This window comes from Pezoporus flaviventris, unplaced genomic scaffold (assembly GCF_033815535.1).
Source record: "Pezoporus flaviventris isolate CSIRO_AGI_PZ_B2104156 unplaced genomic scaffold, CSIRO_AGI_Pfla_v1 ptg000001l, whole genome shotgun sequence".
NCBI lineage: Eukaryota > Metazoa > Chordata > Aves > Psittaciformes > Psittacidae > Pezoporus > Pezoporus flaviventris.
This window is the reverse complement of record NW_026892549.1, coordinates 10,165,727-10,309,905: the sequence shown is the minus strand read 5'-3', so window position 1 is coordinate 10,309,905 and position 144,179 is coordinate 10,165,727. Positions and strand designations below refer to the sequence as shown.

The following is a 144,179-nucleotide window of genomic DNA, read 5'->3' as shown; positions in this document are numbered from 1 at the left end:
CAGGCTATATTTTACATATCTTACATGAGATAGTGGAAGAAGTTACAACATTTGATAATCAGATTAGAAATGTAACCCTTCAAAATTCCATAAATGTATTTTTGAGAATTTGATCTGCCATGGGATTGTCCAAATAAAACCAGTCTGGCATGGGAAACTGTGTGGGTAGAGCAAAATGGGGAAGGTAAAAAATGATTTTAGGACAAAGCTACAATTAAAAAAATGAAAACAACTGGAAGTGCCTAAAAGGGAAACATCACTATCACAGCAAACAAAATAGCGACCAAAAAAAAACAAAACAACCTAGTATGCTGGTTTTTTCTTTACTTTTTATTATGCCCTCAGAAAAGATTACCCAAGCACTTTTTCTGCTGACAGTCAAGCATTATATAATTAGACATAGTCAAGTAAATTTGGTCTGTGAAAATACAATGAGATTTTCTTCCTCTTTCAGCAACTTATTCCAGCCAATTGAATACCCACATTGAGGAAGGAACACTGCATATTGCTAATATGCACAGATTTCAGGTCTGAGTGTCTATTTCAGTCACTAATTCAGAACTGTGAAGAGACCTGCATTTCCCTAACTCCAGATCTGGACTTGTAATGCCACGTAAGTCGTAACATGCTATTTTATTTTTTTGCAGTAGATAGTTAAATAAATTACTTTAAATAAAAGCAGAACCAATATGTTGATTTCTTTTACACAGCTTTCAAATGTAGCATTCTACAGAACAGAAATAGAAAATTAATATATAAGTAGTAATTAGCTGGTCAGCAAATGAAGGAATATTCATATTATCAGTGTTCAGAATTGAACTCTTCTTGCAACATCTTTGTGACAATGACCATTTGACAGTGTTAGAGAAATAGTTCATGCTGTTTCACAGTACAACCTTGTGATGAGTTGCATTTGGCAAAATTTACGACTACGGAATTAAGAAAAACAAGCACTTCTTGCTTGAGAGAAATCTTAGTGAGCATGACAAAATTAATAGTTTTAGGTAAATTATCAGGTGAAATATAAGAAGCTAAAACCACTATGAATACCACAAACCAATTTATATTCACTAAGATTTTGTCTACAGTCTGTTCTGTAGCTGAGACCAACAGGTTTTCTAGACTTTTTTGGCAATGAAAACAACGTCTGTATGGCAGATGTCTGGTGGAAAGAGAGACAAAAGCAATGTGATAGAAGTAATCATATGCCAGATGTCCAGAGCAAGCAATTAACCAAAATAAAACTGATAGGAGATCCAAATCTTGAGATACTGGTTACCCTTAGCCACTTATACCCTATCAACACTGACAGAAGTGAGACTAGTATGAATTTTAAAAGTACAACCTTCTGTGTAGGTCAGTAGCTTTCCTCTTATAAGTATCCTATGGCAATCACTCGAAAGGTTGCTATCATTCAGTTGCAGCTGATCAAAATACATTTCTGTACAGAAACTTTCAGATTTTTCCTCAAAAGGTCAAACTCTTCTACATAAGGGAAAAGTAATTTTATACTCAAAAAAATCCTGTATTATATAATATAGTGCAGGAAAAAGAAATTACTAATTCCTTACTGAAAATGCAGTGTTTAAGGACTGTCAGTTGGTTTAGTGCTTAGTTTCTTGATGAGAACAAATGGAAATACAGGAAATTCCATTTAACCATAAGAAAGAAACATTTTACACTGTGAATGTGGTAACAAAATGGAACAGGCTGCACAAGGAAGTATCAGAGGCTCCATCCTTGGAGATATTCAAAACCCAGCTGAACACAAGCCCTGGGCAACCTGCTGCAGCTGACACTGTTTTGAACAGAGACTTTGGATTGGAAAATCTCCAGAGGTCCCTTCCAGTATGAACCATTTTGTGATTCTGTGAATGTGAAAAATACCAGTGTTTAGGAGTTTTCTTGAATTTCCATTTATTATCATTTCTTTTTCAACAGCATCAGATATCTAAGTGTCATCTCCATATCTTTTTTTGGAATTATGGTAGTTTTGATTTCCAGTGTTTTCTGTTTACTGCGTATGAAGCCATGCTGTAATTTTGATCTTACTTATACTCTCACTGTTCTGTCCTCTTTTTTCTTTTCCCTCCTTAAGTTAAAAGAGCTCAGAACTATTCTGACTTATAGTATCTTCAATCTGGAATGATCCTTTCCCTTCCAAATTGCTAAGACAATTTTCTACTTCACCAATCTTTTCGTAAAAGTTTACTGCATATTTTCTCATAAGCACTTCTTTATATCCTACTTTAGAACACAGCTGCTTACAGAAGTGTATGCTTCAGTTTAAAATCACAGATTATTATTTTAGTATATCCTATACTTCGCTGCTGTTATTAAGGAACTTGTAGTTCATGCATCATCTCATCCAGAAGAATAAAGTTTGCTCAGAAGAAAACATCTTTTAACAAATAATGCTTAAACTTCTATCAGCAAAAATCTTAGCTTTCTATGAATGCTTACTGTAAACTAAGTACATTCAATATGCGATGTTAGGAGTCCATTAGATATACAACCCTTTTATTTTCACAGAAACACTTTTCACAGAAATGTTTAATGAATTACACAATTCTTACTGTTCTCACCTTCTGCTGATATTAGAAGTTCTGAGCTACAAGAGGAATTGTTCTTTCAAATTACCTACTTTTATATTTACATATTAGGCCTCTTCTGCAGGTACAGGTTTGATTAGAATACATACATTTCTGGTTTTGCATATGCAATTATGCTGTGTACAAATGCTAGCATTCACAAATGATTACAAGCGCCATTTTGAAAACTGATTTAGGTATTTGGTTCTTTGTTATGATGCATATTGCCAATCAGACCAGTATCTGTCATTCTATCAATTTCACAATAAAAAATGTATAGTATTAGTAATGTGAGATATAATTTCTTAGTAGATTTTCTGTGGGATTTTTGTAGTAACAAGTGACCAATGCTGATCGTAAGTCTTGTTCTCTGTTTCACAGCAGAACTGTAATTCCATTTTGGTAGAACACTTCATAGGCAAAAAGAGAAGCTTTGGAAACACTGACATTCATCATTACTAAAAATAAATTGTACACACTAACAAAGACATTTAATAGTCAAGACTTGCTTGAGAATCATATTGTTATAGGAAACACTTCACTAGGACTCCAATCATGTCTTCTTTTGAAATTTTATAAGATATCTTCTTTTGAAAGCATTTCACACAAATTTGTTCTGGAAGAAGTACTGATAATACCAAACAACAAACTTTCTACAAAGTTCATACAACAGTCTTCAAAAAAATAGAGCATGTACCTTTCATATGATATGAAAATCACTGACTTTTTTTGGATGATGTTGTAAATGCAATCAAAGCACATTTAGTTTCATTTTGGTTTGTTAGAACTACAAAAGAAGAAGGAAGAAACAGCAATTTGCAAGGAGATAGAAAATAAGGCAATATAAATAGAAAAAACAGTAACACTTAATGAGATTTGTTTTCATTGAACTGCTGCTGGGTTTCACTTTCAAACTACAGAGTTATCTACGTTCATTTGATTAGAGACAATGCTATGCAATCTGAGTTGCTTTGATTCTCTCACCAAATAAAAGAACAAGCATGTCACACTTAGAGAAAACATTCAATTTAAGGAAATGAAAGAACAAAGGAAGAACCTAGTTACTTTAAATACAAACACAAAGATAATTACATGAAATTACAGTCTAGCAAAGATGCTGGTGAAGAATTTCTGTTCTGACACAAATCCAAAAGGAATTACTGAAATTCACAGGATTACTTTAGAAGATCATAGTTGGGGTTTTGTTTATACTAAACTCTCTACCTCAATAGATTATGTATTTTTCTTTTTTTGCTTCTAAACTTTATTTTAGTTTTCCATCGTCACCCTTCAGTCTCCCAGTGACTAATGACTCTTCCATCTCTCTCTGTGCCACAGCAGCATTTGCCAGCTTTTCTCCTTCAAACTGTTCAACATAATTAGGTAATTTAAATTATCGAAGCAGATATTCACAAATACAGTTTGACATTTGCTGCTTCTACTCCATGTCTCTTTCTTTGATTCATTCTCAAAAGCTTATAAATTTCTCCAGCTGAAAACTGCTATGATAAGATTTTGCCTCTTCCTAGAAGCCTGGCCTGGCTTGTACTTCTGTACTCTCAGATTACTATAGCTACAGCACTACTACCAATTATGGATGTGCTTGCACCATTCATATGTTGCATCACTCTATTGCATCTTTAAACATGAATTCCTTCCCAACCTAGTTATTAATTATGTCTAAGGAAAACTTCACCTCCAATTCAAGTCTTTCAAAACTGTATACTATAGTTACCTTGCTTTAAATATCTTGGTAAGCAATGATAACATCTGAAGTGTCCCTATATAGTCAGCCAGGATGCAAAAACTGTAGGTAGCATGTTGCCACTAGATTTCATGATTCAACACAACTGCTCATTGAGCTTAAATGAAGGAGTCAGTTCTCCATCTGAAATGATTGCCAGGGTATGCCATAAACCTACCACATATCTTAGATGCATACAGAACTAAAATACAAGAACTTACTAAGGACTTCAGAGCAGGGTTCAAAATATTAATTGTAATTTTAAAAATACCAAATATTAATTACAATTGTTTTCCCTGTATGAAGACTACAAATTGTGACTTAGAACCATATCAGTTATTCAGGGTTCAGGCTTGGAGGATAAATGTTCAACTGTAGACTACAGAAGCACAGTCTTCAGGACCAATCTCTAGCAAACACTGTGGCCACAAATTTGGAATATATCTAATGGAATCCGATAGTAATTCCACGCAAGCTGCATCTAAGGATCTCTATCTCAAAGCATACCACTTCTAACTGGGATTGCAACATATCTGGCACTACTACTGAATCTGCACTGTGTGTGTCTGAGTTCCCTCCCACAAAGCAGAAGAATCACTTTGTGAAGCAGAATGAAGCTAACTAGGAAAAAAAAAAAAAAAGATAATTTCATAAATATGTTTCTAGTAGCAATAATGGTGCAAATAGGATACTCTGTGCACAGAAATTATTTAAGTTGTATAGGGATAGTTCATGGTTTTACTAGACAAAATAACATATTCAGTAGCTGCTTTACTTCAGGCCTAAATAGGACTTATACCCCAGGAAGTCCAGCTGTTATTTCACTAAAGTAATTTGTCTACTAAAAGATATTGCTTCTTCATAAAAGCCTTGATTTACTTCATGTTCTCTTATTTGCTGTTTCCAACTGTTGTAAATTAACCAAATTCATGTTAAGTGTGTGGCTGCTTTTAATGCACTAAAGGATAGGTTGTTAACTTCATCTTTTATTTTACTTTTGAATACATTATTTTTTACTATACCTTTTTCTTTTTTAATATTTCTGCTACTTGAATAGTTCAAGCTCTTTCCTTTGCCAAGCCTATTATCAGTGGTAACATGTTAATTCAAGTATATGTTTTAACAGGATTCCCAAGACCTAACAACCATTACTTCCTGCATTCATAATAAAATCAGTGTGAGATGGCTATGTTCTCACATATCAAAAAAAACTTCAGGACAGCGCAGTTAAATGATTTGCCAACATACAACTTGATACAGCACTAATATTTTCCAAGTCTTTCTCAATTATCCACATAGCTGTTCAGGACATACCACCAGGTTAAATGCTTATCAGCACTACTAGTGTTTAAATTAAATAAATTGTTCCACGTTTTGAAATAACTTTAGTATCTTAAGATAAGAGGTTGAATGATAGGAAGCATTTTTTTTAAACAGTTTACCAAACCTTAATGTGTTTCTTTACAACAACATATGGTATAGTCATTGTTTAAAGGCAGGTTCTTAGCAGTACACATCTTTCACTATAGGGATTGAAACTGGGAACCCATCTGCTCATATCTATTACATTCTCAACACAATTTCAAACATTTGCTGAACTGATGACACTTTCAAATATGGTAAATTTTTATAACACAGGTAAATAACATGAACACGATTTCACTCTAACCAAAATAATCTTAAATTGTTGTTGGAGAAAAGAAAAAAGGGAATAAACAGCTGCAGTACTGAATCACATTAAACACAATGACAGGGCTGTGTAATACAGGCTCCATGTTATAAAGCTTTCTTTTTTCCTTTAAACTGAGGAATGTATAAATGGTAATCACACTAGCTCAACAGAAAAGCACTTTATAGCACAGGCAAAAATGTGGAGGTGATCTCTTTTATTGGGGAGCTAAAAATATAAAGAAGAGGTCTTTGAGAAATTTTATTTTCATTTGTTTTATCAGAGCTTGTAAGCAGTAAAAAAGAAAATCAAAGGGCTGCCTGTGTGGTGCCTCTTGGTAAAATAATCAGCTTTGAAGTTATTCTTTGGATAACACAAGACACTGGGTTAAGTAAGGGGCACCTCCTTAGGATTTACTTCCATTTGACACAGCATTGCCAAACATATGTAAATTTTATACCAAACTAAATGTGAAAACATGTATTATACTAAACAACCTTATAAGCACCATGATTGTTCCCTAAATAACTGTGTGTCTGGGAAAAATACAGAGGAAAACACAGGAGAGTAAAATCAAGGAAAATCGGGGGGGGGGGGGGTGTGGAATATAAAATGAAAAAAAAACGGAATCATTGATCCATCAATACTCCTACACCAGCCAGTCCCAAGCTGGAGTAACACATTGCAGCTCAGCAAGTCATCAGCTATGACAACTTAGACAGTAAAGGATCTGTATGTATAATTAGATAATGAGATTTGTTCTTAATCTGATAGCCATCATATTTTGATAGTTCATTATGCTCATTTAAAGAAACACATCCCAATTCACAATAAGTAAAATGCTCACTATGACCGAAAATCTGTTAATATTTAACCTTTTACGTTTATTTTCTGTTAATTTACTGATGTTATTGTCTAATATGAGGAAGAAAAAATTTAAAACACTGGGAAAAAGAAAAGGAAACAAACAGAAAATAAGAACAGCAAAATGAGAAAAAATACAGACCTCCTCAAGGCAGCAGTATCTTGAGTACAGGATTATAAATACACATACAAACTCAGTCTTTTCTACAGAATTTTTAAATTGAATATATTCTACCTGGTACCATAATTTCCCATAGCAACTTGCAATAAAAACCTGCATATACTGGAATGCCACCTTGATAAAAGCTAAGGCCTGGCCTAAACTTCCTCATAGAAATAAGATAGATGTTCAAAGCAGAACAATTACTTAAAAATTCCAGAAATACAAACCCTCTATGTATAAACATTCCAGAATAAACCTACCCAAGAATGGCAGTAGAAATCAAATCCTCAGAAATTGTTTTAATACAGTTAATAGTTTGTCTCCTGCATAGAATCATAGAATCATGGAATGGTTTGGATTCAAAGGCACCTTAAAGATCATCTAGTTCCAATCTCCTTACCATAAGCATGGATACCTTCCACTGGACCAGGTTGCTCAAGGCCCTGTCCAGCCCAGCCTTGAACACTTCCAGGGAAGGGACATCCACAGCTTCCCAGGGCAACCTGTTCCAGTACCCCACCATGCCCACAGTGAATTTCTTTCTAATCTAAATCTACCCCCTTTCAGTTTAAAGTAACCCCCCCTTGTTCTCTCTCTACATGCCCTTGTAAAAGTCCTTCTTGGCTTTTTTGTAGGCCCCTTTCTGGAAGGCAGTCCTAAGGTCTCCCAGAGCTTTCTGTTTTCCAGGCTGAATAACCCCAGCTCTCTCAGCCTGTCTTTGTAGACACTTCACACTCCCTGACCATATTCATGGCCCTCCTCTGGACTCACTCCAACAGGTCCATGTCCTTCTTATGTTGGGAGCCCCAGGGCTGGATGCAGTGCTCCAGGTGGGGTCTCAGGAGAGCAGAGTGCTCCCTCAACCAGCTGGCCATGCTCATTTCTGATGCAGCCCAGCATAGAATTGGCTTTCTGGGCTGCAAGCACACACTGCCAGATCATGTTGAGCTTCTCATCAACCAACACCCCCAAGTCCTTCTCCTCAGGGCTGTCCTCAATCCATTCTCCGCCCAGCCTGTATTTGTGTTACCCCAACCCACATGCAGGACCTTGCACTTTGCCTTGTTGAACTTTATAGGGTTCACACAGACCCACCTCTCCAGCCTCTCAAGACCCTCCTGGATGGCATCTCTTCCCTCCAGCAGGTCGACTGCACCACACAACTGGTGTTGGCAAACTTCCTGAGGGTGCACTCAACCTCAATGTCCATGTCACCGAGAAAGATATTTAACAGCACTGGTCCCAGTGATGACCCCTGAGGAACACCACTCGTCACTGGTCTCCACTTGGACCATGAGCTGCTGACCGTAACTCCTTGAGTGTAAACATCCAGCCAATTCCAATCCACCAAGTTGTCCATCTGCCAAATTTATGCCTCCCCAGTTTAGAGACCAGGATGTAATGCAGCACAGTGTCAATGCTTTGCACAGGCACAGGTATATGACCTGAGCTGCCTTTCCTTTATCCATCAATGCTGTAACCCCAGTGTATAAAGCCACCAAATTTATCAAGCACGATTTGCCCCTAATGAAGCCACGTTGACTGTCACCTCCTTATTTTCCATGTGCCTTAGCACAGTTTCCAGAAGGATCTGCTCCATGATCTTGCCGAGCACCAATATGAGACTGATCAGACTGTAGTTCCCCAAGTCTTTTTTTTTCCCTTTTTAAAAATGGGTGTCAAGTTACCAGTCAGTGGGAATACCACTGGGCTGCCACAACTTCTCAAACATAATGGTCAGTTGCTTAGCCATTTTCATACGTCAGTTCCCTCAGGACCCACAGATGCATCTCCTCAGGTCCCATATACTTGTGCACCTTCAGGTTCCTTAGTGGTCTCAAACCTGATCTCCTACAGCGGGCAGTTCTTCATTCAGTCCCTGCCTTTGTCTTTGTGACTTAGGTGGTGTGGCTGGAGCACTTCCCAGTGAAGACCAACACAAAATGGTCATTGTGTACCTCAGCCTCTTCCATGTCTCAGATAACCAGGTCTCCCATATGTGTGAACCTTCTGAAAAAAAAAAATTACAGCTTCTCCCACACTGTTCAGGTAGCTCAACAAACACCATCTGTTTTTGTTCACTGTTCATTTGGAGGCACTGAACATTTGCAAAAGGTGTGACTTTTCGATGCTGGTATGGTCATAGTTTCCTCCCAATACTTCCATAATATCTCATTACTGAAATTAACAAAATGTAGCTTTTGCTTGACATGTCTTTATTACCAGTTGACTCTATTTATCATCACAATATAATTACTGGGTGATTATATTAAATTCATTGAAAAATTTTGTTTCTTGATAGCAAATACCATAGGAAAAATGTATGGAAAATTATTATTTGCATTTCTGATGATATTTTGCCACTGGAATATGGTATAGTAGTTCAAATATACCATGGATTTCCAGTAAAGTAATCTCAGAATAAAACAGCATGGAATTCCTCAAATTAATCTAGTTGATTTTTAAATGCTATGTAGGAATGATACCATGCCAAAACGAAGGCAAGCATAAGAGGGAGTCAATAAAGAAAAAAAATCTAGGTGTCAAATCATATTTGTGGAATCTATGGAAACCTCATCAAAGTGAACAAGAGATGTACCAAAAGCATTTCTTGTGATGTCCAAGTAAAATTGAGTAAATGTGCTTGGAAATCTATGTCTTGACAAAACTAAATAGCTCAGTGTGGGTCTGTAAAAGTTAGACTAAAAATTGACAGCACAACCTCCAAAACTCCAGCTGGCACTTCAGAGCTTAAAAGACATAACAGAATGATCAGAGGAGGTTTGTAAAAGATGGAGAATTTCAGAATTGAACACAGGCTCTCAGCTTTGAATGTTGTCTCTAGACATTGAAGAAGAAAACCACTGATGCACAAAAATATACAGCAGTTAAGTATTGCAACTAATCTATTGCAGTAACATTTCCTTCATTTTGGTAGTGGATGGGATTATTAAGCTGGGGCAGATCACTGAAGAATTATTTTGTACAATAAAGATCATATGTAATAGAAAAGTTTTCAGAATACTTTCAGTTCTCTGACACAGACCCTTCATCTTTTGATAACATTCTGTTTGTTGAGTGAAGATTTTAATGAAAATAGTATTTCAGAACTTCCTTCCTATGTGAGTATATGTCCTCACCTTAACCTTATTTTAACATTGTTTTTTCTGTGGGCGTTTATTGTATTGTAGAGTATGGCAAATCTGATAAGAGAAAGGCAAAGACTGAGCCCAGTCTTATTGTATCAGAATGGATGAAATAATTACATATCCTGGAAAACCTGGGAATTTCTGATCCTACTTTCAGACACAGAATGGATACAGAAAATTCTCTTGCAGTCACACACAAAACCAAACTTCAGTTGTATTCTCTGATGAACAATCAACATGGCTCACTTCCTGGGCTTTGGGAGAAAAACTGTTTCTTGTACAATCCAGTGAACTGAGAATAACAGGAATGATATGCTTGATGACAGCAGCAACACAGAATCTAAAAAATAACCCAGAAGACTGCACTTTTGAATTAAAGTATGAATGTCATAGGGACAGCTTACAGGATGTTTGATCCCAAAAGATTAGCTTCTTTCAGTGCCCTATAAGCTACAACTGTAACTGTTACAATCACCCATTACCTGGATAGCCAATTCTCTCCAGACCTTCTAACTTGTTTCCAAAAGATAACAAAACCCCACTAATTTACATTCTGGTTTCCAAAGGAAACAAAATTCTTTTCTTTACCTACATTTCATTTTACTGTAGCTCTTCTTCATGCCTTATGATGCAAAAACCCCCCAAAAAGTCTAACTGTCTGGGTTTGTTACCTCACAGGACAGAATTTGTCAGATATAACGAAAATACTATTCCCAGTTCTTTGGGTATTTTTTGCAAATAAAGTTTCCTCTGCACTCACCATAAAACATCAACCAATTACACAACTGAGAAAAGACGTGCTGTTTCCAGCTCAGTCGTTCATATAATTCCTGAAATGTAGAAGTGGTTGGCTGCTGCAGAACAGTGGCCTTCACACAAAAGGAATGCATAACAGCATATCCATATTCTTGGAGGGTACATTCAATCCCTAACATCTCATCATTCTCAAGTACAATAGTAACTGTCCAATTAATTTGGATATATTAAGCACATTCATACTACTATCCCTAAATGCACCTAGAGGACAACCAAAGAAGATTGAGTAACTTAGTGTGAGCAGGGTTCCTGGCAGCTTGCACCATAGAAATTGCTCACTGTAGAAAAATAATTCAAATTTATAATAGATGCATTTGTCTTTAGGAACTTACAGCTCTCCAGAGTTCTTATAATGACCGATCATACTGACATATATTTTCTTTAACCTTTACATTTAAAAAAATAGTCCTACCATCAATAGATTACAGTTTGAAAGAGACTCCTTTTACAGGCAATCCTTTTAAAAATTATTCATAATATACTTTCTTGTGCCTCTGGTAACTGTCAAAAATTGGCTTCATATCAGATGGAACATTGGTCTGATTTAATCCAGCATTTCCTGTTTGGGTATTTACCTAATTCCAGTATTTTCTCCAGGGCTTGAGTTTTCACTAAGAAAGCATACTGCAATAGCCTCCAGTGAAGCCTGTTTCAGCACTTATTTCCTGCATGTGATCTTGACTTCTGTGAGGATTAACCATTTAGTTCAGTGAGATGCTAACACTTAAAGTGGCCAAGATATCAGATTCACAACTATTTACTTCACATCTCTGATGATAGAATTTAGTTAGAATCATTTGTAACCTTGTTCCATAAAAGGACTCCAAATTTCCAAACTGTTAATAACTGAAATTTCTGATAAATATTCCTGCATGTAAAATATGAATACTCCACAATTATAAATGAGGAGGGAAAGAGACTTGGACAACAAACAATACATTTAAGCTCCTTTGGAAACAGCAAGGCTCCTTAGACTCAGCTCATTAATTTTCCCTGGGAGATATGCAATTGAAATTCAGTGAGAGGTAAATACTTGACTCCCTTAGGTTTTTTTTAAATCCCAGATGAAGTGATATTTAACTAATTCCCACACTAATAGAAATTAGTCATTTGGCACAATGATGCAATCTAATTGTTGGTCACTATAATAGATTCAGTCCCCACCACGGCATTTAATAGTGTCATTATAGGAGTTCACATGTCCTGTCCTGCCAGGCCTGAAAGCCCAGTCACCTGCAGCTGAACACAAGGGAATTAGTTGCAGTGAAGGATGCCTCTCCTTACCTGCAGCTAGATTGCGTATGCTCATTCAGCTTTCCACCAAGCACTTTTTGCTTTTAGAAGCATGCATATTCTACATATTAGAAGTAATATAATCTTTGGTTGTGACCATCCTCACATGTTCTATAAAATCTGTGAAATTAAATCCCTCTCTGATATGTACAAAATAAAATTAGACATCTCTGGAGAGATCTGCTCTTGAATAGCAGGAGTTTTTCTCCCCTCTCCTACTTTGTTTTTCCTCTTTCATTCTTGGCGTCCTCGCTTTCCTGCCAGAAATTTCCAAACTGCTGAGCTCACTCTGCCCCCTCCTCCTCCCTGTCTGCTTTCTCTCCCCGTCTCTGCCGTGCCGGGTGTCAATGGGCTCCCGCAGCCGCTCGGGCGGACAGCATTCCGTTGCCGGGCAACTCCCTGAAAAGAAGCACATGCTGCTGCTCCACAGACAGAGCGTGCCCGTCTGCTTCAGTGATGCTGTGGCCTAATTTCTACCTCTCCTGTGTTAGATACAAAAGGGAACATCTCCAGAGTAGAGGGTTAGGGAGTACTGAATTATCTGCACTTTTTTGTTGTTTTTTCCCCACTCTCCTGTTCTGGTGCATCCCTTTCCACCTCAGGGCCCCCAAAAGTCATGCGTGTCTAATGCATGTGTTTGGGACTGTTCACTTGGCTTTGCAGAACTCTGACAATTTTCTGTTAGCTTTTGGCTGACTTAATAGTACTTACACAGATCTGTTAAGCTTTCCTGTAGCTCTCCCATAAGGGCAGTTTTGCATGTAAATTCTCAAGGCCATTCATCTTTTCCTACCTGACTCTTTACTGCCTGGGTGTTTGGTTTGTGGTTTTTTTAAAAAAGCCTCTTTAGGAATGCAAACATAGCCTTTCTTATTTTCCCTCCTTTCAGTGTGGTTTCCTGAGAACAAAGAACAGCAAACTTAAGAAATTCCTTTGGTTTTTATACAGCCTGAAGAAAGATCAATGCTTTATCCATGGATTTAGTTTTGGAGTGCCTAATCTTCTCAAAAGGCAGACCCATAAGGATTCAGATTTTGTGGTTTGAACTCAGCTCTGCAACCACAATCCTTCACTGTCTATTACAAACAGAATTGTCATTAGGCAAAAAAACAGCAGTCAGAATCAGAAGCAAGCTTCCTTGCTTTTCTTTCTAGCTTCCTTAAATTCATTGTTAGCATGATTTTAATATGAAGGCTGCTTATGTCAGTTGCCTTCTGTCAGTTCTGGTACCAACTCAGAAGCTCATTTGGCCTACAGGCAAACCTGAACCTCAGGGAAAAGCTGCACTGTATTCAGCCTGACAGAGTCTAACACTGCTATGGTGCTCTGGGTATTCCGATGATCCTCCTCGCACTTCTGGACCAAGTCTGGAGTCCCAGTCCTCATCTACAAATCCCTAATTTGGTTAGTGTTCCTCTACTTTAAGGGCAGCCAAGAATCTTCATGCACTGATCCCTAGAGTCAGCACTACATTACAAATTCCTGTCAGCACAGCTATGTCAAGGCAAACTGTGAAAAACATGCAAATTCCAGCTGACACTGTACCAGTAGATACCTGGTTCAGCTTCCTTTATGCCATCATGCCACCAGGACAGCACATTCGTCAGCTTAGCTTGCCTTCAGTAATGTGCTGTAATTAAACAGGCAAAAGCCACAGCAGCATTGGACAAACATGGAAATCACAGATGCCCTGTAACAGGTAAGACCAGGGCTGTGAGCACATTACAGTAAAGACTTTGCAAGACACAAAGACCCGTAGCTCTGTAGAAGAAAGGTCCCACCTCAAATGTTTCAATTCTTCCCAGTGGCACAGTATGTAGGAGTTTTTTTGCTTATCTCCTACACAAAGGATCAGAATTGTTCAAATGTGTGGTAGCCATAGTTCTGCAACACTAAACACAAATGTGGTGAAGTCTCATCCTTTTGGAGCAAAAGGATATTTGGGTCCTTGTGTGTTTCATTTGCTAGGCAATCACCACATTACTTGCAAAACATTTTGAGACCTTCTGGAAAGAAAGGTGCTCTATATGGGCAGAACAACAGTTAGTACTCGCACGAGTCACATATACATACAACTTTCAGTATTATACAACTCCTCAAACATTCCTCCTCCCCAAACACACCTTCTGTAAGATGAAACATGTGGGACTTTCCTCCCTCAAAACCACAACTTAAATAGCACTAAAAAAGCAACAGGATGTATTAACATTGCATTAAAAATTCACACTCCCATTTGAAGTCAGTTTAAAAGAGAAAATAAGGCCCCATAACTGCTTATGGCCACAGCAAAGCTAATGGAAAAAAAAAAAAAATTAGGTGATCCACTGCCAAACAGGTAAAGAACTGAAGAATAACTACATGAGCCAATTCACCACACAGATACCAATTTCTTCTTGTCCAGGGGCAGTCTGTGTGTTTATGTGGTTTTGGATCTTGCATGAGTTCAAGATGATACTATAGTTTGGCCCATAGCCAGAAAGTGGCAAGTGAAATAATGTTCCAGTACTTGCACTGTGAAAAGACAGCTGGCTTCAAAGGGAAATGGACTAATCCTACTTCATTTCCCTTCTTCAGTATGTGTTTAAAGAGCTTTGGTGCACTGAAGGAAATCAACCAGAATTCATTAGTTCCCTTCTGATTCAGCTCATTGCTATTGGGAAGGGAAACAGGTTGGGATTGCAGGATCCTACTCAATTTCCTTTTGAAGCAGTCTTGAAGCCAATTGTGCTCTCACTTGTACACACAGATCCTCACTAATGATGCATGTATTTAAATGCCATACCTCTACAAGCTGACTAAAACATAAAGATTATGAAGGGAAGAAGAAATATTAAATAATATATATATATTTTAAAGATACTCTATTTGACTTCATACCTTTGAGAATTTTTGCCTGACAGCATTCCCAAGAAACAAGCTCAGAAAATCGAGAGGGGAACTTCTTGAAAGAGACACAGGAGAAAAGAAAGGAGGAAAAAACCACAACTGAGAATAGGAAAAGATCACAATGAAAGAAAAGAATAATTTCGTAAATAGATCAAAAACATTTTCTGCTATTCAATGAAAAATTACAGGAAACTAAAACACTGATGCAATAGCTAAAGCAAATCCTAGGGATCATTTATCTTATTTGGAGGTGGTTTTGGAAATGGAGACATGAAGCTTAATAACTTGTTCTGGACCAAAAATTTTTCTTCCCATTCATAATCACATCTCTCCATTTCTCCCTCTAGAGCTCATGACACACTTTTATGAGCCCTTTCAAGGTTACTGGAAGCAATAGGATCTCAACAATTCCAGGTAATACCCTGTTCAGTTTTGAGACCACTGCTTTTGAGACAATAAGCCAGAACAAACACTCTTCCAAAGCAAACCTACAATTAACCACCTAAGCAGAAAGTGGCTTGTGACAAAGCAAGCAAGCGAGTAGAACAGAAGAAAGCTATAGGATTCATGATGGGACCACGGCTTCGCTTGAATCGAATGAGCACAACACGTAAAAATCACTTTTTCATACTGTACTGAAGATAAAGAAGTATTATTGCTGTAATGAACTCTTTTTTAAGCTTGAACTGTGATACTTTAAGTGGTGAACAGCCTTATGAATTTGGTTTCCATACTAATTACAAATCCACGAACTTGAAGCAGTATATAGGATAGAAAATGTGTCATTAAGTTGGAATCAATAAAAAGCCTTTAAAATAGCAACACCCTCTGGAAAAAAAAAAAAGAAAAAGAAAAAAGGAAAAAGAAACAAAAAACATTGTCAGTTCCAAACCCCTTTTGTTTTAGAATGTTTTATTGTCTGAAACTGTAGAGGTGACTGAGAAGTTCTATGGGACATTCTTAAAATTTGATTCCTCACCAGTTAACTGCAGAAATCTAGTACAGACACAATTTATATCCTGTACTAATAGCTTCTCAGCGCAAGAAAATGAAGGACAATTAGAGAGCAAGTAATGGCTCAGAGATTCTACAGAGCACTGGACCACCTACAGAGCAAGCTAAAATGAGATCATTTTCCTTTACTCTTCTACCATAAACCTCAGTTTACAGCTTTAACTTTTATCACTAGACCATAATTTGAAATGTTATTCAATGTAATCTAGAAAAAGTTATAAGCCATTTAAAACTTCCAAAGGCTGACAGCTTCATACAGAAGCACTGGGACAGACATAGCAATAATAGAGATAATCTGTTCTCTTTGCATGTTCAATTTATTTTCTCACTCCAAAGACAAAGGTTGAATGTCCCGTCACTCTTTAGTTGTAGTGAATGGATATTGTACAGGAAGAAATCAGTCACCGCTTGTAGATAACATCACAAACAAATAAATGCATGAAACAAAGGCATTTCACAGCTCAAACGTTCAAAGTCAAACTAGTTTACTAGACATTTTTCTCATTTTTGTTATTTAATGTTCTTCAGTTTCAAAGTGCAAGACAGTAGATCATACAAAGGCAATTTTAACCCAATCAGTTCAGCAAGTGTAACTACATTTTTTAATCCTTTCCCGTTTGACACATTTAAGTCTCTGTTATTATTATTCATTTGCTACTCTGATTACACAAAAGGCTTTTCTTTCCTAGTCCCTTTGCAAAATCTGCATTCTCCTTCTTCCTACCTGCACAGTTTTGCTCTCTTAAAGAACCTTTTCCTTTTTTTTCATGCTGTGCATAAATATGACTTAAACTTCACTTTTGTGTCATCTCAGGATTCAAATTTCCCTCCAATTTGAGATAAATTATTCTGGATAAAACTATATTCTAAATGTATCCAAGCATTTAACAGAGAAGAGAATTCTGGTTTTACTGTCAGAAACATTTCAGCTTGCAAAACATATTTCAGAAAAACTCTCCCTTGATTCTTAATGTAAAGAGCCATAGGTTGCTTTTCTGAAAATGAAGATGAAGTGCAGAATGAGGAGTGTAGCTCAACAACCTAGCCAACCATGGAGACAGAGTTACTATTTACAAGTGGGAGTTAACGTATGCAAGGAGAATTGAAGACATAACAGGAAAATAATACATCCTTTGATTTACATTAGAGGTGTCTCTTGGACTTCAAATGGGAGTGTGAAATACTGAGGAAGTGAGATTAAATACTGTGGCAAGAGGTAGTACACAGTGACAGAGTGTGCCCTTACTGCCATTCTTTGACAGGTACCAAATGACCATGTTTGTCTGCAAGCAAGATTTAATACACTGTGGAGACCAACACAGGCTGCCCAGTGGAGGAATGAAAGGGAAAGGAAAGTGATTAGGGAACCAGGAAATACCAAGTCCTTCCACTATGCACTGCACATACTGCAGATGTTGTGCAGACCACCCTAGACAATAAAGTCACTAATATTGTTTGAACAACTCATCCTGTTACTGATGCACCATTACAGAAGGAGAGATAGGGATCATGGATGCCACATAATCTTCCAGTCACCTTGGTAATAGGTAGTCTGGAAATACATGATGGTTATTTCAAATTAGAGACAGAGATATACCACCCGTGCTTGCCAAGAATACCTCCTGGTCCCAACACCTTTTTTAGACATCACAAACTAAGAAGAGATAGATTTTATATGTGCAAATTTATTCTAAGACATTTAACCTTTCACTTGTCAATATTATCCCATCTCTTTGATTCTTCAAATATAGAATATCACAAGCCACGAGCAATTCAACATTCCCTCTAATACAGCCTCCTAAGCATGAGGTTCAGAATCCTGACATTACGTAAAAAAAACCACGTATTTCTTACTTCATTGAAAAATATACTTGCTATAGTAATTGTGCCCCAACCAGGAAAAATGAGAGCACCTCTTTAACAGAAGCCCAGCAGCTAAACTCTAAGTGAAAAAAGGATGTGTCAAAACCTTCTTCTTCTCTCCAACCTTGTATTAAGCAGTTGTCTATTTACCAGGGATTTAGAAAGACTACAGATAAAATGTGGCTTATTATTATGCATTGAAAAACGAACTTTCTGTATAAGAATGCCCTCACTTGCCTCACTGTACCAACTCAAAATATGTGATGTGTAGCTACTGAGAAATTGGGAGAAATCAATCCACTGCAGCTATTAGAAAATGTTGTGTTTAACACTAACCGGTCCAGCTGGCTGGCTTCTTTGCTTTCTCAACAGCCTTCGTGTAGCTTCCTTGAGTTGTTTTCTAAGGTCTTCCTTTGGCTAGTCATGTTTACAGCACTAGGAAAGGAAGAAATAAAGCAACTGTAAAGCTTGTTAAGAAGTAGTTCATGTGCTATTAAAGGTGATCTTCCCAATTCCAGTTCTATTTGGTATTCTTCCTCTCTGAAGTGGACCAAATCTTCCAATTTAACATCTAAGCACTCTTCAACAGTCAGGTCTCTGAAAAAAGCATTCAAAGCTAAGTCCTGAGACGTTCTGAACTTCTATAAAGCCTATTGCCATATTCTAAGAAAGTGACAAAGGATGACTTCTATAGCAGGTTGAAATGCACCAATATATTAGAATACAACACAAGTCTAAACAGCCTTCATGCTGGATAAAAAACCGTTAAGTCATAGCAGTGCAGTAAGCATAGCGGTCTCCAGATGGAGAAAATCCAAGACGCACCTCTTTTCATAGTGATTTACAGTATAGACAAACATGCCTTTGAAAACTGCAGTACCATACTGCCCAGTGTGTCTTCCTCAAATATTCATCAAGGAAAACATTAATCCTTGTCTATGCAGTCTGTCTAGAGAGCATTTCCCATTGTGTTTCAAGTAAAGTCAGGCAGGTTAGATTCACACAGAGCTCATGGATTACTTTGTCTGAAATGGACAGGGGTGCATTTACAGTAGTTCAGTCTGATGGTGTGGCTTCACTCTCAAGTTTGTGTAAATGCAGGTTACTGCAGAAGCTAACCTTTAAGACAATACTGTGGACAGCCACCCTCTACTAGCTCGCTGGTAGAAAAGACCATTGTCCCTGGTCATTGGGAAAAATTTGCAGATCCTCAGATTCTTCATCCACATGATCTCTGGGTTTGTTTTTTTTTTCTGTAGCTTGATCCTTCAAGCAGTAAAAACTTGCACCCAGTTCTTCAACCTAATGCTCAGCTTTGCCAACTCTACCTCCTCAAAGAAGGCAGCAGAGGTTTTGACCTTGTGCTAGTGTCTGTCTTCAATTGACAACCAAAAAAAGGGCATGCCAGTCTTTATTAGCAGAATACCTACAACAAATGCAAAAACAATGAAAATCTAGATAACTGATACAGCAAATTGAAAGATGTACCTTTTAAGTGTATTTTGCAAGGTATAACATAGCATCTTTCATGTCTTATTTTCCAGTTAGGCAGGTTCAAGTCTACAGTTCATGGAATCTGGAATGTAACTACAAAACTATGAAAAACTAACAGACAGACCTGGAGAGCCACATAGTTAAATCACATACATCAGCCAAGCAAAATTAACAGGAATGCCTTCAATAATAAAAAAACAAAAAACAAAAACGAGTAATGTATAAGGGTCTGAGAAAAAGAATCTTCAGGAAAAAAACACAAACCACCCTGCTGTCCAGTAATGCATTTAGTCATTCTGAATGAAGGACAGTTAAAACAAAAAAACTGTTACCATGTAGATTTGCATTTTCATTTGTAAAAAGGAGATGGGATATGCCAGGTTAATCACTCTGTTTATCCATTTCTCTGGTTCCAGCTGTGAACCATATACTCACCTTTTTAAGTCTCAAAAACCCAGCAAACTGTAGAGGGGAAGCTCCCATAGCAGGATAAAGAACTAAACTAGCAGTTGCACTCCCCACAATCTTGAACACCATAAAGTTTATAAATGCCTACAAGTTTTGCTCAACAGACAAAAGGAGAAAGAAGTACAACAGTGAAAACTAGCTGCAGTTTGCATAGCATGCAGGTCATACTGGTGTCGCCAGAATGGTATTGGGCTGTAAGTATGCATGTCATTTAATCACATTAGTTGCTCAGAGTTGAAAATTGGCATCATATTCTTCCTGCTCCCTCTAGAAGAAACAAATAAAACACATTTCTAGAACTCGAGATTGAATCACATCAAAACATGACATGTTAGGTTAAGCGAGGTTAAGTGAGGTGTTCAGAATGAAGGCCCACATCTTACAAAGACATGATAAACTTGGCATAGTATGTAATGCCACTACCTAAAAATTAAAGAAAATTTAATTTCTAGGTATTTAGGTGTGTAGAAACTAAGTAACTTCAACCCAAAATGTTACATTTATCAATCTGTTTCTGATCAATTTTAAGACATTATTTCTTAAAGTGGGAGTCATCCATAAAGGATCATCAATACAGACATTTAAATTATAAACACATGCTTTGATTGTTTCCCCAAAATGAAAATGACCATCCTCCTCCTGTCCAAAATTCAGGAAAAACACCTATAAGCTCAGAACAAATATAAGCAAAGAAAAAAGCCTCTCCAAATGAAATCTTAACAACGAAAATAAAATTAGAAAAAAATGAGTACAATCTTTATAACAGATTTTGCTGAATATCTTTGTTGAAATCCCCTAAAAGTTAGCATTTGATTTTCCTTATGATGGTGAAGGCAAAGGCTGAAGTCATACCTAGTTCAAATCACACCAATCTAGTGAGATGGAACTATCAGTTTACAGGAGAGGTTTGATCATAACAGTGTTTGCCCAGCAGACCTGGTAGAGAAAAGCTTATGCTATAAAGACAGAGTACGTAGGATGATCCCCATTACCTTTTGGCTAAGTACTACTGTAAGAAAGTTTTATTAATTTATAATTTTTATATGGTAGTGATGACTTTTTTTCTCAGACACAAGGAATTATGTTTTTTTATCAATGGTTCATGCCAAATCCAAGTCCTTAAAAGAAATCAGCCCAAAGCAGGTGCACAGATCTGTCAGACCTTGAAATTTGTTTTGAAACCAACCACCTGTTAGTGTAATTGTGTAGCTGTTTTTCCTGGCTTATGGGATTTTAGTTCAGCTGTTGTTCTCATGCTAACGCTTATTTCCTCTAGGAATCGTCTGTCCATTTATACTAAGCTACAAATTTCTATGTGATTATATTCACCGTCTGATTCAAGGTATATATTCAGAATGTCTTGTGTAGCACCCTTAATTAATAACACATTTTGTTTGCAAAATAGTTCATCATTGCTGTAGAAAAATGTATGAAAAATAGTATTTAACATCTGCTGTGTCACATGTAATCATTTCGATGACTCATCTCTGTTTCTTGTTTATTTCAGACAGCAACAAAGAACATTTACTCTTAGAGGACGGTCTCAAAGATCAGATTTACTGTTTGTGCCTGAGTCACATTCTGCTGATAACAGAGCACTGTTCCTCTCACTGAAGTAAACTCTGAGTCAGGGTTCCCATTAAAACCTTCTATTTCTAAAGTTTTATAACTTCACCAGAAGTTGACTGTGGGTCAGAGGTTAGCAAAGATACTCTGAGTTCACAGGAACCTTTACGTGAAAGATCTGAAAGAAAAAAATCTGTCTACACATGAGATAAAAGTGTAAAAGTTATAATCAGAAGGACAATGGCTTAAGATGCTTTTTGTAAATGAGAAATGGCATGTAAGAAATAACAATGCGCTTGCGCTTCAGGGGCCAGCCAGAACTGCCGCCTCTTTAATCTCCAGGTTGCTGGTTTTGGCATCCTTTGGACATAAGCCACCCCAGTAAAAGAACTGGACACTTGGGTGAGAACAATAGTTGAGCTGTTCACAAAATGTCTCCTGCAACAGTCAGTCCCTGTCATCCTGCAGCTCCACACTGCCCTCCAGGGAGGCCTGACAACAAAGTTATAGTGTTTCCCTCAGTTTACCTCTGACAGGAGATAATTCCTTGGGAGTAAACACACAAACTGAGTAATATAGCTGATACAAACATGAAAATATTCATAAGATATTTCATGACATAAAACCAGTAAAAGATAAATTATAAAGAGTAAATATTCCATGTGCTCTTATTCATGCAGAGATAACTGCTATCCAAATGACTTTTTCAAGCATCACATAAGGGAAACAATAAACAATTTATGGGTAACTGTTCATAAATATACGCAGCAGTGTATGTCCAACGTGCATAGATATTTCATTGTGTAAGACATGATTACTAGGTTTGTGCCTGATAGGAAATGTGAGTTGTTTGCAGCTACTTAAAATCATTTTGGGACAGAATACACTGTTGACAAGATACATCCTGTTTAAATGTATTGCCCATCCCTGACTGTAGAGCATGTGGTCCTGAGATTATCAGAAGGAACACTTCTAAAATGCATTGAAAAACTCAATTGTTATCATTGTCATAACTTAAAAAGACTACACCTTTGTATAGAGATCTGTTAAAAGAAATCCTGCTGCTTATCATAAGCACGTACCAAAGTTCCTGTTTTTTTAGAAGTTTTATTAATTGCAAATGTTGTTTACTAGAGGAAAACCATGACTGAAGCTCTAAAACAAAGAGAATAGTTGTAACTTTAATCCTTTCAATAAGCCTTTGTTTCCCATTGACTAAAAACTTCCTAAAGGAAGTAGAGCTGCGAAAATCCAGGAAGGAATTAGATTTGCCAAATTCTGTTCCTACTTGGATTTAGATGCAAAGGCTTTGTTACTCATCGTACAAATGTTTGAGTAAAAAAAAAAAAAAAAATATTAAAAAAATGCATTTTTGCCAAGGTTGAAAATTATTACTTGAAGAGCATTCCTTATCAAGGAATGCACATTATGAACTTAAATAACTTAAAAAAATAAATAATATATTCATCTTTTGGCTGCTGCTTTTTGTTCAGTGGTGTTATCTTTTTTCTCTTTTTCTTATCTAAGGGGAACTTGGATACCAGGCTGATGACTGTACAAAAAACTAGGTAAGTAAACAAATATGGAAAGAAAAAATCAAACACAACCTCTTACTTAAATTAAGCATAGTTTGCAGCATCCAAAAAAAGAGAAATCTTCAAAGTCCCTTTCCATGACAACGAGTAATTGCACACTGGAAAGTGTACTATTGTGGCAATAAAGGTGAATTCCCTGAAGACCTTTCAGAGACACAACCAGGTGGTTTTGTATTTTTTTCCATATGCTCCTTTTCACTCTGTACCACTTCATGCTCTCCAGGTTTTCACTAGCCAAATATGCGGAGACTAGGTAAATATATTCTTACTTATTCCTTAGGCCAGAGGTCCTTTTAATTTCTTATCCTAAAATACCTTAAAGGCAACTGCCATCTCCTTCCCATCAACACTGTGTATATTTTAACCATTCATTTCTTCATCAACAGCACATTGGAAGATTGAAGAATATTTGAGCCACCATTTTTTTAAAGTGCTACATAAGAATAGATAATGGATGGTGATGACTGCTTTTAAAAACTCATGGTTTCAGTGGAAGTGTTGTTTAGCATGTTGTGGCACCCAGCTTTCAAGTAAAGCCAGCACTGTAATTTAACAAATGTCAAAGGTCTGGCCTAGCTTAGCTGGGCCACTGAGTTGGAAAAGGGTATGTTCTGAGTTCCAGCAGCCAACAGCAGGCAACAAAATGGTGTGGTAACATCATATTTAGTCCATATACTGCTAGCTCAAAACCATCCAGAAAAGAGGCTGACTGGGAGTGATCTTCAGCTGAAGCACAAGCAAATGCCTCTGGATTCCTAATGACACATATTTACGACTCTGCTGTGGAAATGCCCATATATTTGTAATACAAATAGACATATGACCAAATTCTGGAATAGCTTCGGTTTGGGGATATTACAGGTGCTAATGCCTCAGCTTCAAGGATATACAGATACATTATTCATGGTGACTTAAAACTTCCCCTAAGATTTTCCTGTTAATAGAGTCACATGGAGTACATCTCCAAAATCACTAAAAAGTGTTTTCATTAAACAGGAGAAAGGAGAAGAGAGGGAAAGGGAAAGGAGATACCCCACCCCCAAGATTTCTGCATTCTACTTTTGTTCACAACAACTGACAACCCCCTTCCTCCCTTTAAGATGGAAAAGCCAGTTTTAATTTAAATTACAAACTCTTGACCAGGCCTCAGCTTGGCTTTGCAATTCACTATATGCCTGAGGGATAAATTATTTAGCATTAGCACATGGTATGTCATGTCTTGTTACTTAAGTGGAATATGGCTTCCATCCAGCTGTACCCCCGGGGCCCCCCGATTGGCTGCGGGTGATGTCATTTCCATTTGGTAATCCTCCAGGAAGGCCCAGGGGACAGAGCTAGTTGCCCTCCCCCCAGCAGGTCCCTCAGCCCCTCTGCCTCCCACCCAGGCCCAGCCCTGGCTTTGCTCATACTTATCACTCTAAGGTTCACTGCAGGTACTGCCCCAATTACACTATTTTCAATAATAGTGCAATGAAACAGAAGGTGCAGCAGATGAGCTACATCATCTGCACACAGCATTTCATTTTCTTAACAGAAGATTTGTAATAATCTTTGTGAGATAGATATAGAAAAACTATTTTTTTTCTGCAGTCCCAAATTAAATGGAGACTTTTGAGAGGTTTATGTAACCAAATATGAAATAACTCGTCAGTAATTCTTTATAAAATTAATTTATTTTTCTATTTTCAGTGTATTGCAGAATTTTGTTCAAAAAACCTGTTTCTGTACTGCAAGACAAAGGGATACTGGACAAATGACCTGAGAGCATGAACACTGGAAAATTCCTCTTCTGAAAGTTTGGCAATGGAATAATTAGCTACATTGCCCTTTAAACGGCCATATTTTGTTTTCAGTTAACACCCTCATTATATTAAAAGGGGTTTTCCTGCAGAACCTCCTTCAGGTCATTTGCCCCCGAGGAAAGAGTCATTATGCTACTCACAGTGGAAGGCTCCCAGCATAAAAATAGGAGTTACTGGGTTGGTTTGTTTTGATTGAATTTCACAGCAAAGTCAGTGAAATGGCGAGAATTACAGGGCATTCTGTTGTACAGATGGTACTGTCTACTCCGTGGTGAGGCACAAGATTTGCATATGCCTGTTAGATAAGGTTCAGCAGTGGTTCTGCTCAGCCTCGCGTTCAAAGTGACAGGTAACAGAAAAGACTTAACTGTATGAAATCCACGTGTTTTGTTACTGTTACATTACCAGTTAAGTACGGTCTGACACCCGACTGCCAGAAATTTGTTTCATGTGGTGAGGAGGTATGAAAACTGTGATTTCCTTTCTCTGTTACTGGATCTTAGTTCTTTGCAAGTGTTTTGAATGAGAAGAAAGAATTTTGTGAGAGCTACGTGGTCTTACAGTGAAGCACACAATTCTCTGAGGCAGACGCAGAAGGGGAACTTTGCAAGGGGATTCCCACGAGAAGAGATGCTGAACCAATGCAGTACAAAGTGCAGCAAAATAAACAACTCTAAGACAGGAAATTAAGAACCCTAATTGGTACCGCAAGAGGGATTAGTCAAATGTGAAAATTCAAAACTGCTGTTTAAATCAGGACAGCTAACTTCTTCTCATCCTGCACAAAATAACAATTTATAGTCATCGGACTCAACAGCTGCTTGCAACTTTGATTTCTGCCATTTGAATGCTGGCACCTGCAGCAAGCCCAGACCTCAATACCGTGGCATTGATTTAAGCACCCAGCTGGAGGGAAACACCTGGATTTGCACTAACGTTCATTTTCTGCCGGCTACCAGCTCTACTCTGGGCTTTAGCTAATAATAAACTCTGGAACTGGCAGGCGTACAGGAAACTAAACTGCTATCAGGCTGAGGACTGGCAAGCCAGATTTGCCAATAAAATAGAACAAAAGTGCACTCTGGTTCGGCTACCAAGCTATGCCGAGCACATTAGTTAGCCACCTCACAGTCCAGCACGTTACCTCGGGCTGTAACATGCCACGCTTAGAAGCAGGGCTAGCGAGAACTGCACTGCCCAGTCTCAGAACAGAGGCCAGCACATCTCCACTTTTCCCCTCAGCATTAGAGCAGGCCTGGAGTCACCGAGCTCGTCAGGGCGGCCGTACTGCCGTGGGAAAGACCGTTTCAATTGCCGCCCGCCTTCAAAGCAGAAGGGGCGGGGCGGCAAGCAGCAGCACTGCCCGCCGCAGGGAGGGAGGGAGGTAGGCAGGCAGGCAAGCAAGCAAGCAAGCAAGCAAGCAAGCAAGAGACATCTCCCGACCCTGAGGCACCTCCCGCCACACCCAGCGCCGCTGCCCCAGGCGTTAGCAGTACGCAAGCTCCTTGCCGTCAGGCACAGGCCCAAAACGAAGGCTCAGCTCTCGCGATAGCAAGAGCTGATAGGCAGCGCGGCGGGGGGAAGGCCCGACTCTCTCACGCTGCTGCTTTCGCTCTCGCGAGAGGTGGATGCGCGGAAGCGGCGTGTTGGAGGTGGTTGTGCCGTGCCGTGCTTTGCTTTCCTGTGCTGTGCTTGAAAGTCCGTGCCGGCTGCAGCAGGATGCCGAGTGCCGCCGGTCGCGGCCAGGGTCAGGACCGCCGCCCGGAGAGCGACGAGTCGTCGTTAGCTGATGTGGGTCTCCGCAGGGAGGGGGCGGGCGCGGCGTCGAGGCTGTGCGCCCCGAGAGAGGGAAGGGGTAGGGTTCGGCCTGTCGTGGGGCTGAGGCCGGCGCGGAGGCAGCAGACAGCAGCGTCCCCTGTGGGGTGGGGAGGTCTGGCCTTGGGGGGCCTGGCCTGGCCCGGCTCGGCTGGGCTCGGCTCGGCTCCAGGGCAGAGCTACATTTTGCTTTTGTCCCCCTGGCCGCCTTCCCCTTCCCAGGGCTCAGCCAGTTAGTGATCTACTGAAGTGTTCTGCCTCTCCGTCACACGGCGTTTGCAGAGTCTTGCTGGAATCTGGTCTCCGCGTGTGCGGGCGGAGGAGACCCCGCCTGAGCACTGGGAAGCGGCACAGCCCTGTCCCTGTGCCCTTCCCCCTGAGGGACTGTGCTGCTGCTCCATAGCAGGCTACTGCTGCATGGGTACCGGTGGCGCCTGTTGGCCTCGCAGGTGTTTCTGTCTTGCACTTGAAGATCGCAGATCAGTGCTGAACCCCCCCCCCCCCCCCCCCAAGCATCAGTTCATTTTGTTTCGATTTTGCTTGCTGTTGAAAGGCCAAAAATGCATCAGCAGTAAGGAATTCTGAGTAAAGATAGCTTCTGTAAAATTATACATGGGCTGTAATTCAACAACAGCAGAGAAGTGAAGACCGCCCAAAGTATTCAGAATTATCTTAGGTTCATATATTGAATAGAATAAAATAAATAAACTATAATGCCTTTTTGTTTTAACTGAGCGTGCCTAGTTGGAAAACAAAAATTGGGATATTTTTGATGAAAAGGCTGCATCTCTCCCACACCCTGTGTCTTAACCTAGCAGATTTTGTTAGCAGTCAGTCGAGTTTGCTTTGCCAGTCATAATGATGTGATCAGCTGGATTTCTTAGTGTGCCTGGGTATGGGAAGGGAATACTTAGCAATGGACCTACTTCTGTAGGACTTGAATGTTTTTTCAGGGGGTAGGCTGTGTATAGGACTATTCACACTAACTTCTGTGTAGAAAATCATGATCTTAATGTTTGCTGTTGGATTTTTTTTTTTTCTTACATGGCACAATTCTGTTGCATATCTCAGAGTCTAAAGCACAATTTCTTTATTGTTGCGGCTAATTGTTTTGTATTGCCTCAGTTAACTTTGTAATGATTTTTTTCATCTTTTTGTGTATGCTTCTTTGATATATTTTTCTCACCTCCATTTTAGGATTATGCTAAGGAAAGATATGGAGTGTCCTCAATGATACAATCTCAAGAGAAACCAGGTCAGTTAAAAAACAAGAAAAGTTTTTTAAAAAGGGGGGAAGAGAGAAGGAAAGTTATATACTTGATATCTTCAGTACTTATTTAAGAAATAATTTATCATACATTTTCATTCAAACGTTGCTGGCATTTCTTTTATTTGAATGCATTTGGCACATGTGAGGCTGTCTTTGCAATGCTATGTCCAGTTTTGGGCTCTCTGGTGCCAGGAAACTGAACATTTTGGAACCAGTCCAGTGGAGAGCTACCAAATTGTTCAAGGGACTAGGGCACAGAATCTCTGAGGTGAGGCTGAGGGAACTGGGCTTATTCAGCCTGCAGAAGAGTAGGCTGTGGGGTAATCTTATTACTGTTTAAAGCTTCTGAATGGAGGGTGTAGAGAAGACAAAGCCAGACTCTTTGAAGGTGTGTGGTAACCGGACAAGAGGTGATGGATACAGGTGGGAACACAGGAAATTCTAGTTACATAGAAGGACAAAAAAATTGTGAGTGTGGTTGGATATTGAATCTGGGTCCAGAGAGGTTATGGAATTTCAGTCTTTGCTATGCCTGGATCATGCCCTACACAGCTTGTCAGCTGTTGTCTCTGTCCATTACTGCAGGCTTGACTCTTCTTGCTTTAGATTATAATTATTTGTAATGTAATGAGTCAGAGTTGTCATTTTTTTTCTTTGCTTGGGGTAAGTTCTGCTATGGCTTGCTGCAGCAATGCTCTGAGTAGGATAGCTGTCTGCTTATGTCACCTTCATTAGTCCTGCATATGAGCACCTAACCTATGATTCTATGATTATTCACACCACTATGAATTCAGGAAATCCTTATTTTCTACTGATGGGGAATTGGGATTCAGAAAGACTTGTTAAGAGAACAATCTCATCCCAAGAAATATTAATCTTCTTATTATTCAGTGCATGAAACGGGCGAGGGAAGGTAATAGATTGGCTTCTTGTAACTTCTTCGTAATGAAATGTAAAAAAAGAGCATCATCTGTGATTGGGTGATTTTTTCCCCTCTGAATTGTTTTAGTTGACCTTCCTTAGGAAGGGAATTGCAGAATGTAGGGAAGAAGAGAAGCCACAAAAGCTATCATAGGTGGAAACCAGCTGAAGGGGAACATTATGTCAAGAGTGTAACAGGACAAGAAGATCACTAGAGACTGTATTCGTAGTCATTATTGAATAAAATACATATTAGCTGTCAAAGGGAACTAAAGTTGAAATTGCAGTGTAAGCCAGCCAAACTGCTGGCATCTGTGGTCTCCCTGATGCTGGGTCTTCTGCTGATCTGTGTCAACATGCCCATAATGACAGTTTGTTTAGCCAGCCTAGCAAAGTGAAAGAGGCTGGCTGGGGGTATGGTGACTGGTGGAAGAGGCAGGAATACAGCCATCCATAGTTACATGTAACCACATAACAGTCCATAAATTGGTGTGTAGTTGCAACCTAGAAGGTATTCTATTAAGGAAAACTGGTAACTCTCAGTTGGCATCTGAGTGGTTAGCCTCCATTGCTGACTGCAAGCTGAAAAAATGTCCTATTGGATCTCTGTTCCCTGCACTCTTCTGTGACGGCATTTGGATCACCAGAGTTTCAGCAAGCTGTTTACTCTGCCACTTTCACACCCTGTAGCAAACAACTATGTGAGAGACCAAAGCTGGCAGATTGAGATAATGGATCAAATCCTAGTCTCATGGAGAAAGTGCCTCTCCAGTTGTCTCACAGTTAAAAGAAACACTCAAAAATACTGTGGAGAAAAAAAGAATATGTTGAGAAGGAAAATTGGTGAAAGCTACAGGAAATGATACGAGAAGGGCAGAGTGCTGTGTTCAGATCTGTTATCCCCTTGACACTCAATCCTTATTTAAGAAAAAAAAAAGTCTTAGCCAGTGTATGGGTAAGATTGAATAGGTTTTCATTAAAATACAATAAAATTTCATTTTCGTTAAAGTACAACTTAAAACACTCTTGCTGTTCCATTTTTTAGAAGATTATTGTCTAGAACACCAGAATTAGGTAACAGTGAACACCAAAATACTTCTAACAGAAAAGTTCAGGATCAGACTAGTCCCCTTCTTGATACTAATGCTCTCTTAGTTAAAGATTCAGTAGTTCCTGCCAGGGAGAGCTCTTATCAAAAGGCTCACGGGAGTGAGGTGAAGTCATCACTCATCATTAGTAGTGTGTATATGCTTTTCCCCCAAAGTATTCTGCTTGCATTGAGTGTCTTGGAGAACTACTGCCTGGGGCAGGAGGTTGCAGGGGAGCACAAATGTGAGTGTTCGTGCCTGTACTGTGTTTATTTTGTTTCTGAAGACTGTGGGTACATGCCATTTCTAAGTCAGAATAATGAATTGTGATATGACACATGCAGCTCCACATACCGTCTGGTAACTGCAGCCAACAGACAATACCGCACAGTTGTGGGTAGGAGCTCAGTTGTACTTCTACAGAACTGTTGCTTTTAGGCTTGCTGTGGTAATTGCACTCTCCTGAGGACACTGGCAGGACATGGGAAGTTGAAAAGCTTGGAGTGTTCAGAGCTAATAATTCTCTGTTTCCATGAGTAGGTTTATTGTCCTTCTATCATACTCGTAGATTCTTGTTCCTCTGCAAGCAAATTAAAACCCTTCACATGTTCACAGAGTTGTTGCATAGATGCTCCACCTTGCTCTACTGATCTCATGCACGCTTGTGCCTTCATTCTTCACCCACTTCAGCCTTTCTTCTGCTGATGCTGGCTGTGCTATGTGATGTTCTCACTTCCTGTTACATGATGTCTTCAAATCCTTCCTGCGTGCTTGAGGCTATGATTGCTAGTAAAACTTCATTTGCCTTGCCCTTTTTCTCCCTTCAGTTCCATTACTTTCACCTCTACCTGGAAGCTGCTTTCATCTTATACTGCTTTTGGCTTTCAGGGTTTTTAATCAAATTTATATTCTCTTTTTCGAATTTATCCAACATTGTAAGGACGCTGGCACTTCACATAGACAACAGAAATATTGATCATACTGTTCAAAACTCTGTGATGCAAGCTAAATGAGCAAACTGGGGTATGGGTCTGGGGGTGGTAAAGTGATTGTCTTGTATAACCCACACAGCTTTTTGGGGTTTTAGCCTCTTATGTTTAGAAGAGGTTAGAGTTCTGAAAGTTAAGGATATTTAAATTGTTGAATAGAGGAGATTGTGCTATACATGAAGAAAATAAAAAAATAAAGTTTCCCCATAAACATGATTCAGTTTGGCAGTGAAGGTGAGGTAGCATGAATGTTGAATTGGGGCTGGAAGTGTAATTTCAGACTAAAGAGTGTTTTGTTTGAACTTTGTTTAAAGTCTTTGTTCCCTTCATGGCAACTATAGCATGGTTTAAACATCTATTTTTGCATTATTTAGTTGTCTGTGTTTATGTGGCAAGAAAATGTAAGTATAGCTTGCATTTCTGAAAGAGCATGTAGGTGACAGGCTGAAGAGTATGGTTTTAATAGGACCTTAAAAGTGAGAGCAAGAAGCTGTCACTTTTTCATGGAAGAAATTTTTTTTCATGGGAGAAATTAGCTGAAAGGAGTTCTGGATTGATAGATGGGAGTAAAGAAGAAAGATTTGAGCTATAGCATGTTGGTTGGACAATAGAAAAATGAATGGCAAACAACTGCTTAGCCTAAGAAATGCAGACATCATGAGCTACTGGCATTTTAGAAATGAGAGGAAAAGCAGAGTAGAGTGGAAAGTGTTGAAGGAGGGAAACAAAGTGACATAATAGTTGCTACATCTAGCTGTTTTCAGTGATGCCCAGTGGCAGGACCAGAGATGGGCACAAACAGAAACAGAGAAAGTTCTCTCTGAACACAGAATCATGGAATCATAGAATAGTTAGGGTTGGAAAGGACCTTAAGATCATCTAGTTCCAACCCCCTCCCGTGGGCAGGGACACCTTACGCTAAATCGTATCACCCAAGGCCTCATCCAACCTGGTCTTGAACACTGGGAACATCTTTTACTATGAGGGTGACCAAGCGCTGGCATAGGTTGTCCATGGTAATTGTGGAGTCTCCCTTCATGAAGATATTAAAAAAACATCAGAATGCAGTCTCGGACAGCTGGCTCTAGGTGGCCCTGCTTGAGCAGGAGGTTGGACCAGGTGACCTCCAGAGGCCCCTCCGAATCTCTGTCGTGCTGTGATTCTGCAATCTGCTTTTGGAAAAATGGTTTTATGATGTCTCTTTTGATACTGTTTTATTACCTGTATTATGAAAGGTGAAATAGCTTTTAATAATTCATACCAGGTAACATTTTCTGTGTTAAAGGTGTCTTGTTTAGTCTTGATGAAATATGAACCATTATGTATACAAAAGACTTAAAAAATATTTATCTAACACAGATGGTTCCTGAAACACTAAGGATCCATAAAAAAAGTAGCACCTCATTCTGTCTTTATGCTCGTGCCTGGAAAATGTTTCTAACAATATAGTTTTAAGCTGACTGAGGTAATTTTAACTGTCTGAATATCAAACTCTTAGATATACTAAAGTGTATGGGTTGTACTGGTTGCGTGTTTCCTCTAGAACTGTGCTGTTAAAGTTAAATGTCAGAAGTTGCTGGCAAGTGATAACATCTTTATTCCCTTTTCTCCCTTCTGCAGTGCACTGGTGCACGTGCACACACGCACATTATTAATATATTTGAATCAATTTCTCATCACATTTCTCTGTGCACTTCCATTCTATTCGTGTTTTGATGTTTGCCTGTGAAGGAGAAACTGCACTGCTCTGAGCATAAGTTAATAAACATTTTCAACCCCTTAAAATTTCTACTGCAGAATAATAGGCTTGGAGGGCAAGCTGTGACTGGTATTCAGAGACAGAGGGAAGGAGCAGATGGTAACCTAGGGTAGGCAAACTTTGGAAAAGTTCTGGCGGGAAAAGTCTAGAGTGGAAGTGTCTTGGGAAATTTAGTGTTATTTTGAAACAATGGAGAAGTCTGTGATAAAACGAGAGTGAATTTGCTTGTGTTACTGTCATAGACTCAAAGAATAATAGAATACCTCAAGTTGAAAGAGATCCATAAGGATCAATATCTCCCTTAGAAATTTTTCTTTTGTCTACTAAGCAGTGTTTTTCCCACATGCTAACTGTAAATGAGTAAGTAAAGCTGCTAGAAATATGCTGTGTATACCCTCTAACTCATTTGTAGATACTGTAAGAAATAAGTGTTTGAGACCATGCAAAAATACATTTGACTAGAAAAAATACAATTAAACAAGTACTTCTCAAGGAATAGTGTTATGCAGCCAGCATATTGGCAGTTCATAACTGCCCTGATTTATTTAAAAATATTTTCCCTCATGACTTATTTTTCCTTTGCTATCCAAAATCCAACCTTTCCGGATCATGAATTCCTATTGTTGTTTAGCTTTCTTTGGTATATAGAATTTAAAGGGTTCTTTCTGGCTTGTACAATGATAGTAGTGCTTGATCAGGTTGTCAAAGAGATTCTCCCTGAAAATAAATTTTACTGGTTTTACACAGTTATACTCTTGTTGCTCCAAAACATTATTGTTTTTATCAAAATATTCTAATTTCTAATTCACATTTATTTATGGTTTCTTTCTCTTCTAAACAGTAATTACTGTGATACCTTTCTCCTTACTAGATACAGAGAATAGTCGTGTCACCTCTGAGCCTTTGATTTGCTGTGTTCAACATACCAACTTTTACATTGCACAGTGGAGTCAGGCAGGCATCACTTAGCTAGCAGAAGTTCAGATTAATAACTGCAGGCAGTACAGTTGCAGTACAGGGAAATCCTATCACAAATACTGTAGTCAGGCTGGGTTCTTCCATCTGTGAACTACAGTAAGTCTTGCTTTTGGTTTAGTGCAGTTTGACCCTGCTGTATAAGTCAAACCATAAACTTGAACCGATTTAAAACTACTTGATCAAGTGCAATACACTGAGAAAGGAAATACCATCTTGTGTGTTTTCAGTGTGTCTATTATCCTGTAGATACAAAAAATATTTTCAATTTATTATGTATTTTAGCAATGATGGAAAATGTCTTTGGAATTTAAAGTGAAAGATGTTTTGCTTAAAATTTATTTTAAATTGTTTTTAAGATTGTGGTGTTGTTTTTTTTTCTGTAATTCAGATAGAGTTTTGATTCGAATAAAAGACTTGACAGTGGAGAAGGCTGATGAAGTAGTTTGGGTTCGTGGCAGAATTCATACAAGCAGAGCTAAAGGTGAGAAGCCTTCGGGCTTTTATTTCCTCATATTTTGGCTGAGTGTTTATTTTCTTGTCATGACCTATTACTTATGTCTTGCATACCAGAAAACTTTACCACCTGGTTACTACTCAGTGTTCACTTTTATTGGTTATTTTCTTTTTTTCCACCTCTCTTTTCCCAAGAAGGGAAAAGGAAATTTTGTTTTCAGCTGAGTGGAAGTAGGGTATTTTAGTAAAAGTGAATTTTAGTTTTATTAAATAATGTGTAGGCAATTATGAAAGGAATTTTAAAATATAGTCGTTCTCCTTTGGGTGTTAACAGTTGTGAGATGAAACAGTTAACAAACTTCTCCTGTAAAATGGACTTTTATTGTAAATGTATCAGTTGCCAGGCCATATTTATCCTGCTGCATATGAGTATTTTCACTATACCTATACAGGAAGCAAAAATCTGTGTTAAAATTTCAGAATTTTTACTTTTCAGTTACCAGTATCTGGTTATACCTATTTGAACTTCAAATAAGAAACATCATCTTTACAAGGCAAAGGGAAAATCCTTTTATAGGTTCTGAGTGGTATGGGCTGTCATACTTGGCTCTTTGACAGCCATATTTCTTTCCTGGAATCAGAAGTTCTCTCTGGAGATCAGTTTGCCATATGCAAACTTAAATAGGCTTTGGCCTTTTCAGTTGACATCAGATGCTGACAACTGTTGTACTAGTTTCAGTTATGTTTGGCAGTTCTGTAATGAGATATAAATACCTTGTCTTCCTAAGAGTTGAATGAAAAGAGCATAAAGAAATTTTCTTCACAAATGAAACTTAATGATAGTCTCAGAATTGAAAATAAAGCAAACTGGGGGCAAGAATCCATTACAGAATATTGTCACAGATACCAGATTAATTTTTATTTTTGAGGCTTCATTAAAAAAAAAAAGTCCCTCTTAATGTGTCTGTACTGCAGTCAGTTAAGGAACTGCATGTAAATGTATACATATAATGCAAATTTTAGTTTGTATGAGAATCTTTACATTTGGGAAGCCTTCTGTGATTTCCTCAATAGTTTTGTAGTGAGGTCTTATATGGAAGTGTCTCTTTGCTATTTATAGAAGCTGTCAACCCTAAAAGGTGTGAAAGCCTTGGTCATTACAACTTTAAGTTGTTCAGACAGGAGATACTCTCTAATTTTAACATTAACATCATGGCTTTTTCTTTTGTGGCTATAGGAAGAATTCAGATTATTAACAGAATTTAGTATTATTAAACACAGGTGTGTCTGTGCAGACCTTTAAAACAACATAAAGCTCAGTAGTTGTTCATTACTCTCTCTGTATTGTGTTTATATACAGTACCTTGCATGATATATGCACTTCAATCAGAGTAATATATATGTAACATGGCAATATTAGAAGAAGCTGGTTGTCATCCTTCGCCTTTGACCTCAAGAAAGGCTATCATTTTTCATGAAATAAGTGCTTAATTTCAGAACTCTTTTCACACAGCCTGATGAATGAAAGCAAAGGAGTTAATGATGGGCATGAAGTGTTCTCAATTTATTGATTGTATTTCTTGTTCCCTCTTGGTCTGACAACACAGAACAATTCTGACATTCAGGAAATGCCATACCCTTGTTTACATAATCTTTGGGGGAAAGAGTCTTTCAAGAAAAGCAAATGTTTAAAAAGTAGTATTAGGCTTTCCCACACACATCATGGTGCTATTCCTACTATTACAGAAAGTCTTGCAGGAAAAAGGAAAATCTTATGCAAAAATAGCTTTAGTTTTTTTCAGAAGCTTGAATTTGACTCCTAAATAACCAGCATATCCTTTATTTAATTCTGTCCAGTTCTGACCAATAAAGCAAAAACATTGAATTTGAACAACTGCAGCATCCAGCTGTCTCATATAGCAAGTCACTCATGAAATCTGATGGAAATTAACTGAAGGATATGTAAAGAATGGGGTGTTGGGAATTTCTGTGGGTTGTACTGAAATTAAAGTGCTTGAGGCCCTGTGTTTTTCATAATAGATTGAATAAATGTTATTTCTGGCTTTATTTTAAAGCCAGCCTAAGCTACTGTTTGCTTTTATCATTGAAAAGCAGTTGGGAAATCAGCCTGGGTTCTGCCAGGCAGATGGCACTCGAGCAGTATGTTAGTCTGGAACTTGATTCTGGTTTATGAACGCAGAGGTTTATAAAACATTGAAGTCGTATGTCTGAAAATAAGAGTACCAGCAAGAGCAAATTTTATAATAAACCATATACCTTTTTCTCTTTGCTGGCAGATGTCTGTAACTAGCAATGTATTAATTTGTATGCCCAAACATTTTCTACTCTTTATACAAATTCCTTCCTTACATCCTTTTCTCTTGAAAGGTCTTGTGTCATTTGATACTCACATACAAGGAAGGAAATGGATTCCTTTTTGGTTTTATGTCTTTCTTTTGATGGGATTCTCTGTGTGGGGTTTTCTCTTATTTGTTCAGTGACTAAAAGTTCCTTGCATTAGACTGAGTCAGACCTTTTTAAGCAAATTTCTTTTGAAGCTTTTCATCTTTTTGAGCAGTCTTGCGGCTCAAAAAGTGTTGGTTTGTTTTATAGAAACTTAATTTACTGTTTAATGAGAGTAAATTTGGTCTTACACTTTTCACTTAAATGCCACATAAATATTCTGAAATACGTGGGAGAACATCCCATAATCCTTCTTTTTTTTTTTTTTTCCCTTCCCTCACTCTGCTTCTTTTTTTCCATCTCTTGATCTGGAAAGGCATCTAATCATAAAGTAAATTTGATTATGGCTTGCCTTTTTGATACTTTATTTTGCATGCCTTTGGCTCTTTTGGGAAAAGTTCTGTTTCCTCCTATAATCTTTGTGGTATTTTCACTGTCTCTGTCAGTGAGTGTTTGATCATTTATCTTCCGTTTGATTAGAAATAGTTATATTCTACAAAACATCCTTTTTCTTCATGAAAACAGCTACTGTTACTCATGGCAAAAGATTTATTATGCGGATACTGATCAGACTTCTGGCTTTTGGGATTAAGAACAACTTCCAAACTTTTGCTTCTGATTATAGTATGATAGCAGGTCCCTCAATTTATTTCACTGTCTTCTCCTTAAATATTTAATAATTGAACGACATTGTAGCTGTCTGCAGCTGCGTATTTTTTATTTGAACACCTAACACATCATTGTTGAAACTTACATTTTGCTAAATTATTTGTGACAAAAACCATGGAGACAGATATTTTTTTTCTAGGAAATACTGTATCAAACTACATTGTAAGGAAGAAATACCGAGATGTCACTGATGTGAGATATGACTAGCTTCCCTGAAGAAACATAGTGTATTGTGCCCTATGGAAGAATTGTGTTTGATTTGTTGACTTGCTGGATCTGAAACACAGCCTGTGCTTTTCTAATTTAAATCTGTAGTTTAATGTTTGCCTGCAAGAAATACGTACATCCATACCACATTAGCTTCTTTACTTAGATATTGTAGCCTCTGGATTGCAGAAATAGCTGTACTCTGTTTTCTGAAAATAAGGAATTAATTTTTTTTGCATTTCTGAAATCACAGTCATAGGAAAAGGTTAGTTATTTTCAATACTTATAATCTTGGTTTTTAATAATATTTTGTACTAGTTTTATATGTTTGCTTTTATTTCCATCAGATTGTTTGCCAGATGTTCTGCATTCTATCTTCCGATACTGTTTAAATTCTCTGCAGCTATGTGTCAGCAATGGTGATCTACATAATTACAAATGAAAACTGCAACTGGCTTTTCAGTTTCAGTGTTCAAGTTAGATACATGTTGATTTTAATGTTTGATAATCTAAGTCAACAATAACTGGGAAATAGCTGTTTATAACAAAGCTTTGGCTTCTTCCTATTCTTACCATTTAATGGAAACGTTATAATGTTATGAGTCAGAACATGGAGTTAAAATTACATTGATACATTTTATCAGATACTGGTACCACAGTGAAGTGTTTGTTGTTAATTTCTCTCTCTGAGGAATAAGCATTTAAAATCACTGTATTTCCTTAAATCTATGTTAAAGAGTAAATGGTTATTAGAGATGTAAAGAGTAATATGAAATTAGTAACTGTCAGCTAAATGGATTAGAAAGAGGTTTGTTGACTTGGGAGATACACATTTTAGAAGTCAACAAAGTGTAATATGTTCTTTGTAAATTATTATTAATTCCTATTAACATCTTTTTCCTTAAGATGTTCATGAATAAATTGCTTTTACAAGAATTTTTAATTGGATCTTTTAGGTTCTTGTCATTCACCGGAATCAATACTCCTTTTGTTCCCTTCATTCTGAATGTGTCGTGTATTACAGAATGAACATTGTTGGTTTAGTCTCTGTGGTGCAAAATGAAGCCTGTTTCTCTCAGGGGCTTTGTTTAATTTGGGAAGATGAGAAAAAAATTCTTTTAAAATAATGTTGAGTTGAAGTAGTTGTGAGCAAAGCAAAAAGGAAAAGTATGGTCTACTTCTTGCAGTTGAAGAACAATGGATATTTTAAAAGTCACGATTTCTAGTTTTTGTTTTGCCTAGATATTATTTCTCTTGGAAGGTTTATGTTATTTTTAGAAAATGTCCATTCACATGCTTATAGATGTAAGGCAGAATTATTTGGTTTATATCAATATTTGGGGTGTGTGTGTACACACACTGACTAGTTTGATGTAGCTACTGGGTGGGGAGAGTGATGAGAGGGATAGATAAAACCCCCTACTTAAAATTTCAGCTTACTAGTAAGGTAGTAAAGCATTTTTTTCTCATTCACAAAGACCTCGAGTAACTTGTCCTTAATACACCTGTGTTGTTTCCCTTTGTATTCAGGGAAGCAGTGTTTCTTAGTCCTGCGTCAGCAGCAGTTTAATATCCAGGCTCTTGTGGCTGTGGGACAGCATGCAAGCAAGCAGATGGTAAAGTTTGCTGCCAAGTAAGTAAGCAATTATATCCTGTTGTCAGAGTAAACAATGGTGGGAACCAGGACTCCCAGGGGTTGGGACCATTTTCACACATTAACATCAATGCTTCGTTTGTTTTAAAATGTAGTTATTTAAATTGTCAGCTCTCTACTGCATTGAATACATTACACTGACAAAAGCTAAAATAGAGAACAGGCTTGAAATTCATTCTGAACTGCTGAAGCAGCATTCTTTCACCACAGACAACCTACATTTACTTTCAAGCCAGCTAACAAAAAGTCTGGTGAACTGAGCTTAGTGGGACACTTCATTCTGTGCGTGGTGCTTGTGTATGTCTGCACATGTTCAGGGTTTTTCTTCTACAAAATGTGCAGCGTAGTAGTAAGTTTTATAGCTAGAACTGACATGGAGAAGTTCCATATTGCAAGTTGAAGAACGCAGAGTAGCTTCTGTGCACTGAATTAATCTTATTTACACCTTATTTTTTGGCACTATAATGTTTAAGGAAAGATATAAGTTATTTATTTAAATATTGGGGGAGGGTAATAGGTAGGCATGCCAGTTAAACAGGTGTTTGTTGCTGTAATTTAAATTCAGTTATTTGGTTTATTTTGCTCTTAAAAAAACACCTTCCCTAATGCTTGCCTCAAGATTGTGCTTTCAGTTTGTTCAGTACTGAATATGCTAGCATGATAAAGGTGTTCTTATAGTAGAGATTTTAATCATGTATGTCTGCTTGTTCATAAATAGAAATGTGGATCAGTTCAGTGCAATAATATGTTTAACATGTGGCACTTGAGTTGCTTCTGTGTAGTTCTTGGCATTACTCTCATGTCTGGGAAGGGAGCCCCCACTAATTAGCTGCGAAAGTGCTACAGCCTTCAACCTTCAATATGTCAGGGAGAGGAGGGATTCATTATAGTACAGACTTCCAGAAGCCAAGTTAAAAGGTTAGGATAATGCTTCTGCTGTTGAGATTCAAGGCAATGGGAAAACAGAGCCAGCAGTGTTTGTTGTTTGGCGATGCTTAGCATTGGTAGTGCCAGTGTGGAGCATGCTGTTTACAGGTGTTTGTGAGCCAAAGTGTAGTGTTTTGTTTCATGAAATAGTTTGTTCTCTCCAGTGCTTAGAATCTTTGACAAGAATTAAGTGTATAATCTACTTGTTCCCTAATTCATCTCCCTCTAACCTACCAACAGTCTGCCTGTACTTTCTCAACAAAGTTGTGTTACCAAACAGTGAAACAACTATTATAGTTCTGATGCTCACTCTCCTATTATCTAGTTCTCTCCAGCACCTCTCTTTTTCAGTTTTCTTTGGAGTTCTTTCCTCTACAGCTGAATTTCTTCATGAGTGGCAGAGCTCAGTGGTTAGGAGCTCATGAAAGGGAAGAGTTGTAGGAGTTCCATGGAACTTGTAGGAGTTCCATGATTATATATATTTTTGTGTGTGTGTGTGGATCAACTTATCTTTTTTTACTCCATTACTTTTTTTCTGTCAGGTTAGTGATTAAAAGCAGATCATGGAGGTCCAGAGCTAACAAGGAGTGGTAAATGGGGGAGAAGGGTATCTGGAAAGAGTAGAGCGCAAAGCTCCTCTCTTCTGGCAGCAGTCAGCTGTTAAATCAGATGGAACCTCATCCTTTGGTTCTTTCCAATTCCCTGTCATCTCCCCACTTTTCTTGACAGACCTGAGTAGGCAGACTCATGTTTGTGCTCTGTTTTGACTTTTCATTCTGCTCTTTTTTGTGACAGCATTTGCTAGCTAAATCCTGATACTTCAGCCTCTCTTAATTTATAGCATGCATGTCTTACGAATTACTTGTGCTTCTGAAATGCTTATATGGTTATCATCACATTCTTTGAATGATAGGCTATTCTCTGCTGCAGCCCTCTGGGTTTTCTTTTGGGGGTTTTCTTTTGTTTTGACACAATTAATGCAATCATTTATCATGATTCCTTCCCACCAACAAACATACTTCATTAATATCCTGCCATGCTGTTACTTTTTCCAGTGTTTTAGCTTCTACAATTTTGTCTGATGTTGCCAATGGAGCTGCCTTGTCTCCTTCAGAGGCTGATGCTGTTCCCTGACTTGTGCAGTGTGGTCTCTGTGCCAGTAACACCTGAAGCACAGCAACAGTACGTGCTTTGTCTTCAGGCACTTTCATGCTAGTTTTCACCTGTTGTAGAATAAAGCCATTGTTACTATTAGATGAGACTGGTCTTAGATGTCTAAAAATAACTGTACTGTTTCTCTGCCTTTCTCAGTGTCTTTTTTCATCCTCTCCTTTTGTTTCTGATACATTAAATGAGGAGACACACATTTATTGATGAAAACATTTAACTTAAAAACCTTACATTTCATTAAATTTTTTAACTAAACTTTTTCACTGGTAGTCCATAAATTTTATTTTTCATGTACTACTTTATCATATTTTGATATTGGGTCCAAAATGTTCTTTAAAATACTTTGTGAAATTCTGGATATTGAATTTTTAATGAGAACTGATTAAATCATGAGCATTTTTTCTACAGACTTTCATAAATAATAAACCAGTTCCTCTTTTAGATATTGGCACATGGAAACCAAGAACTTTCATAACCTTCTGTGGTCTAGCGACATTCTTATACTAATTATCTCCATTGTCATAAGTATGTGAGTTCTTTTTAGTAAAACATTCTTAATACTGGTTTAACTCAGTTTTAGAAAGAAATTTCTGTGAGTTAATCTATGAAAATTTTATAGTTGAACTTCTAGAACATGCATAGTCAACACCATAGAGCCACTGGAGATACTGGATTGGCAGTTATGGAGTCTTTCATCAGAAAAAAAAACCCTGCCTAGTCCTGCAGTGGATACTGTATAAGAGAAAGAGTTGTCTCTGTCAGCCAGTAGAGGTGACAAGTGATGCAATTAGTAATTCATCAGCCTGCTTTTTTTCTGCAGTGTATTGGGTGTGGTTGGTTTTAGTTTTCTTTTCTTTTTTTTAGATCAGCATTAAGCCTCCTCCTTTATCCCCCCATATCCATGTCATATAATTTAGCAGTTGTGAGAGGTGGTTAACAGATTCTAATTTAGCTGCCCAAATATTGTGCCCTCACTCAGGAAGTAACTTGATGGCTCTTTATAGAGGCTATAGAATGGAAATTCAGAAGAGAGATTTAAAGGGGGGGGGGGGGAGAGGAAAGATAGGTAAGCATTTATGAAAATACTTCACAGTGTAGAAAAATACACATAAGTTCATCAGCTAGATAAATTGGTAATACTAGGAAAACTGTTGCATGTTGCAGAAATATTTAAATATTTTCTTTATCCATTTCTGTTTAACTTTTATATCAGTGATCTGGAAGAAAATGTTAAATCGCAGCTGTTAAGTTTGCTGGCAACACAGAAATTGGAATGGTAAAGTGGGGGCTAAGAGTATATAGTAACCAGGGTTCATTTAGAATAATTGCTTTGTCTCTCCTCAGTATGCATTTTGTATCTTTGTGATCGTTAGTTCAGATTCTATGTATGTTCAGGATTAATATGTAGGAAAGTAAGTGATGAGAAATGTAGGATAACTGACTTAACAGGAGCCCATGTGGTTCTCTTGGCTACTATACTAGGAGATTTGAGTTTTGAAAAAGAGGACTAAAATGCCATTAATGCAGTATATGCCAGTTATTAGACTATTTCTGAAATATTTTGGCCACTTTTGTTATCTTGTATAGGAATATATGTCAAATTGGAAAAGGTTGATGGTGAAGCTGCAAGATGAAATGATATGCAGTCAGGCAGATCTGCCTTCCTGTGAGACTAAAGAAAACTCCCTATTCTATTGAAGGGATTTTAGTGATGCAAATTCCAGTCTGATGGTATCTATGCAAGAAGATTTTCTGCCTGTGGAGGGTTCTTTACATTGCAGATACAAAGGTATGACACGATGCAGTGAACAGAAGCTGAAGCTAGGTAGGGAAAGGGAAATAAATTGCCTTTTTTTTTTATTTTCCCTCAATACAAATCATTAAAAATGTGTAGTGAATTTTGCTGCTTAAGATCTTTAAAAGAAGATAGATTTTACAGTTGCTCTTAACTGAGTTGAGTATAAAATGTTTATACTTTCAGCTATTTACAAAGTGAACTAATTTTTCCAAAGTAAACTATTACCTTCAACTTTCACTGACATTCAGATAAAGAATAATTGATTATTGGTTTATGACAATTGTTTTAGTATTTTTAGGTTTAATAATGGATAAATACAATAATTTGTGTAATCTGCTTACAGAAACACACCGTTAAAGAAAAAAACAAACAAGAAAATTTCTGAACAAGTATAGATGCTTCCAAGAAGTAAAACATTTTCTATGTAAAGTGTATAAATAACCAAGTTTCTTTCAGTTCTTCAGACTTTTGATCAAGAAAATATGGATTGTGATTCACTTAGGGAGGCCCACAGGGGGTTCAGCTTGCAACATGGAGCTGTTGATGAAAGATGTTGTCATACAGACTACAATAATGCAATCCTGTGGTTAAAAGAGAAAGTCTTGGCTAATAGACCTGCAGATAATTAAGAGGGACATAAGGCATCTAGTGGACGTTCTAGTAACTATAGTCTTGATATTTTGAAAGAAACATTACATTTAAAGAAGCAGTTTGCTATACAGAGGAATCTTTTAACATTGGACTTTATACTAAAACAGCTTTGTTAAGGATTATAAAATGTAAACGTCATCTGTTTTAGTGCATCATGCACCTAATTTAGTTGCTAGTCCTTTGTAATATTAATTACAGTTAGAAATATTGTTGTCTTGAATGGAAATGGTGATAGCTTTGGCATGCTTTCCTGGTACTTGTTCACTTTTTGTTTGTTTGGGGATTTTTTTTAGCCAGGGGATTTTCATCAAAAAAATCACTTAGATTACTTAGGCTGCTGCTGCGGAGAACAGTTTGCTATAGTTACTAGCATTCAATTAAAGCATCTTGTTTCTTCTTGTAACTTGAACTGAAATTATAATTTCAGTATAATTCTTGGAATTCCCTGTTGGGATCAAAGCAGCACCTTCTAGGTTTTCGTAGTTTTCATATGATGCACGAACATCTACTTCCGTACCAGGTTAAATATGTAGTCTGAAGAGGAAAGGCATATTTTCTAATTATCAAGTGAAAGTCCAGAGTAGATGATGAATATTTGTAAAAAACAAAGATGCCCATGTGCAGTAGAAAACTTGGTAGTGCTTTATGTGCCCAGGCTGTATGCATACTTGGATACAGGGATCTACATAGGTAGGAACTGAGTTGAAATACATCTTAAAATTATGTCACATTTAATGACTGCGGGTTGTTACAGTTTTAAAGTGTGCTCCAGATGAAGATGCATAGTGTTTTAAGTGCAACTCCAGTTTAGAGACAGAAAAAGCACATTTAATCACAAGTGAAATGTTTAAGGTTCTGCTATGCAAGTTTGCGAAGCAATATTACAGTTACAATGATGTGAAAGTCAGTTTCTGCCTGTATTTTTAAACCAGTACCATTTTACATGTCTTGCATTCCATGTATGTTCTGATCAAAGCTCTGTAATGACTTCACAAACACCAGTTCTTAGTCATGGGATTGGTAATCTGATGATGAATCCATCATACAACATAATTTAACTATTATTTTGTTTTTCATGGTGCAGAGAATTTGCTTCAGTAAGTTTAAAACTTTTTTTTTTTGATTTGCTATTACTAGTGAGAGGGTTTTTACTCAGCAGATTAGAAACTTTTCTTTTCAGTGAAGACACTGCTATTCATGTCATTAGTAGTCTTTTCTGGGTATTTGCCAAAATGCCAACATGAAAAAGGAGGTGGGGAAAATAGAGGAGAACTGTTTAGGGAAAAAAAGTTAGCATAAGAGTAAAGCTTTAATTCTTTTAAACACCACCACAAGGATGATCAGGGGTCTGGAGCATCTCTTATGAGGAGAGACTGTGGGATCTGGGCCTGTTTAGTCTAGAGAAGAGAAGACTGAGAGGGGATCTCATGAATGCATGTAAATACCTCAAAGGTGGGTGCCAGGAGGATGGTGCCAGACTCTACAGTGTTGCCCAGCAACAGGATGAGGAGCAATGGCCATAGACTAAAAACCAAGAAGTTTCACCTCAACATGAGGAAGAACTTCTTTTTGTTGAGGGTGGCAGAGCACTGGAACAGGCTGCCTAGGGAGGTTGTAGTCTCCTTCTCTGGAGACATTCAATGATATTCTCTGTGCATTTCTTATCATCACATTCTCTTGCCTCCAAAGCATTGTATTGCTGCCTTTGTTGTTTTAAGGAGGTTTTAATAATCATTTGCAATAGAGTGTACTTCTAAGCACCAAGTGCCATTTCTCCTTGTCTTTTTTGAATTTGTTGCCTCTGCTTAAATAATGGAGATGGAGGTTCACCCTTAACTAAATGAATTCTGATTTAAAGCCTACTGTCAACTTGTGCTTTGTACAAATTTAGCCATTTATTCATTACACTGATTTGAGCAACTGGAGCTCTTTTAAAATGGAAATGCACCTGAAAAACATACTCTTCACAAATTTTATACAGTATGTGGAATTACCTAATGGTTAAGCAGTTCAAGCACGTAAAGCAGCATTGTGTGTATAACTTTCAGAGCAGCTACCAATGAGTTACATTACCTGAAAGTTATTACTGTCAAAGAAATAGTGTAATCAACTAAAATGCACAAAATTAGTTTTGAAAGTTTTTTGTAATTTACTTAATAATGATACTGTTAGGTTTTGAGAGTTTTGATGCTTGAATTTTCCACTGTAACTTTAATATGATCAGATTTTTAAAAACTTTGAGCATTTAAATTCAAAACTTATGTTGAATAACTTAAATCTGAGCTCAGCTTTATAACATCAAAAAGTTTGTCCCAAGTTTGAACAAAGATCTATGTAGATTTTCTTAGGGCTGATATGGATGCTTCAGGAATACTAGAAAGTCATGCAAATAAGCAGTTATAGTTGGCAACACTTGGTGATTTGTTCTCAGCTCCTTCTGGGTCACACCACTTGAGCTTTATCAGAGAAGAAAACTTAAAATTTCCCTTATCAACTAAAAGAATAAACTTTATTGTTTACCCAGGTAAATCCTACTTTAAAAATGTGAGAGGATGACTAATTCCAAACATAGATATTTCTAAAGAGAAACTTCTCAGTCCTAGAAAGTTTCTCATGTGGTTTTACTGTAGCTGTATGTACAAAAGGACTGTAGGGCTAGAATACAGAGGTTTTGTTCCCAGCTCTTAAGACTGGCTTACTCCAGGTGGTGCTAGACAAACTGATACAGATACAAGTGGATTGTAGTTGCCATCAGCAGTACCTGCTTGTATTCTGTCCTTACCTCCTTTAACTGGGAGTTATTGCCCCTCAGTAACACCTGCTGTTCATATAAATCTTTTATTTCACCACCCTCCAACTTAGCTGTATGGGTTTTGTGGGTTGTTTTTTTTCAGGGGCATGGAGAAGGGTTTAACTGAAAAAAAAAATAAAAAAAATCCAGCCTTGTAAACTTCAAGATTGTTAATTGCTCTTTGCTTTACAAGATCAGTAGTGTCCAGTGACACCCTTGCTCACCTCTTACTGTTTGCAGTTAAATTGTGGTTCTGCTACTGTCCTGCTTTCTAAGGGCTTATGTAGTCAAGTGACGTACATAAAGTGCTTTCCAGTCTTCTCAAGAAGGCCAGAGAAGTGAAAGGTGAAGTTAATGGTAATAGTTATTTTTCATAAAAAGGAAAGAAATATTTTCTAATACTTGGCTTTTTGTAACCAAGCTAGCAAAGAGACAATGAAAATGTATTTCCAGTGGGGTGAGATTATCTGTAGAAAATCACTGGTTTCAAGTCCAGTACCTTAAATACCTAAATAAAAGCTGCTTATCCAAATTATTTTCTTACCTATGACTCTTGAGACTTTTGTTATTGTTTGCTTATAGCACACTAACTTTATATCAGATTTTTGGAAGACATTCAACAAGCAGTATAGTGTTTTAATATTCTATTAGTGACTGTTAGCACAGAGCAATTAAGATGTCTCCTGAAATGAGAGAAATGACTTACAAGCGTCTTGCATCTTTCAGTAACAAGCCCTGTATTTTAAACAAGCTCAGACTTCCTTTCAGTTTGTTGCTCTGCTGGCTAAGACATGTCTTTCAGATAACTGCATCAGCTGACACATAGAAGAATGTATTGTGGCCTAGAAGAACTATGCAACTTGTCAGTTTATGATGTATATACACACAAAAACTGAGTGAGCACTAATTCTTTCACTCCAAAGTTTTTTATCCTAGTTTGAATTTATTATGGCTGGGAGTATTTTAGCAAAGTCCTTAATTACTCAGTTATTATATATATAATAAGTAACTTTTCCTAAATCCTTAATTCTGTTTTGCTGTTCCAGCAGTCCAGGCAGTACATGAACTCGGTACTGAGTCTGGTGCAGTGTGCAGTGAAATTTAGTAAACATCCTATCCTGTCTTTATTGACAGCATCAACAAAGAGAGCATTGTGGATGTAGAAGGCGTTGTGAGGAAAGCACATCAGAAAATTGGAGGTTGTACTCAGCAAGATGTTGAGCTTCACGTTCAAAAGGTAAATTTGAGCAAGTGGGGCACTGGTTGATTGTTGGAGAAATCATCTGTCTAGGTTGTCAATCTGCAGCCCCATACCAGAGAAACAAAACTGCTTAAAACTACAAATTCAAGTGTATCATACATAAACAGGAAACATTTCTGGGTTTAAGACATTTGACTTTTAGAATTTTCTATTTTTATCTGCCATTTGAATTACAGTACAAAGTAAAATAAAGTATCTCACTGGAACAATTGGGCTAAGAATGCTTGTAATTCTGGATTTTTATTCATAACTGCAGCAGATCCTGTAAAAAAAATGTCTGATTCTTTTTAAGTGCAAGTCAGAAGTTTCTTCTTTATCACAGAGTTTCAATCTTCCCCTTAGTATAATAGAATGGAATACGTATCTCAGCAAAAGTAGAGCACTGGCTGAACAGTATGGAAGCTCTTGAAATCTGAAATTCCTGTAGCTTGTGTTGTAGGGCTGGAGGAAGTGCAACTTTATAATTTGTTTAAATAGAAAGCATATTTAAACGTTTATGTAATATCTTTTCCTTCTGAAGGTTTTCAGCCAAACTGTATGCCTTCAACACAGCTGAAACAGTCACCTTAAGAGTTGAGTACAATGGCTATTATAGCAGTAAGGTAAATTTTAGGTAACAGTGTTGGGGAAAATCTGCAGATTTTGAAGAAACATGTTTTAATATATGTGAAGATTATCATATACTTGATTTCTCTGAAAGAATAGCAAATTCACTGCACTGTGACCACACTGTAAGGCAAGGTGGTTTTCAATCTCTGATTGTATTTTAGGTATCTCATGAACTTTCAGTATGAAATGGCTCTTTCAGATATTTTTTAGATGGTCTTGCTGTAATCGGAACCTGAAACTCTGTGAGATCTAATAGTTTCAGACCTGGCATTCATGCCAATAGGCTTGTCCCTCAGCATGTACTTGCTCAACTCAGTGCTTCCCAGAAGAAAAAAAAATAATTTAATCTTTCAACAGGAAAACACCTAAACACTTCCAGTATTGTCATGAGAATGCACCCATGTATCTCAAGTATTTGAATAAAATCACTGTGTTACAGTTAACAGCCTATGCAAACACTGTTTCAAGTCTGTGCCAGAAATATTCTTCTGGAAATCACACCTCCTTTTGAGCTGATTCTTCTGCTATTTCTGTTCCTGTCTCAATTTCAGATCTATGTGATCAGTTTAGCTGAACCCCGACTGCCCTTACAGCTGGATGATGCTGTTCGGCCAGAAGTTGAAGGAGAGGAGGTGAAACTTTGTATCCTCAGATACTTTTTGTTGTCTTTGTAATTAAAAAGCATCATAAAATCCAGGCAACTTCCTTAATGCAGGGATTTAGGGGTTTTGTAAGGCTTGCATTTTAATTCCTTTTTGTTACTCAGAACTGGGTTAGAAATCTCCATAGCCTTGTTACCTGCTGAACTGCAGAAGGTCAAAACCAGAGAGTTTGTCGTCTTCTGTGTGTGTCTTCTAGACTGACACCCCCCACCCCCTCCGAACTCATAGCTGGGTTCTGCCTGTGACCTCTGGGAGAAGTTAGACCTTAAGGTTTGCTGCCAGTTTCTAGAATGATCTAGAAATTCTGCAGAACTTAGAAGTAGCCCTTGTTTTTTAGCCAGAGGATGTTTTTCCATGTATTTTGTTTTGTTGTTCTTGATTTTGCTTTTGGGCTTGGGATTTTGATTTGGGTGGGTTGTTTGGGTTTGTTTTGTTTTTTGGTTGGTTGGTGTTTTTTAAGATGTGTGTATTCATTATGTATTTTTGCACAACTGTTCAGGATGGAAGAGCTACTGTAAACCAAGATACAAGACTGGACAACAGAGTCATTGATCTGAGGGTAAGAAACGTGCTGTGTTGCATGCTTGCCTGCAAGTGTTTATTCTTCATATTTCTAATCTGTAAAGCAGTGAAAGTCAAGGATTTGATGGAAGTGTATTGTTGGCCAGAGGAAAAATAAACAACATATTTTTTTATTTGTTAGTGACATTGTGAAAACACAGGGGTTTTTAATCCTAAATGTTCACCTTTTGTGACATTAATCAAAGAACACATATTAGTAGTTTAAAGGTGAACATTCAGGATTTGGCATGTGACCATGTACATCTGGGCTTTTATATTTACAAAAGTTAAGGGTGATTGAATAAGGACAATTTAGAAATGCTTCTTCCCAGATATACCTAAAATCTGTAGTAAGAGCTCAGTTTTGAAGTATAAGATGTAAGTTTTTAATTCAGTGTTTAACAGAGGTGCTGTAACACATGTCTCACAAGTGAAATTGTACCGGGCCATGATACCAATCTCATTCTCCTTGTTTCTTCCTTATGTTTTGCTTTTTTCTTTTCTGAAACACCTTTCTTCATTCTGGTCATAGAGACACAGCGTTCTGTGAATTCATATACCTCCCAAATATTTACTCTTTCAGATCAGCAGCAAAAAAATATCTACTAAATCATAGAATCATAGAATCGTTAGGGTTGGAAAGGACCTTAAGATCATCTAGTTCCAACCCCCCTGCCGTGGGCAGGGACACCTTACGCTAAATCGTATCACCGAAGGCCTCGTCCGACCTGGCCTTTAATGCTGCCAGGGGTGGAGCATTCACAACCTGCCTGGGCAACCTATTCCAGTGCCTCACCACCCTAACAGGAAAGAATTTCCTTCTTATATCCAACCTAAACTTCCCCTGTTTAAGTTTTAACCCATTACACCTTGTCCTGTCACTACAGTCCCTAATGAAGAGTCCCTCCCCAGCATCCCTATAGGCCCCCTTCAGATACTGGAAGGCTGCTATGAGGTCTCCACGCAGCCTTCTCTTCTCCAGGCTGAACAGCCCCAACTTCCTCAGCCTGTCTTCATACAGGAGGTGCTCCAGTCCCCTGATCATCCTCGTGGCCCTTCTCTGGACTTGTTCCAACAGTTCCATGTCCTTTTTATGTTGAGGACACCAGAACTGCACACAATACAATCACTTACAGAACTTTTTTTCTTGTTTTGAAATAGCAGCTAACACTAAGCATGTAAGTAACAAGCTGTTCTTACTGACATGAGGCTTTCTGGTCTTTTCCCATATTTGGCTCTCCACAGTAAATTTTGTATTAACTTTTCATTGAATAAAGAACTTTGCTCATTTTTACGGTGTATCTAGTACTGCATTCAAAGTTCTGCTAATGAACTCAGTGTATCAGTAGTAGTTCTCGTTATTTCAGTCTATGACCCTGGGAAATAAAAGTCATTTATTTACTGGAAAATTTATTTATTTGGAAAAATTGACACTAAGATGCTTAAAGCATTTGAATATCTAATCTGCATATTTCAGCAACTAAAACTACATGTGCAAATTGTTTTACCTGGACCAAAGTTGATTGCTTTTCACTAGACCTTATGTATAATATTGAGCAACTTCAATTTGTGATAACTTTGCAGGATACTCAGTATCTCATCATACTGGTCTCTTCATCTGTGTCTTAAATTAAGCCTTTGATGAAAAGAATTCTATATTAATGGTTGAAAGTGAAAATCATTTAAAGGATCAGCAGCTTATGGTAGTGGTAAGGCAGGATACTAAATTGAAGGGAGAGCTCCAGGATGCTTGGAAGTGAAAGTTTTAGTTGAACTTCTGGTGATAAAAATACTCAACAGCACTCCAGAGAAACTTAAGAAAATCCATTAAATTAATGACATACCTATATAATAAACTGTAAAGAGCCATGAACCCCAAAGAGAACAGAGAAATACTACAAAGGGAATGAGAGTTAAAAATACTAGCTGAAAATAATGGCATGAAAGTATCCTTGGCTGTAGTTAAGATGAGGGCATCTGCAGAGTAAAACCTAAGAAGGCGTATAGTAATGGAAAAAGAAGTAAGACTGTAATGCCATAAGATGGAGCAAAAGGTGTGGGCTAAAATTCTGTCCCTGTACACAGTCAGTAGTCCAGCATGACTCTCCCAGTACTTCTTACAAATCTCTGCTGGTACAGTAATAGAAGATTAGTTAATCAGTATTCTGCCTGGAGGGTACAGCTGGTGAGCTAAGTGGATGCTGCTGTGGCCTTTTATAACTTGTATGTCCCAACCAGTGTCAGTACACTGTCTATTCAGCAGTATTTGGCACCTTGTTTTGAGGTCTGAACCTTAACTCTGCCTTCTGCAGAAGCTGTTTTTCTCCTTAGCTCCAACAGTTGCCGCAGTGTGGTGTGAAACAGCTACTTCATGCTGAACAGGAATTCACGGTAACTTTTTATGAAATTGAATGAAGGATGAAATGTCAAATCTCAGTACTTCAGTGCTTTATGTCTCATCCTCTGCATGCACCTGTGGCTGGGTGTAATCTGGCCACAGCTTTCCCTAAATTAGGTGAGGTATCTATCTTAACTTCCTCCTATGTACAGGAAAAGTTTCTGTCTCTGACTGAGGAACGTTTCTGCATGTTTGTTTCACATTTCATTATTTGTTTCAGAACAAAAGCAGATTATTTTGGAACAGTAGGCTCATGCGTATTCATGCTTGCTTTGTTTTTTTTCTGCAGAAGGTTTGCTAATGCAAAAGAAGATTCTAAATAATAATGTGTTACTTTGACCTGTGTTTTTAAAAGGGAGACCTGAATTAGTAGACAAAGTATTTAATGGAGAAAGGGGAAATTCCAGTGAGAACGTATGCTTATACTATTACTGTTTCAAGTGCACTGCATAAGTAGGCATGATCTAAGGAGAATTAGAAGACACAATGTTTTAAAAGCTCAGAGATATCTGAAACCATTGGTAGCCACTGCTGTCCCATACTTCTTCCTTCTAGGAAAGCCAAATCATGGGTAGGAGGGAAGAAATGTTAACAGAGTAGTTCTGACATAGATACTGAAATGATCTGTTCCTACAAGTGCGGGAGGAAGTCCAGCCACAGGTACATGTACCATCTAGTTCTGATTTCCTCAGTGCCCCAGTTTCTTAAGGAAGAAGGAGGTAATCGAACATCAAAAATAGAGATACTTTTTTTGCTTGTTTTTTTTAGAAAAATTTAGCAAAATAAATGCATAGATCTTGGCAAGACTTAGACTAAAGAAAGTCCTTAAACAGAACTAAAATTATTGTCCATTTAAATACAGTATTTAAAGTAGTTAAGTACTTTATAAAGAGTTCATTAGATAGGGCTAAATCGTGATAAAGTGGAGCTGTGAAACTCATTGCATCAATGAAAGGGACTGGATTTCAGAAAACAGCATTACTCTATCCAGCTATGTTGTATAAAAAGGAGAGTGTGATTATGATGCAAAAGGAGTGCAATTAATAATAAGGAAATTGCATTAATGGAGATTTAATACGCAGAGTATTCTACAAAGATTGCAAGACTTTCATGCTTGTGTACATGTGAAAATAGACAAAGCTGTGCCCTGTATTTTAACAGTCTTGCATTTTGTTGCTGACAAAGATCTCCCAGAGGTACCTGATAGTTTTCTTTGAGGTTAAGGATGGGAAGTACTTAAATGCCAAGATCCCAAGCTATTGCTGTAGTTGTTATTGTGATGGTGAGGTAAAATGGTGATTACTTAAGGTGGAGGTGTTTAAAAATCCTTTCCAAAGAATGATGACTGAGAAGGAATGAATTTGTTCCTGGTGGGGTAACTCATAAAATACGGATCACAGACTTGTGGAGTAGAAAAATCAGGGGTGTAGAGATAGGAGAGCTGGTAAGAAGAAAGAGTCCTTGTATAGACCAGATTTTCTTTCAGATAACCACAAGTGACCAACGAGGAAGCCACAACCTACGTATCTGTTTTTCATGATAGCTTAATAAAAGTCAAACCGGTTGATTCTAGAGCTGTTTGATTTACCATTCCTTTATTGAAACAATTAAAAAAGGCAAATTGGAACACTGGTTGTGTTTTTAGATCTTTCCTTCTATGATTCTGCTGTTCTTAACTGAAGTATTCATTTCATGAAGATCTGTGGTAAGTGAAAAACAAGAAAAGATGAAAAGTGAAACACTGATTTTTGGGCTTAGCTTCTTAGTTTGTCTTCATCTGAAATAAAAATCAATTTGGGTTCATCCAGTTTTAACAATGGACCTGACTGATTTCCTTACTCTGTCTTATTTTTTATGTCCAGTAGGGTTTTTATCTTAACAGTATCAGTCCAGATTTGATTTGAATTATGCACGTTATGCAGTCCTGATTCTATAATTGTGTCTGCTAATGCACAGCTCATTGAGACCAAAGCATGGTCTTTATAGGGTCAACATTATCCTATTTAAACTGCTCAGGGCAAAGCATAAACATTAAACTCTATCTCTAGTTGTTATATGATAATCCAGCTGTACACTGATCTTAATGCAATTTTGCTTTCTTTTTTTTTTCTTTTTTTTTTCCAAAATACTTGATTACTTAAAGCTTGATTTCATTGTGTTGAATTCAGTTTACTAATTACAAAAGCTGTGTTTTTCCTGACTGAATTCAAGCTGTAATGAACAAGCAGATGTACAGTTTATTTTATTGTGGGTAGTGATTTGGTAGTGAAGACATAACACAGTCCCAGTCATTTAGACAACAGACTTCATGTTCATATCTCCTTCTTGTACTATAACTAATATTGAAATTTGAATAAAGGTTTATGTCAGTCACTTTGGGGTTTAAAAAAAATGTTACTTAACAGAAATCCTATTTCCTAGCATACCTTCTTTTCTCATATATAGTAGAACTGCAAAAATATTTACATTATTTAAAACAATGTGTATTACTTAAAAGAATATAGCTTATATTATTTTTATTTAGCCTACTTAATGTATTTAGTAATTATTCAATGCAGAAGATAGCTAGCTAACAGCAGGCATGCACAAAAGCAAAACTGAGGTGAGAGTGGAACAGTCTACAGCTGACAGGAAAGTAAAAAGAAAAGTTCACAACTTTGCACGTATGTGCCTCAGTCACACCTCTTTGAGATAGGATCACATAAGGTGTTAACTGTCCTCAATTCTGTTGAGCACATTTGTTGGTCTCTGGCAGCTTACATGGCAATTATTCTAACACTGCAGCTTGTGCCAAATGAAATAATTGTTTTTGTAATCTTGCTTTTAGTGTTAAAATACACTCTGTTCTATTATTATCAATATTTTCCTTTGTGATATTTAAATAACAAACACTGGTGAAATTGGAGTGAGATTATAACCAAAACTCCTATTTCAGGTTTGTTAATTACACTTTTTTTTTTCTGTCTGCAACAAAGGCGATTATTAGAAATAGTGAGTTTTCCTGTAAAATCATCTTCAGTTAAGTGACATAAGTTTATTTCTGTTTCTGCTTAACTCTTGAAGGAATATTTACTGTATTTGCCATAGTCTCAGATGAGATGGTTTGTCAATACGTATGTGAAAGAGTTCATTAGAGTAAACACTACAGGAAAAGAATAAACACTACAGGAAAAGAATGTCAAGGCAAAATCTTTTTAAGGCAAAGGTAAAAATGGATTCATTTTGACAGCTGTTTCTGTCTTACAACACAGTTTGCTGTGTTGTACCCAAGTGTGGTAGCTCACATGGTAACAGTGTTACTTACCATGGTACAAAACTTTGTAATACACATACCAGCATCTCATTTAAAGAGATCATTTAAAGAGATGCTGGATAGACGAGATAAAAGCTTGAATTATTTTCTTCGGATAAATTCACTCTCTTTTTGTCCTAAACATTACACCAGCGCAAAGGATGTAATTAAATCTGAAAAATTCTGCTTCATGTGTAGATACAGAGCCATCTTTGGCAAGCTGTAGTGGCACATAAAACTTCTGAGGTCATGCATTTGGCTCCACTGCACACTGTGCAGTGCTTGTCTCACTTAGGAGCTTGTCTCAGACGTCTTATTGGTGTGTTTCTTATCAGGAGACTGCAGTAGAATCATAGAATCAACTAGGTTGGAAAAGACCTTTAAGATAATCAAGTCCAACCATTACTGCCAATCCCACCATTAAACCGTATGACTTAGGGCCTCATCTACACATTTTTTGAATACTTCCAGGAATGGTGATTCCACTACTTCCCTGGGCAGCCTGTTCCAATATGTGGTCACCTTCTCTGTGAATAAATTCTTCCTAATATCCAATCTAAAAATCCCCTGGTGCAGCTTGAGGCCGTTACCTCTTGTCCTATCACTTGTTATGTGGGAGAAGAGATTGACACCCACCTCACTACAACTTCCTTTCTGTAGTTGTAGAGTGTGATAAGGTCCCCCCTGAGTCTTTCTCCAGACTGAACAATTCTCTTAGCCATTCCTCGTAAGACTTGTTCTCCAGGCCCTTCACCAGCATCACAAATTCTCAAGTTGCCCTTGTTAGTCTTTGAATGAACATACACTGAAAATTATCTACCTTGGGTAGAAAGCAGAGTCTAGACTTGTCAGGTCTAGTTTAAGATATGGAGAATTGCTGCTTGTTCTTTACTTAGTCTATAGTTAGATGAAAGCTTCAGTGTCCAGATCTGTGAATTTGTCTGCTTTCATAAATCCCATTTTTTAAGCGTAATATATAATTATAGATGGGATTAGGAAGACAGAGTCTTTGCTCTGCATTCTCACTAAGCCAGGAGGAATTAACTGTCTGACAAACAACTGTTAGTAGGGAACTGTGTTCATTATTGACTGGCTGTGCGCAGTTGTAGGTCAGACCAAGTAATTGCATTTAGATTGGGTATAGCAACCAGTTTTCTTTTTCCTAGGACTGTATGATTTAGGACTGCATTCTTACCTGCTCTGGCATAAAACTTGGTGTTGTTTCATCAGAAGGGGAGAGAAGAAAATGCTACTTTAAATAAATGTGACACATTTTCTGAAATTCATCTAATTTATCAAAACCTGTATTGGTAAACCAAACAAGTTGTCATCTCTTGGAAAATGTCTTTCATCTTCTAAGTCGGAGATGGTTAAAAAAAAAGAATTAAAATAACCAAATAACCCTTTGAATCATCCCAGTGCTTCCATGTAGTACTAGCAAATTATGCTCAGAGCTCAGGCAAAGTCTTAGCATATGTTGGATTCTGGGAGAGCCATATAGAAAAGGTGAAAAAGTTTGAGGGTACTTTTGTAACTGCTGCTCAAAACCTCATTGCCTTCATTTTGAAAGTAGTGGGAGTAGTGGCTGTGGTTAATGCTATCAGACAGTGAGAGCTGCTAGCTGTTATTTACTAGTCTGAACCACTTATACTCCTGAGATATTTTATCAGTCAGCTAAAAGTGCAAATCCCTCCAAATTACTGCAGATCTGCAGCATTATTACAGTTTTCTCTTTTGGTTTTTCAGTGAAGCACTATCTTTATTTTGCAGAGACAACAGATGTAGCTTTATTTCAACATATCTGCTGACTGGCTGTCTAAATTTGGATGCTTATATAATTTGTTTTGGTTGGGGGTTTTTTGTTTTGTGGTTTTGTAGGAGTCATGTGAAAAAGCCCACAAGGCTCTTCTTACGCTAACTGAAAAGTCAGGTACCTTTCAGAAAGGAGAAGTAAACAGTGCTATGACGCAGATTGTCGTGAAGAACTGCTCTTAGTTGTTTGCAAGAATTCGGTAGGTTTTATATACGCTCCTAGGTTGCTAACTGTCAGGTCTTAAATGCTGCAAGCACAAAATCAGATATGGGTTCAGTGTTGACATATTGCAGTGTTTTCAGCATTCATTAAGGGCTTTTTTTTTCTTCACACTGAAGCCTAAGAACATTGTAGGAACATTTAGTGTAGGCATTTATTAATGAGATTAAGTAGCTTAACTGTGTCATATACATAAACAAAAAGATGATCAATTCAGCTAAATCTACCTGGTTTTTTTCCCAGCTAAGTGTACTTTGGGAGTAAATTCTGAAAAGACAGAACTGCAGTTCACATGATCAGGTGTTTTGTGGACTGCTTTAAATGCTGAGAGTTTAGACCTTGGATTTGGGATGGTTTTGTGGAAGTGTTGTACATGGTTAACATGTGGCTGTTTTTTTACATGCAAAACGTTGTATTTGATAGCCTTTAATAGACACAAATGTTTCTACCTCATGTAAGTTACTGATGGCTTTGCCTTTATCGGATGCTGTGTATTACTGCAGCTGCTCTAGTTCAGCGTGCTGAAAGCTTTTTAATAGGTTTAGTGGGTTTGTTCAATTTCTCACTATAATACCTTTATTTGCAGAAGCATATAATAAGTGATTATGTAAATGTAAAACTGTCCATAGTGTCTCCTTTATAACTGAATATGCCATAAATTGAAATGAGGGGTTTCTCTTGTTTCCTTTACTGTTTGTTTTTGTGTAATGAAGAATTACCTGTTTGCACTTCTCTCTGTTTAGGCAAATACGTTAATCAAGTGTTCCTAAGACAAGAGATTCTTCCTCTTTCTAGCTCTCCAGAAAAATTAACAGTCCAAAAAAACTAACTTAGGATTCATTATTTTATCTTCTTCTTATAGACCTCTACCAGTCAGGCAATCTTCTGCCTCCAGTCTGGAATTTGTCAGCTTTTCCGAGAAACTCTTATTCGCAAGGGATTTGTGGAAATTCAGACTCCCAAAATCATTTCAGGTAATGTATATGTGATCCAGAAGCTACAGGTCATCTTCTTTTGGAGTTGCTCAGCACACCTGTCAAAAATTTAGTAAGTTTTTATGTAAAGACCATAAAATTCTGTTTCTAATTTAGATGCAACATAGCAAACTTCTCCTAATAGGTATCAAAGTTGTTGTTTACTTTTCTGCTGACTTCAGATGTTAAAGGAATGACAAGACAAATATATATACCTGATTTATATACCTTGCAGTGCATTTAAAGTTTTAATTTGGTTAAATACAGATGTCTGATCATATGCATTGTTCTTCAAATCAGTGATCTCGATGTTGAATGCTGCCAGTTCCATACCCAGTATCAAAAAAAAAAACAACGCTCCACTCTAATTTAGATAAAAAGTAGCTTCCATCATAAAGAAGTTACAACAAACGTACCATGGTATAAAATACTTTACAATATGTCACTTCTTTAGCAATGAGCATATGGCTAAATAGAAGGTGGTAGATTATTTTTGTGAAAGTGTGGCATAACAGCTTCAGCCTGACCTAAAGTCTGGAAATGTAGATTCTGCTTTTAGTTCTAGTCCTAGATGATCTGCTGTATTGTTTTAAAAAGTTAAATTACTTGATTTACTGATGCGTTCTTTTTCCCATCTTATTGGTGTTCTTTGAGGTTTTGTTGATGTCGCTAAGACATGCATGGAAAACATAGGGGAGAATATTTGTATTTTTGTATGTGCATTCATTCTATGCATACGTTTTGCCTAATGAATTTTATACTTTATATTTTTGAAGACATCTCTTGATTGAGGTAAAAAAAAAGGCTTTTTAAAAAAACATATGTAAGCAAGTATTCTTTCAATCTGGAAAGTATTGTTGAACTGTAAGATCAGATAACTTTTTTCCTGCAGACAGCTGAAACAGCATGAAATATTAAAGACTCCCAAGTAGTTTATTTACGTAGGATCTTTGAGGAAGTGTGCTATTCTCACTGTGCAGTGTACCATTGAAAGCAGGCAGGCAAGCATCCTATTGTTTGTATGAGGTCATGTTTTGTAAAAATAACTAAGTTGGTGCAATCCTTACTAAACTTCCAATTTAAATATCATAGAAACATTTGTTCTAAGATTCAGTATTTTAAAAGTTACTTGTATTCAAATATAGCTGTAAATATTCACTGAAACCATTTCAGTGGGAGTAGTGGTAATGACAGAAGCAGCATTAATCTCAATTGAATGGTACTTAGAGTTACCTTAACATTAGAACTTTTAAAGATATTGTTAGCAAGTTAGGCAACTATAACTCTTGTATCATGCACTGGGAAATGGAAACATAAAGTGACTCAGCTGATAGTTTGGGTAGGCAGTTTGCAGTAAGGGATTCAAATGTGTGTATTCTTGGTTCCTGTTCTCTAAAGGTAACCTTCTAGGAAAACTGCCTCATACTGAGAAAAAGCTTTATACCGTTGGCAGGTGTCCTGTGGTAAATCTAGTTCTGGGTCTGAGAGGTTTACATCTTTTTCCTCTACTATGCTTTGGGGAAAATTCTCCTTTGATCTCTAAATGTAAGACCAGTAGTCAATTAGTCTATCTCAGATACATTTTGTACATTTTTATTTTAATAATTACTGCAAGCATTTGCTTTTCAGCTGCCAGTGAAGGAGGAGCCAATGTGTTTACTGTATCGTACTTCAAAAGCAGTGCCTACCTGGCTCAGTCTCCACAGCTGTACAAGCAGATGTGTATATGTGCTGACTTTGAAAAGGTGTTTTGCGTTGGGCCAGGTAAGAAAAGCATTGATTTATCCAAAGTGTGAAGTGTGCAGTGGGGTACAAATAAGATAACACATGCTGAAAGCTTTGATTGGTTTCACTTAATACAGTTCACTTAAACATAAATTCAGCTGGGGCACCTAATAAGAGCAAAGTTGATAGAGAAGTTCCTGGAACAAAACTAAAATACTGGAGTAAATGTAGAGAACTCTTAACCAATGCCTGCTGTTCTGTGAGGATAAAGGCTATAGAGTTACATTGGAAATTGATAATATGATGAAATTAGTAAAACATGGAACAACACTGTGATCACTGAAGCCATAGTTTGCTATTAGTCATGCCCAGTAGTAGCCTAGTTGGCTTTAGTTGCCCAGTAGTAAGCAGTTAAAACAAGCAAGCTAGGTTTTATGTGCTTTAGGTTGCATATTGACATATACTTATCCCTTGCTATTGTATATGTTCCAAACAACTTTATTTAGAAGACATATTCTTTGTCTGGACTGTCAGTAAATAATAAAAAAAACAATAATAGGTTCTCTCTTTCTGAAAAGCTGGTAGGACTTGGCCTTTTTAGGTGGTAATACAGCTTTTAAAATTATTTATTTATTTTTCCTAAGAATTCAAAGACCAGTTCAAAGATATGTAAGCAGGAAATGCTGGAAAACAAATCAATAATAACAGTTTGTGCAATTTAGAAGAAAAAAAAAAAGGCAAGTAATTTGGATGATCTTAAATTTCTTGCTAATTGCTAACAAATGAGTCATGGTTTATAGGAAGACATGTTTATATTAGACTCGTACATCTGGGAAAACACACGTGTACAAGTCCGTTTCCTCTGAAAATGACAGTTTTCAAATCTGAAAGTCCTTCTGTACCTGAAAGCTTGTCTGTTTTTACCACTTCTGTCTGTTGGTCTAACAAGAGATACTACCTTTCTACCAGCCTTGTCTGTCTCGTATCCTTTGAGCACCACAGCTACAATAATGTTGTCACTGTTGTTACAAATGGTGCTCCGAGGTAGCTAGTTTTCTTGTTGATTTTCAGTGAGAACTGTCATGTCTAAAGACAGCATTGTCTGTCTAATCCAAATGCTGATGTAATTGACAGTGTTATTTTTTTCAAAGTGGAATGATAATTTCAGGTCAGTTAGGATTTCCATTGTTTAATTTTACAGTATTTAGAGCTGAGGACTCCAATACACACAGACACCTGACTGAGTTTGTTGGTCTGGATATTGAAATGGCTTTTAACTATCACTATCATGAAGTGGTAGATGAGATTGCTGATACCTTGGTGCAGATATTCAAGGGACTTCAGGAAAGGTAACGAAAGCATTTCAATTTCATGAGCAACTTTGGGATCTCTTGCATTGTGGTATGAAATGGGTGAGTGTTTTATTCTGAGCTTGTCATGTAATCAGTAGTTACCTGATTTACAACAGAACTTCAAAACATTTTTGCTTTACGCTTAACTAATTGTTTGTGCCTGACGTAAAGTTCACTCAAGCCATAGGGCAGTAAACTATTTTTAGCCCAAGCTGCATCTCCTAGAATATGCTAACTTGCACTAAGAAAACTTGTTCACTGTTGATGGACTTCCTAACAGAAATGATCCATCATTAATTTAAAAGATCCTTCCTTTTGTGCCACTACAGGTAAACTGATTGTTAGATTTTTAAATTAATATTTGCTGTCGAAGAAAGTTTTTCTGATTTAAATTTATTGTAACAGCTTGCATCTCTTCCATAAAAGCAGCGAAGATTATTTTCCATTATTCACAGTCTAACTTATTGAAAAGTCAGGTCAGAAGTTTAGGAGGTGGTTTTCATTTGCTTACAAATAAGCCTATCTTGCAAGCAGAAGCGCATATCTTTTCATCTGTGTGGAAGGAATTTTCTTTTTTATATTTAAAACAGGATATTACTTAAAAGAGGACTTTACTGGGAAAATTTGACCTAGTCAGTTATTTCTTACAGAAGGTATAAAACGGAAGTAGTAGTAAAATATTAATGTGTATATCATTGCAGTAGATGCATTAATTTACATGAAGCATTTCATTAGGATTGTTTAGTTTCTCCAGAAGTGACTTTAAAACAGTTTTTTATGTTGCAAGAGGGACCTCTTGTGGCAAAATTGTATTGCCGTGGCAAAATTGTATTGCCATTGCAAAATCATTATTGGATGCAAGGAGAGTACATTTCTTGACTGTTTTGTATTTTGCTTCTGTTCTTGTTTCCTTGTATATAGATTCCAAACTGAAATTCAGACAGTGAACAAACAGTTCCCCTGTGAGCCATTTAAGTTTCTGGAGCCAACTCTGAGGCTGGAATACCGTGAAGCTGTGGCCATGCTTAGAGAGGCTGGTATTGAGATGGGTGATGAAGAAGATCTGAGGTACTTTGGCAGTACACAAATGTGTCAGTCTTGTGAAAGTGTCAGTTTTGTACGGTTCAAGTGACAGCCCTCAAGAAGGAGTCACAAGCTTATAGAGGAATAAACAGTACTTGTATCCAACTCTCTTGACAAATAAATGAAAAGGATATGAAAATAGACCTTTTTAACGTAGACTGTATGTACAAACTCTGAAATCCAAAATAAAGTAACTTAAAACATAAAGTGAGAGTAACTTGACCTTCTAAGGATAAGAAGCACTTGTTTTTCTAACAGTTGTGGTCCTTCGTGTGAGTTGTCACGTCTTTGAATAGAATTAAACAAAATGATTCTTCAGTCTTAAGGTCTTTCTTGTCAGTGACACATTCCCACTTCTTTCCACCTCTTAGGAAAAAGATTAAGCACGTATGATTGCATTCCCATCAGTTTACCAGAAGATGGGTTTAACTAACTGATTATATACAAACTTTTAAAAAGACACTTAATAAATGAAAACATTTCTGTTCTTCCCTGTAATATATCCAGTACCATTAGGATAATATATGAATTTACAGTTAAATGATCTGCATGTTGAAGAAGTTTCAATCATAAGAGTTTGATAGAGCAAAATAATTTCTTCGGCAACTGCCTATGGTATTTCTCAATTAATTGTGCCTAAGAAGAAATGGCTGCACAAGGTGTATGCCAATAGGAAATAGAGTACACAATTCTTCAGTAATCAGAATATTGGTGATTAGGAAGTAGTCATATTAAGAGCAACAATATCTTTAGGTATCAGTTAATTTAAGGGTTTTCTAGGACTAATACAAAATATTTTGGAACAAAACAAATATCCTTTATTTCTGAAATTTTTCTGCACAATCCAAAGCATTCAGAAACAAGTACTAGAGTTTCTAAAAGGTATGGTGCATAAAATCCGTAGCTTGAAATCTTTTTAGCTTTGTGGAGCATATAATCAGGCCAAGTTTAAATAATTTTAATGGTGATAAATCTTTTTCAGCACACCTAATGAAAAGCTCCTGGGACGCCTGGTCAAGGAAAAGGTAACAATTATTTTAGAATAAATAAATTTGTGATTTAATGTGAAACCTGACGTCTTGGAGTCATTGGGTTGGGATAAATGCCTGCGTCATGTAAAACAACTCTTTACACACTGATCGAGAATAAGGTATCTCAAAACATGTAGAAGTTGTGACGAGTTTGTGATTAGCATAAACATTTTTTAATTGTTGACTCATTCCCATTTTGTTGCTGCTTAGTTAATCTACAGACAGTTTTGTCTTAAACATAATAAGCTGTTTCAAACTATTTTCAATCTTTTATATTTATTTCTATCATCTTTTATACTGAGTACACCAAACAGGATAGTATGTTCCAAACCCAGATCTCAACATAATTAAAACTAACCAACCAAGCAAACCATATTCTAACTAAGTTTATAGGAGATGGGCAAGTACATGTTACTACAGAAAAACATTTTACTGCTAAACATTTGTAAATTTACACAAGAAGTACTGGAAATCAGAAAAATAATATATGACTTCTATTGGTAAGTATTATCTTTTTAAGGTAATAGTGTTAAATTTGTGGAAAGATATTGGAAGATCTTTTTTGCTCTGTTTCAAAGATTCACAACACTGGTTATGTCTTCCTCTTTTAATTTGTTCTTTACATCATTTTCTCTTGTACTAACTGTTTAAATTACATTCTTTCAGTATGACACGGACTTCTATATTCTTGACAAATATCCTCTTGCTGTGAGGCCTTTTTATACAATGCCAGACCCAGTACATCCTGTAAGTAACATTATTTGTTGTTGTCAGTGTTTTTTTTTCAGTTTAAATTATTCTGTGTGAATAATTGATGAAATTAAATAAATGATGTAATAAAGTATATTTCTGTGATCCACTGTTAAAGTTCTGATAACAAGATTAGATCAGTGTTATGTGATGTGTAAAATATTTATAGTTACTCTTCACTGGTGAAAACATACTGGAAAGAAGCAAATCTGGCTAAAGCTAGGAGAGCTTTATGTAGAGATCTCCATGGTCAGAACAGTGCTGCCATCACTGAAAAGAGGCAAATACATTCTTCTAGGGTAATAGACACTTTAACAGAAAATATACTTTTTTTAAATTGTTAGGAATTCCCCAGTTCATTCCTAAATCTGGGGTAAATATCTTTAGAGCATCTTTTGCTGGGATAACTACATGCAAATGTAATATTTTTTCAGAGGGCATGTGTATAAACTTCAGTTTTTAAAATCAGCTCTAGTTTAATGAGAGGAGCAAAAGGGATGTAATTCCTGACCAGACTCCAGATACATTGCAGTCTTACTGCACAACTTTGGATACTTCACTTCAGATAAGTGAAGTTATTGAGAGGTGCACATTTGCCACATAAGGATGGAGCAACTGTACGTGGGAAATAAACTCATCTTTGTTTTTCCAGAAAAACTCTAACTCTTATGATATGTTCATGAGAGGGGAAGAGATCTTGTCTGGAGCGCAGAGAATTCACGATCCTCAGCTGCTGACAGAAAGAGCCCAGCATCATGGCATTGGTAAACAACATGAAGCTGAATTTTTAAAAGAGTATAAATCACGATTGGATTTGTTTCCTTTAAAGGAAGAATTTGGGGGAGAATTTATTACAAGGTGGTAGTGCTAAAATCATCATGCTGTTTCATTCTTAATGCATCTAATTCTGTTTCACCATTTTAATCTAGAGTGGGGCTATTAAGAAAATGGTTAGTTTCCCACCAACACGTTGATGAAAAGGAATTGTTTACAAGGACTTTATAGAGAATGTAATACAGGAAATATGTTCAACAGAATGAGGGTAGACAAACAAGTCTACTTCGGTCACGCCTCTCTCTACTGAACTGAGAGCAAATAAGCAAGTGTCCCTTGGTAAAATTAAAAAAAAAATAAATAAAATCTCAGCAGGTACAAGGCCAGCTAATAGTAGAAGGGTAAGAGTAAATCAGGTGATCACAAGAGTAAAATGTAGGTTAAAACTATTCTTTCAGTGAATGGCAAAAAATGAGTAGCTCCCGCTGTACCAAGATGGAAAAATAGTTGCAAATCTTTACTTTCTTACTGCAGTTTATTCAAGAAATCACCATTTTCTGTAAGTCACATGAACAGCTGGGCCTAGCTCTTACTCAGTTCTACAAATTCTTCCCTAAGTTATTAACAGCATTATAAAATCAAAACTGTTATAATTTCTAAATAGCCCTGGATAATTTACATGTTTGATGAGTAAAACCACACAGTTTGTACGTTAACTGGTAAATATTTTGTTGTGTTTGCAGTTCTCTAGTCACTTGTATGTTTGGCTTGGTGTTCATTAAGCAGGTGAGAAACATGTCTTTTTCCTCTCTAGATTTGGAGAAAATAAAGGCTTATATTGATTCCTTTCGTTTTGGTGCACCTCCACATGCAGGTGGTGGAATAGGTAAGTGTATGTATTTTAATTTTTATTATTTATTTTATTATTTATTTTAATTCTATTATTTATTTTATTACTAATTTTGTTATTTTATTTTTTATTATTATTTTTTATAAAATGAGAATAGTAGCCTTATTAGGCAAATGCATGGGACTGTTTATGATGGAGAATTTAAATCATAATGGCATGATCTGGCAAGTTTAAAAAGCAGGTGATCACAAGAAAAAGTGTCCATTTATTAGCCAGGCACATCACTTTCAAATTTGACCAATGAGGAGAATTTAAGGAAGCAAGAAAATGCTGCATCATGTATGGATTTATCATTGCTACTAATACAAGAAGCCACTGGTCTCTTAGTGCATTTGATGAAGCTCTTATGTAGTGAGGAGAAATAATTGATTGCTTGTCATCTTCAGCGATTTGACTGAATATCAATGATCAGTTTGGGTCATGCTAATGGTTTTAGCAAAGGTACTGAGTCTTTGTGTCTTGGCTGTATTTTGCATGTTAAAATGAAAAAAGATAGCGTTTAGGTATCTTAATTATAACAATTTACACTGCTTCCATTAGCAGGATGAAGCTGTTTGTGCATGTGGAAATAGGACACTTTGTAGGTCCTCATCAATAAACACAGTTATTTATTTGATTCAGTCTTTCTGCATTTGCCTTATTTTTGTAAAGTAGGTTTAGTACATTCTGAGCATGTTCTCAGAACAACTAAGTTTGCCTTCAGTAAATGCATTACATCTATGATACACTATTGAGACAACTGTTTTGAAATACCTACAAGATGATCTACATCTACCTACATCTATGATTATGCAGTACTTGGGAGCCAGAGGAGATGCAGCATTTGCAGATGATCCGAAATCATTTAGGCCAGTAAGAGCTAACATCAAGGAAACTGAAGCGACATCTCTTCTGCACAGTAAATGCTCCACATGGCGCACCCCAGAGGTCAATCCAAGTACCAGCCAAACGGGAGATGCTGAGAGAGTTGAGGCTGGTTTCTAGCTGTTTCACATGGAAACCTTAATACAGGAGGGCAGTGCGTGAAAACCAGTGTGTGTACAGGGATCATCATAGTGTGCCTGGGATGCATGTGTAGCCCCACGGGTTAGGAAGTTTTTCCATGTTCCACAGTACATACATAATAACCTCTAAGATTTCAGGAAGGAAGAAGACAATCACTAGTGAAATATTTATTATTATAAAAGATATAAGCAGATAGTTACACAGATACATATTGCTGAATCTACATTTTTTACTGTAGAGAGTTTGGAATAAGCTTCCCCAACTGTAGGTTTTTTCTGGTTTTTTTATGGCACTTAATGTCTCTTACTCTGAAGCTGTTAAGACTGGTTTGGGCTATGCTGCTGTTTACTGTATTCAATATATGGTTCTCCCAGTTACTCACTCCCATTTCAGTGTTCTATACCATCTTTCTTAAAAGTCCAAAGTGATTCAGGGTTGACCATTGCTTATTGATACACTTTCCAAATGAAGTCTGCATCATAGTATATAAAATGCCTGGCTTTGGTTCTGCTTTCTGTAGTCAGAGATGCTGGCGCATACATGCCAGTATTTGGTCATGCTACTATGTGAGGCTGACTGTAGGTATAGAGTACCAGGTTGGAAGGGACCTCATCTGGTCCAAATACCTTTAGCTTTTTAAGAGTTTCAAACAAATGAGTGACTATGCTGATGGGTTTTTTTTTCATTTTTTTTGTAGGGCTGGAAAGAGTAACCATGCTGTACCTAGGGCTGCATAATGTTCGTCAGACCTCCATGTTTCCACGAGATCCCAAACGACTGACACCGTAACATGAGCTGCTTTTGAAAGTTTGAGATGATTTGCCCTGCAGATATGATACAATTGAAAGTATTTCTGCTGCTACCGATGAACCTGTATTGATTTGAGTATTGTAATACACAATAAAGAAAAAAAGAACATCTGATTTCCTGAAGTGCTACAATATTTTTTTTTATCCTTAACTCTTTATTTAAAAGACAATACTTGAACAGATCAGGACTTTTTGTATTGGAAACTGTGCATTGATTTGAGCATTGTAATATCCAATTTTTTAAAAAATTAAAAAATCTCATTTCCTAAAGTGCCACAATAGTTTTTTTTTTTTTTAATCCTTAGCTGTTTATTTAAAAGACAATATTTTTACAGATCAGGACTCTTTGTATTGGAAACTCTGCATATTTTTAATGAAAATGTGATACACTGAGTTAGTATTCTGGTGTCACATTAAATTGTATCATGTTTCTACATTTTAATAAATTATGCAATAAAAATTCTGCTGTTTTAACTTATGTCAGCAAAATTGAATATTCTGAAGTAAATTTCTAAATCGGGAGGATGGCAGCCAGTTGTTAATTTACATGAGTGTTACGCAGAGAAGCAGGTGAGAAAAGGAACGGTCTTACAAAAAATACTCATGAAATTGTGAAAAGCAATTGCAATAAATCTCTCAAACTAAATTAGATGCAGTCTGTCTTCATGGCTTTTGCTCTGTATCCTCGCAAGATAATAGTTGATCAAGAGTCAGTTTGGGTTTTTTTTTTTAGGCCTGTTCTTTATGTTACTATTTGAGAATGGACAGAAGGTTACACACACTCATAGAATACACAAGGATATGTAATACTTCAGAAAATAACTGAACTGTGAGTTTGAGAGCAGGTCAGCCTCTAGGGTAACAGACAAAACAAATCATCAAGCATTTAATGTATCTATTGCCAATGAAAGAAAAGCAAATAATGTAAGCCAACCTATTTCAGGGTTTTTTTTTTCACTTGTAAGTGCTGTGAATGGCCCAGTTGTACATCTACAGAGCTGAGTGTTTCTGGAAGTCAGAGTACTTCCAAAATTCTTTCTGGACATTCTTTTTCTCAAATGAACCACTTACTTGAACCTCCTCAATTTGCAGTGATGTGCAAAGCTACTACTCTTCCTCCTCCCAACTAGACATACGTGCCCTGCGTTTGGATAGGAACCAGTGTCTGAACTTTCCTTTTATAGACCTCATCTGATAGTTGTTTTTCAAGTTTAAAACGTTTTTGTAGGTGTGGCTGCCAAAGAGCAAAGGATTAAGTTGCTTAGTTGGGCATTGCAATGGAGTTACTCTAATATTCATACATATTTGTAATTCCCAACCTAATTTTTGCTTAACATGCTACATGATAAAATTTTCATTAGGAGGTATGGTTTAGAAAGTCTGTGTTATTGTTGCTACCTTGATTTTTAAATGTCAGAGAAGTCACATATTGGTTATGCTACAAAAAGGTCAGTGAGGCTGTGTATAAATTGTGTAGAATTTCACAAAAGGGCAAATCACCTTTTGCAGCTGCCACTGAACAAGACTTAATTTTAATGTTTTGTGACAAGAGTTCTCCATTAGAAAACAATCATACTAAAGGTCAGTTAGGTAAAGTAATGGAAATGTCAAAGTTAAACTTACTTTAGAAGTCACACAACTCAAGGAATAAAATACTTTGCAGCTCTGCTTATCAGTCTGATGTAATTAATTTACCATGGAATATTCCCCAAATTATTAACTTTAAAATCTTACAGTGTACCCAGATGTACTTTACAAAGTTAAGTGGATTACAAACACGTCTTATCACCACAGACAACTTAGTGATGAATCCAAGTTTCAGAACAGTTGTTTTATTCAGCCAAGCCAACTGGAATTAATTTAATTACCTTTATTCATACAGAACCAGCAGTATATCCCACATCGGCAGTGCATCCTTCTAATAGGGAGCAAAATTACTGACTTACATTTCATGCCAAGAAAAAGACCTGTTTTCTTGCTCTAAATTTGGCAGCAAGTTTTGTGCATACGTTCCTGTAACAACAGTGCTTATCCCCCGTGCAAGAGTTACTTGAGCTCATGTTGTAGTCTGATTTATTCACTTTGGCTGCACAAGAACGAGAATTCGGATGGAGGCCCTAATTCGTCTGTATGCAGAATCTTTTCATGCAGTTTTTCTTAGCTAACTGAAAATAATTATGATCATAAATCAAAATGCATTTGTCCTCAATGTAATCTTAATGGGATACTTTAGTGGGAGCTGCACATTGTTAGAACTCTTTTTGAAATCTTGCAAATAGTAATTGCAGAACTCTATGTTGCTTCCATAGGTGGCAACTCTAGTTTGGTAGTTCTGGAAAAAAATCAAACCTGTATAGTCGTGTTTCCAGCAAGGTGCAGGAAGTTAAGCATTTTACATGGAGTCCACATTGCTGCTGCTTCTCCACCAGTTAAAACGTTTTGATTTTTATCTCTTTCATGATCTACAGTGGTAATTACACTTGTGTAATTTTTTTAAACTAAGGAACTATGAAGGATATGGGCAAGGGAGTCATCTGCTCAAAACAAACACAAAGCTTCAGTCTGCTTCTGAAGTTTAAGTACATTTTCCTGTGGAAACCTGTCTGTGTTCACTGAGCTGTCTGAATCTGCCCAGCAGGAAGGAGGACTTGGGCTGTTCTCCTGGCAGCAAAGTGCAGGACTGGCTCCAGTTGGCACACAGCTCATGGAGGTTAACCTTGATGGGCAGCTTAGTACCACAGCTGCTTGCTCCCTCCCCACTGGGCCAGGGGAAGAGAAAGGAATTGTAAAAGCAGAAAACCTTGTGCTTCAACCCCAGGCCTGTCAATTCCAGGTGTGTCGGACACCCCTCCAGGTAAAAGCAAATTGTGGCCTGCACTTTGCTGCCAAAGGGAGGGAGGAGAACGCATTAGCAACATCCATTGTGGCACACCACTTGGCTGCCTTGGACTCCAGTGCATACTGGGTTTCCAGCATGTCTCATGGAGTGGCACAATTTCATTCAGGCCACAGGAGTCCACTGCCAGCTTCCACCCCATGCACCCTGCGTCTGCCATGGGTCCCCTTTGAGCATGTTCCTATGTGCCAAAAAGAGCCTGGAAAACCAGCATGTTTTCTTGACAGCCATCTCTAGAGTACACAGCTTGTCCAAATGAATTTTAATTACTCACTATTTGTTGTTTGTGTTTTATTTGCATGCATTTTCTATATGCAATTTATTCACTGCAACTTTTAAAAATGATCAAGTTTAACTATTTTCTTATTTTCTTTGGACTTAAAAGAGCATGCAAGCTTAGGATAAACTGTAACCAGTTGTGCGGTTTTTCTTTTACTTTGCTAACTTTTTAAACTGTAGCTATCTTGAAACAGAAAAAAAACAACCAACCAAAAACCTCCAAAAGCTGTAATCATGCACTAAAGCCCAACAGTCTGCATTAAAATAATACCAGCTTTAAAACAAAAAAAGACTAATCCAGCCAGAAACTTTACTCTAACCTCCACAACGAAAAGTGAGTAAATCATGCAGAGCTGAATCTTGCTACACCCCATAAACCCCAAATTGCCAGGCAGCCTTTCCATTGTGCAGTTAGAAGTCTCTGTTCACTAAATGGCAAGTGCACTGCAATATGAAATAACGGTACTGCAGGAAGCTTGTGCAGCTAGGGCTTTTTAAAACCTTTCAGAACTGAGAGTCATCCCTTAGCTGTGGTAATTACAGCAAAGCTCCCAGTTAGGCAGAGACTAATGACTTTGCAGGTGGCAGAGCAGTTCTAAGCAATTTTTCATAGATACTGAAACAGTTCCTGCTGGCAGGCAATCATGTGCCACCAGCTGCCATTCGGTAATGGCTGTCAGCCATGACACCGCTTGGCATATGCTACCTTACGCCATCCTACTCACGAGCCTGTTACGAACAAGGACAAGAAGTGTCCAAACTCGAGCCCGACCCTCACCTAGCTTAATTTGCGTCATGCTCACCTGAGGCTGGTCCTTTAAAAGCTGGAGGTGCAGCCTAACCGGTCGGTCTTTGTCAGCGAGACGCTGCTCAAGACACCTCCAGCACGCAGCTTAGGGGCTTCATAGTTCTGAGCCTCCTCAAGAGTGCTGGCTGTGCCAGAAGTTGTAACTTCCGTTATTGTACCTGGCCTGCTTCTCCAGGAAACTAGCAGCCTGCTCAAGTTCACTGCAGCTAAAGACTACCCTGAGACCCCCGCAGCAGACACCTACATGTTTATGGGACACCTTCTTCTACCTGTGGAGGTTAAAGTCCTCCACAGCACCGACAAGCTTACAGACAAAGCTAATCAACCCCTCCAGCAAGTAGCGGGAGACAAAGACCCGGCTGGGATCAGAGTGCTGATGGCCGGGGCTGGTGCCTAGGCCACCCGACGCTTCCTGCCGCCATCCACCCGCTGAGCCTTTCCCCCCGCGGACAGCACTCCACCGTCAGCCCGATCCCAGACCGAACCCCAACTCCGGCACACCCCGCGCTTTTGGCGCGAAAAGGCGCGTGAGGGGAGGGGGAGCTAGGGCGTCGGGGCGGGGCTCTGCTGGACGGCAGCCGCCGATTGGCCGGCACAGCGGCGCACGTGGGGTGCGCTGTGGCGCGAACCGCTGTGGGGCCGGGCTGGAATCGGAGCAGCGGTCGGGATGGATCTGGCGGTGGGGAACGCGGGCGCGGCGCAGCAGCAACAGCAGCTTCGCGATGAGGTGGCCGAGAAGTGCCAGAAGTTGTTCCAGGACTTCTTAGAGGAGTGAGTGGAGGGGCTGGGCCCGGCGGAGGGCGGGCAGAGCCGCCAGGAGGCGGTGGGCCGCTGCGGGCCGCCGGCTCCTCAGAGGGAGCCGCCATTTGGGTGAATGTTGTCAGGGCCTGTCGCCACAACCCGCTGTGTTTCAGTCGGGAAAGCTCTCCCGTCATCTGGGCCCCCTGCTGGGACACTCCCCTGTCGTGAGGTGTCTACCGTGCAGGAGGTATAGGAAAAGAGCACGGTGCTCCCTTGGCTGGCAAAATCTTCCCCAGGGAGGTTTTGCGGTCACTTTGTTAGGTGCGTTTGGTCCCTTCCAAAGACGTTTTTTGACAGCCAGGTTGCAAATCCCTTTCAGGGCTCGAATGCTACACCTTAATACATCTGGCTTTCCACATTTTGCTTCCCCAGGGACCTATTAGCAGCAAACAAGGGAACTGTTAACATCACCTTGAGGAAACAAAACCCGGTTTGCTGGTGCAGAGTCGTTGTTAAATCATAAGTAAGTTTCTGTGGGGCAAACCTACTGTATGGAGTGCAGACCCGGTGCGTCTGTGCTGAGCGGTTGATAGATGCAGCAAGGTGGCGGAAGAAGTATTGTTGGAAAGGCTTTTGCAAGGGACTGTGGGATGGTGTCATTCTCTTGCACACTCCTCAATGCCTGTGATCCTTTCACTCGCCTTCTCTCCTGAATTCAGAAGTATCTGATTGCTGCCTGATGTGTAACTGTGAAACTCTTTCCTGAATCACTTTCAGGTTCCAGAACAGCGATGGGGAGGTCAAATACTTGCGTGATGCTGAAGAACTGATTCGACCAGAGCGGAACACTTTGATTGTAAGCTTTGTGGATTTGGAGCAGTTCAATCAGCAGCTTTCTACCACTATTCAGGAGGAATTTTACAGGTAAGGTGTACTGAGAACTTAGCAATGCTGTGGTCTCGTGACATCTTTTACATGTTATATAAAAAATGAAAGGTTTGTCTGCTTCTGTATCCTGAAAACACACTTAAGATTTTTTTTTTTTTTTTTCCCTCTTTACTGGATCAGAACTTATTTCTCAATGGATTCCTTTCTGGATACTCTTAGCTAACTAGGCAACTGCATTTATGCTGATAAAGAAGTAGGTGGTCAATACAGGAATGAGGAATAAACTCTAGAACTCCTTGTTCTGAAAATGTGAGTCAGTGGCTTATTTTGAGAATCATCTACTTAATACAAGGATAACAGTCATAATATGAGACTTTAAAAAGTCAGTTTTCAGACAATAAAGCAAATGGCATTATTATGCAGTAATTGCATACTTAGCGTATTTAGATTGGATTTTGTGTGTTCCTACAGTAATGGGGCAATAAAAGCCAGAGCCTGGAAATGTATGATAAAAGCCTTTGGTGTAGTCTAAAGCGAAGAAGACATTTTGATAACTTCTTTAAAATTTGAACTTCTTTTCTGTATTTCAGGGTGTACCCTTACCTCTGCCGAGCAGTAAAGACTTTTGCCAGAGACCATGGAAATGTTCCTGCAAACAAGGATTTTTATATTGCATTCCAAGATCTACCTACCAGGCTCAAGTAAGATGATTACTAATTCCGAAAACTTGTACATTTTTACTAGTGGAAAAGAAGTGTCAAAACATACTGGAACTGTTTTGGTAATACAGTGTGAAATGTACAGTTGACCAATACAATTATGAAGAAGTTTCCTGGTCTTGTGGAGGTTATCTTTTGAAACATTTTTTCATTTGTGAAACATTTCAGATACTTGCATTCATCGCATTCATCATATTCCTCAAACAAATGTGACTTCTTGAATCTAACTGTAATTTAGAGTATGTTGCTGTTGAAGTACCAGTGAAGTAGCTTTTGCATTGGTTTGACCTTTAGTATTAATCCAAAAGTTTATGTAAAATCATAAAATGAGAATATATTCTAGTAACCTCGCTTCTTCTGTCTGTTAAAACTGCTCTTTAGTCACAGACTGAATGAAACTAGTTGCATGTTAGTACTTGGGTAGTATCCTGGACCTAAAAAATGTCAACTCAATAATTTAATCTTTTTGAATTTCTGTTTTAAACAGAATCCGAGAGCTAACTTCGTCAAAAATTGGTTCACTGATGCGTATCAGTGGACAGGTGGTGCGTACCCACCCAGTCCACCCCGAGCTTGTAAGTGGAACCTTCATGTGCCTCGACTGCCAGACAGTGATTAAAGATGTGGAACAGCAATTTAAATACACACAGCCAAACATCTGCAGAAACCCAGTCTGTGCCAATAGGAGGAGGTTCCTGCTGGACACAAACAAATCAAGATTTGTTGATTTCCAAAAGGTACAGTGGTGAGGTCGGGGGGCGATGACAAATACAAATGATGTTTCTGTGGTAGTTGAAAGGTGTTGCTTGTACTGCAACACTCTGAAGACTGTTAATTTTGGTTCTGTCAATATCAAGAAAAGACTTCAAGAGAAAGCACTGGAATTTATGCAGATAGTTTCTTTCTTTCTGTGGAAGGCTTATGTTTAAGCATGGGAATTATGAATATAATCAAACAGGTTTTGTTGTATGATGATGAAGTAAATCACTGAAAAACCACGTATTTGAGCCACTGCTAGTTTCATGTTGCAGGTACATCATGTCTAGTTGTTTCATAGGAAAAGATGTGTCTTTTAGTATCTGCAGTGTTTTACTCTTCCCAATTGATTTGCTCTACCAAATCCTCAGCACTTCACATCTTGCAATGATATTTTGTGTCAGTCACATTAACCGGGCTCTTCAAGTTGCTTTTCCTAGCCCTCAGAATTGCCATTGTGGCCACCGTGTATCCTCTTAAGTTTCTCCAAGGCTCCTTAGATACTGATTAGTGAAGGAATTTTTGATTGTTTGTCTTACTGTAGGAGAAATTTCACGGTTGATGTGGATGGCAGCAGTCAAAGGCTACTTACTGTCTTTGTTAGCTGGTTAGCTTTAGAAGCATTTTCAGATTTGGTGACATTTGCTAAGTGCTTAATATTCTCCCTCAGGTTCGCATTCAGGAGACGCAAGCTGAGCTGCCACGCGGTAGCATTCCTCGCAGTGTGGAAGTGATCTTGCGCGCAGAAGCAGTGGAGTCTGCTCAGGCAGGTGACAAATGTGACTTCACGGGGTCACTGATTGTTGTGCCTGACGTGTCCCAGCTCTCAACACCAGGTTTGTTGCTACTGCTCGTGACCTTGATGAGGTGTCCTTCCCACTTGTTCTGGGAACTGCTGTTCTGACTCCCACTCTTAATGGCAGGGGTGCGCGCAGAAACCAGCTCCCGGATCAGTGGGACAGAGGGCTATGAAACTGAAGGTGTCCGAGGACTTCGTGCCCTTGGAGTCAGAGAGCTGTCATATAAGCTAGTCTTTCTAGCTTGTTATGTTGCACCAACAAATCCACGGGTGAGTCTGGGGAAAAAAATAATTTTTAAAGGTATTGATGATTTGCGCTGTTATGGCTTTACCTCAGATTAGGGAGTGGGAATAGGTAAAGCTAAGTACGTATGTGTATCGCCTTCCTGTGCATTTGACTGTCTATATACTGATTAGATTTATACAGCAGGGTTTTTTTTTATTCTCCTCTTTATTGTTCATAGCAGTTTTCACAGATGTGATTATTTGCCAACGTTATCAATGTATCGGTTCTAAAGAGGTAACTGATCCATTCATTTCTGTTCAGTTTTCATCCATTTCTGCAGCATTTGCTTTTCCTCCAGGAAATCCTGGAGGTTTGTTTCATTTTGTCAGAAGGAAAACAGTGATCCTTGTTCCCTCTTGTTTATCACATCTTGGAATGTTACTACAGCATAATGAGTAATATCGACTGTGGCTGGGTTAAAATATCATGGTATGATATTTTAATCTACAGTTCTGCTAGCAGCTTCACCGTCACATATGATAAAACCACTTTTCCAAGTGTAAAAGTTTCCTGACTCGTTCTAGAGGAATGAAGACCTTGTACATTCCAGTTATTGAAGAATGCTTACAAAGGCAAATTTTAGCCAGAGGAAGCAGTACTAATTTACTTGCTCTTTACTCTGTGGACAAAGGTGTCTTTTTGGTTTTCAAAGTAACTGAAGTTGCATGCTTTTGATTTTGGTCCCTAGGAAATTGTATATTTTTAAAGGTATAAGGCAATGAGCTCTCATTTGGTAGTGACCATGTTACTACTTTGTTTATCTCCTTTTCTTTAGTTTGGTGGAAAAGAGATCCGAGATGAAGAGCAGACTGCAGAAAGCATTAAAAACCAAATGTCTGTGAAAGAGTGGGAAAAGGTGTTTGAAATGAGCCAAGATAAGAACCTTTACCATAATCTCTGCACCAGTCTCTTCCCCACTATCCATGGTAAGAGTCCATTTGTTGCTTCTTTGAGGAAAAATGTCTCTTGTGAAAATACAAACTCGTTTTGCTGTCTGTGTACTGCTGTTTGGGAAAACTTGAGAGCTGTATGCCAACTACCATAAACTCTCTCCTCTAGCACTGGTTTTGCCAGTAAACGAGAATCTATTTCCTGAGTACTTGCTATGCTTAATCACGCGCTTGTGAGTTGGGCTGATGCCAACCTTATGAAGTTTAACCATAACAACTGCAAGGTCCTATACCTGGGCCTGAGCAATCCCAGGCACAGCTACAGGTTGGGCAGGGAAGAGATTCAGAGCAGCCCTGCAGAGAAGGACTTGGGGGTGTTGGTTGATGAGAAAATGAACATGAGCTGGCAGTGTGCGCTCACAGCCCAGAAAGCCAACCATATCCTGGGCTGCATCAAAAGGAGCGTGACCAGCAGGTCCAAGGAGGTGATCCTGCCCCTCTGCTCTGCTCTCATGGGACCTCACCTGGAGTATTGTGTGCAGTTCTGGTGTCCTCAGCATAAAAAAGACATGGAACTGTTGGAACAAGTCCAGAGAAGGGCCATGAGGATGATTAGGGGACTGGAGCATCTCCTGTATGAAGACAGGCTGAGAAAGTTGGGGCTGTTCAGCCTGGAGAAGAGAAGGCTGTGTGGAGACCTCATAGCAGCCTTCCAGTATCTGAAGGGGGCCTATAGGGATGCTGGGGAGGGACTCTTTATTAGGGACTGTAATGATAGGACAAGGGGTAACAGGTTAAAACTTAAACAGGGGAAGTTTAGATTGGATATAAGGAGGAAATTCTTTCCTGTAAGGGTGGTGAGGCACTGGAATAGGTTGCCCAGGGAGGTTGTGAATGCTCCATCCCTGGCAGTGTTCAAGACCAGATTGGACGAGGCCTTGGGTGAGATGGTTTAGTGTGAGGTGTCCCTGCCCACAGCAGGGGGGTTGGAACTAGATGATCTTAATGTCCTTTCCAACCCTAACTATTCTGTGATTAAGGCCTTCAAGATATTAGTCAGAACAGTTGGCTTTGCTATTAGGTGATCTGCCAGACCCTACATAAAGTTGACTGTTGGGTGTGAGCTCTATTTTATATGGGCTTCTTTCAGAAGGTTTAAGGGTTCCAATAGTTGTATGCATGTATGTGTGTGTTTGCAGTTCTTTTTGGCTCAGAGCTAGTTTGAGGACTTATGTTGTTTATATCTGAAAAGTTTGATCAGCTGAATTTGGTTCATATTCTGAGCCTCTGTAGCATCAAGCAATTCAGCTGCTTTCTGAGTCAGTCTGCCTTGAAGCTAAATCAAGCCCATAAATGCAGTTATAGAGGATGTTTAGCAAATAGGTAAATCCTGAGCAGATGTACCCAAATGCTCTAAAATTCTAGTGGGGTGAAGTTTCTTTTAAATAGGAAGAATGTGGTGTGTTCTTTTGGATTTTTAATTGAGTTGTCTGTTCTGGGGCAGGTAATGATGAAGTGAAACGTGGTGTCCTGCTGATGCTTTTTGGAGGAGTTCCTAAGACCACTTCAGAAGGCACTTCATTGCGTGGGGACATCAATGTTTGTGTGGTTGGTGATCCAAGTACAGCCAAGAGTCAGTTTCTGAAGTAAGCATCTTACTAAAAACAAAGTATTTAAGCATTGTCCAGAGTGACAGGAGCTATACATGTGAACTGTGCTTTTTCCATGTTAAGGAAAAGGAAGTAAAACATTTGAGAATATTATCCAGGAATTGTTTGCATGTGGTTGAAGTATTTGAACAGGGCTGAAGCAAACTCAAGTTCTTGTGATAATCACAAAAAATGAAGTATTAATTTCTTAAGTTTTTCAAATGACATTGTATATTAAAGTACAAAATTTATTTCCCATATAAAATGCCAGGCAAATGAAATAATTATTTCTGCCCCCTCCTGCATTTTTTTAGTTTAGTCAAAGTGGGTAGGTTTCAGCACTTTGAACAAATCGACAGCTGCTAGCTCTGAGAAATAATTATGAAATAAATAATTATGCTTCTAATGCTTTTTAATTGGAAATTTTATTCAGTATGGTTTCATTTTGCCATGCTGTTCATTGACTTCAGCTTCACGGAGAACAATGCAGAGGTCCTTGCAGCATGCACTGCAACTCAGAAATCTAGAGGCACCACAAAAGCTGCCTTAGGCTGCTTGTGGTCAGTCTCACCACTTCTTTCTATGAAGCCATTTATTCCTTTTTGCTGATTTTTTTTCTATGGGCTGTGTTAGCTTGTGAAGTCAGCAGAAGACTCGTGGGAAATGGTCCGGATTATTTTTTCTGCTAATGTAACCATAGGTAAATAATAGACTTGTGAGAGACTGCAGTTAGATAAGGGTTAGTTTCCAAGGTTTGCTCAAACATCATTAAGAGGTGAGAAGGCCTACCTAAATGTTAATTGCTTTCTGAAAGAAGGAGCAAGTAGTTTCCTGAGAGATTGAAAGCAGCTCTGTATTGCAGCTATCTTGTTTCTGCAAAATTTAATTGGACTTTAAATTCCTCACTGTTACTCCTCTCCTTAGGCATGTAGACGAGTTCAGTCCTCGTGCCGTATACACCAGCGGAAAAGCCTCCAGTGCTGCTGGTCTGACAGCTGCTGTTGTGAAAGATGAAGAGTCTCATGAATTTGTCATTGAAGCTGGAGCACTGATGTTGGCGGATAATGTGAGTCCAGGAACTAAGGTTCCTGCATCCTGGAGTGGTTTTGACTAACGACAGAGTGCCAAATTGTCTTGAAGATGCTTTTTTTCCCCCCAGAATGATTGAACTGGGGTGACATGATTTTTTATTGCACTGCAGGGGGTTTGTTGCATTGATGAATTTGACAAAATGGAACTGCGGGATCAAGTAGCCATTCATGAAGCGATGGAGCAGCAGACTATATCCATTACTAAAGCAGGAGTAAAGGTAGTTTGCGCTATTCCTCCGATTGTCTAGTCTGTACTGTCACTGGACTGTTTGTTACATGTACTGATCTAGCATCATCTGTCAGATTCTCATGTCAGCAGCCTCACTGTGGCAAGACAGAGATCACTTGCCTGCAAAGCTTTTGTGTCACATACCCCCGGAAAAAAAAAAAAAAAAAAGATCAGAAATGTTACTGAAAGGGGAAAAAAATGTAGTAGAGGACAGGAAACAAAACGAGAAAATCCTAACCTTGAAGTAACCCTGACAGAGGATATAGATCGGTGCATGTTTGTATAAATGTGTATTTGCACTGTGAGAAATGGAGTGTTGTGAGAAGCAATTTTAAAATTTTATTTCAGTATTGTTGGCAAGAGTGTGACAGAGTTAATATATTGATACATCAAACTGTTTCTTGGGGCCAAGACCTGGTTAGAACAAGCTGGTTGGAAGAATCTGGGTTCTTCTGAGGAGTGATGGTTGTAATACCTCTGTTGAAACGTTATCTAAAAGATATTGTGCTGACCTATTCAAATTGCAGTGAGCTGATTTAGCAAGTGGTCACAGACATTCTCTTCTTCTCTTTTTATTCGTATTTTTCACTGCCAGGCTACCCTGAATGCCAGGACCTCCATTTTGGCTGCAGCAAACCCAGTTGGCGGGCACTATGACAGATCCAAGTCACTGAAACAGAATATAAACCTGTCAGCGCCCATCATGTCTCGCTTTGATCTTTTCTTCATTCTTGTGGATGAATGTAATGAGGTAATTTTAAGAAACTGTCAGATAATTTATGTCGGAAAATATCTCTTGAGGTTTCTAGTGTAACTTCACACTCAAGCAGATCATAGAGAACAGGTTGACCTGGTGAGTTTTGAGTATCTGCAAGGATGGGGATTCTGCAGTCTCTCTAGGCTCCTACTGCAATGTTTGACAGCTCTCACACATTTAAAAAAATAACTTTTATATCTAATCAGAATTTCTCATGATTCAGTTTGTGTCAGTTGCCTCTTGTCAGTCTGTAATTCTAAGAACAATCTGGCTTCATCACATCTATACTCACCAATGAGGCTTTCTTTTCAAGCTGAGCACACCCAGTTTTTTTCAGCCTCTCCTCATACATCATGTGCTTCTGCCCTCTGACCATCTTGGTGCCATCTGCAATTTTAGGTGAAGCTGATCTAATGCAAGTATCTTGCTTCTGCATTTCTTCTCTGTGTGCAAAGTTAAAAGCTGGCAGTACAAATTTGAATGTGCTCTGTTGAATACAAGGATACTGCCTTTTCATTTTGTAGTGATTTGAGCTGCAAACTTAACACCATTAGTAGTTTTTTAAAAATCACTGGTCGCTAATGTTAAGACTGCTACCACCTGTCTGTGGCATTTGTCTTGGGAATGCGTGAGAGAGGTTAAAGTTGGTTCAGCGCTATTCTCTCCACTGTTTTGCTCAGAGTGATTATCTATTTAAGAAGGGACTCATGAAAGAGATAGAATAGGCCGAAAAGGAAGAAAGCAGTTCCCATGCTGCAGAGTGCTGCTTTCTGCCTATTCTGTGGCTAAGTTGTAACCCAGGAGAGTTCCAAGAGGTTATAAATCCTAAAACTGTCTTTTGTCCCTTCTCCGCTATGTTTCCTTCAATTAAAAACCTCCCTGGCATTCTCCTGAATCTTCTGGGAGAGAGTCTGGCTTCTGGGAAGGCTAGCTCTGCCATGAGGATTGCAAGTGAGGGAGGGGAATGTGAAGGAAGAATATAGCTGCTGCTTTGATATTTGGCTGACTTTGTGAAAGTGATCTGACAGAGCAATAATATCCCAGGTTACAGATTATGCCATTGCCAGACGCATAGTGGATCTGCATTCCAGAGTAGAAGAATCTGTTGATCGTGTCTATTCATTAGATGATATCAGAAGGTATCTGCTGTTTGCAAGACAGTTCAAACCAAAGGTAATTCTATTTTCCTGTATAAGTTGTTCTGTATGAGGGAGATCCAAAGGAACAGTAGCATGCTATTTTTTCTGGCAAATGCAAAGACACTTAGTGTAGAAAAGAGCTCTAAACTCAGTTATTATGTAGAAACATCACATAATTCTGGAGCTATGTACTTTGGGGATTATGTTTTTAACTCCAGTAATCCAGCCAGCCTAGCTGAGACTGTTTCCATCAGTAGTCTTAACTCTGGTGGCAGTTCTTAACCTCTGTCTTGAACAATTGAGGGCTTGTGTCATAGCTTTCGCTTACTTCAAGGGCATGGGTTATTCAACACAGCTGCTGCAGAAATTTTTGTGTTTCATTGATGTATTGCTTAATGTCTTTATTTTAAAAGGGTATTGTTCCTCAATATTTGTTTGCTTTCATTGTGGTAAAATACAGAATATGGGAAACTGTTCTAAGTACAAATTTTTGTGGTCTGTCCAAATAGCAGCTTGGAGGGACTGTGTGTTACATTCTTCAGAAGTTCTTTTAATATAGTTCCTCTCAAATGGAAGGAGAGAACACCCTCTCTTACAGAGTTTTGAAAACTCCCATTTCATTCCCATGTGGTAGGGAGTTTGTTTTCCAGCTGGATCTGTGTATGTGCAGATAGATTCAGGCAAGGAAGCGTGTACACAAAGCTGTAGTGAGAGTTAGTATATGGAGTGTATGCTTGTATGTACATTTGCATGCAGAACGAGAGGTAAAGAAACATAGAGCAATCTAGTAGAGACAGACATGAATTATACCCAGAAGCAAGTCAGTGGAACAGAAAAATAGAAAATATCAAAAATCTGCTGTAAAATAATTAGTGTGTCAATGTACTTACTGTAATATCATTGTTGCTGTAATAGTTATTGCAATATAATTTTAACATAATAAGATTGTCATTATATTTATCTATTATAAATATAGCATAGAATATTTCAGAGAAAAGAATAGCTACTACAAAAACATCTGGGGAGTGCCAATCTAATGCAAGAAGAATAAGATTTAATACTTTTAACATGGCAAACTGTCATATAATCTGAATGTCACAAAGATATCTAAGGAGTCCGAGGACTTTATAGTGGAGCAGTATAAACGGCTGCGGCAGCGTGATGGCTCTGGAGTGACAAAGTCGTCCTGGAGAATCACAGTGCGACAACTGGAAAGCATGATTCGGCTGTCTGAAGCTATGGCCCGTATGCACTGCTGTGATGAGGTACCATGATGAAAGTTTGTTTATGATGAAAGTTTGTATAAGTGTTTATATAAATGTTGTGGGAGCTCTGGCTATGCTGTTTGGCTGTGGTAATGTACATATGCAAATCCTGTGGGTGAAAAGGAGAGCTTGGATCATGTTTTCACTTGTTGTCACACTCTGAATTTGTATGCCAGAAATACTAGTTTTAAGGTATGTCTTGTAAAACTGAGATCAGCTGGTCCAAACTGAGAACTTGCATTTTTTTGCAGTCTCAGCCCGTTATCTGTCAAATCGTGGCAAACAGGGGCTATGTGACACATGCAGTGATAGAAACTTGCTCACTGGTTATGTAAGAAGGACACCCATTGGGTTCTTTTTAATTAAATTCAGCTTATACAGAAATAGATGGCTTTTAGCTTATGGCTCAGCTAGAAATGATTTTTCCAGTTTTTGCTTCTAAATTTTGGAGGAGAGTTCTCATTAATTACATGGGGTTTTTTGGTTTGGTTTGGTTTGGTTTTTTTTCCATGTTGCTTCTGTTCGGACCCATTTCTTTCATGTTTCTTGCTTCACTGATCTTCCTTCAAAATGTTCTTGGCTTATGTAAAATTTTTATCAACTCCACATGATTGCTGAAGCCTGAAAGATTCATCAAGTTTCTTATTCCCTCTTTAACCTTGTGTGAACTGAGAGGAGTTGTAGTAGGATATAATTTGACTTGTAGAGTCTTTGTTGCTTAGGATTAACCAGGTGAAATAAAAAAATCCTTTGTCAGAGGTGAGTTTCTGGAGCTGTTGGGGGGAGGGGAAGCTTTAAATGCTTTTTTTAATCAAATCTTACCCAGGTTCACCCGAAGCATGTGAAGGAAGCTTTCAGGCTTTTAAACAAGTCCATCATTAGAGTTGAGACTCCTGACATCAATCTGGACCAAGATGATGAACAGCAAATGGAGGATCAAGAGGAGCAAGATGGAGTCAATGGTAAACTACTTGTAGAGAATTTTTTCAAAGGGGAAGGTGCTTCCAGCCTTTTACCTTTTTTGAGTATGCTTCTTTTCGGTTTCTCACCTGTTTCTCATCTAAGGACTCTTGACTTCTACTCTTAACTCCCTTATTTCTTCAGCCTCCTTGTGGGTCCCCTCACCTGATTGATCAATAAAACACTTTTCAGTGGATTAGAGTATTAAACAGTTAAAAGATGTTACAGATTTAAACCTGAGCATGTATCCAAACAGGTGAAGCAGAAGCTCCAGCTGGGGTCAGTGGTGTAGTGAATGGGATCAATGGCCATTCTGAGGATGTGAACAAGGATGTTGCACCCAAAGCTTCTCTTAGACTGGGCTTCACTGAGTATCAGCGAATTTCTAATCTCCTGGTGCTGCACCTTAGGAAAGCAGAGGAAGGTAAGTATTTTTTTATTAAAAAGATGGCAGACCCTGAGTTCAGGGAGCAACTGTTACTGCATCTCATGATGTTGCATTTGGGATTTGCACTCCTGCTGAGACCAAAATTGTTAGATCAGGTGTGAACCTGTACACGTGGCAAAACTACATCTGATGATACAGATAAAACTCCTAGCTCTGGTTCTTCAGTCTTTTATTGAAACCCAGGAAGTCAAGTAGCATGTCAACAGAGCAGATCCAGGAAAGAATTTGTAGCATTTACTGGTTTAACCTAACTAGAAGAGTCAGCAGCAGTGAAAATTGTAGCAAGACCTTTAATGTGTGCCAGCAGCCACAGCCTAAAATATATACTTAACCAAATAGCTGCAATGTGCCAAACGGCTGCTTCATTCTTGAGAAGATGAAATATTTCTCTTGCAATGAGGCTGTTGTGAAATGCAGCAGTTGTCTCATATTATAAACCAATGCTACAAAATTTTGGAAGGGTGTGGAGACCACAGTACATGTTCAAAATGCTGAGTACATGTAGAAGGATGACTTCTTCAGCGTTGTGTGACAGTGATTTTATTTTGCCCTCACAGCATACTTGTATGAGACCTTACAACTGCTTTTTCTTGAAGCTGAAGGCTGAGGTGGTAGCTAGGCTGCTCACTTGATTTGTAAGGTACTTGGATGTATAGACCTGAAAGCTTCAATTCTCAGTCTGAATGTCTCTAATTAAACCATAATACAACAGCCTCCTGTACAAAACATGATGTTTCAAGAAACAGAAGAAAGTTTGAAAAAAAGCATGAAGTTTGAAAAAAAGCATCTTAAAAAGCATGTTTCTCTTTTCAGCGTTGTAAATGTTAACATATAAATGCTTTTCTCTTACACTTTGAATGGTATCTTACTGATGCTGTATTTATGCAAATTATTTCTTTGCAGAAGAGGATGATTCGTCGTTAAAGAAGAGTGAACTTATTAATTGGTATCTAAAGGAAATTGAATCTGAAATAGAATCCGAAGAAGAACTAATAAATAAAAAGAAGATCATCGAGAGAGTCATTCACCGACTGACACATTATGTATGTATAGAAATGTGTGGATAATGAAAAAGGGTTTTAACTTACATGGTGCAGTGATTCATTTTTAATAGAATACTTTCCTAATTTGAGAAACGTGTTTTGTGCTTTTGTGTTATTGACCGATGCAGTATAAATACCTTATTTGTTTAATGCCTGCTAAAATAGAGAAAACGCTGAAATAAGTTAGAGATATGTACAAGTAAAAATTGAAACCGCCATCTTATGTCCTTATAGAAGTGGAAGTGATATTTTTCTGTATTTCTATGGTGTTAGCTATACATTAGGATACAGCAATACAAAAATTGAGTTTATTCAATGGATGACTAAATCATGGGGGCACTAGGGCAGTTTGGAGGACAAAGTATGAAACTATAAAGTACGTCTCACTTTTAAAGACACAAACCCACTTAGATTGAAGTGTTCCCAGAAAGCATACAATATGTAAGAGTTTTCCACTGAACATAATTGTTAAGATCAGGAACCTGTTAAAGAGGGAGTTCACAATTAAAAGGGCTAAATAATTTATCAGCAAGAGCTGCTACTAAAATAAAAAGGAGATGCCTTTCAAAAAGTGCAAACAAACCTTTCTGTTCTTGTTTGAATACAAATTTTTGTCTGTTGCAGGACCACATTCTGATAGAACTGTCCCAGTCAGGACTGAGAGGATCCAAAGAAGAGGAGACTTTTGATGAAGATCCATACCTGGTTGTCAACCCAAATTATCTGCTGGAAGACTAAGGGCTGAACTGGATTGTAGAGCTGCCTGGTTACTTGTTGGAAAATGCATTCTTTGCTTGCAAGGGTTGCTATACTATAGCTAATATCCTCAATTCCTATGAATGCTCTACTGTGGAATGTGCCAGTGTGCGGTTAGTAATACATGATTGCTCATTGACACTGAGTATACCTGGAAAGTTTTTAAAGAAATTACACATATATTAGGTTTGTCACTAATTCTGGGTTTCAGTGCCATCATCCAGATGATAAGGAGTATCATGGAGATGCTTCTGTTTTAAGCAAGAGGAATTTTGCATTGTTCTTCTATTGTATTTAGTAGAATTTCTACGCTATCGTTTTTTACTCTTTTTCTTATTAACATAAATAAAAGATCATAAAATGTCTGGAGATGTCTGGGGGTGGATTTGTTGTCACTTACATGTGGGATTGCTATTTTCTATGCTTATGCTTTGAGGCTGAAAAAATAGTGATGTAAATGTTTAATGCCTTAAGAAAGATTACATTTCTTGGGTGACAGATGCTAGTTTTTATGAAGATTTTTACCTTCCATTAATGGGTAATGAGAAACTCTGATTACTTCTCTTTTTTTTTAGATGGACTAAAGGTGTGTATGCTCATATTGCATATGTAAAATAGAAAATTGAAAATAGCCAAGCCCAAAGCAAAGCTTAAGGTCAGGAGGTCAGAAACCCTCATCTTGATGAATGTCTGGACTTGTAAGTGAATTGAAAACTGCCATCATTTGTGAGGGAAATTTAAGACTGTATATGTAAACTTGTTTGTAGATTTTTCTATAAGAAATTTTTACTTAAATTTCTGTTGTAATCACTTATTTGCTGTATGGTATGTGATTATTAAATAATCTATTAAAAATTAAAATACCTGAATATTTCTCTTAGCCTGATACCGGAACCTAAGACACATTTTCTAATAGCATGAAAGATACCAAAGCTGTGTATTTTAAGTATAAATAGTGTGAAATAACTATTTCTGAAGCAGGTCCAGAAATGAAGCTGGTTCCTAAGAGAGTTGTCTTTTTCCTGTTAGTCTCTCCCAGCTTTGGAGAAATAGGCCTTAGTCTAACTAAGCATATAATTAAGGATAACAGTTATATTTAAGGAATGGAAAGAATCATAAATATTTATTACCACTAACTCTGGCTGCAGTAACTTCACTATTTTTTCATAAACTGCATCTTGGCAAATGCTATATTTTGTTAAAAATCGCAGCCCACCTGCAACAACAGTTTGATGTTATTCTGTATTGCTCATTTACTTTCAAAATAAGGACAGGAAGATGTTTGTGCTTCATTAGGTATTTCTCCCTTCCCTCCCTGCACTTTTAGTTTGATAATAAATACTCTTCACATGGGAGAAAGTATTTTTCCTGCTTCTCTTTCCCCAGTTCTACGTATGTGATTCATAGGCTAGAAGGGGTGTTTTCTTTCTGAGTTTACACTACTTTACTGAATAAGCAGCAGGTGGTGCTGTAAAGTTCCTGTTCAAACTTGTTATTCGAACATGGGGTGGGAGAAGAGAGTAACTAGAGAGTTGTTCAGAACACTAAGCACGTTTCAGCAGTGTTTTTCAGCATTTCAAGAATTCCTAAAAAAAGAAAAGTCTGGGAATCAACCACGGTCAAAGTACACAAATTGCAATCCCTGTGTAAGCTATGATTTGCTATTTGAGTAACAGGAAATGTTTAGAGATGTTTTCTACTATAACTTAAAGATAATACTGCTTGACAGAGCAAATAAGTTGCCTAGATGATTCCAGGTAAGTTGTAGATAAAAAGCCAGTTATTAAACTTGGAGATGGAACTGATTTTTCAATATAGTTATGTAGAATTTTGTGTTTAGTTGATCTAAACATGGTCTGTATTTTGGCAACATGTTCTCAGCTCTTCAGTTTTGCTGTATTCGAACGTGGAAAAGTCGAGTTACCTCTTCCCGGCAGCAGTTCAGGTAAGTGATCTACCTCAGGTATATCTCCACCCTGCTGAGAGTGCATAGGTTTTCAAGGCTGAAGGAAGGAGTACTTTGGAAAGCAATAAAATGATATTCGAGTTCCTTGATGTCATTGGGACGCACATTGTGGCTGCTGCCTGAATTCACGTAGTACCCACTTTTCCAAGTGGGAGAGCTACCACATCTCAGATTTCCTTTATGCACCCAAGAATTAGAGCACAACCTGCATCTTGCGATCCTGCGCTCTTTGAGCTGTGATGAAAAGCATTCTCTATTTATTTTATCTTCCCCCAAAATGGAGGCAGTATCAGCACATGCGAGTTGATGTCAAGTTTAAAGGAGAAACTGAACATTTCAGAAAATGTTTCCACATGATCTTATTTCAACTTATTGGCAGTGTTTTTTGTATTCATCCATTTGTGCATCTGTTGACTAAAGGTCCTGATCTGTTACCATTTGTTACCATATCTAGTGTCAGCTAATTCTGGGAACATTTATCAGTGAAATAGATAATTTCAGTTAAATATTACTTGTACTGTAATATAAGTAGTGTGGGCTAAGTTTCTGAAGCAGATGCAGAAATGGAGCAGATGTGTAAAATAGTCTACTTCTTTCTATTAGTCTCTCTCAGCCTTGGGACAGATGGGAAATTTGCTCAGGGTTTTATCGCCATTGCAGGACCTCTACCCAGTGAGTTTGTAAATAGATTGTATTTGCAAGACCAAGTCCTATCCAAGAAAGGTCAGGGCTCTGCTGTGGCTGAAGCCCATGGTTACCTTTGCCAGCAAGATCTTGTGGCTTCCGAGCTGCCAAAGTACTTCTCCCGCCTTCGTGAGATCGGGGTGACACACTACAAAGTCTTCCTTCCATGGGCACACATTCTTCCCAAGGGGGATGCCAGGAAGCCGGATGAAGCTCAAGTGCAGTGCTACCAGAAGCTGCTTGAGACCCTGGTTGCCACAGAGCTCAAGGGAGTGGTAGTTCTGCATCACCAGCATGTCCCTGGTGCTGTGGCTGCACAGGCCATGGGTTGCAAAGCCAATGCTTTTGCTGACCTTTTTGTGGAATATGCTGAGTTCAGCTTCCGTGTTTTTGGGGACCTGGTTGATGTGTGGCTCACCTTCAGCGACCTGCCAGATGTCCTTAAAAGCCTGCCTTATGCTGACCCCCAGTACCGAGCCTGGGCCCTAGCTACAGCTCATCAAAGAGCTTACACCATCTACCATGAGAAATATGCGCCAGCAGGTAAGGAGAATGTGGAGAGGGATTGTTTCTATGCAACCTTTTCACAAACATTTTGTGATGGGATAAAATGGCAACTGCTACATCCAATCTTTGTGTGAATATGCTATCAATGGTTTCAGAATTACACAGAAATCCTTGAATAACAGTCCTTCAAATCCCTTATGTTGATAATTGGTTTATAATTCACTGGTAATTGCATTTTACTGGAAATTTTTGCCAAAGTAGCTGGGGACAATATACATGTGTATGTGTGCATATTTATAGTTAATCTTTTAAGCATCAGGGAAGCTTTAAATAGCCTCCAGTTAATTTGAGCAGCAGAAACCAGTACTTCAAACCGACACATTATAATACTTCTCTATGCTTTTTCTCAGTTTTTCACAGTTGTCCATGTGCTCTTAATTTAAAGACCAGCAGATGCACCTGATTAACTGTTCATGTAACAACAAATGTGTTGAATAATAAATGTGGGATGGAGACTTATGAAGAGTCTTTGATCCCTGCCCAGTCGTCTCATTTTTAAAACCTTATTTCAATGTCATTGAAAACTGGGATTGCAATTGCTGCCATTTTAGCTAAGAGGGGAAGATCATGCCATCAGTCAGCAGCTGTGCTATAATCTGTTATGTGTGATGGATGCAGGCTTTTTCATTAACTTATGATGCGCTCCAAAGGAATACAGCTTTGGAGGTCAAGATCTAGCTGAAGAGTCAGGTCAAATTTAACTATCAGCCTTTCTCCCAAAGCATGGAAATCTTTGCAAATTTATTGATAAAATCCACTTAAATAAAACTGATCATGGTTTAAAATTATGTTTCTCATTTAATCAAAGGGAAGTTATTTAACTTTAAAAAGTTGATTGAAAAACTTAAAGCAACATGAAACACAGTATTTACTTTGTTGCTTAAAATGACAATTACCTCCACCCATCAGTTGCAAATTATTTTAAAATTACTCAAATCCAGCCTTACTCTATTTTTTTGTGTGTGTGCATGTATGATGACAAAGTCATAATAATCTGTTTTGTAGATAAGAAAGTATTTTTGTGTATTTCTTCCTGACCCACAGAGGAAAGACTAAAAAATTCCTAAATGTACCTCAGACCATGAAGAAACAAGGCACAGTAAGTCTCCTGTGAGACAGCAGTAGTGTGAGGAAATCTGCAATGTCCTTTGTTTGACTTTCCTCATTGCAGACACTGGGGTTTTAAAGCAATTAAATCTTAACTGTGCCTGCGTTACACAGAGCAAGAGAATTTCACCTCTCCTGTGGATGCCTGGGATATTCCAACCTGCTGTCGTCTGAGGAGTGCCTCCTTCAGGGCTGGAGTTCTTCTATCCCAGGCAGATAACCAGTAGAGCTGGCAGAGTCATTATTTACAATAAAAATAAATAATTTATTTTTAGTTCTTACATTTGTCAGGAATACTTCGCCGTACAGCTCACACTACCTGGTGATAGCCCTAAGAAGTTGTCCAGCTTTGCTCCCACAACATGTCCCCCCAGGTTCCCAGCATCCAGCACAATGGATATAAAAAGTAACCACTGTAGAGCCACCTCAAAGGCATGAAAATAAAAGATATTCCTTATAATTATGCATGGAGTGGAAGAGCACCCACTGGAGAGCTGTATTCAGATCCACCTTCCTGCAGCCAACAGTGCTCAGATGAGCAGTCATGATAAGATTTAGTGATAAAGACTCCTTGAACTCTGCCTTTGAATTCCTACCATCTTCAAATCTCCTTTAAAATCGTAGTGGGTATCTGAAATCAACCACCTATGGCACTGTCTGATGTTCCACATCTTTAAAAATTTCCAACTGTTTTTAAAATAACTGAATGAAGTTTTTTATTTTCCCTTATCATCCTACTAAGGGACTGCCTCTTTCTTTTTCAAGATGGAAAGCTGTCCATTGCCTTAGGAATAGGTCATGCCTTGGATAGCGCTTCATCAGAATTGCTTTCAGTTTCTCTTCAGGTAATACCTCAATAGAAATTATTTCCAGAATTGTATGAATTTGATTTGATTTGACCTGTTTTTGTATGTATGGGATCAAGTGACCTGTGGCAAATTAAAATTTTAGCAAGTTGACCAACTGACCAATTTGTTCAATTTTACTTATTTGATTAGTTCACTGATTTTAAAAATGACTTCAGCATCCTTTCTTGGCTAGTAAGCACTGATTAAAATATATGGAGACATATTTGCTCTCATCATTGGCAACTTTAGCAGTATCCATGCTTAAATGACAAGGTGTTTGCAAAAAGTGTAGCCATTGTAATTTTCTTTGCAAGTCTACTTAAAGCACCACCAAAGGAATAAATACTTTATTTGAAATAACTATTTTAAAAATCTGCCTTATTATGTTAAAACACAGACTGAGCTGTGCTAAAAGTGATCTAGCTGATGGGTATAGCATGAGGAGACCATAATCTCTACAAAGATCATGACATCCTTTCTATAAAGACCAAACTCATTGTTTGTAGTTGTCTTCACCTGGAGGATGTTGATGTAGGATAAAGTGAACAAATGACAGTACAGGATTTTTGCTTTTATTCACAATCCTTCAAAATTTAGTAATATGGTAAACAATGTTGTAGGCATGCCGTTGCAAGGATGCCAGCAAGGTGTGGTTTGTAGGGAGAGGGAAAGGTGTATTAGGTGGGCTGACTAAATGAGAAGAAAACCTTGGACTGAAAAATAAGCTGAAAGTTTATCAGGTTTTTATTTTCCAGCTTCATCAGATGGCACAATCTATTCCCTTGAACTTGATGACTGTTAGTGGGATAATCCTTGTAGTTTGGAATGGTTAAATATTTCTGCAGTGGACTTTCCCCAGAGGATTATTGATAAGGCCTATCTAAATCACATACTTGCAAAGGTTTCTCTGTCTGATTAATCATAGACACTCTTACTAATTAAAAAAAAACCTAAAATATTAACATTAAATTCATAAAATGCCCTCAAAATTTCACTTAGCTGTTTAAATTTTACTTTGTTCAGAAAGATAATGCATCTTCCTGTACAGTATCCAGTTTGTACTCGTCATATTGTCCAGAGCTCCCCTATAGCTGTATGTGTTCTTCAGCAACATAGCTTTATCGGACATTTCACAATTTTATATGCTTTAATACCTTCAAAAAATACATTTTATTTTAGGATGATTCTTTTCCTTTTCTTGTTTCCAGGATTCAGTAGACTTTCTGTCTCTCAGCCTCCAGTATGGTTGTGGAAACAAAACAGATTTCTACAAGAAATTGAACAAATTCCAGGTAACAGTATGAATTGTGTTAAATTATAGCAGCAGATGACCATAAATATAAGGGGGATTTCATGTTTCTTGATGCATGTCTAAACACTTCCAATTTGCTGCAAGAGGTCAGACAACAGCTAAACTAGGGAACAGCTTCATAGTGTTCGCTTGCTTCTCTGTTGTTATTCTGACTTAAAAATGGGTGTTCAACAGTGCTGAAAAGGATCGTCTTGGTCAGTACTCATTACTGATGCGTTAACAACTAGAATGGCATCATTGTTTTGTCCAGGTCTGAAAAATCTCTCTCACATGGTGTTTTAGAAGCTGCTAATACCTATGCACTTCGACACTATTGTATGCCAGCCTTCTGCAGTAGTGCCACCAAACTTCACAACTCCAACTCAGTAAAGGCAGTGCTAGAAATGTTCATGAAGATGAGTTTGTGAAAGGATTAGATCACAGCAACAATGTCAGTTATAGGCTAGTACCTAATATTAAATCTGTGGTAGTTTAATAGATGAGCTGCATCATTAAGACCAGAGTCATCCAGCAGCTGTGCAGCAGAATGAGGAGCTACCCATGTGACTCCTTCTCTTTAGGGTCCCAGCATGCTGCGGTTACTCAAAAACCTGGAGTGGGCCGCTTATGGCAACAGATTCTTACAAAGTAAGCTTCCAGAAAAGGACATTGGTCCTTGTGCCTTTTAATGACAGGTCAAACCCTGTGGGTTTTTGGGGTTTATGCTTTGATTTGCATTGGGCATTTTTGAACCAGAGAAAAATAGTAGGTGGTAGTTAATGCTTACTCTCTTGATTTATTAATTTAACTTCAAAGACCTTTATGACCAATTGTCAGTCTGCTAAGCATTTCCTATTCTGTGTTGAAAGTAACAAATACCAAGAGCATGATTTTACTAGCTGGCTGATGCTTGTTTTCAGACATGTCTCTGACTTCTGGTTTTGCAGAATGTCTGGAAGGACACAGACATCTTGGTTTTTAGTCTGAAGCTCCTTGATTGTGTTTCCATGGAAGAGGATCCTTTCATACCAGTAGCTGCCATTGTCACAGGTGAGTGATGTATTTTGAGGAGGAGGAGAGGTTTTTAACTAAGCTCTGCATGGCAAATTATAGAGGAAACTAAAAATTGCTCAGCCCCAAACACTGCTATTACATGAAATCACTCTGGTTTCTTTCATTGCCTTCTTGGAAAATTAAGGGTGGATGGTGGGTATAGAGCCAGAAGCTGGAATTTTTCTCCCCCAAAGCTCTAAATCATTTTCATCAGCCTCAGAAGTTTATATTGGATATTAGGAAAAAATTCTTCCCTGAAAGGGTTGTCAAGCTGTTGGAATAGGCTGCCCAGGGAAGTGGTGGAGTCACCATCCCTGGAGGTATTTAGATGACATGTAGATCATGGTTTAGGGACAGGGTTTAGTGGTGGACTTTTTAGTGCTGGGTTAGCAGTGGGACTTGATCTTTTTTTAACATGAAATTGTAAATATCCAATAGAAACTCAATGTGTTTGTTCTGAGAAAAGTACTAGTTATGAAAAACGATGTTGTTTCTAAAGGTGTAACTGTATGTGCAAGTAGTGTCATGCAGTTCATGGCATCTATATTGTGACTAAATCTGTCATTTACCTTTTTTTTTTCAGCTATTAATAAAGAAAAGACACGTACGATTGGGTATGATGTTACTGAATTCTTGAACTTCTCATCTCATGTTTTAAGGTACAACTTTTGTCCCTTAAATCAGATGGTCTTCTCTAGAAATGTGTGTGCAGGCAGGCACAACACAGTTTTAGTGGTAAAGTCATAGATTTATAGAATCATAGAATAGTTAGTGTTGGAAAGGACATTAAGATCAAGTTCCAACCTCCCTGCCATGGGCAGGGACACCTCACACTAAACCATCTCACCCAAGGCTCTGTCCAACCTGGCCTTGGACACCACCAGGGATGGAGCATTCACAGCTTCCTTGGGCAACCCCTTCCAGTGCCTCACCACCCTCACAGTAAAGAACTTCCTCCTTGTATCCAATCTAAGTTTCTCCTGTTTAAGTTTTAACCCGTTACCCCTTGTCCTATCACTACAGTCCCTAATGAAGAGTCCCTCCCCAGCATCCCTATAGGCCCCCTTCAGATACTGGAAGGCTGCTATGAGGTCTCCACGCAGCCTTCTCTTCTCCAGGCTGAACAGCCCCAACTTTCTCAGCCCATCTTCATATGGGAGGTGCTCCAGTCTCCTGATCATCCTTGTGGCCCTCTTCTGGACTTCTTCCAACAGTTCCATGTCCTTTTTATGTTGAGGACACCAGAACTGTACACAGTGCTCCAAGTGAGGTCTCAGGAGAGCAGAGTGGAGGGACAGGATCACCTCCCTCGACCTGCTGGTCACGCTCCTTTTGATGCAGTCCAGGATACGGTTGGCTTTCTGGGCTGCAAGCACACACTGAGGCTGGTTCATGTTGATTTTCTCACGGACCAACACCCCCAAGTCCTTCTCCACAGGGCTGCTCTGAATCTCTTCTCTGCCCAACCTGTAGCTGCGCCTGGGATTGCTCTGACCCAGGTGTGTAGGACCTTGCACTTGGCATGGTTAAACTTCATGAGGTTGGCATCAGCCCACCTCAGAGGAGTGTCAAGGTCCCTCTGGATGGCATTCCTTCCCTCCAGGGTATCAACCAAACCACACAGCTTGCTGTCATCAGCAGACTTGCTGAGGGCGCACTCAATCCCACTGTCCATGTCAGCAACAAAGATGTTGAAAAGACCGGTCCCAACACTGATCCCTGAGGGACACCACTCGTTACTGGTCTCCAGCTGGACATTGAGCCATTGACCACAAGTCTTTGTGTGCAGCCATCCAGCCAGTTCTTTATCCACCGAGTGGTCCATCCATCAAATTGATGTCGCTCCAATTTAGAGACAAGGATGTCGTGTGGGACAGTGTCGGATGCTTTACACAAGTCCAGGTAGATGACATCAACAGCTCTACCCTGTCCATCAGTTCTGTAGCCCCATCATAGAAGGCCACCAAATTGGTCAGGCAGGATTTCCCCTTAGTGAAGCCATGCCGGCTGTCACCAAGCACCTTGTTGTTTTTCATGTGCCTTAGCATGCCTTCCAGGAGAATCTGCTCCAAGATTTTGCCAGGCACAGAGGTGAGACTGACTGCTCTGTAATTCCCTGGGTCATCCATTTTCCCCTTCTTGAACATGGGGGTTATATTTCCCTTTTTCCAGTCATCGGGAACTTCACCTGACTGCCATGATTTCTCAAATATGATGGCCAGCGGCTTAGCAACTTCATTTGCCAGCTCCTTCAGGACCCGCGGATGGATCTCATCCGGACCCATGGACTTGTGCACATTCAGATTTTTAAGATGGTCTCGAACCAGTTCCTCTCCTACAGTGGGCACAAGGTCTTCATTCTCACAGTCCCTGCATCTGCCTTCCAAGACCTGGGTGGTGGGGTCAGAGCCTTTGCCAGTGAAGACTGAGGCAAAGAAGTCATTCAGAACCTCAGCCTTCTCCAAATCCTGTGTAGCCAGTTCTCCCGAGAGCTTCCTGAGGTGGCTTACGTTGTCCCTAGTCTGTTTTTTATTTGCTATGTACCTGTAGAATCCCTTCCTGTTATCCTTAACATCCCTAGCCAAGTTTAATTCTTACTGGGCCTTAGCTTTCCTAACCTGGTCCCTAGCTTCCCAGACAACATCCCTGTACTTTTCCCAGGTTGCCTGTCCTTGCTTCCACTTTTTATAAGCCTCTTTTTTCATTTGAATTTTCCTCAGGAGCTCCTTATCCATCCAAGGAGGTCTCCTGGCCCTGCACTTCCTTCTGGTTGGGATGCAACACTCCTGAGCTTGCAGCAGGTGATCCTTGAATATCAGCCAGCAGTCTTGGGCCCCCCTGCCCTCTAGGGCTGTATCCCATGGAACCTTACTAAGTAGGCTCCTGAAGAGGCTAAAGTCTGCGCTCTTGAAGTCCAGGGCAGTGAGCTTGCTGCACGCTCTTCTCACTGCCCTGAGGATCTCAAATTCGACCATCTCGTGATCGCTGCAACCCAGGCTGCCCTGGAGCGTCACATTTCCAATGAGCCCTTCCCTGTTGGTGAGCACAAGGTCAAGCATGGCACCTCTCCTTGTCGGCTCCTCTATTACTTGCAGAAAGAAGTTGTCTTCCACACAATCGAGGAACCTCCTGGATTGCTTGTGCCGGGCCGTACCGTCCCTCCAACAGATGTCAGGGTGGTTGAAGTCCCCCACGAGAACAAGGGGCTGTGAGCGTGAGGCTGTTCCTATCTGTCTATGGGGTGCTTCATCCACAGATTCCTCTTGATCAGGCAGTCTGTAACAGATCCCCACAGTAATGTCTCCCATAGCTATATTCCCTTTAACCCTGACCCACAAACTCTCTGTTAACTGATCACCTGTCGCCAGACAGAGTTCCATGCTCTCCAGCCTATCCCTAACACAAATAGCAACTCCCCTTCCTCACCTGCTGGGCCTGTCCTTTCTAAAAAGTCTGTAACTTTCCATTCCAACACTCCAGTCATAGGAGCCATCCCACCATGTTTCTGCGATGCCTATTATATCATACCCCCATAGACGTGCACACATCTCTAATTCCTCTTGTTTGTAAATGAGCTGAATGTAAATGTAAATGTTCGTAATATGAGCTGAATGGGAAGCAAACAATTCTTTTATCCTCTGAGTTTTCAAGTTCTGTGGCACTAGTATCCACCCTGGAGGTTTTAACTTCTTTCCATTTTGTTTGCAGCAAAACAAATGCTCTACAGGAGAACCCAGATGCTGTTCTTGCCCCTCGCTCCTCCTATCAAACAGTTTGGGAAATGTTTGCTAAGCAGTCTGAATTGGAGAGGGATTCTTTTCTGCAAGATGTTTTCCCAAGTGGTTTCCTCTGGGGCACATCCACAGGTGCCTTTAACATTGAAGGAGCTTGGGCAGAGGATGGGAAAGGAGAGAGCATCTGGGATCAGTTTGGGCACACAGGTCACATCTACATGAACCAAACAGCAGACGTGGCATGTGACAGCTACTATAAAACCAGCTATGATGTTTATCTACTTAGGGGTCTCCATCCCCAAATGTACAAGTTTTCTGTATCCTGGCCTAGAATTTTTCCTGATGGTACCAATGAGACCATCAACTCCAAGGGTGTTGATTATTACAGCGAATTAATTAACAGGTTGCTGGACTCTAACATTGAGCCCATGGTGACTCTCTTCCACTGGGACCTCCCACAAGCCCTTCAGGTTCTTGGTGGCTGGCAGAATGACAGTATCATAGATACTTTTGTAAACTATGCAGACTTCTGCTTTTCCACTTTTGGGGATCGGGTCAAGTTCTGGATTACTTTCCATGAGCCTTGGGTTATCAGCTATGCTGGCTATGGCACCGGAGAGCATCCTCCAGGAATCACTGACCCAGGAGTAGCATCTTTCAAGGTAGGAACACAGGAATAACTGGGATACCGCAGCTGCCATTATTGTGTTGTTTTCCTCTAATGGTTCTGTGCTTTAAGCCTGATGTGGCCTTTGAGACAACTATTTGCTTGCTGGATTTATGATGCTTGCAAAAATTTGACTAGTTATGCTAGATGGATGCTAGATGGCATCATTTTTTCTATTGGGAAAGCCGGTGTTGATGGATAGTCAGGTTCTTCTGTTTATTCCAGATCCACTGCACTCTCTGGCTATGGTTGTTTTGTCAAGGTTTTTTCTTTTGAATGGAGATAATATTATGTGGCAATAATCTGAATGCTTAAGAGTTCTTGTGCAAAGCAGTGTGACACATATTCCTCTGTGTTCTTTCCCCAGGTGGCTCACACAATTCTCAAGGCTCATGCCAAGGTCTGGCACTTGTACAATGACAAATACCGTTCTCAGCAGCTGGGAAAGGTGGGGCTGGTGCTGAATTCAGATTGGGCTGAACCAAAGACTCCAACCAGCTCTGAGGATGTGAGGGCATCTGAGAGGTACCTGCAGTTCATGCTAGGCTGGTTTGCTCACCCTGTATTTGTTAATGGTGATTACCCAGATATCCTGAAGTCTCAGATCCGGGAAGTAAACCAGCAGTGCTCCACAGCAGTTGCACAGCTACCTTTGTTTACAGAGGAGGAGAAGTCCTGGGTGAAAGGGACTGCAGATTTTTTTGGTCTTTCCCATTACACTTCCCACCTGGTCAGTGCTGTGACTAATGGGACCTGCACACCAGACTACAAGAACATTGGGAACTTCTCCTTGCATGTAGATCCTTCTTGGCCACAGACCGCCTCTTCTTGGATCCATGTGGTCCCTTGGGGATTAAGAAGGCTGCTGAAGTTTGTGTCCCAGGAATATACAGGGTCAAAGATCCCAATTTACATAGCAGGAAATGGTATGCCAACAAAAGACTCAGGGGATCTTATTAATGACACTCTGCGAGTGGATTATTTCCACCGGTACATCAATGAGGCTCTAAAAGGTATGGAGAAATCTAATATACATACATCTTTTTAAATGGCAGCTAGTTATTCTATCCCTTCCATGGTGGTTAACTTTAAAATATCACTATTTGCCCAGTGATATGAGGTCAGCTGCCTATTTTGTATGTAGTGTGACCTTATATACTTCAGCCTATCTGGTGTCCAGGTATGGAACTCTATTCTGTTAGGTATGGGAGTAGGTTTTTCATATATTTGGGTTAATGTAGCCTGGACCCTAAAATCAGTCCCGCTGTGAGAACAGCATTTATACTTCAGCTTCCCTGAAGATGATTTGCCAGCAGGCAGGATCTCACCTGTAGAGATCCTATAGGTCAGGACTGTCTTTACTGATTAAGTAGATCTAACTGGCAGCATCCTGTACCATTTCAGGTTAGATTTTTTTTTAGGGAGATATTTATATCATCTCAGTCATTTTGAGCAAGGTTCAAGGTATGCTTGTGTCATTGCAAACTGTGCATCAATTGATGTAAAAATAGTATTGTTGACTCAAGTTCTGGACAGGTATAGAGATTTGACATTTCAAATAGAGATGTGACTGACTGATACTCTCTTGACATACACAAACCAATACCGATGGGAAGAATTCATTAAATATGCTGTATCAAATAGGTTGGTGATCAGGATACAGCATTTGATCTTCTTGATCTAGTTCTCAACATGCTGATAGAAGTGTTAAAAGAGCTACAGAAAACACAATTTAGCATTGTTATGCATCAGAAAAAGTAAAGAAGACAGATTGCATATGGGAAGTGAACTGTTCTGGATTGAGAGCGATTCAGTGCTTTTTTTGTAGGCAGTGTGAGGCTCGACTTGCCTCTGCTGCTATTAGATAGGCTGTTCTGCTAAAAGAAGCTCTCCTGTGCTCAGGGAAGATAGGCACTAAATACACATACTGTTTAACTATAGTGTTAAATGTAAAAGTGTACCATATACCTGAATTAATGGAATGTGCTTGAAAACACAGGGGGAAAGGGATACCAGTGGTGCAAGTTTGGTGGGGATTTTTGCCTAAAAGACCATTTGTAGATGTTTGGTTTAACAGTTACCCTCAGTTGTGGTGCTTATGTTGTGCTGTGCTGTGTTCAGAAGATGAATAACAGTGTCTTTAACTGTTCCTGTGACAGCGGTAAAACTAGATGGAGTTGATGTTCGGTCATATATGGCTCGATCCCTCATCGATGGCTTTGAAGGCCCAGTGGGGTACAGCCTAAAATTTGGGCTGCATCATGTGAATTTTGAAGATAGCAACAGACCAAGGACTCCCAAGGCATCTGCTTATTTCTATTCCAGGATTATTGAAAAAAACGGTTTCCCACCCGAAGTCTTGGACAGATTTACTACACCAGCAGTGTTTGACCTACCTGTGCCATCCAAGTTGCCAAATTTACCAGCATCAGAAGTTCCCTCCAAGGCAAAAGTTGTCTGGCAGAAGTTTTCATCTCAAGCAGACTTTGAAAGGGACACATACTTTTATGGGACATTCCCAGAGGACTTTTCTTGGGGTGTGTCTTCTTCTGCCTACCAGATAGAGGGAGGTTGGGATGCTGATGGCAAAGGACCCAGCATTTGGGACAATTTCACCCATATCCCAGGGAGTATCAAGAATAATGACACTGGAGACATAGCTTGTGATAGCTACAACAAGGTGGAAGAAGATATCTACCTGCTGAGAGCCTTAGGGGTAAAGAACTATCGTTTCTCCCTGTCCTGGTCTCGAATTTTCCCCAGCGGAAGGAACAACTCAATAAATAGCCATGGAGTTGACTACTATAGCCATCTTATTGATGGGCTGGTTGCAAACAACATCGCGCCAATCGTCACTCTCTACCACTGGGACCTTCCACAAGCTCTCCAGGACATTGGTGGCTGGGAGAACAGCACACTGATTGACCTGTTTGATAGTTTTGCCGACTTCTGTTTCCAGACCTTTGGGGACAGGGTGAAGTTTTGGATTACGCTTAATGAACCCCAAGTCATTGCATGGGCTGGCTACGGCCTTGGGACATTTCCACCCAACATCAATGACCCTGGCAGTGCTCCCTACAGGGTTGCCCACATCTTACTGAAAGCTCATGCCAGGGTTTACCACACATATGATGACAAATACAGAGCAAGTCAGGGAGGGGTCATTACTTTGTGTCCCAACATCGAGTGGGTTGAGCCGAAGACACCAAGTGACCCTAGGGACATAGAAGCTGCAGACAGGCACCTGCAGTTCCTGGTGGGGTGGTTTACACACCCAATTTTCAAAAATGGGGACTACCCCGAGGTCATGAAGTGGAAAGTTGGGAACAGGAGTGAGCTCCAGAACCTGCCATCATCTCGCCTACCAGTTTTCACAGCAGAAGAGCGTGAATACATCAGGGGCACGGCAGATGTGTTCTGCTTCAACACCTACACCTCCAAAATTGTAACCCATGCAGTGACCCAGTTGAGGCCCTTCTCTTATGAGTATGACCAGGAAGTCTCAACAAGTGTTGACAGCTCCTGGCCTTCCTCTGCTATTTCTGACCAGCGGGCTGTGGCTTGGGGGCTGAGGAGGCTACTGAACTGGATCAAAGAAGAATATGAAAATCCCCCAATATATATAATTGAGAACGGGGTGGGGGTAAAGACCACATCAGATGTTGATGACAATACCAGGATATTTTACTACAAAACATACATTGATGAAACTTTAAAAGGTACCTGTGTTTGCTATTGTTCTGTTGGTGTTGCATATGTAATCACCTCTCTAGATTCCTGCTTACTTCATTCCTCTGAAAAGTAGTTTTAAAAAGTGATTGATGTCAGCCTTCAAATATTCTGAACATGATATAAACATAGTGTTTCTTTTTCTGATCTCCTTTGCATGGCCATTTGTATTTTGTATCCTCCAACTATGAAGAGTCTCTTAATGATCTTAGTTGATGAGTCCCAGCTTTATGAAGCTAGAAGATGGATGTGCTTGCATGTGAATTCTATGGAGTTCGTTTAATGTATGATTATACCACTGATGCTTTTCTGTTTGTTTCTGATCTTTCAGCTTACAATTTGGATAATGTTAATCTGAGAGGATATAATGCTTGGTCTCTTATGGATGACTTTGAATGGCTGAATGGTTATGATCCAAGATTCGGATTGCACCAGGTTGACTTTGACAATCCCAACAGGCCAAGAACCCCAAAGCGCTCTGCTGTGTACTATGCAGAAATCATCCGCAATAATGGTATCCCAATGCCAAAAGAAGATGAATTTTTATATGGAGAGTTTCCAAAGAACTTTTGGTGGAGTGTAGCAACTTCAGCATATCAGGTTAGGAAATGGAGATGGATTTTTAACCTGTCTGTGGACAGTTAATTCATTTTGTATGAGCACCTACAGCTTTTTTAACGTTAAGTTTTACTGTAATTGAGGGTTAGTGTAGCAACTGCTGTAAAAGGGAGGAACTTGGAGATGTTTATAGGGCATAGTTATACCACAAGAATTGAGACAGCAGCATGGAATTCAGAAGAGGCAGCCAACATGGAGCAGCAGGTGAACTGAAACATTGCCTGGTCTGTGACATTGTGCTTTGCTAATATGTCTTGTCTTGGGGCCCAAGAGGTCTTACTAGTTTGATACAGCAAAATCATTGCTATTTTTAGTCTAGCTGATAAGTCAAAATATTGTATAATACTGCAAAGACTAGCAGGCTGAATACTTTGCTGAGCCAAGACCTATATTTGGAGTTTACTAATAATATTCCCCTATCTTCAACTACAGGTTGAGGGAGGGTGGAGAGAAGATGGGAAAGGACTAAGTATTTGGGATCAGTTTTCTCACACTCCCTTGAAAATCAGCAATGGTCACACTGGAGATGTAGCTTGTGACAGCTACCACAAAGTTGAGGAGGATGTGGAAATGCTGAAAAGCCTCAAGGTGTCTCACTACCGCTTTTCAATCTCCTGGTCCCGCGTTCTCCCAGATGGGACCACCAGATACATCAATGAAATGGGACTGAACTACTATGAAAGGCTTATTGATGCTCTTTTGGCAGCTAACATCATGCCTCAGGTAACTGAAAATGGAACTTTCAAGTAACTAAAAGATGGCAGAACCCAAGTCTGATGCTCAGAGCATGGGCATGTGTTTCCATCCGTCCCTCAGATAATGCCTTATCAAACCTGTGCCTTCATGGCAGTACTCTAGACTGGTGCAATGGAGGTACCAGACTGCACAGGTGTTCTATGGGATTGTATTTCATCAGGGACTTGGTGCAGGCACAGCAGTTCTTCACTGACACATTCTTGTGATCACAAGGTTGTAGCGGTTTTTGGTAAAGGCTTCATCTTCACCATCAGGCAGTCCTTAGACTTCAAGTAATTTCCCCACATCCTCAGGAAACTGAAACACTGGCAAGAAGGTATTTTATTTGAGCACACGAGTGATTACTGCAAACTCAAACACCGTTAGGAGCAGGTAGCTGCAGATCAAAGCACAGTTTATTTATGTTCTTACGAAGCTAGATTGCTGTGCTTATTTCAGAAAGTAAGAGTGACTGATTGAGTCCTTTATCTTGCTGTCTTTCACTTCAGGTAACTATCTACCATTGGGACCTTCCACAGGCGCTGCAAAACGTTGGTGGGTGGGAGAATGATACCATAGTTCAGAGGTTTAAGGAATATGCTGAGCTCCTTTTCCAGAGACTGGGAGATAAAGTGAAATTTTGGATAACCCTCAATGAACCCTACAACACTGCATATTTTGGTTATGGCGTTGGAACAGCTGCCCCAGGTAAGACCACTGGGTATAACCTCAGAGCCTTCACAGCACTGTAGGCACAGCTGTTTTATGCTGCAGCAGAGTAGATGCTAGGGACTTGCAAAGGCAGAGCAAGAAAGACGGTGTGGTAGGGATACATGGGTCTGCTGTGGTGTGGTGAAGAGGTCCTGCTCTCACTTTGCCTGACACCTCCTAGACCCATCTTCCTTCCACCCTAATCCAGTGCTCCTCTGCAACATCCAGATTACACTTGCTGCCTGGAGCAGACCCATTTTCAGACCAGCCCCAGGGACTGTGGACATGGGTTAGGGCTGGAGGAAAGCCATGCTTGGCTGTAGGATAGAAGGATGTGGAGGGACAGGAGCTGGCCTGAACACAGAGCTGTCTGCTCTCCATACTGGCAGCAGCAGTATGTTGCTGGGGCTGGCAGCCCTGCATGGGCAGAGAGCTGAACCAGCCCATGTCCCACTGCAGGGGGAGGAAGGGGCAATGGCGGGGTCCTGCACAACTGCAGCTGCATCTTCAGCTGTCTCTACTGAAGCACTGATTTCATCCCAGGGCTGGGCTTAAGGGCACCAGAGGCTGCACATTCACTTGTTTACTAGTGGGCAGTTCTGGCTGTCCTGGGTGTTGTGTTGACCTGGGAAGCAGCTGATGAGAATGCTGGGAACTGCTGCTCCACCGCCTTGCTGTCTCTGTCTGCAGGCATTTCCATTCGACCAGGGCGAGCTCCCTACGTTGTGGGGCACAACTTAATAAAAGCCCATGCAGAAGTCTGGCACCTCTACAATGAGACCTACCGGGCAAAGCAAGGAGGTTTAATCTCTATCACTATCAACTCTGACTGGGCGGAACCAAGGAACCCACACAACCAGGAAGACATCAGTGCTGCCAGACGATTCTTGCAGGTACAGAGACACCTGGTCACAGCTCTTCCTGCTCTCCTGAGTTTGTTCATGGTGACACCCCATCTGTGGGTGCTGGAGATACCCAGAACCCAGGTTAGCATCTCACTGGAAGAAAAGGGTGAGCCAAAGGCATCACTGCAATATATCATCCTCTTCTAGTGGCCAGTAAAGCTGCAACAGAAATGAGACAAAATATGGTCGAAGTGACAAAAGCGCATTAAACTTACTGCCATTAAATGGGCATCCCTGGGTATCTCTATGTGCCTGTCCATTATAAATTCAAAAGCAGCACATGAAAGAGAAACCTCTTGTTTTGATACATAATTTATCAATCTCCCTTGTTTCCTGGCTTAGTTTTTCTTAGGTTGGTTTGCTCATCCCATTTTCAAAACTGGTGATTATAATGAAGTGATGAAAACAAGGATTCGGGAACGCAGCCTGGCTCAAGGTCTGAGCCAGTCCCGGTAAGAGCTCAGGCACACACCTGCTCCTCTTTCACCTGCTGTACTGAAACCTGAATTACTGGTAGATGGGCTGAATTTCAATGATTCTATTGCAGTATTACTGTAGCTAACTTACTGTATCCTCACAGAAGAACTCTAGTGTACATTTTTCCTGATCCTTGTCTTTACCTCCCTTGCAAACTAAATTTACTAATTGTCCTGGGTTCAGCAGTAGCAGTCATTTTTCTCCTTCTTAGTAGCTGGTGCAGTGCTGTGTTTTTGACTTTCAGCCTGGGAACAGCACTGATAACACCAATGTTTTTAGTTATTGCTCAATAATGTTTACTCTGACCAAGGACTTTCTGAGTCTCATGCTCTGCCAGGGAGGAGGGGAAGTCAGAAGGAAGCAGAAACAGGACACCTGTCCCAAACTGACCAAAGGGGTATTCCATACCACAGCACATCATGCCCAGTATATAAGCTGAGGGCAGTTACCCGGAAGGCCCAGATTACTGCTCAGGTTGGGCTGGGTATCCGTCAGCGGGTGGTGAGCGGTTGTATTCTCTGCCCTTGTTATTTCCCTTATCATTATTATTATTGGTGGTAGCAGCAGTGGTTTGTGTTATACCTTAGTTACTGGACTGTTCTTATCCCAACCCGTGGGAGTTACATTCTTTCGATTCTCCTCCCCATCCCTCCGGGAGCTGGGGGAGGAAGAAGAGGGGAGTGAATGAGCAGCTGTGTGGAGCTGAGTTACCAGCTGGGCTTAAACCATGACACTAACATAACCTGTCTCTGGGGTAATAAGTTGGCAGGTCAGGAAATGCTCTGTATTAGACACAGTGCTTTACCTGATGACTGTGGTAAATGCGTTTTAACTTTTCTTAAAATTATGTACTGAATTTGAGCACTGAGAACTCACTGGTCCCTCTGAATTATGTTTCTTATTTTGCAGTCCCATGAATTATTCTTAACTTTATTGTGGTAGTAGTGCTCCATCATGAATGTTTTTTCTTTTCTCTCCTTTCAAGGCACACACAAGGAAAGTACTTTTTTCTCTTAACATTAATAGCAATTTAATGGGGTGTACTAGATCTGGGCTATTCCTGATCACTCATTTGTGCAAATGGGAATGACCACTTGTTTTGAAATGCGGGAGATGGTAGAAGAGTCGGTATGTGCTCTGCAGCAAAGGCGGGTCTCTTCAAGATTTGAGTTACGCTTTTGTATATGCCTAAACCACTTGCGTTCTTAGGCACTTTTTTGGACATGCTATTTCTTCTCTGGTGGTTGCTGCCATTAATAACAGAACAAAGTCATGTTTGTTGATTTATGAGGTAACATGCCCAAGTATCTCAATATTCTAGAATTATGGTACCTTGCCTTTCGCTTGTGGTGCTGGTACCAGGTATACCAGCATTACATGAGGTGTGTTCAAAGTGAGGATCTCTGAGACAAAGCTCACAAGTTTTGTTTCCTATGCAGAAGCCAGAGTTTATGAGACAACACTGTATTATCCTCCGCCACAACCTACCAAGTGCTACTACTGACACACAGAGAAGAGCTCCTCTTGCAGCAGATGCCTGTTCCCCTGCTGCTGGGAAGCACATGTTAGCAGAGCTGCCTGGCTGTATCTTCTGTATACACAAGCAGGAGTACAGTGTTTTGATGGGCTCATGACAGCTCCCCTGAGCAGGGACAGGAACCCCTGGATGTCACTGGCTGCTAGCAGGCACTATTTAATGCTTACTTCTGTCAGAGCCAGTTGTGCTTTTGCAGAAGAGTGGGCTTGAAACTGGTCACTTGTGAACACTGCAGCTCTGGGTTCTCCATAGGGTTTTGTGACAAACTAAGTCCATAGGTGACCATGTGACAATCAAAATGATTATCACCATTTCCTCCCATTTCCACACTCCTTACTGGGCAAACACTGTTTCTTGTCTTATAAAGTAGGATGTTGGTCAAACTTCTTGTGTGACGTTGAGCAGGACTTCTAGCCATCAGGTGTCTGTTTTCTGGTCAGAGGAAAGTCTGTTCTTCCCCTGAAGAACATTAGAGCAGGCAGCATGAACTGCATAGTCAGTCTAGCAAAAGCTAACTACACAACAGCGCTGGGAAGGAGTAGAAGCAAAGGAAGGGGAAATCCTGAGAAGATACACAGTTTGAGGGGTTTATGCTTTTCTCTGTTTTCTATTGCAGGCTTCCAGAATTCACTGAAAGTGAAAAGCAAAGAATTAAAGGCACATATGACTACTTCGGCCTGAATCATTATACTACAGTATTAACATACAACATGAACTATCCTGCTGGTGTTCTGTCATATGACTCTGACAGGTAAGATATGCACATCTGGAGCCTGGGCCAACTGAACAGTAAACTATTAGCACATAATGCTGTGAGACAGGTATTTTAACCAATGCTAACAAAAACATCCACGAACAGTACATGTGGTACTGTTATTTTCACAAAAGGCCAGCAACAGCCTGTTTTACAGACCTGATGATAAATATGAATGCTAAAAACAGGACAAAGAACATTAGAGGATCTACTAAGGGAAGGAATCTGCACTTGTGAGTCTCCCAGTGGTTTGGGATCAGCTGTCAACAGTATTTATCATATTTCCTGCCCCCAATCTGCAGTTTGATTATCCTGGGTTATTGATACTGCTCCATTTGCTGTTAAACAGTCATTAGTTCCCTCACCTCAGCAGATAAATATAAGTTCAAAGCCTAAACGTCTGAGTCACTTCATAGTTAAATATACATGAGTCAAGGTATTTATTTAGGTAACAATTTCTTTCCCCAGCTTAAAAAGATAAATAACAGGAGCTCACTTAGTTTTTCCTATGAGAATGGAGGTAATGGTGGGACAACATAGGCTGTTTTCTGAAACCTTTCCATAGAGAATAAATTAAATAATTATACTTTCCCTTTGCTGCTGCATCCCCACTCCTGTGGTTTAGTCCATGTAGGACACTGAGCTCAGTTTTACATTCCTGTACATAGCTGTAAACAGCAATTTTGTGGGCTCAAAGACTGCATTATACACACCCCAAAGATCTGGAGCTAACATCACATCCTCAGCCATAGCTGGTTTAAGCAGAATACTGTTGTGAAGCAAAGTATCAAAGTGTTGTCTAGAGGCTTGGGAGCTCCAGCACCACCTTCACCTGCTGTCACAGCCTAACCAACTTGCTATAGTTTCCCCTTTGGTTCAGTGTTCTACAGAGCTCTGTTTCTCAGCCCTGCAGCAAAGAGCTGCCAGGTGCAGTGGCAGGCACTTGGGACTGGTCCCTTGATCAGCATGTCCTCCTTGCAGGGGTGTAGCTTCAGTAACAGACCGCAGCTGGCTGAACTCAGGTTCCTTCTGGCTAAAGGTGACACCCTTTGGTTTCCGAAAGCTCCTGAGATGGATAAAGGAAGAGTACAACAATCCTCCCATTTATGTGACTGAAAATGGGATCTCGGAAAGGGGAGCCTCAGACTTCAATGACACTTGGCGAACACATTACTATCGGAGCTACATTAACGAAGCACTGAAAGGTGAGAATGACTATTTAAATCTGATCATCCAAATCTCTAGAGAGCAGCAGTGTCTTGCCACAAGACTGATGTGTATAAAACAAGTTGTGAAGAGCTGAAACAGCACTGCTGTTACCCCTCACACAGGTTTACTCTCTATCTGCTTCTGAGAGCCTTTGGGTTTAGCAGCAACTGCCCATGGATAGCCAAGACATTGCAGGGAAAAGGTGGTCTGAGGGAAGAACAAATGCTGGGTTCAGAAGGGTAACTGCAGCTTTGTTGCACAGCTGCATCTGGCAAGAGAAGGTGCTACTATTACTTGAGGAATACCTATTTTGATTTCTAGCTTGACTACTGCTGTGTCTAAAAATTTCAACCTTTTTAAACAGTTTTCAGTTACAGCACTGATCATACATACAACACTGGAGAGGGGCTTTTCTAACATACTGGGTGCTGCCAGGCAGATATTCAGAATGGGGTAATTTCCCGTGGTTTAGCAGTGAGGCCCCAAAAGCACTTAAAACAATACTTGCATGCTGATGGCTTTTCTCCTTTGTGTCTAAACTTTTGTTCATTGGACACAAGCTTTGATTTTTGGAGGAGGCAAAAGCAGTCTCCAGCACTGGCAACTACCCTGGTTGCTTGTTAGCCATAACTTGGCAGCTGACCTATCTCAAATCAGCCAAGAAGCAACACAAGAGTGGGGAATGGGGACACAGCGAAACCAATGGTACCAAAACAGTAATAACCCCACTGTGCTTGGCACCCTGGTGCTGTGTAGCATCCTAAACCATCTTCATATCACTGCTTGTCGAGTGGTGACATCTCCAGTCACTTGGTTGCACAACCAGTCTCTTCTTTCTGGTCCTGGTAACAGCCATTGTGCTTGACGGTGTTGACTTACGAGGCTACACTGCATGGACACTGATGGACAACTTCGAGTGGGCAGTGGGCTTTGATGAGAAGTTTGGGTTCTACCACGTGAATTTCACAGACGCTGACTTGCCGCGACACCCCAAGGCCTCTGCCAGGTACTACTCACAGATCATAAACTGCAATGGGTTTCCAGACCCAGCAGCTGGCCCACATCCTTGTCTGGAACTAGAGCCTGAAGGTAAGCGACACAGCGGAAATTGTGCTTTTTCTGGTTTGTATGTGCATCTGATTCCAATCCCAAAAGATGTCCATAATCTAAGGTCTTTACAACACCACCATTTTCTGCAGTATTCTTTTTAAGGGCTCCAGGGGTGCACTGACTGATAATTGGTTTTGTTGTGACTGAAGACATTCACATGGAATTATGGCACTTTCGCATGCAAAACCAAACGACTCAAATTTTGTGTGATAGCTCCTCGGACATGCAGCAAAATAAGTTATTCCATTCCACAAGTTATTCCACATTCCACTTCAATAAACTGCCCAAGATGTATTCCAAACCAGACACATTCAGTATTCCCATACCATGTTTTCCAAACAATTTTGAATACTTTATGTCAGTGTTTTGGCTAAGCCTTTGGAAATACTGATTCTTTTGTCATTTACATTTTTCTGAACTAGAGGTGTGCACCAAACAGCAAGCACTGTTAGCATGGGCTTTTGGGGATACCATGGCTGCTGAAGAACACTCACCGCTCCCGGGGTATTGACAACTGCACTCTTGGCCCCAGCTATTCCTTTACTCTGAGCTAGAACTGTGTCAGTCACTGATCCACACCATTATGGCCACGGCCACAGCACTGAGTCCTCTGTGGAGGCAGGAAGTGGCCATGCACATACACACATGCATGAAGGAGCTCACCCAGGCTGTGTACTAACACCTTCTCATTGTTTTCCCATGGACAGTGCCACCAACAGATGCCACACCAGGACCAGCTGCCAGTGTGCTCTTCTTGGGATTAGAATTAACATCACAGAGAGCAGAAATAGCACTGTATGTGCTTTTTGCTCTTTCAGGAGTTGGAGCATTGGGCTTGGCTCTTTTTGCATATAGGTATGGAAAGTTATCTAAAAGATCCTGTAAAAGATCACACATGGAACTTAGTAAACTGTAAAGCTTCCACTTACTTATTAAAGTGCTTCATTTTTTATTGAAAGTCTACAGCATGAGGGGAAGAAACCTAGTGCTTGTACTGCAGCAACTGTGATTTGCCCTAGAGACAGCTCCCCATCATTTTGTTGTTTGCTCACCATCTTCAAAGTACAAAAATAAAATATAAGTGGCCCTAATACTGTGCCTTCATATTTGAACACTGTGGGATAATTAGATTTACTTTAACTAGGAATGTGAAGCTGCATGGAACACCTGTAGTATTTAGGTCTCTTAACACAGAGATGCACAGCACATGGTACAGGGGAGAGAAGGTGATGCCTATTCCTCAACAATAGCAGCTACCAGGCCCTTGTTTTGCAGCCCTATGCAAATTTTTCATTCTACCAGATAAAGACCCACCTTTTTTCTTCCTGTACCACAGCCTGGACCCCAAACCCCATTTCAGACCTGTCTGATGAGATTTTAATATGAACAACTCCCAGGTAAGGTCATTTCAACTGGAACAAGAAGAGTTCCATTTTAAGTACGATCCTAACTGCTTGCTTCCTTGTGACACAAGTACTCCTGAGGAACTTTGCAAGGGAAGACAGTTCTGTTTTCTGGAAAATAGTTTATTGAGTGCTTGGGAATTAAAAACTACAAGGTTTTACTTGCAGTTGCAGAAGCAAGAACAAAGTTAAACATAAATTAGTTATCTGATTTACTACCTATAGTGCTTTTGAAACCCTCATTTTAATCAGTCAGTACCATGACCTTTATATTAATATCTGGCCCTTAAATTTATGCAGCAGAATATTTATAGATTAAAAAGTGCCTTTCTGTGGCAGTAGGATAATGATTATGAAAGCTGATGGACATTCTCAGTCTTTCCAACTTCTTGCTTCTAGGCCTCAGCTACATCCACTCAATTTTTCTGACTTAGGTGACTTTATTCCGTACTCCACTGCAGGAATAAGAATGAAGTAACTCAGTCAGGGTAAAATTAGCCCCACTTGACCTGAAGCTTTAGTTGACTTAGGTCAAATAAGGGGAGAGAGGAAAAATAACCCTAAAACAGACAGTGATTACTGCAGTTGCTCAAAACTACATTTGTTGTGTAGAATTTCCATTCCAAGTATTGTTTTCATCTTCTCCATCATCTTGAGTCCTCAGTCTATATATTTTTCCTTCTTTTTTGAAGTCTTCCCCCCGCTTTTCCAATACTCGTTTCCTGACTGCTTGCCTAGGGTACAAATGACAGTGAGGTCTGACAGTTTCACTGGTAGTAATTACACAACAGAAGTGAACGCAATAAACAAAAATCACGTACCCTCCCTTCCCTGGAAAGTACCCGTCACTGAAGTGCTAGGTGGCTGCTTCATGCGAAAGAGCCAGCAAACCAAACTACCAAAGCAAACCCTGAACCGTCAAAATCAGCCTTCAGCTGCTCGAGTTTCTTTACAACTATGCTATAACAATTCAACATCCAATTGTCAAATTTTTTATCTTCCAAACACTATCAGCTGAAGTGGAGACATTTGTCATTGCAGCTGAATTCCCTATTCATAAATGAATGCAAGGCAATACTTTTTCTACCCTCTAATTGGAAATCGAAGCAAACAATAAGGAGCTCGCTTAATCACACACGTAAAAGCCAGGAAATCCTGGCTGGAGGTGCCATGCAGTTTACCAGACACCAGGTTATCCCTTTTAAGCAAGTGGAAGGGTGGTGACCAGAAACTATAAGGAGAGGGCAGCAGTTAAGAGACAGACAGATATACTTTAGTGAGACAGACACAGTTTAGTTCCCCACTGCACTATGAGAACGACTCCAGCAAGCAGTTTGAGAAATAGCCACCTTTGACAGTTTTGATTACCTGCTTTGCTCAATGCTGCTGGATGCTGAAGGATTGGGATGGTCTGGCTGATGAGCTGATCTCACAGCAGATTGCGAAGGGGGTGGACTTGTAAACAGGAAGTTGCTAATAAATCTCCAAACCGCTAAGAGGGGATAAAGTATTGTGCCCAAGAACTTCCAGAGATCACCGCCTGACGCCTGAACCACAGAAGTAGCAGGTCTTCCCGCCTGGTCACCAACACATAAAAGCAATCTTGTCAGATATCAAAATCGTGTTCTTTTAGACAGAGTATTTCATCTGTAACTTAGATGCAGCTCAGCAGACACAAGAGAACTCCTTTGGTTACACATTAGAAACATATCCATGCCAGTGCTTATTTGCTTCAGAAAAAGTCCTCCTCCAATTTAGTTCTGACAAAAATTAAAAGTAATTTTGCAATCTGTCTTAGACACAGAAAACACCAAAATTCAAGCCAGATTGCTTGTAAGAAAATGAGAATCAAACAAACCAAAGGCCAACACCTACCGGCAGCAGCACAACTGAAGCACTGGGTGCTAACTCTAGTTCCAGTAATGTCTTTCCGTAATCTTCTTTGGTAAACTCCCTTCTGGGAAACATTGTCGCCAGTGAAAAACTGCCATAAGCATTACCAACCGTCTGTGAAAACATAAAGAAATCTTTATAACAGTTCGCTTTCAAACAATTGCAGATCTGCCAGTTGAATTACCTTGCCAAGAGCTGTATATCAAACTATCACTTGTCTTCACAGAGAGCAATGACAGATTTTTTGCATCCTGCTATCTTACTAACAATATACTGCAGTGATACAAAGGCAGCTGGTGGCACTAGAGAAGGCTGCTACCAAAACCCCCTTCAAATAAATAAAAAAGGAAAGCAGCAGATGACAATTCCACCACAATCAACAACTAGTTGATGCTACATCAAGTTGTAAACAGCATGTAGCTGAGAAAACAAAGCACCAGTTTACCTGTGCAGCAAACTGCCTTGCTTCTTCTAGCCGTGCTTCAGATGGGAACTGGTTAGTAAAGGAAGATCCATCTGGAAGGCGAAACTGAATCCTGGCTATTGCACTGTAGAATACATATCGGAGACAGTCAGCAAATGAACAGTTACAGACTGAAGCTCCAGAGGCTTTAGCTTGGTAGTACAGAAGTGTGGAAGAGACAGCCAGCCATCCTGCTTATGGCAGTGCAGATGAGTTTTAAGTTTGGATCCACAGTTGATAACTACCTGTTTGTATCTTACAATTCATTTCCTCTGGTTCTTATCAGAGTCCAAGGCCCATCACCATCCAAACAAAGTATTTACAATAATCATACCAAAAAATGAGAAAGTTAACAAAATACAAGCCATCTTTTCTTTGTGTAGTCTGTATTACTTTTGATCCTTTATTTTAAGAGGTTGTACCATGAGGGCACGTATGTTTAGTCTGGCTTGGTAAGTAATTCCATACTCAACTAACTATGGCCCATCATTACTGCTTAGGTTTCAACAAAACCCATGCTTGCTCTCTGTTCTGGGGCAGAACGAGCCTCATAGTGGCTCCACAACTCAATGTAAGGTCTCTTCTAATAAGTTAGAATATTTCTTATATCAGCAGCACTGGGCAAAGCAGAAGGCAGCTCTGACACAAACAGCTGTGAATCCAAGCCACGCGTACACACAGCCATGGTTGGCACCATGCACCCCAACGCAGTTCTGACATTATCTCGTCTGTCCAGTCATTATCTACCACACTCCCACTGCACCGTTTCTCACCGAGCCCCATTATATTCGGTATTTACATCAAAGATCAGATAGAAAAATCTCTAACTAAAATAACACACAAGGAAACTGGCTAGTGTGACATTATTAGGGTTGAAGGATGAAAAGAGAACAGAATATTCATGTAAACAGCTACAAATAAATATTATAAAAGAAAGTCAACTTTTTACATCACTAGTTAAAACAGTTCAACATGGCATCCATAAGAGATTAGAACATAAGTGAAATCTCTTTAAGTTTCTTTACTTCTTTTCCCCAAAACATACACTTCAGTCTCTACAGCAACTCACCTTCGCTCCTTTTGAGCTGCTTCTTTCTTGGCCTCTATTTCAGCCCGACTAGCCTGAAGAGCTGCTGCTTTTGCAGCTTCTGCTTCTTCCTTCGATTTTGCAAAGCGAGCTGCTCTCTCAGCACGATCCTGTGAAAGGACCAAACAAAAACCTTAACTTTTAGAAGAAACTGTTGTTCAAGTTTATTAAAACAGAGAGCTACGAACTGTAATCAGCACCCAACTACACAGACATAAGCAGGCCATGTGGAGAAAAGACAGTAGTGCTGCAAAGAATCGTCCACTGCCAAACTGCACAATCTCGTGCCATTAGCCAAGATGACACTTGACATTAGCCAAGATGAGACTTTTCAATGAGACACTTTCTGTTACTGGATTATCTTCCCATACAAGTTCAACAGACAGTGAAGATAAAGAGAAAAGTCATATGACAAGTTACATAATTACAATTCCAACTGTTCTAGGCCAAAACCTCATAAGGAAGAGGGATTCAATTTATTACAAACTGTTTACATCCATATATACATATACACATATATACAAACTTAGGAAATAATCCTCCCCACCATTCTGAGATCACTGTTCTTCTGCATGTTCCATCATTAAATATTTCCTGTGCTTCCATTCTAGAGCCATGATTAAACTGCAATTATCTCAAGTAATATGACAGAAAAGTTGGTATGTTCATTTAGACAGATGAATATGAAAGCAGAAGTTTCATTTTATACATCCGAAATGCTACATAAGCCTCAAACACATAAATGGTTACGTTACAAAGCCACAGGGCTCCAACCAGAAAAATGAACAAAGTTTCATCAAATGAGAAAATTTATCGTCTTAGTACACTGGTGGCCATTGTGAGAGAGAGAAGCAGTAACAAGCTATCCTCCAAAATTAAAAATTTACCATTGCAATCTGTTGTCTTATACGCTCTCTCGCAGCCCTGTCTTCTGCCTTTTCTCTGTTCCTTTCCTCTAACATACGTTTTGTCAATTCTTCTTCCTGTCGCCTTTTGTACTCCAACATTTCTTTACCAGTTTTTCTCCGTTCAATTTCTTTCTTAATTTCTTTCTGAATAAACAAGAGACATTAGAATTGGACCACAAAACTGCCTCAGAGAAGAGTAAGATGAGACTGAACTACATTAGTTTAAAAAGGAAGTACGCATTTACTCAAATAAGGATATAAGAAAAATAGCAAGTGGCTTTACATTTTCATTTTACCTGTTCTTCTTCTTTCCTTTTCTCTTCTCGTCTTTCTTCAAGCTTTTTTGTTATTCTAGATTTAAAAAATAAGTGAAAATTCTTAAAATTGCAGTATCTTATTAAAATTTTAAAATGTTAATAAAGCATCTGCAAACACAGAACAACAGAAAACACAAAAATGAACATGGACTGTAACATGGTGCTAATACCTAGTGTAACAGTAAGGATTCATTCACATGCCAGTGTACCATCCATAAGAAGATGAGTTGGTGATCACCATATCAACACCTACTTTCCAACTTTAAATAAATTCTTATGTATTCTTTCTGTCCTTTTCCACTCTATAAAGGAAGAATCTTACATATTCTCACTGTTGAACCAACTTGTAAAACATACAAGCAAATACTACTTATGATCTGTGGTAACAGAAACACCAAATGCTTCTCTCTTCTTAGCTGTTTAAGCCATCTGGTTTCTTCTGCACATCACTTCCTAAAATGGAAAGCAGGTAATATATACCGTTGACATAGTTGCACATGCACCCATCTCATCTATCCAGAAAGGCCCCTTAGAATAAGGACTAACTTAAACTATAGCAATTTACAACGTATTTTAAGTCTGGGGAAAGGTCAGGGATGACGAAACAGCAAGATAAGTCAGCTAATCAGAGAAATTTTGTTTGTATGGTAGCTGTTGTGCTTTTTTAAAAAGAAAATGGTAATTGCCAAAGAGCTTTGCCTCATTTTTCCCCTAAAAGAAATGCTGCAGATATATGCAAATATGGCATAATTTAAAATTAATGCAGATTTTAGAAAGGAACTTTGGCATTTATATTAATAGAGTCCATTTTCTTCTTAGCTGTAAGTAAAAAATTGTACTTACTTATTGTCTAAATGAAAACTGAAATTAAGCATGAAAAAGTTTTAAAATAAGGATTTTTTACACTGCTAAACCAACTTACTAAGTATATGTTAATGGGTTTAGTTAGATAGGACATTACAAATAGTGTCAGTCTTACAGATGCTGAAAAACAAGTTTATACACAAGTCTTTAAAAGTCTATTCAAACCAAATCAATTTAATGAATGAACTATGTACCAAACTGGATGTTTCTGGTCACTACACTTCAAAATACCAGAACTAGCATTGCTCATCTGACCTCATTACTGTTCACTGATCAAAAGAAGTCTCAGAATAGGATTCCTCTGGCTTTTTCAATATCCCAGACTACATGCAGTAATGAAATAAGCAAGAAGAAACAAATCAGATCTCTGTACATCTCTCTACAAAACATAGGTTAGCACTTTGTTACGCCTGTTTCAGGTGCTTTCAGTTCAATGTTCTCAGTCATTCAAACATTTGCAGCAAGTGTATTGCCTGTATTGAAGTTATTTTAAAGGTGAACTTTTACAGATTTCCATATTACCTCTTTATTTCAGAGTATGCAAAAAACTAGAGTAATTTAAAAGATGGTTTTGTATCAACCCTAGTATTGTCACAGACTTCTAAAGAAAACTAGGGCCACATAAACGTGGGATGATAACAGAATAAGCACCTTACAATACATCAGGAAGACTGCAAAAGACTTACCTTTCTACTTTGAGTGCAAGATCATTCACAGGCTGAGCTTCACTCACTTGTTCATCTGAAGAATTAGTTGCTTCCTGGCTTGTTTGATCTGAATTTGCTCCATCTTCAAGTGATTTCCAAGAAAGCAATGTGCACGAGGAAAAAGGAAGAAAAGATAATAAAAATTTCTTAACATAAAGTATTAAGCAACTTAGACATCTCAAGGAGGAGGTTCTGCTATTTAGACTTTCCCACCCCCCACCAACAATTTGGTTTCAGGTTACTAACTTTTTCCACTGAATCCTTTCTCAAGAAAGTGTACACAGGTTTTGTTGTGTTATAAACCATAGCTTTCTCTCTCATTAAAACTGATCAGAATGACAAGTTACTCTTCCCTCTAGACTTGCAAGAAGCATTTTGGAATACCCATGTTTTTCCTTAACAATTCCACTCAATATATTCCCTTCATAGACTATAATAAAAGAACTTATAAAAAAGATTTCAAAAGCAAATTAGCTATTGTTTGGGTAAAAATACTAACCATTACTAGCAGAAGGTCTCATTGTCTCAGATGTGACAGACTCAGGGGAGTCACAAAACTCTGCTGCTCTGGATTGTGTGTTTTCTGGAGCACCATCAGATTGAGAGGAGGGACAGGGAGCAGAAGAATTACTTCCATTTTCAAAAGGCTGCCCTTTTACTGTGTGCATCTAAGAAATTGGGGGAAAAAAAGCAACCCTATGAAATTTTCAATGTTTTCCACTGAGTCAAAGGCCAAGACTTAACTATTTTTAGAGTATCAGTCCTATTTAGAACTGAAATTATCACATATTGTTGATGCAAGCATGCATTTAATATTTTTTCCTAATTTTAGTCTTACACTTGAAATCAAATTGGTAAAAGAATTTACATTTATATATATACATAATACATATACACATATACATTGCATAATTTTTATAAACCCACATTACAAAACAGTATTACAAAACCATGCGTGAACTGAAAGAGTAATCGGTATGTTGTTCCAGTTTAGAGTTCCTGACATATTTCTTCAATGTTGTAGGTGTTACACAGATGATCTAAAACAATCTGTGAAACAAAACAACATAGCACTGCCATATGGTGCTTTCAAACCTCTTCAATTAGTGTACTGAATTTAAGTTTGCAGGTTTTGCTATTGGCAGGATATAGAACCAGTAATCTGTACTTCCCCAAAGCACATGTGAAGGGCCAGGGACATCATCTATCTGGAGCCTGTGAGCACACCCAACTCAGTCTGAAAGATGCAGTCGGTTAGCAAGTGTTACCTGTTTAACTTTATGGATTCTTGTAACAAGCTCTTCAACTGAAATGCTGCCGGCAATTACTTCCAAAGGGATTCCATTGTCTCCTATAAAAAAACTGGATGGAACGCACACTACAGGATCTGTACAGCAACAGTTAAGGGCAACAAATGAAAAAACTTTATAAAGTGAAAAGCAAAAGTCTTTCTTATAGAAGCATCTATCCCACTATTTTACCTCCACCTGGTCACCAGTTGTCAGTACCAAGGAAGAAAAAAGGACACTAACAAAAATGCTAGAAAATATTACATAAACTGACTGGTATTTCTTCTTTTCTTTGTAATGGTTTAAGCCAAAATATTTTTCTCCAACACAAACATATCCTACAACTGCTTATGTTTTGACTTGGAAGATTTTGTTTTAGTGTGAGACATCTTAGACAATAAATAATTCTTTACATCATTAAGAAAATCCAGTTAAGGTACTGAATTCCCTTTCTCAGCATCATACAGGATTCCTGCGCTATATGCAGCAACCTACTTAAGACAGGCAGACATTCACCTAACTTCATACCTGTGTACCTGATAGCACCCAGTCCACTACCTGTTCTTTCTCCTCTTTAATTCTGAACTCCAGCTAACAATTTATACACTGCTTGTTTTCTAATGCTGATTAGTAATACCAAAGGGTTAATGTGTTTACACAAAGCTTTGGATAATCTTCTATTTGGAGAATTACACAGGATTAACATTAAAACCCCCCCAACTTGTTCACTCTCTCTAAGAACTGACAGGAAGCTGAATGCATAGATGGTATTTTTTTAACTACACAGCTTATTGCATATTTTTGTGCTTTGAGAAGTGGTTTTAATATCATTGCTTGTAAATACTTATCTCAAGAACAGTATTAACTTGTAAAGAGCAATTATCTATAATCATAATGCAGCATCTAAATTGATCTCAAAGGATACAAATTTGAGAAAACTGCAGGCATGCTTCACTGTTTAAAAGAAAAGATTCATTTATGAGGAGCAATCACTTTGCAATAACTTCAGATTAAGTCTTTCATCATAAAAATAACTGTCCTACTACCACACACAAAACTATTTAAATACTTGAGAGAACACTAAAACCAAATTTGCATTGCATCTTCTCATTAACATTTTGCATAAGTGTTCACATGGTGACAATCCCTGGTTATCCCAGTTGACTACGTAAGACAGCAATAAGAAGCAATTCAGGAAAAAATACCTGCTCTATGGATTGCAAATAATATAGTAAGTCTAATAAACTGTCTGTAGAGCATTTCAAAGTAATACCATTTTGGCAAACGTCAATGCACTTCCTGCATATGGACTGGAATGCTTAAATGTAACAAAAAGTAGCTCAAGTAATTTACCTAGGAACTCCAATGCTTCTGTATTCTATGTGTTACAATAGAGACAAACACATTTTCTCTAGGGCTTTATAGATTTTTCTCTTTTTGAATTCCTGAGTTTTAAATCCATTATGTAACTTGGTCAATCAAGAACTGCCTCAAGAGTAGGCAGTTGATTCTAGCTTTTTAGTTTGATTCTAGCTTTTTTATATAACTTCTGTGTCTCTTTCTGTTGCAAAAGGATAACCTCAAGCATTCTTTTACTGGTACTGAAATACAGTCCAAAATACACAATGAATATTCTCAGAACACAACAGTAAATTTTGAAATTTGGGATTTTCCCAGGTTCTTGTGGCTCCAGGAGTACTGAACTCATTTATGCTCTGGAACCTTTTATTTAGACTACTTCCAAATAAGGCTGAGGACTTCAAAAGCTTCTTACTCCTATCATCATCAATGAAAGACTCTGCAAGAGACAAAACTAGGATAGGATCAAACCTTTTGGTGTCAATCTTAATAGCAACAAAACCATCTGAGGCAGCTTCAGTCACCTTCTCATCTTCCCACCTTTCAGCCATCTCAGTAGACTGTTCATCCTCACCTGCAAGATACAGCACACATGTGAAGCTAAGGCCACCACAAATTACTGGGTTTGGTCCAATTCTAGCTTTGCTTCGACTGCTTAAATCACCTATGAAAGACAATTCTTTTCAAATCAGTTGGTTGGTTTTTTTTTTACATAACCTGGAACCAATTCACTCCAGCTGATTCACCTCACTAACAGGCCCAAACCCTAAATTACCAAAAATCCTTCCAAGCCAGCACGTACAGAACTTTTGCAGCAATTCAAATACATGGTGAGATGGTCCAAAGGAGCAGAAGCAACTGGACCACACACAGAGAACACTGACAGAGGAACTGGAGATGATGGCAAGTCCAAAGACTGGCTTAACTGCATCATCGCATTGCACAACTACCAAAGGACCTCATTTTCACGTTACAGGGAGTATGCTTATGCTTTAGTGTTTTGCTTCAGATTACTCATGATCATAATATGCAAGGAGATCCCATGGCACAGAGGGAACCACTGCTTCTCCCCAGCATGAAGCCTGACCTGCTAACATGCTAAAACTAACTGCTTACCTCTCATTATAAATTTAATTGCAGCTGCTAGGAGGTAAAATTATATTTCTTGCTTCTCGTAAATACATAATTCAGCATAAGGTTTCACAGTTCAATAGTGTTTAAAAAAACAAGCAACAAAACCAAACAAACAAATAACAAACCAAAACCATTTATTTGCAGGATTATTTGTAACTTGGCTTTGTATTCCAGTTCCTAGTAGTAGCAGTATGAGGGTAGGAAAAGGAGTCAGGAGCACAGAGTATCAAGAATAACAGAAAAGGAGGTACTTAGGAAAGGTGAAAAGGTCATAGATTCAGAAGTGTTATTTTAATCAGATGAAACACGTCAATCATATGTTTATATTCCAAAGCACCAGCTCAGTAAGGATGCGGGTTAGTGAATATTCTGATGATTTACCATCTTTCGAAACTAAACTGGCCTGCAATCCTTACTTTATCTTCAATCTGTTTTAATTCCTAGTAGCTTGGAATGTACTCTTGCAGAATTTGGAAAAGTACTCTTGCAGAATTTGAATCACAAGTATAGAAGTATAGTAGTCCATTATTCAGTAACAACAACAAACCATTTGTTTCTTTCATCTCAGTTGCCATTTCACACAGTATTTTTCTCTTATTATAAATCAGGAGTCACACATGCAGTCCGCCGGTGAAGCACTGTTGCCTTAAGGCCACGACTGGCCACAACGCTTCTCAGAGAGATGTGTATCAGAAATATACCAATTTTGGAAAAGTGCTTTACAATCATATGTATTGATTATCCCTGGAAGTACTAGAGCAAGTAAGAAAGTATTGATATCTACTACTACTACTCTAATAAGTAAGTAAATATCTGGGATATTTTATGTAGGAACCTTTGCTCCGCCTCCAAGTGCGATACTTCCAACTGCGGTCAAGGGATGCAGCTGTTCTGCCAAGAGTGGCTGGGCCTCCTCCACCATTTCCACATTGCTCACAGACAGCTGCTTCACTGCACATTTTCAAGAGGACATATGCTCATCAGATTAGGCTACTAAAAATATCTAAATACCTGCCGAACACTAAATTCTCCATACAAAAAACTGCTGCAGAAGAATGCTGGAAGACACAAAACAGTTCAGAGACTGTTCACAGTACAGTCAGAGAGATGTGATCCATGAATGAAAATGCTGACAACTCACATTTTATAAAGCTCTGTGCCATGAAGCAGTTTAATATTGTGACTGCCCACAGAATACTTGCTTATTCTCATACACCTTTTTGTTTTGATAACCCTTTCTCATCTGGGGATTAAGGTTCATTTATTACAGTTCTGCAGTAGTAATTGTATCCCAAAATGACCACTGGAAAAGCAGCAGCAAAGTCAAGAGGCCAAGCTGAACAGAACCTGACAAAATTCGTAACTCTGCTAAACACTGAGTGCCTCAGAATTCTAGTTCCCAAGAGTCTCCATTTCTTATGTTTCTCAAACAAAAGCATCACTTTAGCAGAAAGACCTGTATATAATTTGCAGTCATACTTGCTTATCTCTTAAATTTGGTAAGATAAATTTAGATATCCCATGAATTCAGCAGGATCTTTCATATACAACTGCATCACCAGAATTTGTTGTGAAGGTTTTAAAAATGGAGCCAAAACATGTTAGGATTATAGCTGCAAACAAAATGTTAAAGAAAAAACCTGGTTGAACAACATGCAATTGTAGTCACAAACACCACCTCATTGTTAAGATAAATAGCCACATTATTCCTTGCTTGACTGGAAAATACTCCAGAATCAGAAAAATAACCCAGGTTTTAATTTGCTAATGTCTGTTTAGACAAGTGCAGTGAAGAGGGACTGACAGATGGCAGTAAACCCCACACATTATTTGATAATTTGTGAAGTCTGTATCTAATAGCTACCCTCCACTGTAGGCACCCTCAAATGACAGTTCATTTACATTTTCTGTTTCGCTATTTATTTTTAATTAACTTATTGTCCCCATATACATTACTGGACAAAGTATACAAAACAAAAACACTGAGCACTTCCAAAAGCATGTTTTCCTGCTCAGAAAGCTGCCCTCAGATGCTGGTCTCCAATGTCTGTGGGCAAGCGTGTAGTGCAGGGACTCAAAGTTACTAAGAACTGTGCAGTTTTAAACATGGATCTACCCAAAAAACAAACCCCATCCCTCCGGCATAAAAATAGACTCTTCTTTCAGCACTCGACATCCTTCAGGCACACATGCTTCCACACATAGTGAGAAAGTGCATTCTTAGGCTTCCCAATTCCCTTTCCGAGCAGGCATACCAGAACTGCTTGGCAACCGGCTCCATCACAGCTCACAGCTGTCCTGACTCCACTGCTCCTGGGACAGACCGGAACTTGTCAGAACTCCCTAAGTCTTTCATTTTGGAGATATGGCCATTCAAAGTAACACTCTCCCTTTTCCAGAGCTTGTAAGATCAAACAAAACAAAACGAATCCTTACAGCATACTACATCATCAAAACTAGGTTACATTCCTGCAACCATAAATTTACCGCTATGTATCTACGTATTCCTACATCCACCTAGTTAACATCAACATCTAAAAGAAAAGGCCAGGTTTGTATACAGTATTACTTTCATAAAAGATATTGGAAATAAGTTACAAAGTGCACTTCTCAACCCCTGAAACATACATATCAAGTTCAAAATACTCACAGGTATTGAATTACTACTAAAAAAATCTTTGTGGTGGGTTGACTCTGGCTGGATTCCCAGTGCTCACCAAAGCTGCTCTATCACTGCCCTCCTCAGCCAGACAGGGGAGAGAAGAACAAAAGGCTGTGGACGGGGGGAAGGACTAGGAGAGATCACTCACCAGTTATTGCCATGGGCAAAACAAACTAGGCATGGGGAAATTATTTATTACCAATCAAATATGACCAGGATCATAAGAAGTAAAAGATAAACCTTAAACCACCTTCCCCCCACCCCTCCCTTCTTCCTGGGCTCAACTTCACTCCTGATTTTCTCCACCTCCTCCCCCACAGCTGTGCAGAGAGACAGGGCAGAGGCGTTGTGGCCAGTTCATCACACCTTGTCTCTGCCACTCCTTCCTCCTCAGGGGAGGACTCTTCACACTCTTCCCCTGCTCCAGCGTGCGGTCTCTCCCACAGAAGACAGTCCTCCATGGACTTCTCCAACATGAGTCCTTCCCACAGGCTGCAGTTCTTCACTGAACTGCTCCAGCACTGGGTACCTTCCATGGGGTGCACCCTTCAGGAATAGACTGCACCAGCGCGGGTACCCAAGGAAGTTTCTTGTTTACCACATAGCTTTCCATTTAATTTATATAACATGCTACAATCATTTTATTATTGACTATGAAGGCAGAGAGCTATCGGGTAGACACTACAGATAAACACACTGAAGTGTGTTTATTAAGAAGGAAAATAAAATTCAAAAATCCAATGGTAAAAAGCTCTCACCCCACAGCACCCACCTGCCATCATGATTCATGGGCTTTAAAGAGACGTCTTAAAGCCTGCACACACTACCCCATCTTATACACCATGACATGACCATGACATGGCCTGACACGACCATGACATGGCCTGACACGACCATGACATGGCCTGACACGACCATGATTTCCAATGTTTACTATCCAGCAAAAAAAAACCTTTCTCCAAGTATAAAGAGAGTTGTTCCAACAAAGGAACTTAACTACACTTTCCTGTTCATATCTCCTTTGGGAGTGAACTTTTCCTTGAAGCCAAGTGAATCCCACGGTCCAGTAATTCCTCAGGGAAAAACACTGGCCACACATTTAGAGTGGGTGGTTTTTTTTTTCATGAGGCATCTGAAAAACTTCAAGCCACGAGCACTTAAGGCAAAAGTAACAACTCAAGAAACAACATACACAGGTACATAAAAACAAAGAAAGTTAAAAAGCCTGTCTAATGTCCCTCCTTCCCTATCCTCATTTTTCCAGGCAGAAAGGCAGCAGACATAAAGACAATATGAGTTTCTACAGCTTTCAAACACCATTCATTTACAAAACAAGCACTATAGGTAAGCCGAAAGAAAAAGGACACTGCACAAACAGCTGAGTAAGTTCCAGCAAGTAGGAGCTGAATGCAGGTTTATGCAAGGGTATAACAAAGGGAAAAGCGAAACATGGGAGCGACTAATTCCGCTGCCCTAGAGCGGTGCATAAAGCCACATATGCTACAAGGGCACGTCTGGAGAAGGCGCTGGGGCACCTCCACGGTGGGCCACACACAGCCGGGCCCGGCAGCAGGACTCGTCCTGACACAGCAGAAATCACGGCTCAGCGGGAGGCGGGGGAAGCAACAGCTGGCGAAGGCGCTGCGGAGCCTCACGCAAGCTCCGCCCGGAGGAGAGCGAACAAGCAGCGCCGCTTGACAGGGCCGCGGCGGGCTGACAGAGCCTTCCCCGCGGGGAAAGCTGCGGGACGCGGTACAGGGCAGCGGGCGGGACGGAACAGAGCTCGACTAGGGCGCCGCCGCAGCCCGGGGCCGTCCCGCCCGCCCGCAGGGACGGCTCCGCAGCCCGGAGGCCGGCCTGAGCGGCGGTTGATCCCGATCCCCTCCGGACCCGACCGTGTCAATGAAGAAGCGTGCCGAACCCGGCACCCAGCAGCACTCCCAGCCGCGGCCTGGCCATACCTGACACGAACACGACGAAAACCGAGCTCCGCTGCTTGGCGGCGGCGATGGCGGCCGGGATGGACCCTCCGAACCACATCATGGTGCCGCCGGCCCCGGGCACCGCGAGTCGCTGCCACGCGCATGCGCAACCACAACCCCAACGGCTGGCCGCGCGCCTGCGCTGGCGGCCGCGACCCGGCGTCCCGTCAGATTGGAGCCTGCGCTCTGCTCGCGCCCGCCCTCGACCACGCCGCAGGTGCGGCAGATTCGCCGTGGTTGGACGCCATTTTGGCTCGTCGGCGCCTCGCGCGTCCCCAAGGTCTAGGCGCTGCCGCCCCTGAGCCGTGCCCGTCCGCAAAATGGCGGGGAGGGCGCGGGACGGCTGCGGGGAGAATGGGGTCTGCACAGTGCGGTGCCTGTGAGGGCAGGGTAGCCACAGTTAACCTGGCCTCGGCATCCCCCGGGAAAGTCAGCAGTGTGACAGCGGGGGAAAATGATGGGGAAGGTAACTGTTCGGCAGCAGGCCGTGCTAACTACGTCAAAAACTAGAGTGTGGTGTGGACAGGCCTTCCATGGAAGGCCAGGACTGATGCGAGGAATAGTAACGGACTAAGGAAAGACTGAAGAGTTTTCTTCAAACCATACATTGTCTTAACTTAGAATAGGGAACAAGTATGTTCTTGTTCTTGCCAGTTAAGCTATAACCCAGAATAGAATAGGTAGCCGAAACACATTTAAAATCAGAGACCCTTTTCCCTCAAGAAGATGAATGACTGGCAGGAACTTGTTTCAACTCGTTTCTATAGGACTTGAGGTTGCCAGCTGTGGAAACTGTGCCAAGGGTGAAAACTGCACCATGAGGAAGACTGCTTACTTCATCTTGAAGACCCCATCGGAGGGCAATGCACAAGTGCCAAAAGGGAGGAGAGTTATGATAATGAGTACCTAAACTAATTATAATATCCCTGCCGAACTTCCGGGAACCTAATGAATATGTATGTTTGTGTATCATAAATATCCAGCTTGTTGAGCGAGTTAGGAGGAGCAATCCCCCTCTCATCCGCCGCCACAATAAACATACCTGCTTTATAACTCTTTGTGAGATATGAAGTTCTGTTCCATAAATCAGGACACCTTCCATGCTCCCTAGTGAGTCAGGTTGTGTGAGGGACCGTGATGAGGACAGTGCAGTGTTCACAACACAACCGTACCAGGGACACAGCCTGCAAAGGCAGACAGCCTCTTTAGAATCATGAGACAGCTTGTGCCCAGGCAGGCATGAAGGCCAATGGCATCCTGGCCTGTATCAGCAATAGTGTGGCCAGGAGGGCCAGGGCAGTGATCATGCTCCTGTACTCAGTATGACAAACACAGAAATGTATTGACTTTTGCAAATCATAGGTGTTGCTATGTGGATATAACTGAGTTCGCAATAACAGAAACAAAGCTCGCTAAAGACACAAGGTTAGACAACAAGTTGAAAATGGCCAGAACTCTTGAGCAAAATGGAGTCACATAGCAAAAGAATGTGTAAAGGTAAAAGAAAAGGGAGGGGACGACTTGATATGAGGAAAGCTAGTGCCTGGCAAACATAGGGTTAAAGTAGCTTAACTTAGGTCGAAGATAAAGAGCAATGTTTGTGTTGCAAGTCTGTGGTGAGATAACAGGATTTAGTGGCCCCACTAAACATGAGTGAATTATTTCTTCCCATCCTTCTACTTATCAGTGCCTCCCAAACATTTGATAGCTTTGGATACGCCTTGTCTGTATGTCCAGTTTTGCTTGCAATAAATTTTGTACAAAGGTCATACTGTTCTAAAACAATCAGAAAGTTATAGATATGGCTGGTGTCAGCTAGTTTTGTGATTACTGGGGCATCCAACTGTGCCAAAGGTGACAAGTACGCCGTGAGGAAGACTGCTTACTTGATCTTGAAGACCCCTGCCCACATGAGGAAGACTGCTTACTTCATCCTCAAGACCCCTGCCCATGACCACACCAGAGAGCAGTGCACAGGCGCCAAGAGGAGGAGACTTACAATAGTAAGTTCCTGGAGTTAGTTATAATGTTCCCCACCTATATGCAGGAATTATGCATATGTATATGGCTAATGCAATAGTGAAAGTATATAAACCCGTAAGGAGTGCTAATCAGTGCACCTCTGGCTACAGTCACATGCCCAGCGCTTTTGCTTTATTGACTTTGTCCCTCAATAAAACCCTGTTATCTCGATTAGCGGATGTGGAGATTGATGACATGGACTCTGGCAGGGTATAAGCCAAAGACCTTTATTGCTTGACTAACAGGCTTTTTATGCTATCATTCTACAAGCGTGTGTTGTCAGAAACATTCTGATAGGGTACTGCCTTGTGTTCACACACTTCTGCTGCTATACTGATTGGTTCAGTGCTACTGTCCATGAGCTCCTTCAGTTGCCAGCCAAGTTCCTTCCTTCCACCACAAGCCTCCTCCTCTCCTGCCCTCCTCCACTTCAAGGACACAAGGCCAGCTCATCAAGGTTAAACTCGCTCTGGCCCTCATACTGTCCCACAAGAGGAGTGAGCTCGTATTTCACACTCAGCCCTGGTGAGACTGCACTTCGAATCCTGTGTTCAGTTCTGGGCCCCTCACTACATGGAGGACATTGAGGTGATGGAGTGGGTCCAGAGAAGGGCAACAAAGGTGGTGAAGGGTCTGGAGAATAAGTACATTTGACAGTAATGAGGCCAGGACGATTTCTTTCAGGTGCTCTAATGATAACATTTTGGGAAGTATGCTGCACTGGAGCTTTTTGTGAAACAGATCTGTGACTGTGTATTCTGTGGAAATACTGAAGATATTGTCAAGCATCTGAAGGCCAAAAAATACCCAGTCTCGACCTGGAAAGGTTTTCACTGTTGTATTTTGTGTGACCTGGAGTTTAATTAGAACTAGGTCACTGGATAATAAGAACTGAAAAACCTACAAAGGTATAGAAAAAGAGAAAAATCAATGTTAACAATATGCAGAAATTATTTTACCACTTAAGATGCAGCATGTAGAAAATGTGTCACAGTAACCCTGCTAACTGGGTAAGCTTTGCATACACATACCATGCTTCTGCACGTTTCTTAAAGAAGTAACCATCAGAACACTACAGCTTTTCTGCCAAGATGGTATTTTTTAGAATCATAGAATCACAGAATCCTTAGGGTTGGAAAGGACCTTAAGATCATCAAGTTCCAACCCCCTTGCCATGGGCAGGGACACCTTATGCTAAACCATATCACCCAAGGCCTCATCCAACCTGGTCTTGAACACTGCCAGGGATGGAGCATTCACAACCTCCCTGGGCAACCTATTCCACTGCCTCACCTCCCTAAAAGGAAAGGATTTCCTTCTTACATCCAACCTAAACTTCCCCTGTTTAAGTTTTAACCTGTTACCCCTTGTCCTATCACTACAGTCTCTAATGAAGAGTCCCTCTCTAGCATCCCTATAGGCCCCCTTCAGATACTGGAAGGCTGCTATGAGGTCTCCATGCAGCCTTCTCCAGGCTGAACAGCCTCAACTTTTTCAGCCTGTCTTCATAGGGGAGGTGCTCCAGTCCCCTGATCATCTTCGTGGCCCTCCTCTGGACTTGTTCCAACAGATCCATGTCTTTTTTATGTTGAGGACACCAGAACTGCACACAAAACTCCAGGTGAGGTCTCACAAGAGCAGAGTAGAGGGGCAGGATCACCTCCTTGGACCTGCTGGTCACGCTCCTTTTGATGCAGCCCAGGATACGGCTGGCTTTCTGGGCTGCAAGCGCACACTGAAGCCAGCTCATGTTCATTTTCTCATCAGCGAACACCCCCAAGTCCTTCCCTCCAGCATATCAACGTGAACCACACAGCTTGGTGTCATCGGCAAATTCGCTGAGGGCGCACTCAATCCCACTGTCCATGTCAGCAACAAAGATGTTGAACAAGACCGGTCCCAACACCGATCCCTGAGGGACACCACTCATTACTGGTCTCCAGCCGGACATTGAGCCATTGATCACAGCTCTTTGTGTGCGGCCATCCAGACAGTTCTTTATCCACCGAGTGGTCCATCCATCAAATTGATGTCTCTCCAATTTAGAGACAAGGATGTTGTGTGGGACAGTGTCGAACGCTTTACACAAGTCCAGGTAGATGACATCAACTGCTCTCCCCCTGTCCATCAGTTCCGTAGCCCCATCATAGAAGGCCACCAAATTGGTCAGGCAGGATTTCCCCTTAGTGAAGCCATGCTGGCTGTCACCAAGCGCCTTGTTGTTTTTCATGTGCCTTAGCATGCCTTCCAGGAGAATCTGCTCCAAGATTTTGCCAGGCACAGAGGTGAGACTGACTGCTCTGTAATTCCCTGGGTCATCCATTTTCCCCTTCTTGAAAATGGGGGTTGTATTTCCCTTTTTCCAGTCATCGGGAACTTCACCTGACTGCCATGATTTCTCAAATATGATGGCCAGCGGCTTCGCAACTTCATTTGCCAGCTCCTTCACGACCCGCGGATGGATCTCATCCGGACCCATGGACTTGTGCACGTTCAGATTTTTAAGATGGTCTCGAACCAGTTCCTCTCCTGCAGTGGGCACAAGGTCTTCATTCTCACAGTCCCTGCATCTGCCTTCCAAGACCTGGGTGGTGGGGTCAGAGCCTTTGCCAGTGAAGACTGAGGCAAAGAAGTCATTCAGAACCTCAGCCTTCTCCAAATCCTGTGTAGCCAGTTCTCCCGAGAGCTTCCTGAGGTGGCCTACATTCTCCCTAGTCTGTTTTTTATTTGCTATGTACCTGTAGAATCCCTTCCTGTTAATACCTCTAGCTAAGTTTAATTCTAACTGAGCCTTAGCTTTCCTAACCTGGTCCGTAGCTTCCCGGACAACATCCCTGTACTCTTCCCAGGTCGCCTGTCCTTGCTTCCACTTATTATAAGCCTCTTTTTTCATTTGAATTTTCCTCAGGAGCTCCTTATCCATCCAAGGAGGTCTCCTGGCCCTCCTGCTACACTTCCTTCTGGTTGGGATGCAACGCTCCTGAGCTTGTAGCAGGTGATCCTTCAATATCAACCAACAGTCTTGGGCCCCTCTGCCCTCTAGGGCTGTATCCCATGGAGCCTTCTGAAGCAGGTTCCTAAAGAGGCCAAAGTCTGCTCTTTTGAAGTCCAGGGCACTGAGCTTGCTGCACGCTCTTCTCACTGTCCTGAGGATCTCAAATTCGACCATCTCATGATCGCTGCATCCAAGGCTGCCCTGGAGCGTCACATTTCCAACGAGCCCTTCCCTGTTGGTGAGCACGAGGTCAAGCATGGCACCTCTCCTTGTCGGCTCCTCTATTACTTGCCGAAGGAAGTTGTCTTCCACACAATCGAGGAACCTCCTGGATTGCTTGTGCCGGGCCGTACTGTCCTTCCAACAGATGTCAGGGTGGTTGAAGTCACCCATGAGAACAAGGGCCTGTGAGCGTGAGGCTTTTCCTATCTGTCTATGGAGTGCTTCAAGACTGATTTCTTCGTAAGTGTTCTGCTACTCTTCTTTGGATGTCATCTTCTAAGTGTGTGTGAGTCATAGAAAAGTATTTCAGATTACAACAGGTTAAATTTGCTCAGGGAGGTGTCTCAGATAAGGTGCAAGATGCCCATTGCCAAGGTTTCACTTCATCCAGACCTACTGAAACATGACATAGTTTGGCAGCCATGTGGAGGCTACAAACAGATTCTCAGGTGTGCCTCTGATCTACCTGAATCTGACCTCAGGTCTGTGTAGTTTTGAGTGTTCCCAGAGTATGAAGCATAAATGTCTTAATTTGACACTACCATTTTCACTATAGTATCACAAATAGCATTGAAGGTTCACAGTGCAGGGATGCATTTTACACAGTAATATAACTGTATTAATTAAAAATTGAAATCAAGAAATAGCAGCCCTTGGTGTAGTAGGTAATAGATTTGTTCAGCTTTTCTGGTTATTCTTCCTGCGCTTTTTCCTCAGCTTTACAGGTTAGGTATGTTCCCAACCAAATTAAATGTATCAGATTACTGCAGTTTAAGTTCCCACTTAATTCCTTTAGCCACTATTCCCTTTAAAAATGGCTTTAATGTTCAACCACTAAAGTACTAAAGATTGAGAACACTTACACTAGTTTTACATGTTTATTTCATGCCATAAAGCACATTTATTTGCTTTCTAGAACACGATCCAAATGTATGGAACTGTCCTGGGTTCAGCAGTAGCAATCATTTTTCTCCTTCTTGGTAACTGGTGCAGTGCAGTGTTTTGACTTTCGGCCTGGGAACAGAGCTGATTAACAAGGATGTTTTGGTTTGGCCAAGGACTTTGTGAGCCTCATGCTCTGCCAGGGAGGAGGGGAAGCCGGGAGGAAGCAGAGACAGGACACCTGACCCAAACTGACCAAAGAGGTATTCCATACCACAGCACGTCATGCCCAGGATGTAACTGGGAGTTAGCCGGAAGGGCTGGGAGACTGCAGGGTTGGAGGAAGTATCGGTCGGAGCTTGGTCGGGGTGGGGTGGGGAGTTATCCGTCAGCTGGTGTTGAGGTGTTGTATTCTCTTCCCTTGTTATTTCCTTTATCATTGTTACTATTGGTGGTAGCAGCAGTGATTTGTGTTATACCTTAGTTACTAAACTGTTCTTATCTCAACCCGTGGGAGTTGCATTCTTTTCAATTCTCTTCTCCGTCCCTCCGGGAGTAGGGGGAGGGCAAGAAGGGAGGAGGGGGGAGTGAGTGAAGGAGCTCTGCCTGGTTTTAAACCATGACAGGAACAAATCTTGTTGCAGGGTTTTTGTACAGTTCCTAAAGCTTGTGTGTTACAAGGAACGAGAAGGGGCAGAAGTATAAAAGCCAGGAAGGTACAAATGGCCTTGGTTAGGTGAGCTTACGCCATGTTCACTTACTGAAGACTGTGAAATGGCACAAAATCAGGAATGAGTAAGACTGTGAAGCAGAAATACTTGGATTCTGTGCTCTCTGTAGACATCAGAGGCCTTTGATGCTTCCAAAGTCATCTCAGTTGTATCTGTGTGGCTTGTATCAGCATGTCCAGATTGAAAAAAAGTCACTGCTACCATTTAACATGAAAGAAAATGTACTCAGAAAGGGTGACCTGCCCGTAGTAATTGTCGGTATCAGATTCAGGATTAGACTACAACTGGCTTATTATGTTCTAATGTTTATTTGTAGAGGAGTTCACGCGTTTACAACTTACTTGATGAGAGTTCAGTATTTGCTGGGCCTTGTTCCTCATCAGTGGATCCCTCTCCTCTTTCTGTTTGGATTGCTTGTGTTCTCCATGGCCACCTCTCTCATTACATTTTCTTCTCTTTGGTTATTACAGATGCAGTTTACCAAATGAAGCAAGTCATGCAGCATCCTTAGGAAATGGTTTTATTTAATGTTGGATTTAGTTCTTAGGTTATGTCAAAAAATATATGGAAGCTCTCAGCTATTGTTTGCTCTTCTACATCTGTGAAAACTCCTGTACCTGAATGTGTTAGCCACTAGAGGCAGTTACCCTCTCTGGGCTGAGACACCTGTCAGTACAGACCTTTAATCTGTTAACCCCTTTTAGGGGGTTAAAACCATAATCTTGAACAGGAAAGCAGGAGGCAGTGACAGACCCTCTGTGTTAGCTGTGTTATCTTTATGCTGTTCAGAGGAGGAAATACTGTAATCTGCATAAGATGGGTTCTTACCATCTTTGGCTCTGGGTGCAGTAAATGACAGCAATCCAACCTGAGGAGGAAATATATCCCCTTATTCAAGTAGTATATTCAGTCTAGTAGCATAAGAACTCAAATGCTGAGAAGCACCATCCTTTTACAAGAGTAGATAGGGATAAGTAGATTTGTCTTTTAGTTAGGGGCTTGAATCCAAACAACTTCCCCTCTGTTTTACAGGAGTGTGAGTTTACTTTTAGGCTTGTCAATACCTGCTGGTACAGCATTTTGTAGAATCAAGTCCAAAATACCTGATTTATTATGCTATGTTAGTCCCAGACAGGTCAGTTTTCATCCAAGTACTTTGATTCATGAAATGATTTAAGAATTGAGCATACATAGGACTGACTGTTCTTGCCACTTCATGTTTGGTTGCTCAGGGACAAGATTTTTTGTATAAAAGATGAAGATTAATGCTGGTTTAGGCACCTACATTCTTTACTTTTCCTCTGTAAAATATGTTTTTAAGCGTAACATTTACCTTAAGTTTCCACTTAAAAAGTTACAAATGCATCTTTCACAGAGCAACAGCCTTAAGAAGTAGTTGCTTGTCTACAGAGCAAATCTGTGCCTGTGCTAAAAGTAAAAAAACAGGCGCAGTCCCTTATGATGTCTTACCAATTCCTCCTACTTTTCACTCATACAGGAAACATCTAAAAATGTTGATGGGCAGGATAATGTAAATGAATGCATCAAGAAAATGAACAGCAATAGTGGTTCTTTGAGAAGCTCTAGTATTTGTGTTGGTTTTAAATTGTTATCTCACATTTGAAGGGATACAAAACCATTAACATGCGCTCATTCCCGTTTCAGAAGGCTCCCAGAAGTTTAAACAAGTGCACTGGAAAAGTTGGTGTTTGTAAACATTTATTTTCTTGAACTGGAAAAGGCTTGCATCAGCACACATTGTACAGCCTTGCAAATTACACAAATTGAAAAAAGTTTGTTTCATTTATGTGCAATGAATCTTTAATGTCCAGTGAGCATCTGCAAATGATGAAAACTTAAACCATTAAAAAGGTTTCCAGCACTTATCAAACACAGTTATCTTAGCATGAAGAGAAAGATATTCATACTGGTGGGAACACAAAGTGCAAACATTTTGTCACTTGTGAAGATACATTTTAGTTTCTTCACACTTTTGCTAAAAAGAAGAAATATTAAAATGTGATTCAGTGAACATTCTTTTTAACCTATTCATATTCCCCTTTAAATAATTATTAAGCTTGCTGGATCAGAAGCGAATCCTTCGAGGATACAACCTACTTGTAATTTCTTTTGGCATTGCTTGAATGAGTCTCAAAAGAAAATGACCATCTATGGAGTTAGTTGCTAAAATTATATATTTTTTTTTTTTTGGGGGGGGGGAAACCCTGAACAAAACCACAAGGGACAAAGAACAGGTTAACTTGAAGATTTGGGATAATTTACTAGAAAAATGAGTGTAAGTTCTCGAAAATGGTTCTCTTTTCCCCTCCACCAATCCTCAGGTTCCTGCCTTGGAATGGACAGCTGTGTGCCAGTGTGAAAAGGGATTATAAAATACAAATCTGAATATGGATTTTTATGAATGTTTGCTGTACAATAGAAGTTCGGATCTGATACAAGAATTCAAAAATATGAAACAAAACTACTATAAAAGTAGGGGGCATTTCAACAGCATTCCTTGTAGAAAGCTGCCTGTCTCCAAAATGATTCTTTGCTATTGTTTGGAATTAACTCTGTATTTTTTTTCTTCATCTTGCTGGATCAGTGGGTTATTTATTCTTGAATGACTAATGTCATACGACAGAACATCCCAGGAGTCTCTATGAAGAGAACAGAAGCCCCATGACATCGAGCCAATCAATGGAGAGGAGGACATGGATGTAGTAAAGGCTGAGTGTCCACTGATGTAACTGCTACTGAGAACTAGCCCTTTCCAGAACATGAGAGTCGTAGTGCTTCTTGCTTGTTCTCAGCCTGAATTTATTCACTGAGGTACTACTTTGTTTCTTCAATGCATTCTGAGCAGCTGACATTGTAGGGAACGTAGCTAGAACCGTGTATGTGGAAGCCAAGTCACTAGATTTGGATGACTCCGCATTCACACTACTGTCTCCGCTGCCACAGTAACGACGATGGTGCTGCTGCTGCTGCGCTTGTAGACACTGCGAATCCCTTAGCCACCGAATCTTGGCACCAACTTTAAAAAGTTCTCCAAATAGTTTTTCTGCTTCCGCACGAGTTATGCCTTCTGGCAGTTCAGTAATTTCTAGAACTTTTCCCACAACTGAAACAGGAAAAATATTCAATCTAAATTGGTCATTGTACTTAATGATACAACAAACACGATGGAAAATGAGTTATTTCATACTTGTATCTCCAGATGGCTGATAAAAATACACAGACATTCCAGTTCTGGTATTCTGGACAGCCTTTTGATTTCACATTTAGCACTGCTTACAGTTACAAGCATACAAATAAAAGCTGAGAATACAAAGAGGGCCCTCAAAAGAAAGGGAGTGGAAAAATAAAATGATCACCTAGTTTTGCAGCAGGTTTGGAAACTCACTACAGCATCTCACTGGCTTTGCCTGTTAATGCTTCAAACATCACCCACCATGCTAACAAACTAGTCTGTCTGCTCTCAAAAAATCCTCTCCCATCAGCTGTTAGAAAATGCCGATTTATCTGTAACTTTCTGCAACAGGTAACGCAACAAAAATTATTTCCAGTAAAGATACGTAGATAGATGAGGTCAGGTTTTATTTGGATGACATCTTTACCAACTCCAAGGAGCTAATCTGTAGATTTCCCAATACATCCTCCTCCAAATCCATATGCTTATTTGTATTAGAAGGAAAGAAAGAAAAAAAAGTGAGAAAATGAAAAAGAAGGAAAAAGAGGAAAAGCAAAAATAAAGGAAAAAAAAAGGCACAAACTATTTTGTGGTTTATGATTGATTTTACATCTCAGGCAAGTAAAAGGAAGCAGGGGTATGTATATTTAATATAACTACTTAATGTAACAAGATAGAACTTATATCCAGTAAACTGACCAAGTTGCTTTTCGTTTTAGTACTGTCCAATCCTGATCTTCTCTGGTCTTTCTCCAGGCTTCGTAACTACACTTTTCTCATTTAACCTCCCTCTTCCCCTCTCTCCAAATCAAGTCTTCCTCTCCAGCCTTATGTTTCCAGTGTTTGCCATGTCCATATCTGTGCAATTACTCTTCATTCTGTCCCTTTTCTCACCTGTGCTTTTCTTGTTACATTCCCAGCCCATCACCATAATCCATTTTTCTGGAGAACTGTGTCAATCAGAATTCTATACCTGGTTCTCCTGCACCAAGATCTGTTGAAGCAGCCTTCTTTGCTGGTTTCTTTCCCCTGTTTCCATGTCTGTTTCCAGGCTGACACTGGAAAGACTGACATAAATGATGTACTTTAATGACAAAGCACTAGGTTAGCTCAGTGAAAAACAGTGCAGAGGAATTTCTGGAAAATAACCTGTACTACCGTGGTACAGGAAAGATTTTAATAACCAGTTTTAGTTTTGGAGTTTAGCAATCCTGCAGTGAGGTACACTCAATCCTTGGCTTTAGAAGAAAGGAAGGAAATGGAGGAAGAAAAAAAAATCACCATAAATATTATTGGAAGAATGCACCTTCCCCTCCTCCCCCACCCCAATCCATCACACCTCCTGGCTGAACTTGGGTAGAACTGAGCAAGGTAGAGGTAGGGAGTCTGTGTCTGTCCCAAAAGTTAAGGAGATGGCAAAACTTTTTAGCTTTGCAAACACTATTATTTTAGGTTTTTCTTGTAAGAAAGAAACACACTCTTTGCTTAGGAATACTTAGGTACATGTTTGGGGTTTTTTTTGTTTTGTTGCTACTCAAATGGAAGAAAATCCTTTTAGCAAACGTTCTCTCTGTGATTTGTGGAACTGCTGGCAAAATGCAGTTATAATCCATCTAAATAATCCATAATCTACACTGTGCCTAAAGCTAAATTTCAGGAAAATGTTTCTCACTTTTTTTAATATACTACAGACAAGAAGAACGGGAAGTATGAACACTAAACAGAGCCATTATTGGAAAACAAGCACTTTCCACTCAATTACTCTGCTAATGCAATAATGGTATTCCCCATTCATAGTGGTTATAATGGTAGTCTGAACCCCACCCCCTGCCTCAGTGTTGCCAGGAGATTGTTCTCTCTAATACCTGTTCGCTTGTTACTTGTCCTCGTAATAAAGATGGCGGATTGTATTGCAGGGGTTGGCCAAGCAATGGGTATCGGGCATCTCCTTAAAGAGAAGGATAATTAGAAGGGTTTTTCTGTTGCATGCAATTTTCCTCCAAGTTCCTCTTATGACACAGATCTTATGCATAAGAGAAAGCAGAATAATTATGCACAAAATAGAGTATTTGGCTAGGCTAACAAAACAAGGTTTGGTGTGGTAAGTAAATCTGAGTCAGTCACATAGTGTTCAGAAGGTGAAAAGGCACAAGCTTTCTAGAATGTAGAGATTACACTGAAAAACACACTAAAAGTTTTTCTTCATTGTCATCTTATCTAAATCCTCTCAAAATGAGTTTAGTAAGGCTAAAACTACTCTCGGTATACTAATTTAATCATTTTCATGGTTATATTAGAGCCAGGTTCATCTTCACATTCCTATTTGCTCCAATGATTCACATGAACAATGGAATAGAAGCTTTTAGTAGTCACAGAAGATTCAGAAAGTTGAGAGGTATGCTTTACAGCAGGCAGCCTGGAAGATTTACATCACTGGAATACAAAGCAACGACAAAGACTACAAAGCAGGTAAGACAAGGACAGATGAATTAAGGTTTTCTTTATGAGTAAGCAAGAAATACAGAACTTTCACTAAGTTTTGCTTTGAAGGAAATGTTTCTGTAAAACAGCCCCATTAATTTTGAGCTTTGGAACTACACAAGGAAATGTTTGCCCTTGATGAAGTCTTTTGTTTGCATAATTTTTTAAAATGCTATCACCTATCACATCTCAATGAAAACTCCCCATTTTCTGGTTTTCTCGTAACATAGCAGCAGAGGACTGAAATTCTACAGGGAATTTTTTCTGTCTTTGGGTGGGTACTATCTGAAATACTAACTGAAGCAGCAACAGTACTGAGTCCATCATGCTGGTTATTCTACAGAGGAATGAATTCTTGCTTATGCAGTGGCTTGATGCAATACAGCATCAACCAGTATGTGAGTCTGGCAGAACATAGAACATTCAATCAACATCACATTTCTGTATCACTTACCCCAAAAGATACTACGTTCACCTAATTTATTAAGGTCAGCTAGTCAAACAATAGCTTCCTGGTAGTGTGTGTTGTTCTTGATTTATGGTTAAAACTTAAAGCTAAATTGTATCAAAACTTTATTCAATTTTCATGCTGAAATCAGAATTTACTTAAAGAGAAAGCAAGTGGGTTATAAAAGCTCTCATAATAACAAGATGATCAAAAGCTGTTGAAAATACAGGGAATGGTATCTGTGTAGAGAGAGAAGGTGAAATTTTACATAATGCTTTAATGGGTAATTCTGATGATCCTGCTCCAATAGTATTAGTACCAAAGTGAGCCACAGTTTATCAGAAAATCCTTATATAACTTGCATTTGAAAATATTCAAGTAAAAACAAACCCAACAACAAAACAAACATAGACACATTTTAGTTAAGTAAAAATATACCTTGTCCAGGGACAAAAGGTCTAGAAAACTGGGGCACAATAGAAAGAGGTGTTAATGTGGGACGGATGTTCTTCATGTTTGACAGCTGAACTGGTGCTGGTGATTGGGCCGGTGAGGTGACAGGACTGCCTAGTTGAGGACTATGCTGCAACTGGAATAAACAGCAAGTTAGTGTTTTAAACAATCTAAACACCTACAGCACTCAGTGACTGAAGTCAAGTTAAAATCGCGAATAGTTAAAATCTTAAGTATTATCAGAGAAGATATTTTACTCCCTAAAAGAACTTTCAAGAAAATATTCAAATGTTCAAACTTAAACAGGAGAAGTTTAGACTGGATATAAGGAAGAAGTTCTTTACTGTGAGGGTGGTGAGGCACTGGAATGGGTTGCCTAGGGAGGCTGTGAATGCTCCATCCCTGGCAATGTTCAAGGCCAGGTTGGACAGAGCCTTGGGTGACACGGTTTAGTGTGAGGTGTCCCTGCCCATGGCAGGGGGGTTGGAACTAGATGATCTTAAGGTCCTTTTCAATGCTTACTATGCTATGATTCTGTGATACTAAAATATGCAAATTTTAAGTCATCCTGGAAAACAAAACCAAACCATCATACCTGTGCAGCACTGTCTAAAGTGCTAAGTTCTGTGGACTTCTGCCCCCTTTGATGATCACAGTAGTATTTATTCTGTTTCCATGGTGGAGGTGAATGGTTCCGAGGCTGAGGATTGTTAGGTATATTTAGCTGCATCATTACTACTCCTCCACCTGGTGGTGGTGCTACTGCTACAAAGACAAGAAATAAGTAGGATACAGTTAGTTCATACTTTTCAATTGTAATTTTGGCAGAACAGATGTGAATTTAAAAAAGCAAAATAACATGAAACGAATGAAACTCATTATTGAGACTGTTTTTTAAAGAAATTATTCCATTTAATAGTAATTAGAAGTATTTAACATTCACTGTAGCTGCTGCCAGAGTAATGAGTTGAAAAATATGTGATATTAAGCATGAATATTCTTTATTTAAAAATGAAAGTCACCTAATTAGCTTTACATGACATACAGCAACATTGACTCAAACTGTTTTCTCTGGTCGGATGGCACACATTGGAAAGACATGGAATCAATCTGTAGTCTGAGGCCAGACTTCCTTCAGTTACAAGTGTATATAGGAACGTTTTCCTGGGTAGAGACTGCAAACAGATCCCCACATCCAGTACCACTGAGAGTCTTGTGGCTACAGAAACACCAAAGTCATGGGAGAACACCTAAACAGCCAACGCTGTTCTGTAACATTTTATGTAAGGGGTTGTGATGAGAGGCTGCCTGAGAGGAGCAGTCTTCCCACTTTGACCTGGTGCTGTGTCCGGTAATTTATTTAACATCCTATTTACTTGGTTGTTAGCAATTTCCTTCTCTGCTCTACGCTCTATTTACAGCATTTCTCGGAAACCACGATTAAACACATGCTTTAAATATCGTTTAATCATCCACCTTTATAGAGGGAGTCTACACTCTTCTCCATTTACTACCAACATTGTAGCATCACTTAAGAGCAGTCAGATACAGCTTATAAACTGCATTCCTCTTGCTTTTTTAATTTTATTTTAAACGGGCTGTTTTCACTACCTTGGGGCTCCACAAAAAGCAACACGCTCCTTCGAGAAGCAAACCAAACAATGGAGAATAATGAACTAATTAAAAGTACATTAGCTTTTGTAAATTGTGTCCTGAAATATTTACTATATTGATACTTAGACTAGCAGTATTTTGACATCTGTACTTTCCTTTGAATGGCAAAAAGTTCTACCCATGTGTTCCAGATTGAAATGGAAGCATCAGATATCTGGCTAAGTTTAACGGAAGGTGTAAACGGAAGAATCCCTGGTCCAGCCACATTGCAAATACTTCTATTTTGTTACATGGCAAAATAAAATATGACTCTGTTTATGGATGTCTTCTACATAATGAGAATAATATAGAGCACAACAGCTTCCAAGTGGCAAAGCCACAAGCTTATGTAATCCCTGTATGTAAACCTGAGACATATCAAACATCTATATACACATACATTTTAAAAAAGAAAATTGGCTCCATTTTAATATTTTATGCATGCATTTCTAATCATTATTAATTATATTGGTTTACATCTCACTGGTTATATTATTACAGTATTTTATTCTGCAGCACTGTAGCATACTCTTGAATTATCTCTATTCTGAGAACTCCGCACCCAATAAAACCATGCTTTTCTTTCAAAACCACCTATAGGACCATTTGTAAACAAGTACCACAATCTGAAAATGCTGTTTAAACTGCAAAAGAAAGCTTTGTACATCCAGAAAAAAAGTTCTTTCTACTACTTCTAGTTCCACAGCATTTCAGTAAATTAAAATAAATGCAAATCTCTTCCTAAAGAAGCATCCCAACAAAATAAAGTGTCACAGAATGCCTAAGTCAGTTTGCAGCCACTATCTCCTGTCAAAACCTACAAGGGAAACACAGCAGAAACCTTTGAAAGGTTTCCCAGATTTACAGTCTGACTTTTCCATATGAAAAGAAACACAACGCTGCTGCGTATCAGCATATGTCCTCATCTCAGTGGCTTTGATTCATCATCTCAGTATCACTTACTGAAAAGCATGCTTTTCTTTGTTCTCTCAAAATTTATTCTCCCTCTGTTTTAAAGGCTTTCCTCTTCCCCATATCTCTTTAAATCAGAGTTTAGCAGGTTTGAGCAATGCCTTCAGATTCCTAAAAGTAGCACTTCCAGGACAGATTAGGAGCATAGAAGAACAAACTAGTGTGGGACCAATTTTAGGCACCCTGAAATGACAGTCTTCCAGAATTAAAGCCAAACAAACCTGAAGCAAAATGGGAACAAAACCAAACCTGCCCATGAACTCTAATACACTGCTAATCCAGCTATCTTGCCGCTTAACTGCATGTTATTTGTTTACTAATAAAGAGGGTCTAAAAATATCTTAAGATAAATGTTTGTTAGAAACACCATGTGTAGGTCACTGACCTCGGGTTGTTTAATCTGTTGCTTGCTTGCAAAACACTGAGGTAGCAGTATTTGAGACTACCCCTTTTCAACCAACCAAATCTCTAACATACCAAATTCCCTATTAGGAAAATATGGACTGTACCACTATGATCACAGGATTGTTCTATAACCTCTTGTTTGGAAGCTAACCTGAGTGCTCTTAATTTCCTAACCCATCTATAAATTTTTATAGCTGGAAATTCAGAGGTTTTAAGTGTTTGGATATTAACACTTATAAACATTTCATGAATATGACAAGGCTCTGTGTCACCACTGTTTTCACATGCCATTGAGGCTGCTATTTATACACCTTCATAAATTACCCAAACATTTTGCAGATCTAAACATTCCAAACCTGATTTAAATGCTTCTGCTAAGTGACACTTATCTGCTGAAGGCTGCCTCCAGACTGCCTTCATGAAGTTGGCTATTGTTTCTATTAAGTTCCAAGTTGTCATTTTAAAAGTTACAATAATAGCAATTCAGGTGAAGAATTCTAAAAAAAGTATTTGCAGAGATGGCATTGAAGTTGCAGTTGTTCTAGCAGTTAGCCATGAAATCAATCTGATAATTTACAACAGATTTCCAGACAGAATGGCTTAGATTAAAATCCCAATAAAATATACCTTTTATTGGCTGCATGATGGAAAGACCAGTGGGCGAACTTTTATATGATGAGGGTGGAGACACTATGCTGTAGTGCACAATGGAAGCAGCCTGTTGCGGCTTTGACTTTGATGAAGGTGGCAATAATGTAGGAGGTGATGGCTTCTGACTTGAATGGTTGCTATAAACTATGAAAGTAAGAGCAGTAAATAAGGCTACCATAAGAACAAAACCAAAATGCCCCACACAGCTTTGGGGTATTTAATTTAGCTTTTCAGCAGGTCAAAAATCTACCTCTCCTCTATCCAAATGCAGAAGACACAGTTTTCACCCTCTTCTCAGGAATTCTTAAGAAAATCGCTGCTCCTATCCCATTAAGTGAAATATAAAATGCGTCTTGAGTAGAAGAGCCTAGCATGCTACTTCCAAAATGTACCTTGCTCATTCTATCAAATGTAAACCCAAATCTCAAAATTTCCAGACCCTTGTAGCTATTCAGGAAAACATAGAAGTCATTCTGCTGACAATGTATAGTTCCCCTGTCTGTCTCAACTCACAAGCAGACATGCAAGGCATTATGATGTACATTGCTGAATTCTACGTAACTTGAGAGCTTTCAATGATAAACAAATTGAGATGTCAAGTCAACTGCTTCCAATATGACCAAAAATGGAACACAGGAGGAAACATGATACAGTCGTTAATTCTAAATCAAACCCTTGATAGCAAACATCCAGTCACCCAGCGTATTAATAGCTACACGTTTTCAAAGTCTTTCAATAAAAAACTTTATTCCCCCAACCTGCACACTGCTGTCCTTGAAGCTGCTGTGAGTTGCATGGTGATGATGTTCTAGGAAACTGTATCTGCTCTGATCCAGGAGGCTGCAAATATCCTACTGATGAACTGGAATAGTAATAATAAAAAAAGAACACGAATAATAGGCATTTGTGCTACACTTTTATTTAATAACGACTGCATTTGCTATCTAGATTGAGGTGTTAATTTTAGAATCAGTAATATTCCCACCTACCGCCAAATCCACTCATTCTTCAGAAGCCTGAAGTTTCACATCTCTTCCTTGGCAAAAAACCTATGGCCCACACACATTAAGAGGCTCTACTAATTCACCTATTTT

At 39.5% G+C, this 144,179-nt stretch overlaps 5 protein-coding genes across 20 annotated transcripts in view; 3 read left to right on the top strand and 2 right to left on the bottom strand.

Annotated features, from left to right (window-relative positions):
• The first annotated feature begins 26,640 nt into the window (after window positions 1-26,640).
• Window positions 26,641-68,033, top strand: DARS1 (aspartyl-tRNA synthetase 1). Its single transcript, XM_061444766.1, has 16 exons — window positions 26,641-26,768; window positions 27,990-28,047; window positions 34,186-34,278; window positions 39,120-39,222; window positions 47,715-47,817; window positions 49,002-49,082; window positions 49,612-49,671; window positions 58,258-58,369; window positions 59,999-60,133; window positions 61,296-61,443; window positions 62,368-62,514; window positions 63,512-63,554; window positions 64,227-64,307; window positions 64,963-65,074; window positions 65,899-65,970; window positions 67,697-68,033. Exons 1-16 carry the CDS (start codon window positions 26,697-26,699, stop codon window positions 67,786-67,788), a joined length of 1,512 nt encoding a protein of 503 aa, XP_061300750.1. The 5' UTR covers window positions 26,641-26,696; the 3' UTR covers window positions 67,789-68,033.
• A 4,368-nt stretch (window positions 68,034-72,401) lies between these two features.
• On the top strand, window positions 72,402-86,572 carry MCM6 (minichromosome maintenance complex component 6). Its single transcript, XM_061444754.1, has 17 exons — window positions 72,402-72,562; window positions 73,310-73,456; window positions 74,011-74,121; window positions 74,627-74,876; window positions 75,566-75,731; window positions 75,819-75,964; window positions 76,756-76,906; window positions 78,375-78,516; window positions 79,444-79,585; window positions 79,721-79,828; window positions 80,435-80,590; window positions 81,641-81,769; window positions 82,839-83,000; window positions 83,827-83,962; window positions 84,217-84,384; window positions 85,312-85,451; window positions 86,076-86,572. The coding sequence occupies exons 1-17, from the start codon at window positions 72,459-72,461 to the stop codon at window positions 86,187-86,189; spliced, it is 2,472 nt and encodes an 823-aa protein (XP_061300738.1). The 5' UTR covers window positions 72,402-72,458; the 3' UTR covers window positions 86,190-86,572.
• A 1,980-nt stretch (window positions 86,573-88,552) lies between these two features.
• LCT (lactase) lies at window positions 88,553-111,000 on the top strand. The gene is made up of 17 exons (XM_061444725.1): window positions 88,553-89,400; window positions 91,297-91,376; window positions 92,588-92,671; window positions 93,618-93,720; window positions 94,307-94,382; window positions 97,432-98,119; window positions 98,492-99,137; window positions 100,284-101,843; window positions 102,185-102,453; window positions 102,904-103,194; window positions 103,716-103,914; window positions 104,608-104,810; window positions 105,165-105,274; window positions 107,453-107,587; window positions 108,572-108,795; window positions 109,652-109,888; window positions 110,617-111,000. Exons 1-17 carry the CDS (start codon window positions 88,737-88,739, stop codon window positions 110,823-110,825), a joined length of 5,778 nt encoding a protein of 1,925 aa, XP_061300709.1. The 5' UTR covers window positions 88,553-88,736; the 3' UTR covers window positions 110,826-111,000.
• Window positions 111,001-111,414: 414 nt separating this feature from the next.
• UBXN4 (UBX domain protein 4) lies at window positions 111,415-126,102 on the bottom strand. Of its 4 annotated transcripts, none has more exons than XM_061444680.1 (13): window positions 125,957-126,102; window positions 120,671-120,773; window positions 119,766-119,794; window positions 118,820-118,938; window positions 118,051-118,219; window positions 117,531-117,633; window positions 115,960-116,014; window positions 115,643-115,807; window positions 114,738-114,865; window positions 113,651-113,753; window positions 113,188-113,319; window positions 112,681-112,889; window positions 111,415-112,046 (listed from the first exon to the last, which is right to left on the bottom strand). In XM_061444680.1, the coding sequence occupies exons 1-13, from the start codon at window positions 126,036-126,038 to the stop codon at window positions 111,908-111,910; spliced, it is 1,536 nt and encodes a 511-aa protein (XP_061300664.1). In that variant the 5' UTR covers window positions 126,039-126,102; the 3' UTR covers window positions 111,415-111,907. The 4 variants fall into 4 exon arrangements, with proteins under 4 accessions (XP_061300664.1, XP_061300674.1, XP_061300695.1 ...); XM_061444690.1 differs by having other exon boundaries at window positions 117,531-117,618; XM_061444711.1 differs by having other exon boundaries at window positions 120,724-120,773; window positions 125,957-126,079.
• Window positions 126,103-134,531: 8,429 nt separating this feature from the next.
• The window catches only part of R3HDM1 (R3H domain containing 1), a 92,036-nt gene continuing 82,388 nt past the window's right edge, over window positions 134,532-144,179 (bottom strand). For 10 of the 13 annotated variants that reach the window (XM_061444566.1, XM_061444598.1, XM_061444626.1 and 7 more), the window contains 7 exons: window positions 143,844-143,947; window positions 143,062-143,229; window positions 140,000-140,169; window positions 139,390-139,540; window positions 137,888-137,970; window positions 136,996-137,080; window positions 134,532-135,953 (listed from right to left, as the gene is read on the bottom strand). In XM_061444566.1, the coding sequence (XP_061300550.1) occupies window positions 135,583-135,953; window positions 136,996-137,080; window positions 137,888-137,970; window positions 139,390-139,540; window positions 140,000-140,169; window positions 143,062-143,229; window positions 143,844-143,947 (1,132 nt within the window). In that variant the 3' untranslated portion in view covers window positions 134,532-135,582. The remainder of the gene's footprint in view (window positions 135,954-136,995; window positions 137,081-137,887; window positions 137,971-139,389; window positions 139,541-139,999; window positions 140,170-143,061; window positions 143,230-143,843; window positions 143,948-144,179) is intronic. The other 3 variants (XM_061444645.1, XM_061444636.1, XM_061444663.1) reach the window with 1 other exon arrangement.

Bases quoted from the DNA above. Each gene is read 5' to 3' on its own strand.
- DARS1 (XM_061444766.1), top strand. From the start codon at position 26,697: ATGCCGAGTGCCGCCGGTCGCGGCCAGGGTCAGGACCGCCGCCCGGAG. The intron at 39,223-47,714 runs GTAAGTAAGCAA...CTTTATTGACAG, and splicing joins ATGGTAAAGTTTGCTGCCAA to CATCAACAAAGAGAGCATTG. The intron at 49,672-58,257 runs GTAAGAAACGTG...TTCTTCTTATAG, and splicing joins ACAGAGTCATTGATCTGAGG to ACCTCTACCAGTCAGGCAAT.
- MCM6 (XM_061444754.1), top strand. From the start codon at position 72,459: ATGGATCTGGCGGTGGGGAACGCGGGCGCGGCGCAGCAGCAACAGCAG. The intron at 73,457-74,010 runs GTAAGGTGTACT...TCTGTATTTCAG, and splicing joins ATTCAGGAGGAATTTTACAG to GGTGTACCCTTACCTCTGCC. The intron at 79,829-80,434 runs GTAGTTTGCGCT...TTTCACTGCCAG, and splicing joins TTACTAAAGCAGGAGTAAAG to GCTACCCTGAATGCCAGGAC.
- LCT (XM_061444725.1), top strand. From the start codon at position 88,737: ATGGAGCAGATGTGTAAAATAGTCTACTTCTTTCTATTAGTCTCTCTC. The intron at 91,377-92,587 runs GTAATACCTCAA...TCTTGTTTCCAG, and splicing joins TGCTTTCAGTTTCTCTTCAG to GATTCAGTAGACTTTCTGTC. The intron at 105,275-107,452 runs GTAAGAGCTCAG...TTTCTATTGCAG, and splicing joins CAAGGTCTGAGCCAGTCCCG to GCTTCCAGAATTCACTGAAA.
- UBXN4 (XM_061444680.1), bottom strand. From the start codon at position 126,038: ATGATGTGGTTCGGAGGGTCCATCCCGGCCGCCATCGCCGCCGCCAAG. The intron at 117,634-118,050 runs GTTAGTATTTTT...AATCACTTGAAG, and splicing joins GAGACCTTCTGCTAGTAATG to ATGGAGCAAATTCAGATCAA. The intron at 116,015-117,530 runs GTAAGTCTTTTG...TTTTAAATCTAG, and splicing joins CTTGCACTCAAAGTAGAAAG to AATAACAAAAAAGCTTGAAG.